Source organism: Oncorhynchus nerka, linkage group LG27, assembly GCF_034236695.1.
Source record: "Oncorhynchus nerka isolate Pitt River linkage group LG27, Oner_Uvic_2.0, whole genome shotgun sequence".
NCBI lineage: Eukaryota > Metazoa > Chordata > Actinopteri > Salmoniformes > Salmonidae > Oncorhynchus > Oncorhynchus nerka.
Genome location: NC_088422.1, coordinates 19770759 through 19914937, shown reverse-complemented (window position 1 = coordinate 19914937; position 144179 = coordinate 19770759). Strand labels below are relative to the sequence as shown.

Below are 144179 nucleotides of genomic sequence, written 5' to 3'. Positions count from 1 at the left end.
CCTCATTTTGCTATAGCATCTTTGGTCCGACAGACAATCTAGTGAAACCCAGAATGCATTGTATGTCAACAAACATGGCTCCACACGCATAGCTGGAATTAGCTTAGCTCATAATCAGTACAACCTTCAAAACATTATTTTACACACATACTATGTGCCCTTTACAATCTATGCAAAAATCAGAATGCATGATTTATCACCGGTAATTGAAAAACGTGAATAAAATAGTAAATATATCAACACCACACAAAACATTTTCTGAAAGTGATTTATTGATACAAATGGCGCGTGCAGGCAGTCAATCCTGTAACCTCTCACTCCCACTCTAAGCCATTCAGTGTTGTTATGTACGTAGCTAATGAGCTAAGCTGTAGCATTAGAAATGTCTTTCAAAAGGAGACAACTCAGAAATGCAGAATCTGCCAATAAGTCTGAAAGTCAGGAATCAGATTCTGACAGTGACAGAGGACCGACCACTTGTCCACTGACAAAGTCCCAGTTCCCTTCGAAGATGCTGGTGGTGATGGAGGCAGACCGATAGTACAGGATTTCTGTGGTAGCTGGAAGGTTGCCAGCCATTTCACCCCTCCTGGCCCTGCTGTTTGTGTTGATGAGTCCCAGTCTGGAGTGCAACGCCCCTTGCAATTTCCATCTGAGGCAGAGTGCTTCAAGATGTTTCTGACAGAGGAGCTGGTGGGAGACATAGTAGAGACCAATCGCTATGCCTTGGAGCTACAGGAGAAGAGAGAGCCAGGAGTGAGGGGACAGCCACAATTAGTGAAATGTATACATTCCTGGTGACAGTAAAGAAGAACTCCCTAAGAGAATACTGGAGCAGATAATCCTATGTTTGCAACTCCCTTCTTTGCCACCCTCTTTTCCCAAGACTGCTTTCTAGTTCTGCTGCTATGACTGCATTTCATCAACAACGCTACTGCCATTCGAAATGACCCGTTATACAAAATAAAAAATGTTAACAGCTGGCAGTTAAGCTCCATGACAAACGAGTCCATGTCCTCTCCTCTGTCCATACAGCAACCATGTCGGCCACAGGGAAGGTGGACCACCTGATGGGAGAGAGAAATGAACCAGACAGAGAAACATCAAACCAAACTGCTTGCCTGACTATAACCTCAAAATGGGGGCAGTGGATAAGGCTGACATGATAAACAGCTTTGTGGAATGCACTCAGAAAACAACCAAGTGGTGTAAGATATTTTTTCATTTTTCCAGGGTAGCGTCAAAATACAACATCTTCTTCTTACGCGTTTAGCATTGTTTTACAGAGCTAATAGAAGAATGTAACTAGCTACATAAGCACGATTGAATATAACACCATAAAAGGTGAGTGACGTTACCTAGGGTGTCCGCGGTTATAAGGAATATACACAAATATATTATGCTCCATACACACAGTGAGCAGTAGCAGTACAGTAGAAACGGTATAACACGACACACAGAAACTATTATAACGTAATAAGGCACTTACTTTGATAGAAACGCAGTCTGGATTTGAAGATGGGTGTCTGTAGTGATGCCTCTAGCACGGAGACGCTGTGCCACTTGGGAGTCATAAGGCCAGGGTAGCTTCAAAATACAACACATGCTAATACTTCCCTGACGCAATTAGCATTGTTTTCCAGAGCTAATAGAAGAATGTAGCTAGCTACCTAGTCATTGAGTATAACACCATAAATGTTATGAAATTATTAACGTTACATTGTGTTTATACATTATGCTACAGTAGAAATGACATGCAGAAACTATTATAACGTAATAAGGCACTTTGATAGAAACGCACACATTTCCAAAGTTATTATTGATAATGAAAACAACTTTGATTGCGATGCAGGCAACAGTTGGAAAATATGAACACGTGTGCCGGACGGCAGATGAGCAAATGTCTGCAGACTTGAACTACACAAACAATTGAGAAGTGTTTGGGGAATTTTGTCCGGGTCAGAAATGTCTAAAAAATGAATTGGTCCGCAAAAGTAAAAATGACTACCTGTATGTGAATGAATGAGGCGGAACACTGTTATTAGAAAGTAATTAAAAATTGACAAATAAAAACAGGCTGCGTGCTTTGGTTTGAGGGCAGCGCTGATTAAATGTACTGTTACCGAACAATCACATTCTGGAATGGAGAGAACGTTCTAACATCACGTGCATAAAAAAACTCACGCTGGGGCGACCGTTAGAGATATTTGGAACTCACGCATGAAAGGGTTAAAGGTCTTGCTTACATCGGCTACGGAGAGCGTGATCACTTAGTCATCCAGAACAGCTGCTGCTCTCGTGCATGCTTCAGTGTTGCTTGCCTTGAAGTGAGCATAAAAGGCATTTAGCCCATCTGGTAGGCTTGCGTCACTGGGCAGCTCGTGGCTGGGTTTCCCTTTGTAGTCCGTAATAATTTGCAAGCCCTGCCACATCCGACAAGCGTCAGAGCCGGTGTAGTAGGATTCAATCTTAGTCCTGAATTGACGCTTCACCTGTTTGATGGTTCGTCTAAGGGCATAGCGGGATTTCTTAAAAGCGTCCAAATTAGTTTCACGCTCCTTGAAAGCGGCAGCTCTAGCCTTCTGGTTGGCATATGTACGTATGGTCCCTGTAGGGATGACTTTGTCAATGCACTTATTGATGAAGCCGGTGACTGAGGTGATATACTCCTCAATGCCATTGGATGAATCTCAGAACATATTCCAGTCTTTGCTAGCTTTAGTTTTTGCTTGTAAACAGGAATCAGGAGGATAGAATTATGGTCAGATTTGCCAAATGGGTTGGAAATTACACACTGAACAAGAACAACATTAATATTAATATTGTGTGCTTGTATGGGGTGGAATTGAGGGGATAAAACTCAACATAAAATCCCAATGTGAATATATTCATGCAACAGACTAAAGCATAGATAATAAAGCTGTCTGTATTTTCTTGCTTATGTGCTGTTTGGCCAGATATGAGCAGATTGATTTAGCTTTGGCCCGTCTGAATACACTGCCTGGAGATTGACATGAATACATTCAGCAGGTTGCTGCTGAGGCAGTGGACAAGGAGAGGCTGAGTTTGTTCGAATAAATAAAATAACTCTCTCTCTCTCTCTCTCCAGAAAAAGGCTATGCACTCCATTATGTCCTCCATAGTTCTCTTTGCAAATCACACGTCCTTCTACAAAAGGCTCTTGGATAAGTGTTTGTACCCATCTTTCCCTCTCTCTTGATGTATGCTGAACACAATCAACACAGCAACGCATAATGAAAAAGCATGCTGGTGGTTCGGTGATTTAACCCCAATAAGAGAAGTGTTGACTACCCACATGCAGGTCGGTCGATCCCACAGTACCTCCTTTTAAAATGTCACAGCGAAGGAAGTGATGAGGATTTTGCATCGTCCACTGTGCTTGGGTCTCCACAATGTCTGACAAAGGATGAGTGTCTTGTTTTAAGGGACAAAGGAAAACCTGGTAGGATAGAGGTCTAAAACATACATTTCACCGTGCTTTTACACCTGCATTGCTTGCTGTTTGGGGTTTTAGGCTGGGTTTCTGCACAGCACTTTGAGATATCAGCTGATGTAAGAAGGGCTTTATAAATAACTTTGATTTGATTTGATATCTGGTTGAAATGACATAATTGCAACCACATTGATATCTGGATGAAATTATGTCATTGCAAGCAGGTTGATATCTGGTTTGCTACCAGCGACTGAGGGAGAGCGTCTCTCGAGGTTATAGTATGCGTCACCTTTGTTGCTGGAAGGCTACACAAGCAGTGTGGCCACATCTTGCATTGTTGTACTGTCAAAATGTCACCCTGTGAGTTTAAATAATAAATAAAGCCTTGAGCAAATGCAGACTGTGATAACAGCCCTCTAGCTGTGATGAAGAGGATCACATTTCCCAGCGACATAAGGAAGGGGCTAAGCAGCGTCTCTCAAGGACTCTTTCACTGCTCCTTTACTACAGGCAGATGTCGTTGAACAAGCCCCATGTTCTGAACGCATTAGAGGGAAATAATTAATCAAGAAAGAAATAGAGAGAGAGAGGAAGAGGGAGAGAGTATCTCCTCATAGTAAACAACACAACCATTGATGTAATAAATTACTATTATGAACTACCACTTTTTATCTACTGTCAAATACAACAGAACTTTCAATAAAGAACCAAAGCTCTAAAATGCACTTAACAGAGCCAATAACACTTTCAAGCTCATGCATAATTAATTGTGGAAACTCATTTAAAATGCAGATTACAGTCCAAAATAATGGGAACATTTAACTACCGAACCACTGACTGATTCAGCATGATAAAGAGTCTTGACCGTATAGCTACCTCTAGCTGCTACAAGTGGTCAGTTAAAGGAGTCATTTACCTCATCTTATGGATACCAAGAAAGCAGTCTATGAATCCAGAGTAGAGTCAAGGTGTAGCATTGTTGGGTGCAAAACAATGGGAGTCGTAGGATGCTCCAAATGATATGCCTCTGAGTGGCACAGCGGTCTAAGGCACTGCATCTCAGTGCTTGAGGTGTCACTACAGACACCGTGGTTCGATTCCAGGCTGTATCACAACCAGCTGTGATTGGGAGTCCCATAGGGCAGTACACAATTGGCCCAGCGTCGTCTGGGTTTGGCTGCTGTAGGCCGTCATTGTAAATAAGTATTTGTTCTTAACTGACTTGCCTAGTTAAATAAAGATTAAAACATGCATAAGTTTGGAAACAGATTCAGTCTCACTCAGAAGTAAAGTGTGGCCCAGTTAAGTATGCAAAGGGGGAGGAGATTTGATCATTCTGGCAGTTTTGTTTTTGTTCCTGCATGCATGCTTTTGTTGTGGTTTTAGCCGTGCACAGAAAGACTACATACATCCCTCTACTGAAAGTGGCAGCGAGGGCAGAGGAAGAGAATACGAGGAAATTACTTCCATATTAGCCATAAAACATCTCAACTAGAGGTTAACTGAGGATGCTGGGGGGATTACTAAATGGTGTTGATCTACAATGTCTACGACTACAATGAGCCCCGAATATTGGCTCAGTGAGAGCGCCGCCAGCCTTTTCTCTCCACAGATTTTCTAATGCAGACAAAGCTTCCTGACGGGACAGACGACCACACTGTTTTTATAGTGACAACTGGTCAGAACACTGTCACTAGGTCGTTCCCCTGCAACATAGCTATGGCCAAGAATATGGTACCAACCCATCCTTTATATACTTTACAGGACATGAGCCTTTCATCCTGAACTGAGTTTAGCTGCAGTTTATACCATGGCATTGTTGAATACTCATTTGTGGTTGGCTTAATGGCATTCTAGAGTGTGCGTTATTTACTTGTAATGCAAGGTATATTTGCACGGTAGAATTCAATGGCTATAGTTAATTCTTACATGTTCTATATTTGAGCAGTTGAATTGAAAACAATAATCTATTATGTTAAATGTTGCATTGATGGCCCAATAACATACATTGCAATGGTGGATTGCTAAACATCTGCCAGTAACACCTATTCCATCAAACACCTAACAGAAAGCAACAATATCTGTTGCAGCTGCAGTGGGCTGGCTGATAGTGTCAAAGTGCTGAGAACACAGAACACAACAACAGAAAACACTTCAAGAGAGAACACAGAACTCAGCAACACAGAACATTGAAACCCAGAACACAACAACACAGAACACAGCAACACAGAACACAGCAACACATAACACAGAATACAGAACACAACAACACAGAACTAAACAACACAGAACACAGAACACATCAACGCATAATACAACAACACAGAACAAAGAACACAGCAACACAGAGCACAACAACACAGAACACAACAACACAGACCACGGAAACACAGAATACACCAACACAGAACATAGCAACACAGAACACAGCAACACAGAATACAACAACACAGAAACACAACAACACAGAACTAAACAACACAGAACACAGAACACATCAACGCATAATACAACAACACAGAACAAAGAACACAGCAACACAGAGCACAACAACACAGAACACAGCAACACAGAGCACAACAACACAGACCACAACAACACAGAACACAACAACACAGAATATAACAACACAGAATACAACAACACACAAACACAGAACAAAACAACACAGAACACAACAACACAGAACACAGCAACACAATAACACAATACACGGAAACACAGAACACAGTAACACTGAACACAGCAACACAGAATACAACATCACAGAAACACAGAACACAATAACACAGAACAGATCAACACATCGACACAGAATACAACAACACAGAACACAGCAACACAGAACACAACAACACAGAACACAACAACACAGAACACAGCAACACAGAGCACAACAACACAGAACACAACAACACAGAACACAACAACACAGAATATAACAACACAGAATACAACAACACACAAACACAGAACAAAACAACACAGAACACAACAACACAGAACACAGCAACACAGAACACAATAACACAATACACGGAAACAAAGAACACAGTAACACTGAACACAGCAACACAGAATACAACATCACAGAAACACAGAACACAATAACACAGAACAGATCAACACATCGACACAGAATACAACAACACAGAACACAGCAACACAGAACACAACAACATACAATGCGGAAACACAGAATATAACAACACAGAACATAGCAACACAGAACAGAGCAACACAGAACGCAACAACACAGAACACAACACAAAACACAGAACACAGAATATAACAACACAGAATAAAACAACACAAAAACAAGGAACACAACAACACAGAAAACAACAACACAGAACAATTAACTCATTAGCATTTGGGGCACCACAGAAGAAGTTGTTTAGAGAGTTACCATCTCCCAAATTAAACTCTTTAACGTCTTTACCTATTTCATCGATAAACAGTTATCTTATTAATCATTACCTCTTATCATATCATTATTCTGAACGATCGTAACCTTCTTGGATCTGCAAAAACCCAAGCCTTGCTCATTTTTCAGTACCATACAAATATGTTTAATTATGTATTTACTAGCTAACTAAATAGTAAGACTGAATACACATACACCCTTTACATGAGACAAAGGTCCCTAGTGGACTGACAATATATGACGGCTTGTTACAACATAGATGGAGAGGGGGAACAGAAAGAGAGAGAGAGATAGTTTTAAAATTTTAATAAACCTTTATTTTATACTCAAGTATTAACACAAATAATGGCACACTGTGCCTTTTCAGAAATTAAACAACACATGTGTAATTCTTAAATAAATAAAAAAAATAAGAAAAGCATTCAACTAATTTCATCAACAAAAAATACATGTAGTTCCCCCTCCTCCACAAAACTCCTTCTTAAGCCCACTTCTCCTCAAACAATGGGGAATCTTTTACACCCGAGAAGAACTCAAAATCCCCTTTTATTCTCGCTTTGACTAATACCTTCAAAACACATCTTACATCCTGCCCATATTCCGTGTCTATCTTATACGGTATTTCCTACTCAGAAAAATCTTAGCTTGTCCCAAAATAACATTTTACAGTTGAAATATTTTATTTTCTGTTGTTTACTATATTGAAACCCCCAAATTAAAACAGTGTTACTGAAAATCTCCCCTTCAGCTGTAAACAAAGACTCTATTATTTCAAAGAGAGGCTTTATCCTCTCACACTTCATAAAACAGTGAAACATTATATTACAAAAAGGACATCCATCTCCAACATCTGAGTTAATGAAAGAAACAAATGCGTTAACTGCAATCAAACCCTGCATTGCATATCACCTGTACCCTTTTGTAACGGTGGCTTGTACTGTGCTCTCCAAGCTGGCTTTACCTTGTCATCAAGGTCCAGTTTTACCCTCCAAGGAGTGTCTTTTCCATTTTTCAATTGATCTTTATTCAAAACCTTGACACTGTCAGACCCTGATCTGATTCACCTGTCTTTGTGCTTGTCTCCACCCCCCTCCAGGTGTCGCCTATCTTTCCTATTATCCCCTGTGTATTTATACCTGTGTTTTCGGTCTGTCTGTTGCCAGTTCGTCTTGTTTGTACAAGCCTACCAGCATTTTGTCTAAGCTCCTGTTTGCCCCCTAGTCTCTCCTTTTCTCGTCCTCCTGGTTTTTGCCCGTCCTGACCCTGTACCCGCCCGCCTGACCACTGCCTGTCTCTGAGCCTGCCTGCCGTGCTGTAACTTTTCTCCTGCTCTGGATTACCGATCCCTGCCTGCCTTGAGCTGTCATTTGCATGCACCTGTGGTTACAATAAACATTGTTACTTCACACAGTCTGCACTTGGGTCTTACCTTGACTCCTGATAGACACACCACCTATATAAATCCTTCCCATTCACCTCATCCAAACCCACCTCTTCCAACCCTCTCAAATCCAGTAATAACGCCTTTATTTCTGACTCTGAGATATTGGGTGTAATCCCTAATCTTGGAAATGGGACGTTTTCATCTTGTACCTTTTTCTTGTGATTGTTAAGCATAATACACTCTTCTGCTGACAGATCCTTCCTGCAGCTTCCTAGAAGTTATCTGACAATCCTTTCCGACCCCCCCAAATGTTCAGCCACCCTTTCTCAATCCATTAAGGTTTTTGCCCTTCACCAGAATCTTGGAGAGATGTGGAACAGCAGCAATTGAACAATCCAGTCTTGCCGCATACACCAGAGGGTCCTCCAGCAGCCAATGCACTGACTCCGCTGTAGTACTTCTGGACACCTTCATTATACTACAAACCCCAAGAAGGCCTCTATAAAATGGAGGTACTCCCTCCCTAGAAATCTGGCTACTATCAACCAAAAAAAGCATTATTTAAACCTAATCCCATTTCCTGCTGTAATACAAGACCTGCCACCCCTCTCCAAACCACAATTTCCAGTCCATAAAGCAACCTTTGAATAAACTGGAACCGGAAAACAACAGCCCTACTAGCAAGATGTACAAGACCTTGTCCCCCCTCCTTTTTTAACAAATACAAAACACTTTGTGGAACCCAATGATATTTATCCCAAAATAAATCTACAATAATTGCCTGTATCTTAACCAAAAGGCCAGATGGTGTCTCTTAACATGACAACCGCCACAGTGTAGACCACATTGTTAACAAGAATAGTGCGCCCCCTATATGACAAGCGAGATAACAACGCCATCTCCTCAGCCCCCCCCTTCCACAATTTCAACCACCCCATTCCAAATGTTTTCAATAGTCCCGTCATCCCCTAGGTACACTCCAAGATACTTAAAACCTCCCTTACACCATTCCAGACCCCCTGGCAAAGCCATGATCCCTCCAGACCATTTCCCAATCTGTAAAGCACAAACTTTTTCCCCAATTTACCTTTGCAGAGGATATTCCCCTAAACTGATCAACCATGAGACTCAAACTATCTACCCCCGCTTGATTCTTCACTAAAATAACTACATCAGCATAGGCTGAGAGACGAATAGGAAGAATATCCTCTGAAAGGTTCAGCCCTTCAATGTGACTTCTAACGCTATTTAGTAGTGGCCCTATAGCGATGGTATATAACATTCCCGACAACGAACACCCCTGCCTAATACCTGTACACACTTTAAAATGAGCACTCAAGCCACCGTTAAATTTCAATACACTATCAATGTCACCATATATCACCCTGATCATGGCAATAAAACCAGAGTTGAAACTAAATTCCTCAGAAGGTGCGTCATAAGCATTGCTGTTCAACTCAGTCAAATGCCTTTTCCTGATAATTTAAAATAAGACCGGAATCCAACCCAATATCCCTAGATACGTCCCAAAAAATTCAGAATCAGGGAAACGTTATCCCCTATATGCCTGAACCCAGTAGGACTGGTCCGTGTGTATGATTTGCCCCATCACCTTCCTCAGCCTGTTGGACAAAGCCTTGGACAAGATCTTAAAATCAGTGCAAAATAAGGCCACCGGCCTCCAGTTCTTCACCGCCCTAGGATCACCCTTTTTTGGCATAGGGTGAGTACAGCCCTTCTGCAGTTTATCGATAGTAACCCTCCGGTCAAACTATTGTTAACTACTGCTTGCCAATCCTCTCCCAACATAGCCCAAAAAGACGGGAAGCCCATCAATGCTCAGTGCCCTTCCATTTTCCATGCCTTTTAATGCACTGTATAGCTCCTGCAAAGACCATGGTTGATCTAGCTCAACCTGAACTTCTGCTGCCACCTGTGGGGGAGCCCATCAAGGAACTGTTGTGTCACTGTTATATCCTCTTCGTACTCACACCTGCAGAGCTCAGCATAGAACTCTACTGCCCTCTTTCTAATTTCACTTGGGCTAGTGAGCTCCTGTCCAACAACTGATTTGAGGCAATTAATAATTCTTCTTTGTCCATTCTTCTTCTCTAAACCAAAGAAAAATTTGGATGAGGCATCCATTTCAGAGATTTCCTGAAACTTACTTCTCACCAATGCCCCCTGTGCTCTGATACCCAGCAGGTCTGCCAATGCAGCTTTTTTTCTCTTGAGGGCCTGAATATGGCCTCAATCTCCTGTGGTCTCAACCAACGTCAGGAGTTCCACTATTTCAAACTCTAAAGCGTTCATTGATCTGGTGATATCTCTGGTGACGTTCATCGTGTATTGATTACAGAATTGTTGAATCTGGATTTCCCCTATATCCCACCACTGTTGAAGGGATAGAAAACTATCCCTTTGAGACCTCCACCTCTCCCAGAAAAAACTAAAACATGTCCTGAAGTGAGCATCACTCAATAAAGTTCTATTAAATGCCAGTATGCACTTTGGGGTTTTACAGCGTTAATGTACACCACCTATTTTTATTAAACAATGATCAGAAAATCACACTTGATTTACAGACCTGAGATTGATGCTCAAAACAATAAAACGTATCTAATCTGGCCAGAGAGATGTTCTCTCTCACTTGGCCCCATGTGTACTGTCTCGTGCCTCCATGTTGGCTCCGCCAAATATCACACATTTCATGTGTTACAATAAGGCGTTTAAAAAAAAGTCCTTGAGGCTATATGAGGTTCTTTGTGGTTTCTATATAAATCACAGACTGCACAGTTAAAATCCCCAGCAAGAAATAAATCATCCTCAGTGTTACATTTCTCAATGGTATTTCATAATGTCTCCAAAAACATACCCTCTCAACTGCCACTACTAGGGCATATACATTTATTAAACACATAGTGATGTTTTCATACCTCGCTCTAACTTTTAATAAACTCCCCTCAACTACCTCTTCAACCTCATATGACAAAGGCAAAAAACCCTTTGAGGACAGGATAGCCACACCCCCACTGTTTGAGCTTTTATGACTACACACTATTGTCCCCCCACTCCTGTTGCCACATAACTTAATTTTCAATATTACTATGCGTTTCCTGTAGAAAACGTATGTCACTTCCCTTTCCCTTCATTAACTCAAATAACATAGCTCTTTTTTTAACGTCTCTCGCCCCATTTACATTTAAAGAAGAAATCTTAAAACTGCTCATGGCTGGAAAAAATATAGAGGAAGAGACAGAAAACACATCTCTTTACAGAGTTAAGACTGTGACTGAACTCTTTCATTTCCTTTATAATTTAAATTACTTGTCATAACAACTTTCTTGAGTCTAGCTATTTCAGGGCTTGTCAAACCTCCCCCCGTTATTTTTTATATCAAAACCTTTGCTGATTCAATAAACAAATTACTTTCAGGAAAAACATCTGTTAAATTATTAGCCTGCTTATATTTATTTTGTCAATTTCAGAAATTGACATACGTTCTCAATCCCATAGCTCCCTTCCACTCCATTTCTCTCACTATTTTGTTATGATACAGCAGATGACTCACTCTCGCTATCCTCCCCCGAGGAAACTCCACCATCTCTACAACCTGTTTATTCTCAACTGGTTTATCAATCTCTACCTTTCTCTTAGAATTATAACATTCATCACCCTTTGAATTCTTCCTCTTAATCCTCTGTTTTTCAAATACAGCTGCTTCATTTTCCATTGTTTCAATCTCGTCTTGAACTCCACTTTCATTTTCCAACACAGACTCAGCGACTGGTCAGCGACCCCAGTCGCAGTCTCACTGGCTATTTGCCCTCTATCTTTGCTCTGGTCCACCACAATTTCCCCCGTAGTCACCCCGCTCTCCTTTCCTACTTTTCTAACCACATCTGCCCACCTTCTCCCTTCCCCTGCATCCTTGGCACATTCATCCCTTCGCGGTGGTGCATTAGCTGCACCAGCGCTAGAGCTGCTACCGGGCTCTGCGAGCTCGTTCTCGGGACAATAAAGTACCAAATGCCCCTCTCTTCCACAGCGAAAGCATTTTCATTGATTCAGTAGAAGTGTATAACACATAATCAAATCCGTCAATCTTAAAACTGAATGCTAAATTCAGTTCGTCAGTATCCTTCTTTAAAATCATGTGCACTTGTCTCCTATGAGACATGACATGTTTCAGCAAAGGAGATTTGCATCCAAAAATAACATTTTTTATTGTAGATACAATTTGACCATGAGGAGATAACTCTCGCTCCAACACTTCATCTCTAATGAATGGTGGCACATTATAAAGTATAACGTTCTTTGCCGGATTCATAAGAGGAAATATCAACGTCTGCGTATCCCGTAATACAACACCACTCTCAACTATCATATTCACCTTTTCAATGGAATCTAAGAATATCACTACAGCCCTATTCATCCTTGAGGCAGATTTTATCATACCCAATGATAGCGCTAGCTGCTAAGCTGCATTCTTCCACTGAACACCCTGCTGCAGCAGGAATCTTTACTCCATGCGGCTGACTAAGCTTTTCAAACCCCAACCCTCCGCGAGGGGCCATTGCAACCAGCCCCATATGCTGGTTGTGCCCTCGAGAAAAACAACCTGAACTATCACACCTCCCCTATACGTGCTTAGTGACAATGAGACAAATATAACCATAAAACAAATCAATATATAGATATATACACACTGAAAACACTGAAACCCAATAAAGTGAAAACATTTCAGTCGCTCTCACAATAGTTCCTGCTTCCCGACTCACTCCCAGCATGCACTCCGACGATAGAGAGAGAGCGAGAGAGAGAGAGAGAGAGAGAGAAAGGGAGAAATGCACACTTATTGTTGAGACATTTCAGAATTATTCTCACAGTAACGTCAGTCAGTGGCTCAATGCTATAGATAAGGGCAGGCTTTTGGGTGTACTATTTTTTTATTTTAATGCAGCATTTGATTTAGTGGATCAATTTTGACCAAATGAATGCATTATGGTTTTAAGGAGGTAACATTGAATTGGGTACAGTCATATCTAATTGACAAGAACAGTCCACCTATATCAATGGTTAATTTTCTTCCCCTCGTGCTTTAAACTGTGGAATAACGCAGGGCAGCTGCCTTGGGCCACTTCTTTACTTAATATATACCAACCACCTTCCTTATGCCTTATCTGAAACTCAAGCTACTATATTTGCAGATGATAATACCATTTATACAGCAAGACAATCGGTTCAACAGGTACATCAAGCTCTAGCCACTTTAATAATAAAAAATGTGATGTAATAAATGTATCATTAGTCACTTTAAACAATGCCACTTTATATCATGTTTACATACCCTACATTACTCATCTCATATGTATATACAGTACTCTATACCATCTACTGCATCTTGCCTATGCCGCATGGCCATCGCTCATCCATATATTTATTTGTACATATTCTTATTCATTCCTTTACACTTGCGTGTGTGTATAAGGTAGTTGTTGTGAAATTGTTAGATTACTTGTTAGATATTACTGCATGGTCAGAACTAGAAGCACAAACATTTCGCTACACTCACATTATTTATTTTTTATTTCACCTTTATTTAACCAGGTAAGCAAGTTGAGAAAAAGTTCTCATTTACAATTGCGACCTGGCCAAGATAAAGCAAAGCAGTTCGACACATACAACGACACAGAGTTACACATGGAGTAAAACAAACATACAGTCAATAATACAGTAAAAAAAAAAAAAAAAAAAAAAACAAGTCTATATACAATGTGAGCAAATTAGGTGAGAAGGGAGGTAAAGGCAAAAAGGCCATGGTGGCAAAGTAAATACAATATAGCAAGTAAAACACTGGAATGGTAGTTTTGCAATGGAAGAATGTGCAAAGTAGAAATAAAAATAATGGGGTGCAAAGGAGCAAAATAAATAAATAAATTAAATACAGTTGGGAAAGAGGTAGTTGTTTGGGCTAAATTATAGGTGGGCTATGTACAGGTGCAGTAATCTGTAAGATGCTCTGACAGTTGGTGCTTAAAGCTAGTGAGGGAGATAAGTGTTTCCAATTTAAGAGATTTTTGTAGTTCGTTCCAGTCATTGGCAGCAGAGAACTGGAAGGAGAGGCGGCCAAAGAAAGAATTGGTTTTGGGGGTGACTAGAGAGATATACCTGCTGGAGCGTGTGCTACAGGTGGGAGATGCTATGGTGACCAGCGAGCTGAGATAAGGGGGACTTTACCTAGCAGGGTCTTGTAGATGACATGGAGCCAGTGGGTTTGGCGACGAGTATGAAGCGAGGGCCAGCCAACGAGAGCGTACAGGTCGCAATGGTGGGTAGTATATGGGGCTTTGGTGACAAAACGGATAGCACTGTGATAGACTGCATCCAATTTGTTGAGTAGGGTATTGGAGGCTATTTTGTAAATGACATCGCCAAAGTCGAGGATTGGTAGGATGGTCAATTTTACAAGGGTATGTTTGGCAGCATGAGTGAAGGATGCTTTGTTGCGAAATAGGAAGCCAATTCTAGATTTAACTTTGGATTGGAGATGTTTGATATGGGTCTGGAAGGAGAGTTTACAGTCTAACCAGACACCTAAGTATTTGTAGTTGTCCACGTATTCTAAGTCAGAGCCGTCCAGAGTAGTGATGTTGGACAGGCGGGTAGGTGCAGGTAGCGATCGGTTGAAGAGCATGCATTTAGTTTTACTTGTATTTAAGAGCAATTGGAGGCCACGGAAGGAGAGTTGTATGGCATTGAAGCTTGCCTGGAGGGTTGTTAACACAGTGTCAAAGAAGGGCCGGAAGTATACAGAATGGTGTCGTCTGCGTAGAGGTGGATCAGAGACTCACCAGCAGCAAGAGCGACCTCATTGATGTATACAGAGAAGAGAGTCGGTCCAAGAATTGAACCCTGTGGCACCCCATAGAGACTGCCAGAGGTCCGGACAGCAGACCCTCCGATTTGACACACTGAACTCTATCAGAGAAGTAGTTGGTGAACCAGGCGAGGCAATCATTTGAGAAACCAAGGCTGTCGAGTCTGCCGATGAGGATGTGGTGGTTGACAGAGTCGAAAGCCTTGGCCAGATCAATGAATACGGCTGCACAGTAATGTTTCTTATCGATGGCGGTTAAGATATCGTTTAGGACCTTGAGCGTGGCTGAGGTGCACCCATGACCAGCTCTGAAACCAGATTGCATAGCAGAGAAGGTATGGTGAGATTCGAAATGGTCGGTAATCTGTTTGTTGACTTGGCTTTCGAAGACCTTAGAAAGGCATGGTAGGATAGATATAGGTCTGTAGCAGTTTGGGTCAAGAGTGCCCCCCTTTGAAGAGGGGATGACCGCAGCTGCTTTCCAATCTTTGGGAATCTCAGATGACACGAAGAGAGGTTGAACAGGCTAGTAATAGGGGTGGCAACAATTTCGGCAGATAATTTTAGAAAGAAAGGGTCCAGATTGTCTAGCCCGGCTGATTTGTAGGGGTCCAGATTTTTCAGCTCTTTCAGAACTTCAGCTGAATGGATTTGGGAGAAGGAGAAATGGGGAAGGCTTGGGCGAGTTGCTGTTGGGGGTGCAGTGCTGTTGACCGGGGTAGGAGTTGCCAGGTGGAAAGCATGGCCAGCCGTAGAAAAATGCTTATTGAAATTCTCAATTATGGTGGATTTATCAGTGGTGACAGTGTTTCCTATCTTCAGTGCAGTGGGCAGCTGGGAGGAGGTGTTCTTATTCTCCATGGACTTTACAGTGTCCCAGAACTTTTAGAGTTAGTGTTGCAGGAAGCAAATTTCTGCTTGAAAAAGCTAGCCTTGGCTTTTCTAACTGCCTGTGTATAACGGTTTCTAGCTTCCCTGAACAGCTGCATATCACGGGGGCTGTTCGATGCTAATGCAGAACGCCATAGGATGTTTTTGTGTTGGTTAAGGGCAGTCAGGTCTGGGGAGAACCAAGGGCTATATCTGTTCCTGGTTCTAATTTTCTTGAATGGGGCATGTTTATTTAAGATTGTTAGGAAGGCATTTAAAAAAAATATCCAGGCATCCTCTACTGACGGGATGAGATCAATATCCTTCCAGGACACCCCGGCCAGGTCGATTAGAAAGGCCTGCTCGCTGAAGTGTTTCAGGGAGCGTTTTACAGTGATGAGTGGAGGTCGTTTGACCGCTGACCCATTATGGATGCAGGCAATGAGGCAGTGATCGCTGAGATCTTGGTTGAAGACAGCAGAGGTGTATTTAGAGGGGAAGTTGGTTAGGATGATATCTATGAGGGTGCCCGTGTTTAAGGCTTTGGGGGGGTACCTGGTAGGTTCATTGATAATTTGTGTGAGATTGAGGGCATCAAGTTTAGATTGTAGGATGGCTGGGGTGTTAAGCATGTTCCAGTTTAGGTCGCCTAGCAGCACGAGCTCTGAAGATAGATGGGGGGCAATCAGTTCACATATGGTGTCCAGAGCACAGCTGGGAGCAGAGGGTGGTCTATAGCAGGCGGCAACGGTGAGAGACTTGTTTTTAGAGAGGTGGATTTTTAAAAGTAGAAGTTCAAATTGTTTGGGTACAGACCTGGATAGTAGGACAGAACTCTGCAGGCTATCTTTGCAGTAGATTGCAACACCGCCCCCTTTGGCAGTTCTATCTTGTCTGAAAATGTTGTAGTTTGGAATTAAAATTTCTGAATTTTGGTGGTCTTCCTAAGCCAGGATTCAGACACAGCTAGAACATCCGGGTTGGCAGAGTGTGCTAAAGCAGTGAAAAGAACAAACTTAGGGAGGAGGCTTCTAATGTTAACATGCATGAAACCAAGGCTATTACGGTTACAGAAGTCATCAAAAGAGAGCGCCTGGGGAATAGGAGTGGAGCTAGGCACTGCAGGGCCTGGATTCACCTCTACATCGCCAGAGGAACATAGGAGGAGAAGAATAAGGGTACGGCTAAAAGCAATAAGAATTGGTCGTCTAGAACGTCTGGAACAGAGAGTAAAAGGAGGTTTCTGGGGGCGATAAAATAGCATCAAGGTATAATGTACAGACAAAGGTATGGTAGGATGTGAATACAGTGGAGGTAAACCTAGGTATTGAGTGATGAAGAGAGAGATATTGTCTCTAGAAACATCATTGAAACCAGGAGATGTCATTGCATGTGTGGGTGGTGGAACTAATAAGTTGGATAAGGTATAGTGAGCAGGACTAGAGGCTCTACAGTGAAATAAGCCAATAAACACTAACCAGAACAGCAATGGACAAGACATATTGACATTAAGGAGAGGCATCCTTAGTCGAGTGATCAAAAGGGTCCAGGGAGTGGAGAGGTTGGTTTGGGGTCACGGCGATTTAGACAGCTAGCCAGGACATCGGTAGCAAGCTAGCATAGGATGGAGGTCTGTTGTTAGCCACCTCTTGCGTTCCGTCAGTAGATTAGTGGAGTTCCGTGTTGTAGAGGGGATTAGTCCAAATCACACAACAACAAAAAAATAAAAACAATAGATATAGTTATAGAGGCCCAAGAAGAAACATAATAATAATAAAAATAAATAAATTGTCCGATTGTCTATTCTGAGAGCATCCGGTAAGACAGCTAACGGTTAGCAGGCCGCAGATGGGCATTCAGGTAACGTCGCGACGGAGGAGCCAGCCGGATCTCCTTCGGGTAGATAACGTCGGCAGTCCAGTTGTGAAGGCCCGGAGGGGCTCCGTGTAGGCAGTAAAACATCTGCTAACCATGTGTATGTGACCAATACAATTTGATTTGATTTGATACAAGTAGATTTGCATCAAGAAAGTTATGATGGTCTGTTCCAGCAGGAAAAGGCCAACACAGCATGGGATACAATGAAGTATCGGGGGAGTAGAAATTGAGGAAGTGACAGAAACCAAAATACTAGGAGTGCAGCTAGACAACTGCTTATCATGGTCGTCTCAAATAACTAATCTATGTAAAAAAAAATATTAAAACTGCATGCATGATCAGAAGGATAGCTAAATATTTACCAGGAAAGTCTAAGCAAATAACCCATGCATTAATTGGGAGTCAGGTGAACTATTGTTCTGGGGAAATGAACGTGAAATTATAGGAGGCTGCAAATTGAACGGAACAAAGCAGTAAGGATTGTTTTAAGGTGGATATATGGTTCTTCTGTTGTAGTCATGCTCAATTATCATGGTTGGTCATCAATCAACAAGATAATCGAAAAACATGCTTATTTTATTTCATAATATACACCATTTAAAACGGCCAAACTCTAGTCACAACAGTATTAAGTTGGTAAGAGACAGACATTCAGTAAATACTAGGAATCAATTGTCCATGTGTTATCCAGACAGAAAAGTGAAATCGGAAAAATAACATTTTGATTTAGATCAATAAAGAAATGGAATAATTTGTCTGAGCAAATCAGAAACCTTTCAATATATAAATTCCAACAATACTTTAAAACCATTTAAATATAATACATAGGACAGTTGTGCTGGACAATGGTAGATGAAGAATCAATCTATCTTTTTAGACTGTTAGAGTATTTATCTGGTCAATATGTTAGTGTATTATGTCTGTTTGTAACAGTGTGTTATATGTGAAAATGTGATCCTATTATAAGTTGTATTTTAATGTTTAAGGACTCTTGGAAGATTAGTCCAAATAGGGACCAAAAGAGATCCTAATAAAATAAGATCAAAATAAAATCATATAGTTTCCACACGAACCGCGCCCGTTATGGAGTAAGAAATCATTAATGCAGGATTTTTTTTTTTTTTTACCTTTATTTAACTAGGCAAGTCAGTTAAGAACCAATTCTTATTTTCAATGACGGCCTAGGAACAGTGGGTTAACTGCCTGTTCAGGGGCAGAACGACAGATTTGTACTTTGTCAGCTCAGGGATTTGAACTTGCAACCTTGCAGTTATTAGTCCAACGCTCTAACCACTAGGCTACCCTGACGAATGCCTTCATTCGTCATTTATCTCTGTCAGAACCAAGCCTTCTTGGAAAGGGTTTGGTGGGCCTTTCCTGTGGGCCACTTGTACATGCTCTGATTGTCCATCTGAGGTCGCAATGTCCTTCTTCTTAGTTGTCCGGTATCCATCGGTGTTCATTCCTCAGAACAGCTACTTAGCTGTACCAGTGGTAGCTAGTCAAAGTTCCAAATCACTTTACACGTGCAGCTGCAGACTGGCAGTGTCCTGGTCTGGTAGGTGAGTTCATTTTCTTCACCTCTTGCTGAGGTTGAAAGTTTAAACTTTTTCCTCTTCCTCTTCCTCTTCCAAGCCTTTATGCAATCTTGGTCAAAAGGTGTGTTCCGTCATGCTGACAAGCTCTGTGACCTCATCTGGGGCGTGGCTACTTAATGTGCAAAGGATATCAAAACTATTATCTAATTAGAAAACTAAAATCACATTCATATCTTAACACAAATCCCTTCATCATTTTTCAAATTGTTTTCACAACATATTGAATGAAAACTTAACAGATAAAGGGTGTATGCTTTACAAGTTACAGTATTTGGTCCGTACAGATTTTAGAACATCACAAAATGACAAACAATATGAAATTAGTTTTCCATAGTTCCCCACTGACCACTTCCCACATTGGTATGTTATCAATATCGTTCCATTATCACTTTTTGAACATTAGATTTTGGGCTGGCAAAAATGTTTGTGAACAAAGACATTCCTATGGTTGATACTAAAGAGCAAGAGAGAGAACCTCCCTCTCTTGTCATTTATGACTGAGTGTGAACTGTCGCCCACCCAGCAGTTCCCCCTCTCCCCTCTGTGGGAGAGAGAGAGAACTGGTTACTGTCACAATCTCACCGGTCTGATCTGACCCATTCTGATCCTCACAGGATAGATATGACAACACAGAACACAGCAACAAAGCAACACAGAACACAACAACACAGAAACACAGAACACAACAACAAAGAACACAACACAGAAACACAGAAGAAATAACAAAGACACAAAACAGCAACACAGAACACAACAACACAGAACACAGCAACACAGAACAAAGTAACACAGAACACAACAAAACATAACACAACAACACGGAACAAAGAATTCAACAAATAGAACACAGTAACACAGAACACAACAACATAGAACACAGCAACACAGAACACAGCAAAACAGAACACACAACACAGCAACACAGAACGCAGCAACACAAACAGAGTAACACAGAACACAACAACATAGAACACAATAACACAGAACACAGCAACAAAGACTATAACAACACAGAACGCAGCTCAAACAGTGTTAGCAGGGTGTAGATGACCTCTGCTCATCTCTCACACACATTCAGCAGCATTCTGTATATTTCATAGATTCATATTTACAGTATAATCCCTTGGTACTGGCAGTAACTGTATACCTATCTCATTGTACAGATGGGGACAACAAACTGTATGAAAGTTTTGATTGCCTTCTTTTTTAACCTCATTTTTGTTAATGTTTCCCCTATGGCAAATCAAATCAAATGGAACTAAATGACAGGTGAATGTAATATTATAGAGTATTATGCAAATGCAGTGAGAGGTGATAATACCTAAAGGGATATGTCAAGGAAGATCACTATATTCAATTTTGTTTTCCTGACCTCTGGATCATTAGTGAAGGTGAAAAAATTGACACTGGCCCAAAAGTTATTATAATTTTGCTATAATTGTAACTTTCAATGCCAGAAATCTTTCTACAACCCCTTAAATGTGTTTCATTTCTATTAATCTTGAGATTTGGCAGCAGACCTCTAGTCATATTGAGAGACACACTTACAGTAGATTAAATGAGCAGCTCACAAATCTCAATAAAACATTTGGAAAAGACTACGTGAATTTCCCCGAGTTTGCCTTTTTAAACAGCTGCCAAACGCACAGAGAAATTGCTACAAATTAATTACAAAACTGAACCTGGTCCTCTGAGCTCTCCTGCCTGGAACCAGGCAACCCCGGCCATACATCTTTGAATTGCAATTGGAAAAATGAGCTGTAAGGATGATTATGGTTCTCACAATGTGCTAGTACTGGAGACCAATGATACCTCCTTCAGCTGAGCAGAATTCATTTGTCATTATAATTCATACAGGAGTGTTTAACAGAAGGGCATTGCTAGAACAGCTCAGACAATAATCTTAACTCCATCACAACCACTCTTGTCTCTTCTGACCTTGGAAGGCTAGAGCAGTCATTTGTTTAAAAGATGGGAAATTAGTATATTTACTGTATGTATGTTTGGGCCATGGGGTTGGAAGGCCCTGGGACAGAAATCACAGGTTGAATACATGGAAACCTACAGCAGTAAGGTGGTCAGCTGGTGATTGGGGGATGACAGTGGTTATGCTCTGTAGGTTACTCTACCTGAAGTTGTTGTTCATCCATAATTTCACTCAACCCCAAACACAAGAATCTTGAGGATACTTTCATACAACACAGGTATACATATACACTGAGTGTACAAAACTTTAGGAACACCCCCTTTTTGCTCTCAGAACAGCCTCAATTCGTCGGGGCATGAACTCTACAAGGTGTCGAAAGCGTTCTACAGGGATGCTGGCCCATGTTGACTCCAATGCTTCCCACAGTTGTGTCAAGTTGGCAGGATGTCCTTTGGGGTGTGGACATTTACATTTACATTTAAGTCATTTAGCAGACGACCATTCTAGATACACACAGGAAAATGTTGAGTGTGAAAAACCCAGCAGTGTTGCAGTTCTTGACACACTCAAACTGGTGCACCTGGCACCCATCATACCCCATTCAAAGGCAATTCAATATTTGGTCTTGCCCATTCACCCTCTGAATGGCACACATACACAATCCATGTATCAGTTGCCTCAATGCTTAAAAATCCTTCTTTAACCTGTCTCCTCCACTTCATCTAAGATGATTGAAGTGGATTTAACAAGTAACATCAATAGGAGATCATATCTTTCACCTGGATTCACCTTATTTGTACACTCAATGTACATCGTCGCTGTCTGATGAAAACCTTGAAACTCAATCTTTGACAATTTTCATTTTGTTTTACATGTATTCAAATGAGTAACTCTCCTCAATGTGCTCTGGACATTTCATGACTCTAGGACCAATACAATTAATTTCAAATAGCTTCTGAAGTTTTGAAATTCTTTGTTGTTAATGGTAAATATAACAATGTTTTTTCTCAATTCTTCATCCGTTTTCATCCGACAGCAACAACATGCGTTTTTCAGCTGGCAAATTCACATTGTTAGTGGAAAATAATACCTTTGAAGGCAAAGGCATATGATCAACATACGATATAGGTTCCAACTCTGCTCTCCTATTGTATTGTTATTATACAGATAGGAATGAGAGGGCAGACAGATTAGAGGCGAATACGTGCATGTGTTGATCGCTGAGGCAGACCAGACTTGGTCACAGGCTACCGAATGTTCATGATGATTCCCTACTCATTAGCATGAAAGACCGGGGTTTGAATATTATTTGTTTTCTTTTTAAAATGTTATGTGTTTGATTGAGCCTACCTGGAAGGCTTAGATGGGTTTTCCACTTTCGGGACTACTCCATTGACTACTTTGCGCCAGGCAAGCTCAATCAAGTGCAGCTAAAGAATTTGGCAAGCAAATACTAATTGAATCCTGTCTGTAGCAGCAGGGTGATGATACTTTGGGAAAATGTGCGTTTTCTATCTACCTAGACATTTTGGCAGACAGGAAGAGTGAGTCACGAGGAGCAAAGTGCTGTACAATGACGTTAACATTTTTTATTTTAAAAATGTTTTTCAGAACTCAGAGTTTAATATTATTTACATAGGATAATTTATTGCCAGATTCTTATTAGAACTGTTGGGGAAACAAACATTGACAGGGTTCACAGGATCATTTTATATATAAAGTTGTGATTTGTGAATTGTTACATAGAAATTAATGGAGGAGCGAACAGATGCCATTGAGAAGAAGATACACACACTGAAACATTATGTCACGGGAGTGCAGTTTGAAGCAACTGATTGCCTTTGCCTTTCAGATTTGTGTTTGTGTGCTATCAGCACAGTCTAATCCTCCCACACCAGGAAATGATTGGTGTGCAAAAGCCTTCCCACTGGGCAAAAACTGGTTGAATCAACGCTGTTTACACGTCATTTAAACAAAATAAATTCAATGTGATGACGTTGAATCAACTTCGAAAACTGATTGGATTTGATAAAAGTCATCAACGTAAGGGAATTTTGCATTTTTAACCTAAATCCAATGACATGATGATTTTGTTGTTGTTGATTTCACGTTAGTTGACAACTTAACCAAATTTAAATCAAAACTAAACATTGAATTGACATCTGTGCCTAGTGGATTTGCATTAATGGGGACATGTTTAATTGCATATATCAACTATCCCTTTGTTAGGGATTTAAGTTATCTATCAGGATTTTGCCTATTGGATAGGATTGAAATTAATAGAATGGACAAATAATTGACTAGAATGGGGACTCGAGTTCTATTCATTATATTTCTATGCATTTAATCTTATCCTATAGGCGTTAATCCAGATAGACAACTTTTGAATTGCTGGGCTCTGGGGATACTTTGCTGCCAATGCCTTTGCCATGTGATTGTGAATCACTAAGTGTGATCACACTGGCTCTAACAACCTCACTGGCTCTTATTGACTTGCGAGCGCAACACTCCAAACTCAAAACATATAGAGTGCTACTTCCTGCTTGACCTCTTGATGAGAGGAAAGCAGCTTTATTACATTTTTTAAATATCTGTTATAACCAAGTACACTTGTGTTGTTATTATTCACAGAATATCTGCATCATTCATGAGGATGGATCATTCTAACCCACACTGATTTATTTGAAATCTGTAAGGACATGTTGTGACTTAGACATTGTCTGAAATGGCACCCCATTTCCTTTTGTAGTGCTCAACTTCAAAAGTTGTGCACTACGTAGGGAATAAAGTGCCATTGCAGATGCACCCATTACCACCCCACAGTAAGCAAAACTTGTTAAAAATACGTATTTTCAAAGTCAAAACTGGTTGAAAAGACATCCCAGGTCTTTCTGTCCCAGGTTTGTCCTCTCCTCTGTAAACTGCTTACCTGCTTCATTTGTGTGCTCATTAGACACCGGAGCACAGTCAGTCATTTGGTATCCGTTTTTCAGGGTCCAGTCACCTTTTCTTAGGGTGACTACAAAGGATGTGGCCAGCTGAGAGAAGTGCACATGAAGAGCAATAGAAGTGTGGTAATCCAACCACATCAGCAGTCAGGACCAGTGGAGCCAAGTAACCTTTTCCTCAACCTCAATCTTCTCTGCTGTACTCAACTGGCAGTTGTACTGATTTAAATAACCTCTATAGTTCTCTGATGTTGTGTTGTTGTGAATTCTTATAAGCATGATCATGGTCAAGGTCAAAGTGTCAGTATTGACTAACAGTTGTGAGGATGTTTTATAGAAAGACAGGGCACCTGTCAGTGTTTTTAGCTCACAACCAAAATTGTCCTATGAAGTGAATGTACCTATTACTGTCAATGCACAATCATCAACATATATACTCATTGTGCTATATAATTTGAAGTATTCACAACAGCTAACATATACACTGAGTGTACAAAACAGGAACTCCTTCCTAGAATTTAGTTGCACCCCCTTTTGCCCTCAGAACAGCTTCAATTTGCCACGGTATCAAGGTGTCAAAAGCATTCCACAGTGATGCTGACCCATGTTGACTCCAATGCTTACTACAGTTGTGTCAAGTTGGCTGGATGTCCTTTGAGTGGTGGACCACAGGAAACTGTTGAGAGTGAAAAACCCAGCAGTGTTGCAGTTCTTGACACACTCACCTACTACTACCATACCCTGTTCAAAGGCACTCAAATATTTTGTCTTGCCCATGTAACAGTATAACTTTAGACCGTCCCCTCGCCCATACCCGGGCGCGAACCAGGGACCCTCTGCACACATCAACAACAGTCACCCACGAAGCATCGTTACCCATTGCTCCACAAAAGCCACGGCCCTTGCAGAGCAAGGGGAACTACTACTTCAAGGTCTCAGAGCAAGTGACGTGCACCGCTAACTAAGCTAGCTGTTTCACATCCGTTACACCCATTCACCAAATACACAAGCCATGTTTAAAATGTCTCAAGGCTTAAAAATCCTTCTTTAACCTGTCTCCTCCCCTTCATTTAAACTGATTGAAGTGGATTTAAGAAGTTACATCAGTAAGGGATGATAGCTTTCACCTGGATTCAACTGGTCAGACTATGTCATGGAAATATAATGATAGGAATGATGGGCTATTAAAACCTAGATTCCCTATGATTCAAATCCATTCAAAGGCACTCCATGGCCATGTGCATAGCACCATCTAGTGGTTACAGAGAGTTCAAGCCTTGCAGCAGGATAAATAAAAAGGAAGCACTAGATTAGAATATCACAATGTTTCTGAGTAACATTTCCCTTCACTTTTATTCCTTGACAGAATTTCAATGTCAGTTACATCTATTTAGTCATATGGGTGCAGCTACAACACCTCCACGCTTCCCATCAATAGTTCCTAAAAAGTTATTTCATAATTATGTTTCTAAGGCTGAGCCTGCATACTTACTATTCACTTCTGTACAGTGGAATGGTAGGGTCGAGTGTCTTTTACAATCTCCGATGGCTTCTAACCTCCTCTCAGCGGAGTTACACATTTACAAATGTACAGTACAGTATATTTAGACATTTAGATTTCCAAAGAGTCTCTTTCCACCTCTGTCAGCAATGACCATCACCATCTCATTCATGGTGAAGTATGAAAATCATAAGACTGAACAACATAGGATGGAAATTGTTTAACAATAACTAATCACTCATTCGAAGTCACTCCAAGTTCCCGGAGAATCTGCCTCTGCTTTCTGTGCAACAGCTGTGGTTTGATTAACCATGCTCACGTGATCAGCTTCACTTAAGCGGGCTAACAGTCTTGTGGGACACAGAAGAGGGTTCAATGTAACTTCTGCCCGTTATGTTGTGACTGTTGTGTTCAGTGTCTGTGTGAATGGACTTCTTACATATGTTGTTGTTTAGAGCTGAGGTAACCTAAGATGGAGTTTCCTGTCCAGAGGCTGGCTCCCACCAGGCCAAACCAGATCTGGGCAGGGGCCCAGGCAGAGGTGGTCAGCTGAGAGTGGACCAGGAACACCAGCAGCACCAAGCTGCCCTGAAAAACCAAGAGAAAACACTGCAGTCACATTTCACATAAATTATTCAGTGACATCAATGGCAGACTTGCATGATAATTCCAGTTAAGCATGCAGGTCTCAAGTCAGAATAGGGAGGAGCATGGCATGTAGGCCTTCATTGTGTGAAACTGCCACCTAGTCACAGCCTTGCCTGACATTAACTTTTTGTGTGGGTGGGGAGGGGTGTGTATGATGGGGTGTTCTTCTCAATTGATTCTATGTATTTATATGGAAGCATCAGAACTCTCTATTGTAAAAAAAATACAAATAAAGACAAAAAAATAAGAGATTGCTGAAATATCACATACCACTGCTCGGCTTATGAACACGGATGGCTTTTCTTTGTTGGGTTGGAAATTCTGTGTTGTAAAAGAGACAAAACTGTCACCCACCATCATGGCGCCAAAGGCTCTACTGAGGTGAAGATGGAAGATGTCCTCAGAACCTGTAATGGGCTGAAAGAGTGAAGCAAACATTTATTCCAGAAACATTCTTCACCTCTTGTAACAGCACATTGTCAAACTGGAACCTGGAAGCTACTGACTTTTCTTAGTCATCCCGCATCTCCACAATGTGAAATCTTGCTTCATAGTATTTCTATGGTACTAAGAGCCTACCTGGAATCCTAGGAGCCAATCGGGGAAGGCCAGCCAGAGGAGGCCAAAGACAAAGGTGGCAAAAAAGTCCATCTGAAGGAAGAACTTCTGAGAGTCACTGAAGATCATGTGCAAGTCCACTCTCCTCTGCAGCTGGCTGTGGTCCAAAAAGAAGAGGACAACACTGCTCACTATGAAGAAAGAACACACGGCCATGTCCACTGTAGGCCGCTAGAAGGAGAAAAAAATGACTGTTAGTGAAAACAATTGCAATCCAACATCTAATCAGTAAATCATTAAAACATTAGAGAAAAAAATATTTATGCACTTAAAACCTGACATACACATATAACCTAACCCAGGGTTTCTTATTAAACTATGGGTCGGGAGCCAAAGTGGGCCCTGGGCATGGTGGCTTGCGAGTTACGAGAATACATCTATAATACACACAATTTCTTCTTAAATTGGGTCGTTGGAGGACGATTTTGGTCATGGTATGGTCAATTTCTCATTTTGGACTCGTGCTCAAAACGTTTAAGAACCCCTGGCTTATTCTATTCATAGTTATATGGCACTGCTGAGAATAATAATCTATTACCAACTTGAAATAACATTTGCAGTAGCAAGTAGCCTATGATAAAAGCATTTCTAAGCTTTCAATACTGTATCAACCAAATAATAGTGGGTGACTTACTTCGTTAGTATATAGTCTCTGATAATTAATTCCGTAGCAGCTATCCAGTAGAAGTGCCAGAAATGCCTGTAAATAGACAATTACTCAATAAATCAATCAATCTACTGAAGACAATCCCCGTTTTTTGTCGATCAATCGCGTTTGAGGATTTCAGTGTAGGCTACTTGCATATTTATACAAGTCATGACTTTATTGTAACCCAATGAACGAACCAGAAGATGACCTCTTCGAACGAAATAATACCTGCTAAACTTGCTGCAATTAGTTTTTTCTTAGCAGAGTGATAACATAAAAGGTTGTATCAATCAATCCGTCTTTCGGATGGGACGTTAAACGGGAGACCTGACTCTCTGTGGTCACTAAAGACCCCATGGCACTTATCGTAATTGTAGGGGTGTTAACCCCGGTGTCCTGGCAAATTTACAGTCTGTCTCTCATACCATCATGGCCACCTAATTTGTATTTATGATGGATCCCCATTATCTGCTGCAAAGGCAGCAGCTACTCTTCCTGTGGTCCAGCAAAATTAAGGCAGTTCTACAATTTTAAAAACATTCTAATAAATTCACAACAGATTTTGCAACATATTAAGTGCCCTCAGGCCCCTACTCTACTACCACGTATCTACAACACAACATTGTGTTTTTGTATGCATGTGTCCGTGCCTATGTTTGTGGTGCTAATCATTCCCAACTTCCAATTGGCTCATTCATCCCCCTCCTCTCCCCTGTAACTATTCCCCAGGTTGTTGCTGTAAATGAGAATGTGTTCTCAGTGAACTTACCTGGTCAAAAACAAACAATCAATGAATGAATGAATTCATGAGAGATTTCGAGTACTCACAATCAGCCTGGATGTTGAATGTGCAGACAGTGAAACTGGATTGCTGTTGCATTTAATGAGTAGGAACTTTATGTTGCTTGCAAGCCATACACACACTATTGACCTTGTTAGCTCAAACTTTTCACTGTCAACAGCTTGACTCTCCTCCTAAGAAATAGAAAATAAATGCACAGATTAAAGTCACAATCCTGAATTCAAGCAAACAAATGGCAGCCCTGCCACTTGGTTTGCTATTAAGATGAGGGATGTGTCTGAAGAAATGGAAACAATGTAAAATTCATAGATGATGGATGCCAGAAGCACTTACATTATAGTTATTTTTATATATATATTTTGAAGCTACTGTATACACTGTTGGTTTACAAGGTTTACAAAGACTCACATATGCCGCGTTCAAATGCTAGTCGGGAACTAGGACTCTTGGACATCGACTTACTGGTTGTTGTTATACGTGCTGCGTTCAAACATACTGTATTTGCAAGTAGAAAATGTAAGTTTCCTAGTCCCGACTAGCACAGCAATAGATCTAAATCAACCGTATGGGGTTACTGATGTTATAAGAGAAAAGCTTATTCAAGAATCAATAGACAAGAAACAGTGGGCTATCATTTGAAATTATCATGAACAAAAGGGAAAATAACACTTTCAAAATGCATATGTCAAAAGACAAAAACTAGGCCTATTGATTTCTTACTCATGCAGTAACATTTTACATTTTAATTGTATCTTTCTCCTATAAATTCAGCTTGTATCAAAAGTAATGTAAACATAGCCTACCTGTTGACTGAAAATGTTCCTCGAAATTATCCGATATGCTGTACACAGAACAAGACCTAAAGCAATTTCTGCCGAAATAATTTGACTATCCATTGCACTTTTTCTTTTCGGATACATCTTCAGATGCGACGTGAGCGACTGACAATTTTCCGGACTTCTGGAAACACTGTAGAAAGCTACTACATAGATATGTAATAGCCATTGAAGACTATGTAACAACAGCCTTACACAAGATCCTTACGAAACTCACGGGTGGAAGCTATGTCGATGGCAGGCGGTGAGGGATTCGCTCTACAGGGGACAATCCTCCTGTTTCTGGTCGACCAATCGCTTTTGAGGACTCGAGTGTAGGCTACTTGCATAATTATATAAATCATGACTTTAGTGTAACACAATGAACGAACAAAAAGATGAACTCTTTGAACGGAATAATGCCTGCTAAACTTGCTGCAATTTTTTGTTATCTTAGCAGAGTGATAAGATAATATTTGGTATATATTTCAAACATGTCAGTTATTGATCAATAATTCCAGAACAATTAGGGTAACCCCCCCAACCAAAACAAATCTGGTCTATTTCACTTTAATGACCAGCAATTATTTTTCCACCAGTAACACCACTAAAGTAAAATGCAGTGTCACAATTCAAATTTATCATATAATCTTCTTAGTCACTTGGTTAATTAGAATGGGGTGTGTGATTATACATGCATATTGCACAGGTATACTAGGGCTGTTTACCTCTGACCTGTATAACATTACAGTGTTTACACAGGGTAAAATACTGGACAATCCTCTTAAATCCACGGCACACTGATTATCACATGATTTGCCATTTGTGTTTTGTGACCTAACAGGATTACAATTGCCCATAGAATGAGCTAAAGTCATTAATTTAGGAACTCTGTGAGGGGAAAGAGGAAATGTGGCCTACTAACATAAGCAGAATGTGTGTATAGAGTTGGCTTCTGAGTTCCTTCCGAGTTGGCTTCTGAGTGGAATAATTTCTGTTTTTGTTATGACACATTTTATATTTGTGACAAAGTTCTGGGAGTGGGTGGTCTGGAGTAAAGACTGGAAAATATCCATGAACCAAAGTGTTGAAACAAGCAAATATGGAAATAGTGGTCATCTGTGCATAAAGTACCTCTTCCCAATCTATTGCCTTTATTGAATATATATTTTTTATATTGATACTGCACTGTTTGAGAGGATAGCTCACAAGTAATTATGTTATTGTACCGTATACACCCTGCTGTATCCTGTGCATATGACAACTAAAAATGTGATTTGATATATATGTTCAACGCAACAGCAGGGTGCGCTGTTCTTATATCTTATTGGCTCTGTTGCTAGACCTTGAATCCACCCATAGAGATGGACAGCGGGCGCACTTGCAACAACGCCTTTTTCAGAAAGGTTCTACATAGAAAAAAAGGTTCTATATAGAACCCAAACGGTTTCTATCGTGTACTTCATATCTGACACCCCTAAAGGTTCTATATAGACTATTTCTTGAAATAAGTTTTATTTTGAGTTTTATATAGAACCTTTAGGGGTGTCATATATGAAGCACACTATTTCTTTCTTGAGGAAAGGGTTAATTGGGCTTTGTATAGAACCTTTAGAGGTGCCATATATGAAGCAATTGATAGAGTCCTTTTGAAACCTTTTTCTGTAAGAGTGTAGGTAGGAGGTGTGCCCTCTTTCCAGCTCTATGACTGCTAGTAGTTCAGCTCTCAGGTGATAGAAATGAGCAAACGAGCCCAGATTATAAATGGGAGAGGACGACAGTCTGCCCTCTGTTGACAAAAAACTGCAATGAACACACAATACATAATAATGTAAGTAAGGTACTTAACCAGATATTATTTGATATTGAGATAAAAGCGCCTGCATTGGAATTTTTCCAAGGCAGTACCTGTGTACTTCTAACTATGCATTTGTGTCCCTTAAAGCCAGCTATAACATCTGATCTGAACCCTGTTACTGATGCTTTATTGCTTCATCAGCCAGTGGTCAAGTGATGAGGAGAATTTCCTGAATGAATTTCAAAAGACAAGCGAGGAAGAATATTGCCAAGCAATGATCAACATCAACAAATCCTGTGTCATCAAGGGGAGACAAAGCAGGTACAGTTACAAGACCTTCCAGCTAAACAGCATGTAGGTTACTGTAGGTTACATCCCAATGTGACATCACCTTTAAATTGTCTTCACTGAAACAGATATACAGTGGGGTCCGGGAATGATTGGATCCCTTGATAAAGATGAGAAAAAAAGACTGTAATAAATACATACAATATAGCTCAGTATTTGTATGCTCCAATTTTATACTAATACAATTGCTCAGAGAAAGAGATTTTGTTTAACAAGTAATACAAAAGGAAAATAGAATATAGGTTATTGGATCCCCTGTTTCCCCAGTTTTTTACAGTAAGGACTAGGATATTTATGCATATTTTTGCAAAGGCCAAATCCACCGCAGGTTTGGATGGACAAAGACCTCTATTTTCATGTCTTTTGACCATAGCACGGTTCCAATCCAAGTGCCAATGCCGTTTTACACTATCTAGGCGGTGTTATTGTGATTCCACTGGTCCTGGGGCCCTTTTTAAGGTCAACGGCATCATGACGTTTACCAACTACCAGGACATTTGATCATGTACTGGCCATGTATCATGGCGCCTGAGAAGATGGCAGACATTTTACGTGCTCCTAACCAACTATGTTTTTTTGTTTGTTTTTTTGCATTGTTTGTAACTTACTTCTTTACTTATTCTGTACATAATGTTGCCTTTACTGTCTCTTATGACCAAAAGAACTTCTGGACATCAAAACAGCGATTACTCACCACAAACTGGCAGAAGCTTTTTTTTCCTTTAACGAGTCCGACGAGCCAGACTATGTATATTTGTAAACAACAACTAGTGCACTAAGGAAGTCTCAAGGTTTTGCTCGCCTGAGGTAGAGTATCTTATGATAAGCTGTAGACCACATTTCCTAGTTAATTAAAGTTCACATGATTAGTTTAATCACGTAATAATAATTACAGATAGAGAGTTGATAGTCGCAGACACGACAGTAGATGGTGTAGTCACAGACACGACAGTAGATAGTGTGGTCTACAGCTCATCATGAGATACGAGCTAAACCTCGAGACTTCCTTAGTGCACTATCAGTCTATAATTTTAATGGTAGGTTTATTTGAACAGTGAGAGACAGAATAACAACAGATAAATCCAGAAAAACGCATGTCAAAAATGTTATAAATTGATTTGCATTTTAATGAGTGAAATAAGTATTTGACCCCCTCTCAATCAGAAAGATTTCTGGCTCCCATGAGTCTTTTATACAGGTAACAAGCTGATATTAGGAGCACACTCTTAAAGGGAGTGCTCCTAATCTCAGTTTGTTACCTGTATAAAAGACACATGTCTACAGAAGTTATCAATCAATCAGGTTCCAAACTCTCCACCATGGCCAAGACCAAAGAGCTCTCTAAGGATGTCAGGGACAAGATTGTAGACCTACACAAGGCTGGAATGGGCTACAAGACCATCGCCAAGCAGCTTGGTGAGAAGGTGACAACAGTTGGTGCGATTATTCGCAAATGGAAGAAACCGAAAAGAACTGTCAATCTGCCTCGGCCTGGGGCTCCATGCAAGATCTCACCTCGTGGAGTTGCAATGATCATGAGAACGGTGAGGAATCAGCCCAGAACTACATGGGAGAATCTTGTCAATGATCTCTAGGCAGCTGGGACCATAGTTACCAAGAAAACAATTGATAACACACTACGCCGTGAAGGACTGAAATCCTGCAGCGCCCGCAAGGTCCCCCTGCTCAAGAAAGCACATATACATGCCCGTCTGACGTTCGCCAATGAACATCTGAATGAGTCAGAGGACAACTGGGTGAAAGTGTTGTGGTCAGATGAGACCAAAATGGAGCTCTTTGGCATCAACTCAACTCGTGTTTGGAGGAGGAGGAATGCTGCCTATGACCCCAAGAACACCATCCCCACCGTCAAACATGGAGGTGGAAACATTATACTTTGGGGGTGTTTTTCTGCTAAGGGGACAGGACAACTTCACTGCATCAAAGGGACGATGAACGGGGCCATGTACCGTCAAACCTTGGGTGAGAACCTCCTTCCCTCAGCCAGGGCATTGAAAATGGGTCGTGGATGGGTATTCCAGCATGACAATGACGGCCAAGGCAACAAAGGAGTGGCTCAAGAAGAAGCACATTAAGGTCCTGGAGTGGCCTAGCCAGTCTCCAGACCTTTATTAATCCCATAGAAAATCTGTGGAGGGAGCTGAAGGTTCGAGTTGCCAAACATCAGCCTCGAAACCTTAATGACTTGGAGAAGATCTGCAAAGAGGAGTGGGACAAAATCCCTCCTGAGATGTGTGCAAACCTGGTGGCCTACTACAAGAAACGTCTGACCTCTGATTGCCAAAAAGGGTTTTGCCAACAAGTACTAAGTCATGTTTTGCAGAGGGGTCAAATACTTATTTCCCTCATTAAAATGCAAATCAATGTATAACATTTTTGACATGCGTTTTTCTGGATTTTTTTGTTGTTATTCTATCTCTCACTGTTCAAATAAACCTACCATTACATTTTTTTGACTGATAATTTCTTTGTCAGTCGGCAAAAGTCCAAAATCAGCAGGAGATCAAATACTTTTTTCCCTCACTGTAGCTCCCGCTTCATATTTTCTGGTCTTAGAAATTCAACCATTTGCATTAGCTTACACCGTGGTTTGCATGGTCTAATGTAAATTGCGTCACGGGGGCTTTTATACTTGGGTAGCAAAGGGGCCGTCTCATCAAATTTGTGCCCAACTGGGCGTGGACCTCTGACTGTGCATAAGTTACCATAAAACAACCAATTCTCATTTAGAAGTCTAAATCACATGGTTACCTTTTCAAAAGTATTCTTATTCCTTACATTCAGAAGTAAACCTGACAGCTGGAAAATGTACACTTTAAGAGATATAGTTAAGTGTGTTTCCTGTCCTTCATGAGATCACCAAATGAAACACACTTGACATGACTGTCCCTTAAGTGTCCACGGACTATTCCCTTATTCTCAAAAATATAAATATTGTTCATCAATTTTGGGGATTAGACGTTTTGGGAAGAATAATGTCTTTGTTCTCCATAGGCTCTCTCCCTCCATACTCCATGGCAGCAAAGAGAGAGAGTTTCTATCAGGAATTTATGACCATTGTAAAACCTGATGTGGGAGAGAGATTGAGAGGGGGGAGCCACGATATACACCCCAAAAGGGCCACATTGTGACACTACCTAGAGAGTTTTCATCTTTATTTTTCGTAGCTGTCTACATACCACCACAGACCGATGCTGGCACTAAGACCGCACTCAATGAGCTGTATTCCGCCATGAGCAAACAGGAAAATGCTCATCCAGAGGCGGTGTTCCTAGTGGCCGGCGACTTTAATGCAGGGAAACTTAAATCTGTTTCACCAAATTTCTATCAGCGTGTTAAATGTGCAACCAGAGGGGAAAGAAAACTCTAGACCACCTTTACTCCACACACAGAGATGCGTACAAAGCTATCCCTTGCACTCCATTTGACAAATCTGACCATAACTCTATCCTCCCGATTCCTGTTTACAAGAATAAATTCAAGCAGGAAGCACCAGTGACAATGTCAATAAAAAAAGTAGTCAGATGAAGCAGATGCTAAGCTACAGGACTGTTTTGCTAGCACAGACTGGAATATGTTCCAGGATTCTTCCAATGGCATTGAGTACACATCAGTCATTGGCTTCGTCAATAAGTGCAATGACATCATTCCCACAGTGACCCTAATTTTTAAAACAATTTACATTTATTTAACTAGGCAAGTCAGCTTAGGAACAGTGGGTTAACTGCCTTGTTCATGGGCAGAACAACATATTGTCAGCTCAGCAATTCGATCTCGCAACCTTCCGGTTAGTAGTCCAACGCTATAACCACTTGGCTACCTGCTGCCCATGTGGACAGTTGATGTCGGAAGTTTACATACACCAGCTTCAATTGGCGGCAGATAGCCTAACATTCTCCTGCAAAATGTCTTGATAAACTTCAGAATTCATTTTTCCGTCAATGATAATAGCAAGCTGTCCAGGCCCTGAGGCAGCAAAGCAGCCCCAAACTGATGCACCCTCCACCATACTTTACAGTTGGGATGAGGTTTTGATGTTAGTGTGCTGTGCCTTTGTTTCTCCACACATAGTGTTGTGTGTTCCTTCCAAACAAATCAACTGAAGTTTCATCTGTCCACAGAATATTTTGCCAGTTGCGCTGTGGAACATCCAGGTGCACTTTTGCAAACTTCTTACGTGCAGCAATGTTTTTCTTGGACAGCAGTGGCTTCTTCTGTGGTGTCCTCCCATGAACACCATTCTTGTTTAGTGTTTAATGTATCATAGACTCGTCAACAGAGATGTTAGCATGTTGCAGAGATTTCTGTAAGTCTTTAGCTGACTCTCTAGGATTCTTCTTAACCTCATTGAGCATTCTGCGTTGTGCTCTTGCAGTCAACTTTGCAGGACGGCCACTCCTAAGGAGAGTACCAAGTGCTGAACTTTCTCCATTTATAGACAATTTGTCTTATTGTGAACTAATGAACATCAAGGCTTTTATAGATACTTTTGTAACCCTTTCCAGCTTAATGCAAGTCAACAATTCTTAATCTTAGGTCTTCTGAGATCTTTTGTTCGAGGCATGGTTCACATCAGGCAATGCTTCTTGTGAATAGCAAACTGAAATTTTGTGAGTGTTTTTTATAGGGCAAGGCAGCTCTAAACAACATCTCCAATCTCTTCTCATTGATTGGACTCCAGGTTAGCTCCTGACTCCAATTAGCTTTTGGAAAAGTCATTAGCCTAGGGGATCACATGCTTTTTCCAACCTACACTAAGAATGTTTAAATTATGTATTCAATATAGACAAGAAAAATACAATAATGTGTGTGTTATTAGTTTAAGCACACTATGTTTGTATATTGTTGTGACTTAGATGAAGATCAGATCAAATTTGATGACCTTTTCCAGGTATCTCCAAAGGGTTCACATACTTTTTCTTGCCACGGTAATTGTGTATGATCATCTTCACTTTTTTTTTGTAAAAGGAAACGTCTCATTGCTGTTTGTGGAAGAAGGCGAAAGGGTAAGGGTGAGTTTGAATACTTAAAGGGAATTGAGCCGTCTAATTCTGAAACTGGTTTATGGTTAATTTGTCTGTGTGTTACTTTGACAGTCTAACCTCCATTCCCAATGTTCAAATCTATAACCTTTTGTTACAGGTACATGAAGTTGACAGGCAGACAATGGTATTTTCACATGTGTATGTATGTAAAGTCCTTTTACAATTAAATATATGTATGAGTGATTAATACAACTATATCATTAAGATCCAAGAACAGTGCCTTTGTCCTTTAAAAAACATTTAAATCCCGGAATTGAACACCTGAATAAAATCAATTCATAGAAATGACTGCATCATGTTGATGAAGTCCACAATGCTCCAGTAAGTAACAGCAAAGAGGTGCTATGTGTCAATGATGGTGAAACTGCGTCCAGTCCGGAAATAGTTCTCAATCTCCTCCAGTGATCTGTTCCTGGTCTCAGGGACACACACGGCGGTGAAAATTATGTTCACCACACACACCACCGAGAAGAACAGGAACGGAACAAACAGTCCATAGGTCTCCTGTAGAAAACATGGACAACATCTCATTACACGAGCTTTGTAACACAAAACCATTTTCTATTAGTCGTTGAATGTAGGATTGTAATTTGGGATGTTGTTTGGTGGTGAGTAATAATGTATAAGGGACAAGGATGAATATTTCACATTAACAACATACACGGATGGGATTAGATTAAGCTGTCCCAAACTGAGCCGGGCTATGGCCCGTTACGTGACCGGTAATCTGCAGCTGCTCTATCATAATGTCAACAATGCAACAGTGCATCATTCAGATACATACATCTCTTTTCCATAAAATACATGCTCTAATTTTAAAACTAGTTTTTCATTGGGAAGGCAGATAAAGCATTTTAATCAAAAGCAATCACTTTTGCATGTGAAAACACAGAATCATACTGAATCATACTTAACCAACTTCGCAGTTGGCCAGAACAGGCACCCAGCTCAAGCCCAGGAGGCAGCCCGGTTCCAAATTGAATGCAATAAATGCTAACCCAGATCCCCTCAAGTTCAGTTAAAGAGATGGGTAGGGAAATTACAGTCTTTGAATGTCATAGTAAGAGGATTTATGTTAATTGTAGTATGTTAAATATTTGTCATTAAAATGTACCCACACATTGGATTAGTAGTCAAAGTAATGGAGCAATGAACTCACCACCACATGAATAAAGACATGACTCAAGACAAAGGCAGTCAACCAGCTGACCCCCACACACAGGCCTGACGCGACCCCCCGTGCTCCCAGAGGCAAGATCTCAGACATCAGAAGCCAAGTGATTGGGCCCCATCCCAGAGCATAACCTTGATGAGAAAGGAGCAGCACGGGCAAAAAAGATTACTGCAGGCCTATGTGAAACCACCCAAGTGTGTTGAGTGTGTTTGGGAAATCAGGCATTAAACGTGTATTTCCTCAATCAAGACTCAGAATCTTACCAAATATAAAGACCATGGTGCTTATTAATGGGATGAGGGTGAGGGCGTTAAAGGCAGCTTCCCCCTGCTGTGCTATGAGGTCTGTGGGGAGCACAGTACCAGTCAGGTTACCGGAGGGGCAGGGTGTGGTGTGGGAGTACATGTTCATTGTAAGGGTAGCGAGAAACATCAGGAACCCTGCAGAGGAAGAACAAGTGAACAGAAATGAAGTCAAATAAAAATGTTTTTTTTTATTTAAAAAATTCACGATAACACAGTTACACTTATGGTACACTGGTTAAATCTGTGGGTCACTTCTGAAGGGCCTATTCGCAGAGCTCAGTGATGATTTTATGGCTTTACTCGTTTGAAAATCATGACTCTGGTCCCTGTCAGAGTACGGAACATGTTATTGTCACTTGGCCTACGAACGCACCCACCTGAGGTATAGAGGAGGGCCTTCCTTCCGGCCTTGTCCATCAAACTGGCAGCAATCACCACAGACAGAAGTCGAATTGCTCCCACCAGCGCAGCATCATACTTAGGTTCCTAGATCAAAGTGGATGCATTTTTTTTCAACTGGCAAAGGTAATATAAAATGTCCTGGGTTATAAATGACATGTTCTGTAACATCATGTTCTGTAACATCATGTTCTGTAACATCAAGGTACTGAGGTAAAGGAGACATTTCCTGATCTAACAGATTGTGTCGTAAGATCACCCCACAGCTTGAACAGATTGTGTCGTAAACTCACCCCACAGCTTGAACAGATTGTGTCGTAAGATCACCCCACAGTTTGAACAGATTGTGTCGTAAACTCACCCCACAGCTTGAACAGATTGTGTCGTAAGATCACCCCACAGCTTGAACAGATTGTGTCGTAAGATCACCCCACAGCTTGAACAGATTGTGTCGTAAACTCACCCCACAGCTTGAACAGATTGTGTCGTAAGATCACCCCACAGCTTGAACAGATTGTGTCGTAAGATCACCCCACAGCTTGAACAGATTGTGTCGTAAACTCACCCCACAGCTTGAACAGATTGTGTCGTAAGATCACCCCACAGCTTGAACAGATTGTGTCGTAAGATCACCCCACAGCTTGAACAGATTGTGTCGTAAACTCACCCCACAGCTTGAACAGATTGTGTCGTAAACTCACCCCACAGCTTGAACAGATTGTGTCGTAAACTCACCCCACAGCTTGAACAGATTGTGTCGTAAACTCACCCCACAGCTTGAACAGATTGTGTCGTAAGATCACCCCACAGCTTGAACAGATTGTGTCGTAAGATCACCCCACAGCTTGAACAGATTGTGTCGTAAACTCACCCCACAGCTTTGAAATGTCTCCACTGGCGCAGCCGAATTGCTAGCTTTTCTGTGGCGCAGCTGGTTAGTACGTTGTCAAACAGGGCGGATACGTGTGTTGGCGAGGCAGAGGGCACGAGACCAAGTACCGGTAAAGATGTGAGCGGGGAAGCAATACTGCTAAGCAGCACAATGCCTGTTACACCGATACAGTTTAACTTGATCCCACCTAATCCATTACCCTTTTTTCACAATCGTTCCAACCTGAACCAAACTGAGCTGGCTCAGATATTTCCAAATATTCCAGCAGTTTCAGAAACTATGGTAGATGCGTAACCAGACCAGCTCAGTGCAGCTTGGTTTGGCTCAGTAGTGTGAAAAGCCCCATAGCAGGGAGACAAAAGACACGTACCAGGAAGACATCAGTCTTGTGGAAGATGGGCTCCAGATACACCAGGATGGGAGTTATGCCAGTCATCTGCTGAAGAAACCTCATCACTATGGAGATCAGGATGGGCTTGTAGTAAAATGGTGTTGTCAAATCGGACCACCTGATTCTCCCCTGGAGGAAAGGAGAAACACCAAATGTATTCAATCCGAACATCTACAGTAAGTCTTTGGAGGCAGTCAAACCAAAGTACTGTCTGTGTACCTGAGACGAGATACTGAGTTCAATCCTGTTGAACTCTGTCATGAAGTCTGAGTCGGGCCCCCTCAGAAACTCCAGGGCCTTGCAGGCCTGCTCCTGTTTGCCACAGATGATGAGGTAGCGGGGAGAGTTGGGCATGAAGCACAGCAGCAGCAGCATGAGCAGAGCTGGGATCTCCCCCACCACAGCCAGCCACTGCCATGGAACCACCAGCCCTTCACCAAACGCATACAAACTCAAAGATCTTAACAGCAACATAGACCTCCTGGATGGCCACCTACAGTATCTACCCATGTACGAGATGTGTCAGAGGGAGATTGGTTCTTACCAAGGGCATATAGTGACAGGGCTCCAAACACAGCAGTGATTTGAGGGCACGATCCCAAAGCCCCCCTAACTTTGGGGTGGGAGATCTCCGATATATACACCTGGAGCAGTGCAAGAGAAGAGAACACAACAACATCATCACTAATGTAAGGTGTGACAGTAAGCCCATAAGCCTGTTGTCTAAGATGGGTTTATATTTCCTGGAGAGGGGATTTCAGGACACATCAATAGATCAGGTTAACCATAACATATTCTGAAGACCACAGCAGTATCTAAATGGTCCAACTCTTTGTTATTGGATAAAGCATCAGAAGAGCACACAGTGGTATAAAGTACTTATGTAAAAAAATACTTTAAAGAACTACTTAAGTACAGATACCCCCAAAAATGACTTAACTGTTTATATTTTTGAGAACATTTACTTTACCACATTACTGAAGAAAATAACGTCATTTTTAATCAATACATTTTCTCTGACACCCAAAAATACTTGTTACATTTTGAATGCTTAGCAGTACGGGAAAATGTTCCAGTTCACACACTTATCAAGAGAACACCCCTGGTCATCCCTACTGCCTCTGATCTGGCGGACTCAAAACACAAATGCTTCACTTGTAAATTATGTCTAAGTTTTGGAGTGTGCCCCTGGCTATACATAAATAAATAAAAAACATAAAAATGGGTCATATAAGGAATTTGAAATGATTTATACTTTTACTTTTGATACTTAAGTATATTTGAGCAATTCCATTTACTTTTGATAGTAAAGTATATTTAAAACCAAATACCTTTAGACATTTACTCTAGTATTTTACTGGGTGACTTTTACTTGAGTCATTTTCTATTAAAGTATGACAATTGGGTACTTTTTCCACCACTGAGAGCACACAACATTATCAGACCTACAGGTATGGAAGCAGCAGTCATGCCACCAGCGATACCAGTCAGGAACCTGCCTAGGTGTAGCATCCAAGTAGCTTGTGCCCCTCCCATCACAATGTACCTGTAAGGGTTGGAAGGAGGTATACAACAAATATTTTTATTTTTATCCAAACCACTTTGTTAAAAATTACCTTATGATGTAATGTGGCCTAATGCATTGGGGCTTTTCGTAAATACAATCAAATCAAATGTTATTGGTCACATACACATGGTTAGCAGATGTTATTGGTCACATACACATGGTTAGCAGATGTTATTGGTCACATACACATGGTTAGCAGATGTTATTGCGAGTGTAGTGAAATGCTTATGGTTCTAGACCCGAGGTAATATCTAACAATTGCACAACAAAACCTAATACACACAATCTAGTAAAGGAATGGGATAAGAATATATAAGTATAAAATATATGGATGAGCAGTGACAGAGTGGCTAAGATGCAATAGATACTGGAGGATACAGTATACATTATACACATATGAGATGAGTAGTGCTAGATATGTAAACATTCTTAAAGTGTCATTATTAAAGTGACTAGTGTTCCATTTATTAAAGTGGCCAATGATATCATGTCTGTAGGTAGGCAGCAGCCTCTCTGTGCTGGTGGTGGCTGTTTAACAATCTGATAACCTTGAGATAGAAGCTGTTTTCAATCTCTCTGTCCCAGCTTTGATGCACCTGTTCTGATCTCGCCTTATGGATGGAAGCGGGGTGAACAGGCAGTGGTTCGAGTGGTTATTGCCCTTGATGATCTTTTTTGCCTTCCTGTGACATCGGGTGTTGTAAGTGTCCTGGAGGGCATGTAGTTTGCCCCCAGTGATGCGTTGTGCAGACCGCACCACCCTCTGGAGAGCCCTGCGGTTGTGAGCGGTGCAGTTGCTGTACCAGGCGGTGATACAGCCCGACAGGATGCTCTCAGTTGTGCACCTGTAAAAGTTAGTGAGGGTTTTCGGTGACAAGCCACATTTTTTCAGCCTCCTGAGGTTAAAGGGGCACTGTCTGTGTGGGTGGACCATTTCAGTTTGTTGGTGATATGTGCACCGAGGAACTTAAAACTTTCCACCTTCTCCACTGCTGTCCCATCAATGTGGATAGGGGGGTGCTCCCTTTGCTGTTTCCTGAAGTCCACGATCATCTCTTTTGTTTTGCTGACATTGAGTGAGAGGTTATTTTCCTGACAACACACTCCGAGGGCCCTCACCTCCTCCCTGTAGGCTGTCTCATCGTTGTCCCCAGCTAGCCATGTTTACATGAAACAGAGTATGTTACAATCCCGGATATCTCTTTGGAAAGCAACTCTTTTTTTTGCAATAGTTTTTTATTGGTTTTTAAAAGTAGATATTAAGACAGTACATAATGTACAGCAACAACATAAATACAGCAACAAGCTACATTGATACCATCCTATGCAACAGCTGTAAGACAAAATATATATATTTTTAAATAATCAAAATTACATAATAATATACATACACATGATATATATTATATATATATATATATATATATATATATATATATATATATATATATAAACTCATATATAAACGCACTGTAAACTGCGTTTATTTTAAGGAAACATAACATGTGCAAATATTTGTATGAACAATAATAAGATTCAACAACTGAGACATAAACTGGACAAGTTCCACAGACATGTGACTAACAGAAATGGAATAATGTGTCCCTGAACAAAGGGGGGGTCAAAATCAAAAGTAACAGTCAGTATCTGGTGTGGCCACCAGCTTCATCAAGTACTGCAGTGCATCTACTCATAGACTGCACCAGATTTGCCAGTTCTTGCTGTGAGATGTTACCCCACTCTTCCACAAAGGCACCTGCAAGTTCCTGGACATTTCTGGGGGGAATGGCCCTGTCCCTAGCCCTCACCGATCTGATCCGAAAGGTCCCAGACGTGCTCAATGGGATTGAGATCCGGGCTCTTCACTGGCCATGGCAGAACACTTGCATTCCTGTCTTGCAGGAAATCACACACAGAATGAGCAGTATGGCTGGTGGTATTGTCATGCTGGAGAGTCATGTCAGGATGAGCTTGCAGGAAGGGTACCACATGAGGGAGGAGGATGTCTTCCCAGTAAGCACAGAATTGAGATTGCCTGCAATGACAACAAGCTCAGTCCGATGATTCTGTCACATACCGCCCCAGACCATGGCGGACCCTCCACCTCCAAATCGATCCCACTCCAGAGTACAGGCCTCGGTGTAACACTCATTCCTTCAACGATAAACGCGAATCAAACCATCACCCCTGGTGAGATAAAACCGCGACTCGTCAGTGAAGAGCACTTTTTTGCCAGTCCTGTCTGGTCCAGTGACGGTGGGTTTGTGCCCATAGGCGACATTGTTGCCGGTGATGTCTGGTGAGGACCTGCCTTTCATCAGGCCTACAAGCCCTCAATCCAGCCTCTCTCAGCCTATTGAGGACAGTCTGAGCACTGATGGAGGGATTGTGCGTTCCTGGTGTAACTCGGGCAGTTGTTGTTGCCATCCTGTACCAGTCCCGCAGGTGTGATGTTCGAATGTACCAATCCTGTGCAGGTGTTGTTACACGTGGTCTGCCACTGCGAGGACGATCGATCAGCTGTCCGTCCTGTCTCCCTGGGGCGCTGTCTTAGGCATCTCACAGTACGGACATTGCAATTTATTGCCCTGGCCACATCTGCAGTCCTCATGCCTCCTTGCAGCATGCCTAAGGCACGTTCACGCAGATGAGCAGGGACCCTGGGCATCTTTCTTCTGGTGTTTTTCAGTCAGTAGAAAGGCCTCTTTAGTGTCCTAAGTTTTCATAATTGTGACCTTACCGTCTGTAAGCTGTTAGTGTCTTAACGACCGTTCCACAGGTGCATGTTCATTAATTGTTTATGGTTCATTGAGCAAGCATGGGAAACAGTGTTTAACCCATTACAATGAAGATCTATGAAGTTATTTGGATTTTTATGAATTATCTTTGAAAGACAGGGTCGTGAAAAAAGGACATTTATTTTTTTGCTGAGTTTATATATACATTTTTGTCCGATATCACCTTCGGCTCCACGAACAGAACATCTCTGTGAATCAAAATAGCAGAGCCACGGCATTTAGCATGAAACTTGGAATGGAATATCTGTGAGAATCCTCCCAGTTTTAGTCTAGATTCTAGAATGATCCGTAATGTGAAAATGTGTTTCCTGGAGATACTCTATATCTGCCTTTAATTTCTGTAAATGGGAAAATACCTTACTACATTTGACTGGGTGGTTCAATACTGCCCTGCCTAGCCTATTTGGCAATGCCATAGTTAAGAGTATCCTTACTTAACTATGGCATTGCCAAATAGGCTAGGCAGGTTTAAAACCTTTAAAACCTGTGAAAACCTCCGCAAGGGGGACAGGGAGGTGGGGAGAGGAATAAAAATAAATAAATAAAACACAATAAATAAATAATAGTAATTATAATAAAACATTTAATTAAAAACATTCACATTGAGGAGAACTAGTATGAACAGTAACACCCCAGTACTGGCCTCTCCCCAAATGAGATGCTGCACTAACCCCTCGTACACACTTACACCACATACCGATAACAGCTTACCTAGAGAGACTGAGCCTCACACACACACACACACACACACACACACACACACACACACACACACACACACACACACACACAGATTAGTGAATTAATTGCCATATGGCATAACATACAAACTTTCAATGTACATTTTTATGTAATTTATTGTTTCTGAGAGTAAATATCTCAGTGTGGTTACCCTGTTACTTTTGTATTCTGTAACACTTCAATTATGTTTTGTTAATTTAAGATAACCTCACATTACACAGTCAACAGGCTATTAAAAGGAGAGGAAACAAAACTCTCTTAAAAATATAACAATAACAAACAGATTCGAGTATACTGTAACGTGCCGCAATTCACAATAGCCCCTTTCAAAACACCCAGTTCAACCAGCTCTTATTGTAAAATAGCAGGGCTGTGCAGGTCAATAATTATACCATAACTTGTATGCCCTCTAGTGAATTTAGTTGGTATGACATGTAACGCGAAGATTTGTAGAAATGCCTCATGGCTACGGGCTACACTGAGCTACATAATAACGGAGGGGAACTAGGGACTCGAACTAAACCAATGAAAGTAGAGAGCCCATGATCTACAACGATAACTTAGATGTATAACTCCAAACTATGCAGGGGAAAGATAACAGCTATGACTGCGTTGCACCATGGATTAACGATACAGTAGCAAAAGACCAGCATTAAACCAAAAAAGGGAAACGCGTTGCTGTAAATTATACGTAAATAATGGTTGCCTCAAAAAATGACAGCTAAACAAACTAGTGAGATCGTTAGATGTACATAATTTGCAATATATGCTCTACTATGTAGCAATCTAAGCAAAATAACAAGATTACTAAAGTATTATTTCACTTTTGGTCTAAGTATCATGAATATTAATGCTGATGTGTTCTTGTCCGAATTATCTGAGATTGAGAACAAGTGATGTCAGCTAAAGTTAGCTAAAAAGGTCAGATCTGTAACATAAATGTTAGCTAACTAACTAATCTGGCATTAACATGAGCCATCATAATCCAAAATGATGATTACTGGGAAAATTCACATAATGTCATAGCTAGTTACCCATCTTCTCCAGGTGGAGTTACAGTCCCTTGCAGCACAAGTAACCAGTCTGTTAACAGATCAACAACAGTAACGCCCATGCAGCTGGATGGCCCAGTTCAGTCCTTAAACTGGCTAGCATAGTTTACCTCCTGATTGCCAAATAGCCCGTTGCTTCCTAGCTTGGTTTGTTAGGCTAAAATTTCACCCAACATTAGAAAGAGAACTGAATTACTGTTGTGTTCGATCTTCACTTGTGTGTCAAATTCTTCAGAATGAAACCCTTAGCTAGCGCTGGATCTGAGATGCTTTTCCGAAAGAGGTGTCTGCATTTGTGCACTGGAGCATCATTATTAGATTAAACAACTGCTTGCTACTTGCCTGTTTGTGTGTGACAAGAACTGAGTAACATGGTGTGACCTGCATGTTGCAAAACTGTAGATAACAGCCCAGCAGATGCTTTGTCCTTGTATGTGACAATATTGAGCACATGGTGTGACTTGCTGTATCTTACAAAGTTGTGATAGGGAGGGGTGGTCATCACGAGGTTTAACTGAGATGGAAAAATACTGAACAACACAATAGCAGGAACTGAGCAACTGTTATAACTAGGGTGATACCAGAACAGTAGGAATCTATACATCGACCGACCAAGGGAGGACTCCAAGAAGCACCAAGAGGCGGGGACCCGCCTGAGTGCCTGCGATAGGCTGGGCAAGTTTAAACTACGCCCAGCCTCTACTGTGATTTTATTTTTTATTTTTTTTCACCTTTATTTAACCAGGTAGGCTAGTTGAGAACAAGTTCTCATTTGCAACTGCGACCTGGCCAAGATAAAGCATAGCAGTGTGAACAGACAACACAGAGTTACACATGGAGTAAGCAATTAACAAGTCAATAACACAGTAGAAAAAAAAATGGGCAGTCTATATACAATGTGTGCAAAAGGCATGAGGAGGTAGGCGAATAATACAATTTTGCAGATTAACACTGGGGTGATAAATGATCAGATGGTCATGTACAGGTAGAGATATTGGTGTGCAAAAGAGCAGAAAAGTAAATAAATAAATAAAAAAAACAGTATAAAAACAGTATGGGGATGAGGTAGGTGAAAATGGGTGGGCTATTTACCAATAGACTATGTACAGCTGCAGCGATCGGTTAGCTGCTCGGATAGCTGATGTTTGAAGTTGGTGAGGGAGATAAAAGTCTCCAACTTCAGCGATTTTTGCAGTTCGTTCCAGTCACAGGCAGCAGAGTACTGGAACGAAAGGCGGCCAAATGAGGTGTTGGCTTTAGGGATGATCAGTGAGATACACCTGCTGGAGCGTGTGCTACGGATGGGTGTTGCCATCGTGACCAGTGAACTGAGATAAGGCGGAGCTTTACCTAGCATGGACTTGTAGATGACCTGGAGCCAGTGGGTCTGGCGACGAATATGTAGCGAGGGCCAGCCGACTAGAGCATACAAGTCGCAGTGGTGGGTGGTATAAGGTGCTTTGGTGACAAAACGGATGGCACTATGATAGACTGCATCCAGTTTGCTGAGTAGAGTGTTGGAAGCCATTTTGTAGATGACATCGCCGAAATCGAGGATCGGTAGGATAGTCAGTTTTACTAGGGTAAGCTTGGCGGCGTGAGTGAAGGAGGCTTTGTTGCGGAATAGAAAGCCGACTCTTGATTTGATTTTCGATTGGAGATGTTTGATGTGAGTCTGGAAGGAGAGTTTGCAGTCTAGCCAGACACCTAGGTACTTATAGATGTCCACATATTCAAGGTCGGAACCATCCAGGGTGGTGATGCTAGTCGGGCATGCGGGTGCAGGCAGCGATCGGTTGAAAAGCATGCATTTGGTTTTACTCGCGTTTAAGAGCAGTTGGAGGCCACGGAAGGAGTGCTGTATGGCATTGAAGCTCGTTTGGAGGTTAGATAGCACAGTGTCCAATGACGGGCCGAAAGTATATAGAATGGTGTCGTCTGCGTAGAGGTGGATCAGGGAATCGCCCGCAGCAAGAGCAACATCATTGATATATACAGAGAAAAGAGTCGGCCCGAGAATTGAACCCTGTGGCACCCCCATAGAGACTGCCAGAGGACCGGACAGCATGCCCTCCGATTTGACACACTGAACTCTGTCTGCAAAGTAATTGGTGAACCAGGCAAGGCAGTCATCCGAGAAACCGAGGCTATTGAGTCTGCCGATAAGAATATGGTGATTGACAGAGTCGAAAGCCTTGGCGAGGTCGATGAAGACAGCTGCACAGTACTGTCTTTTATCGATGGCGGTTATGATATTGTTTAGTACCTTGAGCGTGGCTGAGGTGCACCCGTGACCGGCTCGGAAACCAGATTGCACAGCGGAGAAGGTACGGTGGGATTCGAGATGGTCAGTGACCTGTTTGTTGACTTGGCTTTCGAAGACCTTAGATAGGCAGGGCAGGATGGATATAGGTCTATAGCAGTTTGGGTCCAGGGTGTCTCCCCCTTTGAAGAGGGGGATGACTGCGGCAGCTTTCCAATCCTTGGGGATCTCAGACGATATGAAAGAGAGGTTGAACAGGCTGGTAATAGGGGTTGCGACAATGGCGGCAGATAGTTTCAGAAATAGAGGGTCCAGATTGTCAAGCCCAGCTGATTTGTACGGGTCTAGGTTTTGCAGCTCTTTCAGAACATCTGCTATCTGGATTTGGGTAAAGGAGAACCTGGAGAGGCTTGGGCGAGGAGCTGCGGGGCGGAGCTGTTGGCCGAGGTTGGAGTAGCCAGGCGGAAGGCAAGGCCAGCCGTTGAGAAGTGCTTATTGAAGCTTTCGATAATCGTGGATTTATCGGTGGAGACCGTGTTACCTAGCCTCAGTGCAGTGGGCAGCTGAGAGGAGGTACTCTTGTTCTCCATGGACTTCACAGTGTCCCAGAACTTTTTGGAGTTGGAGCTACAGGATGCAAACTTCTGCCTGAAGAAGCTGGCCTTAGCTTTCCTGACTGACTGCGTGTATTGGTTCCTGACTTCCCTGAACAGTTGCATATCACGGGGGCTATTCGATGCTATTGCAGTCCGCCACAGGATGTTTTTGTGCTGGTCGAGGGCAGTCAGGTCTGGAGTGAACCAAGGGCTGTATCTGTTCTTGGTTCTGCATTTTTGAACGGAGCATGCTTATCTAAAATGGTGAGGAAGTTACTTTTAAAGAATGACCAGGCATCCTCAACTGACGGGATGAGGTCAATGTCCTTCCAGGATACCCGGGCCAGGTCGATTAGAAAGGCCTGCTCACAGAAGTGTTTTAGGGAGCGTTTGACAGTGATGAGGGGTGGTCGTTTGACTGCGGCTCCGTGGCGGATACAGGCAATGAGGCAGTGATCGCTGAGATCCTGGTTGAAGACAGCGGAGGTGTATTTGGAGGGCCAGTTGGTCAGGATGACGTCTATGAGGGTGCCCTTGTTTACAGAGTTAGGGTTGTACCTGGTGGGTTCCTTGATGATTTGAGTGAGATTGAGGGCATCTAGCTTACATTGTAGGACTGCCGGGGTGTTAAGCATATCCCAGTTTAGGTCACCTAACAGAACAAACTCTGAAGCTAGATGGGGGCGATCAATTCACAAATGGTGTCCAGGGCACAGCTGGGAGCTGAGGGTGGCCGGTAGCAGGCGGCAACAGTGAGAGACTTATTTCTGGAGAGGGTAATTTTCAAAATTAGTAGTTCGAACTGTTTAGGTATGGACCTGGAAAGTATGACATTACTTTGCAGGCTATCTCTGCAGTAGACTGCAACTCCGCCCCCTTTGGTAGTTCTATCTTGACGGAAGATGTTATAGTTGGGTATGGAAATCTCTGAATTTTTGGTGGCCTTCCTGAGCCAGGATTCAGACACGGCAAGGACATCAGGGTTAGCAGAGTGTGCTAAAGCAGTGAGTAAAACAAACTTAGGGAGGAGGCTTCTGATGTTGACATGCATAAAACCAAGGCTTTTCGATCACAGAAGTCAACAAATGAGGGTACCTGGGGACATGCAAGGCCTGGGTTTACCTCCACATCACCCGCGGAACAGAGAAGGAGTAGTATGAGGGTGCGGCTAAAGGCTATCAAAACTGGTCGCCTAGAGCGTTGGGGGCAGAGGATAAGAGGAGCAGGTTTCTGGGCATGGTAGAATATATTCAGGGCATAATGCACAGACAAGGGTATGGTGGGGTGCGGGTACAGCGGAGGTAAGCCCAGGCACTGGGTGATGATGAGACAGGTTGTATCTCTGGACATGCTGGTTGTAATGGGTGAGGTCACCGCATGTGTGGGAGGTGGGACAAAGGAGGTAACAGGGGTATGCAGAGTGGGTCTAGGGGCTCCATTGTGAACTAAAACAATTATAACTAACCTGAACAACAGTATACAAGGCATATTGACATCTGAGAGAGACATACAGCGAGGCATACAGTAATCACAGGTGTTGAATTTGGAAAGCTAGCTAAAAACAGTAGGCGAGGCTAATCCGCTAGCACAACAAACAGCAGGTAAAATGGCGTTGACTAGGCAACGGGGCCGACAGGTAAGACAAACAAGCAGAAAGGAGTACCGTGATTAATGGACAGTCCAGCGTGCGTCAGCTATGTAGCCAAGAGATCAGTGTCCAGGGGGCAGCGGTGGATGGGCAGGGGGCTGGCGAGTGTTATCCAGGTTTTTTTTTTTTTTTTTTTTAAACTAACAATGACTAACTAGCTTGTAGCTAGTTAGCTGGTTAGCGTCTGGAGGTTCTTGAGTGTGTCATAAAAATAAAAATAAGAGTAAAAGTAATAGCGATTCCGTATCACATTGGGTGAGGCAGGTTTCCGGAAGGTATAAACAAATTAAAAATCAAAAAGAGATAGAAAGTAAATGGGGTCAGAGAGTGATTGGGACGCGGTGGTACAGACGGTGATAGGCCAACAGACGGGTTGGAACTATGTCTATCACAGTATAAAGAATACTGTTTACATACATCCTGTCAGTTCTCTGTTCTGCCCTGCGTGGTATTACAGTGAGCCCGTATATACGAAAGTTGCATTTGCCATTTATTACTTAGCTAATAAAAAATACATAGTATACAATCGGTGACTCATTGTTATATTTATCCTGATACCAGATTCGAATTTACGCAACTCTAACAGTTAGGCTAAAATTTCACCCAACATTAGAAAGAGAACTGAATTACTGTTGTGTTCGATCTACACTTGTGTATCAAATTCTTCAGAATGAAACCCTTAGCTAGCGCTGGATCTGAGATGCTTTTCCGAACGCCATCTGGGGTTGTTATCCTCAAATCCACAGGGTACCACAGGGCATAACAGATTCCCTCACAGCCCCTGATCATAGCCCATAACCTCACACTCAACGTCAACAAAACTAATGAGATGATTGTGGACTTCAGGAAACAGCAGAGGGAACACCCCCCTATCCACATCGATGGAACAGTAGTGGAGAGGGTAGCAAGTTTTAAGTTCCTCGGCATACACATCACAGACAAACTGAATTGGTCCACTCACACTGACAGCGTCGTGAAGAAGGCGCAGCAGCGCCTCTTCAACCTCAGGAGGCTGAAGAAATTCGGCTTGTCACCAAAAGCACTCACAAACTTCTACAGATGCACAATCGAGAGCATCCTGGCGGGCTGTATCACCGCCTGGTACGGCAACTGCTCCGCCCTCAACCGTAAGGCTCTCCAGAGGGTAGTGAGGTCTGCACAACGCATCACCGGGGCAAACTACCTGCCCTCCAGGACACCTACACCACCCGATGTTACAGGAAGGCCATAAAGATCATCAAGGACATCAACCACCCGAACCACTGCCTGTTCACCCCGCTATCATCCAGAAGGCGAGGTCAGTACAGGTGCATCAAAGCTGGGACTGAGAGACTGAAAACAGCTTCTATCTCAAGGCTATCAGACTGTTAAACAGCCACCATTGAGTGGCTGCTGCCAACACACTGTCATTGACACTGACCCAACTCCAGCCACTTTAATAATGGGAATTGATGGGAAATGATGTAAATATATCACTAGCCACTTTAAACAATGCTACCTTATATAATGTTACTTACCCTACATTATTCATCTCATATGCATACGTATATACTGTACTCTACATCATCGACTGCATCCTTATGTAATACATGTATCACTAGCCACTTTAACTATGCCACTTTGTTTACTTCGTCTACATACTCATCTCATATGTATATACTGTACTCGATACCATCTACTGTATGCTGCTCTGTACCATCACTCACTCATATATCCTTATGTACATATTCTTTATCCCCTTACACTGTGTATAAGACAGTAGTTTTAGAATTGTTAGTTAGATTACTTGTTGGTTATCACTGCATTGTCGGAACTAGAAGCACAAGCATTTCGCTACACTCGCATTAACATCTGCTAACCATGTGTATGTGACAAATAAAATTTGATTGATTGATTGATTTGCTTGGTAACCGCTTGAGTGTAGTCAGGATAGATTCGAATCCAAATGTGGATATCACTTGTTTGACCTCGGCTGCTTTGCTGAGGATTTCTTCTTTCTCTTGGTAGTAGTGGCATCTTATCAGGAATGCTTGTGGTGGCTGGTCATCTCTCGGTCTCTCTCGTAGAGCGCGATGTGCGCGAGTGCCAATTGTAGCATCTCTGCCATGAACTCTGTAGTGCGCTTGCCATCCTCTTGTCTCGCTCTCACACCCGCCACACATAAATTCATATGACGGGATAAAGCCTCCAAATTGTCCTCCTTTTTTCATTTGGAGAACATGCCTTTCCAGCGTGGTGATCAAGTCTGAGTGGCCATTAGCCGCTGTCTCCAGGCTGGTCATGCGGTCATCCTCTCTCAGCTGGCTAACCTGAATGTGTAGCTCTGCCAACTGCATCTCTGCATTTTCATCCATTTTGTCAATGAATTCCTGCTTAATTTCTGTCATGGGCCTTTCTCATGATGGAAAAATACAGAATAACATGGAGACAGGAACTGTGCAATGAGTTGAGGGGGGCACATTCAGAAAGTCTTTTGTTAGATAACAGGAGCCAGGTGCGAGATAACGGTATCGAGCATGAGCGCATAGATATTCTTCACAGCAACAGTTACATCTATCAACTGGAGCGCCTGGGGGCCGGGACCAGCTCTACGCCAACAATCAACGATAGGCTGGGTGAGTGTAAACCATGCCCGGTCTCTACTCTGACAGGCCGGCTCGGAAGCAGGAACTATTTCTGTCAGAGTATATTTATAATATCTTTGTCAAGAACAAGTCAGTTCTCTGTTTGCCCTGCGAGGTGGGACAGAGAGCCCGTATATACGACAATTGCGTTTACCACTTATTGCTTAGCTAATAAAAAATACATAGTATACAATCGGTGACTCAGTGTCATACTTATCCTGATACCAGATTCGAATTGACGCAACCCTGACAGTATTGTTCAGCCATTGGTGTAGCCTCATGGTCCTTGGCTATGATAGCTGGTCTGTTAGCATTAGCCTTGGGCTGATTCTTGCGGTTGGTGCATGGCATCGTCGACAAAGACGTGAAAGTAAGGTATTTTGATCAAAATTACAAAATGCCCATGTTTTGGAACAAACCAATCAAATATTTAAATGTTCTAGTGAGGAGCTCAGAAAAGTACGTCTCACATGGCACCGCTCCTCACTTGAGCCTTTGGAAAGCAAATATTGCCCTGATTTTGTTGACTTTTTAACTTAGGGATTGAACATTAACGAGTAGTATACAGTACTAGGATGCGGTGGGTGGTGGGCACGCATCCGAAGCCTCACTAGAAGACCGCTCCGGCACCCTCAACTCCGGCAGCGTTGTTTTGGGTCAGCCTCTGGAATCAGTTCAAATGGGTCCGCTTTGGGAAAGTGGTATTCCTGGTCGTAGTGCTGGTTGTGATGGTAAGTTGACGTCTCTCTGGTTGGATCTAGCCTGTTCAGTGGAAGTTTTCAGCTCCTCTCTCAGCTGGCTAACCTGAATTTGTAGCTCTGCCAACTGCATCTCTGCATTTTCCTCCATTTTGTCAATGAATTCCTGCTTAATTTCAGTTAATTTTATTCAATAGTTCTTCCCGGCTGTATGTAATAACACGTAAGGTTTTCTGGGCTAACAATGTAAGAGATAATACATTAAAAAAACAATACTGCACATTTTCTTAAGGATTAGAAGCGATGCTGCCATCTCTATCGGCGCCATCTTGGTAGTAGTGTATATGAGTATTCAGACCCTTTCCCCCTTTCCACATTTTGTTACATTACAGCCTTATTCTAAATTGGATTAAATTACTTCCTTTCCCCTCATCAATCTACACTTAATGACAAAGTAATATATTTGTTCCTTGTTCTTTCAGTAAATAACCAGAAAATGTATATTTCCATCCAGAACATGTGTACATAGCTTACGTACCCTACTGTTGAGGGGACTGCTGACACCATGATGCTCAACTTCCGGCCAATCAGGTCATTCAGAAGCATGGCACCAAGTCCTCCTGCTGCTGCCCCCAGTGTGAAAATAGACTAATAAAAGAAACAGTCACTGCACAGTCAAATAGGGACATGCTTAAAACGAAAGAGGAATGTTTCAGGACATAGTGCTACTTACACTTACATCTCACACTTTATACTGAATGGGTCAAGTATAAGGATTGTCTGATTGACTTGACAATATAGCTGTACTTTTTTTTTTTTTTTTTTAATATATACATTATCATTGAGTTAAGGCATTATCTTATTGGCTGTCATCGGACAACATTCTCTTAATGAAGGAGACACTGAATGAATGAGAAGACATCTGTTGTTTTTCCCGCTCTGTCTCACTCACCCCAAACCAGGCTATCTGTTCTGTGTCCATTCTCAATTGGGGGTTATCACTGTTTTTGAGTTGAGGGATCACTGGGGAGGGGTACACCAAGGCATAGCCGAAATTGAAATTCCCCAAAACAGCAGAAAAAACAGCGAGGTATAGCCTGGCATTGCTGTGAATGAAAAAAAGGAAGTAATACGAATAAACAACTTCTTTTATTTGAAATAGCATTTGGTCAGAATCTCTGATGGCTTTGATAGAAAGCAGCACATAAATTATATGATTGTAGCCTACCTTGTGCGCAATGTGGGCTTGATTATTAGCGGTGTTTTCTCGTCCATTTTCCTTGTAGCAACCTGTACGAATAAGTCTTAAACTAGTTCTAATGCTATTGTCATTTAACAAGCTCAAAGTGAAACTAGAGTTTTGCAATCACAACCAATTCCATTGTGTCATCATAGGAAGGAAGGGGAACATAAATCCCCAGTCTGTGGGAAAGTGTACACTTGTGTGTCATATGATCATAATTCCTTGGTTGAGCAACAGACCTAAACATGTGAAAGGTTGTTTTATCTCATATAGCACACACATTGTTCAGTCATTACAGACTTGTCATTTACCAACAAATTATTTTAGTTTTTGTTTTAGGTGGTAGATCAGCTTTAATATAGCAGATAGATTATAGCTTCCATCAATGTAATTGTCTGCATCATATATTTTCTTTGTAAATATATATATATATATTTTTTTTCCCCTTTATAAATAATAATAATACGGGGCGCTAGTGAGCACCACATGGAGTAGACGACTACCTTCTCCTCACCCCTGCTTAAATTTGATTTAAATTCTACTTTTGCCTGACCAAAATGTTACAATGAGCAACTCCATGAGAAACAAGGCCAAGGGAAAACGAATTAATCCAAAAACAGAAATGAAAGACGGCAAGACAAGACGAGGATGGCGATGCTTGCGTTAGCCTGGCCGTAATTGCTAGCATGGCTAACCCTGACTCGAAGCCCTCACCGACTATTATATTAGCAGCTATCAAGAAAATAGAAGAGGACATGAACACTCGATTTAATCATCTCGACTCATCCTTACAGTCAGTGCAAGCCTCTCTGGCTGAACATACAGACTTTATTATTGATCTGGAAGGAAACGCAGGTGACCACGAGACACGCATCGCCACCCTCGAGGGACAGTATGAAGAGCTACTAACAGCAAACAAAGCTATGAAACTCAAGCTAATTGACCTTGAGGGACGTTCAATGCGTTCAAATATCAAAATCACAGGCTTGGAAGAAAACATTGAGAAGGGCAGACCAACACAGTTCTTGGCAGTATTTATACCAAAACTGTTAGGGATTGACCATTTCCCCCAAGGCCGAATGTGGCTCTCCCCTGCGCTGCCCGCATCATGATTGCCAAAATACACCACGGCCCCGAGAGGGAAAATGTTCTGCGCCTGTCCCGCCAGCAATTCCCCATATCCTTCAGCGGAGCTCGGGTTAACATATACCCAGACTACACTGCTGAGGTAACCAAGTAGCGCCAGGCCTTTGATGGAGCTCGGAAGAAGCTCAGAGATGCAGGAATCAGACATGGCCTCCTCTTCCCTGCTTGGCTGATTCTTACCCATGGTACGGTAGAGAAGGTGTTTTAAAAACCACAGGATGCCGAGTCTTTCATTGACAGGATTACTTCTATAGCCACCAACGCCTAGGACCATTAGGGCCGGCCAGAGCAGCTGTTCACAGTGATTGGTTTCAGTAGGGACATATTTGTTTGGCTCAATTCAGTTATTTTATAAGAGCAATTGTTATAGACATAAGAGTGAGGGGGCCTAGTCGGACCACCTGAAGGTACACTAATTTAGTTTCACTATACATTGGTTAGCAAACCTATGTCTCCCTGTAGTGTCCAGCAGTTCCACAATGTTTATGTGGGAATATATATTCCACTTCGTTTGGGGAAGTGGACGGGGAGGGAGGTGGAGAATGTTTTTCATGTTTTTCATTTGTCCTTTGCTCTTTACATGTTGCGCCAACCCTACTGTTACAATTGTAATGTATTTGAGGACCAAATAGTTATTTCTTATGACTACTGATAATTACTTGATAATTACTTCTTTACATTACCCTTCTTTTGTGGAATGTACAAGGTTTGAGAACGAATTTGAAAAGAGGAAAAGTTTTCTCACATTTGAAATCTTTATCTGGAGATATTGTGTTTCTACGAAAAACTCACATGAAGCATACAGAGCAATGGAGATTAAAATGTAGTCAGTCGGGTATCACATATTTATCAATCAACTTTTTCATCCAAGACTAGAGGTATAGCCATATTATTTTGAAAAACTGTCCCATTCAAACATATTTCAACTATAAGCGACCACAATGGCCGCTTTATTATAGTAATAGGCCACATTCTATCACGACATGCAACATTTATAAATCTTTATGCACCGAACCTCGATGAACCAGGGTTATTTTGGAATGTCTTCAGTCTCTTACCAGATTTATCAACCACACATTTAATTACAGGCAGAGATTTTAACTGCATTTTGGATCATTATATGGATAGGCTTCCTACTCGCCCTACCACTTCACTGAATTCCACTACTGTCTTGAATAATTTAATTGGAACAATGAACCTTGTCGATATGTGGAGATTACAACATCCTACGGATAAGGATGATTCTTTCTTCTCACATGTGCATAAATCATACACAAAAATGTACTACTTTTTAAACAGGCTCTAAATTGACATCTAATGTCACATCTATAATATAATAACTTCCGATCACAGTCCCATTTTATTACAAATGGATTTCGGCAGAACAAGGCCTCAATTCAGTTGGCGATGTAATCCAACATTACTCAATGATGAACAATTTCACCAACAAACAGCCAATTTAATTACGAACTATATGTCTCAGAATGATACTGCTGATGTATCCGACTCGACTTTGTGGGAGGCATTTAAGGCTGTTATGTGTGGGCATATAATATATGAGGCTACCATGAAAAAATGTAGGCAGAGAAGATTATTAGAAATTGAGGCCCAGCTCCCGGTGCTTGAGAGAGTCTATATGGAACCGCCCTTATCTTCCAAGTTGAATGACATAATAAAACTCAAATATGAATTCAATACTATTCTCTCTAACCAAGTAAACACAATGCTATTAAAGATTAAACAAAAACACTTAGAGTTGGCTGACAAACCGGATAAACTACTGGCACGCCAGCGGAGAGGTATACAGGCCAATAGAGCTATTCATATAATTACATCTAGTACAGGAGCTGTTACTACAGACCCAAAAGAAATTAATGCATGTTTCATAAAGTGTTTTCAAGACCTCTACACCTGCAGATACCGCACTGCAGATACCGCACTGCAGATACCACGAAAATGTCTGATTTCCTCCATTCCCTTTCCCTACCTAATTTATGCGGTGCTGCTCAAATGGAGCTAAATGCAGAGATAACTTTAGAAGAGGTTGTTTCTGCAGTATGTAGCTGATGTTCTGAAAGAGCTGCAAAATCTGCACCCCTACAAATCAGACGGGCTAGACAATCTGGACCCTCTCTTTCTAAAATGATCCCCCGAAATTGTTGCAACCCCTATTACTAGCCTGTTCAAACTCTCTTTCCTAATGTCCGAGATCCCCAAAGATTGGAAAGCTGCCGTGGTCATCCCCCTCTTCAAAGGGGGAGACACTCTAGACCCAAACTGCTACAGACCTATATCTATTCTACCCTGCCTTTCTAAGGTCTTCGATAGAGATGGCCGCCTCGCTTCGCGTTCCTAGGAAACTATGCAGTTTTTTGTTTTTTTTACGTGTTATTTCTTACATTAGTACCCCAGGTCATCTTAGGTTTCATTATATACAGTCGAGAAGAACTACTGAATATAAGATCAGCGTCAACTCACCATCAGTACGACCAAGAATATGATTTTCACGAAGCGGATCCTGTGTTCTGCCTTTCAACCAGGACAACGGAATGGATCCCAGCCGGCGACCCAAAAAAACGACTCTGTAAAAGAGGGAAACGAGGCGGTCTTCTGGTCAGACTCTGGAGACGGGCACATCGTGCACCACTCCCTAGCATTCTTCTCGCCAATGTCCAGTCTCTTGACAACAAGGTTGATGAAATCCGAGCAAGGGTAGCATTCAAGAGGGACATCAGAGACTGTAACGTTCTTTGCTTCACGGAAACATGGCTCACTGGTGAGACGCTATCGGAGGTGGTGCAGCCAGCGGGTTTCTCCACGCATCGCGCCGACAGAAACAAACGTCTTTCTGGTAAGAAGAGGGGCGGGGGCGTATGCCTTATGGCTAACGAGACGTGGTGTGATCACAGAAACATACAGGAACTCAAATCCTTCTGTTCACCTGATTTAGAATTCCTCACAATCAAATGTCGACCGCATTATCTACCAAGAGAATTCTCTTCGATTATAATCACAGCCCTATATATTCCCCCCCAAGCAGACACATCGATGGCTCTGAACGAACTTTATTTGACTCTTTGCAAACTGGAATCCATACATCCTGAGGCTGCATTCATTGTAGCTGGGGATTTTAACAAGGCTAATCTGAAAACAAGACTCCCTAAATTGTATCAGCATATCGATTGCGCAACCAGGGCTGGAAAAACCTTGGATCATTGTTATTCTAACATCCGCGACGCATATAAGGCCCTGCCCCGCCCTCCTTTCGGAAAAGCTGACCACGACTCCATTTTGCTGATCCCTGCCTACAGACAGAAACTAAAACAAGAAGCTCCCACGCTGGTCCGACCAAGCTGATTCCACACTCCAAGACTGCTTCCATCACGTGGACTGGGATATGTTTCGTATTGCGTCAGATAACAACATTGACGAATACGGTGTGGGAGTTCATTAGAACGTGCGTTGAAGATGTCGTTCCCATAGCAAAGATTAAAACATTCCCTAACCAGAAACCGTGGATTGATGGCAGCATTCGCGTGAAACTGAAAGCGCGAACCACTGCTTTTAATCAGGGCAAGGTGACTGGTAACATGACCGAATACAAACAGTGCAGCTATTCCCTCCGCAAGGCTATCAAACAAGCTAAGCGTCAGTATAGAGACAAAGTAGAATCTCAATTCAACGGCTCAGACACAAGAGGTATGTGGCAGGGTCTACAGTCAATCACGGACTACAAGAAGAAAACCAGCCCAGTCACGGACGAGGATGTCTTGCTCCCAGGCAGACTAAATAACTTTTTTGCCCGCTTTGAGGACGATACAGTGCCACTGACATGGCCTGCAACGAAAACATGCGGACTCTCCTTCACTGCAGCCGAGGTGAGTAAAACATTTAAACGTGTTAACCCTCGCAGGGCTGCAGGCCCAGACGGGATCCCCAGCTGCACCCTCAGAGCATGCGCAGACCAGCTGGCCGGTGTGTTTACGGACATATTCAATTAATCCCTATACCAGTCTGCTGTTCCCACATGCTTCAAGAGGGCCACCATTGTTCCTGTTCCCAAGAAAGCTAAGGTAACTGAGCTAAACAACTACCGCCCCATAGCACTCACTTCCGTCATCATGAAGTGCTTTGAGAGACTAGTCAAGGACCATATCACCTCCACCCTACCTGACACCCTAGACCCACTCCAATTTGCTTACCGCCCAAATAGGTCCACAGACGATTTAATCTCAAGCACACTGCCCTAACCCATCTGGACAAGAGGAATACCTATGTGAGAATGCTGTTCATCGACTACAGCTCGGCATTCAACACCATTGTACCCTCCAAGCTCGTCATCAAGCTCGAGGCCCTGGGTCTCGACCCCGCCTTGTGCAACTGGGTACTGGACTTCCTGATGGGCCGACCCCAGGTGGTGAGGGTAGGCAACAACATCTCCACCCCGCTGATCCTCAACACTGGGGCCCCACAAGGGTGCGTTCTGAGCCCTCTCCTGTACTCCCTGTTCACCCACGACTGCGTGGCCACGCACGCCTCCAACTCAATCATCAAGTTTGCGGACGACACAACAGTGGTAGGCTTGATTACCAACAACGACGAGACGGCCTACAGGGAGGAGGTGAGGGCCCTCGGAGTGTGGTGTCAGGAAAATAACCTCACACTCAACGTCAACAAAACTAAGGAGATGATTGTGGACTTCAGGAAACAGCAGAGGGAACACCCCCCTATCCATATCGATGGAACAGTAGTGGAGAGGGTAGTAAGTTTTAAGTTCCTCGGCATACACATCACAGACAAACTGAATTGGTCCACTCACACAGACAGCATCGTGAAGAAGGCGCAGCAGCGCCTCTTCAACCTCAGGAGGCTGAAGAAATTGGGCTTGTCACCAAAAGCACTCACAAACTTCTACAGATGCACAATCGAGAGCATCCTGGCGAGCTGTATCACCGCCTGGTACGGCAACTGCTCCGCCCACAACCGCAAGGCTCTCCAGAGGGTAGTGAGGTCTGCACAACGCATCACCGGGGGCAAACTACCTGCCCTCCAGGACACCTACTCCACCCGATGTTACAGGAAGGCCATAAAGATCATCAAGGACAACAACCACCCGAGCCACTGCCTGTTCACCCCGCTATCATCCAGAAGGCGAGGTCAGTACAGGTGCATCAAAGCTGGGACTGAGAGACTGAAAAACAGCTTCTATCTCAAGGCCATCAGACTGTTAAACAGCCACCACTAACATTGAGTGGCTGCTGCCAACACACTGACTCAACTCCAGCCACTTTAATAATGGGAATTGATGGGAAATGATGTAAAATATATCACTAGACACTTTAAACAATGCTACCTAATATAATGTTTACATACCCTACATTATTCATCTCATATGTATACGTATATACTGTACTCTCTATCATCTACTGCATCCTTATGTAATACATGTATCACTAGCCACTTTAACTATGCCACTGTGTACATACTCATCTCATATGTATATACTGTACTCGATACCATCTCCTGTATCTTGCCTATGCTGCTCTGTACCATCACTCATTCATATATCTTTATGTACACATTCTTTATCCCCTTACACTGTGTATAAGACAGTAGTTTTAGAATTGTTAGTTAGATTACTTGTTGGTTATTACTGCATTGTCGGAACTAGAAGCACAAGAATTTCGCTACACTCGCATTAACATCTGCTAACCATGTGTATGTGACAAATAAAATTTGATTGGATTTGATTGGATTAACAAACAGATCACCGACTTTCGAATCCCACCGTACCTTCTCCGCTATGCAATCTGGTTTCCAAGCTGGTCATGGGTGCACCTCCAAATCCAATTCCCACTTTGGCCGCCTTTCTTCCAGTTCTCTGCTGCCAATAACTGGAACGAACTGCAAAAATCACTGAAGCTGGAGACTCATATCTCCCTCACTAGCTTTAAGCACCAGCTGTCAGAGCAGCTCACAGATCACTGCACCTGTACATAGCCCATCTGTAAATATCCCATCCAACTACCTCATCCCCATACTGTTATTTACTTTATTTATTTTGCTCCTTTGCACCCCAGTAGCTCTACCTGCACACTCCTCTTCTGCACATCTATCGCTCCAGTGTTTAATTGCTATATTGTAATTATTTCGCCACAATGGCCTATTTATTGCCTTTACCTCCCTTATCCTACCTCATTTGCACACATTGTATATAGACCTTTTCTATTGTATTATTGACTGCATGTTTGTTTATTCCACGTGTAACTGTGTTGTTTGTGTTGCACTGCTTTGCTTTATCTTGGCCAGGTCGCAGTTGTAAATGAGAACTTGTTCTCAACTAGTCTACCTGGTTAAATAAAGGTGAAATAAATAAATAAAAATGGTTCCTTCCCTAATGAAAAAGCGGCTGGCCCTGACAGCTTTGGTATCGAGTTTTACAAAGCTTACTCAGAAAAGGTTACTCTTATTTTAAGGATGTTTAAACACTCTATTGAAAGTCACAGACTCCCAGAATCTTTATACTCCGCTAATATCTCCCCAATATTAATGAAAGATAAAGAAGAAACAGATCCATCTTCATATCGTCCTATTGCCCTCCTCGGATGCGATCAAGGTTTTTACTAAATTACTCGCGAACAGACTAAATAAATGCATTTCGACTATAATTCATCATGACCAAACTGGTTTTATCGCAGGCAGATTTTCATTTTCCAACGTTAGGCAACTGGTGAATATCATCTATTCCAAACATGACAAAGATTCTAAAGTTGCAATACTTGCACTTGACGCTCAAAAAGCATTTGACCAAGTGGAATGGAACTACATCCTGACAGTAATAAATGAGTTTGGTCTGGGCAAGAGTTTTGTCTCTTGGGTTGAAATAATATATGCGTGCCCGACGGCTTCAGTTCTCACTGATTACAATAAATCACCTCCGTTTTCACTTCAACGTTCCTGCCGCCAGGGATGCCCCTTAAGTCCGTTGCTATTCGCCATTGCTATGGAACCCCTAGCTATCAGGATCAGAAGCCATCCTACCATTGTTCCGCTAAACATAAGAAAGGTTGATCACAGAATCTCGCTCTATGCGGATGATATCATCTTGTTCGTCTCACACCCCGAAGAGTCACTTCCACCACTGTTGGAGCTCATTGAATCATTTTAGAGAACTCTATGGATACACAAAAAACTGGGATAAAAGTGAATTTATGCCTTTTAAAGGTGACTTAAACCCACAGTTCCTTAAACATATTCATTTTAAAGTTGCAGAAGACAAAATTAAATATTTAGGGGTTGTCATCCCTAAGGACCCTAAATTGATTTATAAATTGAACTATCTCGACATGATAGAGAAGTTGAAGCGTAACATTGAGATCTGGAGAGTGTTGCCTTTATCTATGATTGGCCTTGTTAATGCTATTAAAATGGTTACACTCCCTAGATTCCTGTATCTCTTCAGAATCTGCCTATATTGTTTGAGTAAAGCTTTTTTCAAATCCTTGGATTCTATTATCTTGCCTTTTGTGTGGGGATGCAAAGTACACCATATCTCTAAAAAACATCAAATCAAGCCCAAAGAATTAGGGGTCTGCCAAATATTCAGCATTATTATTGGGCAGCAAATGCTAGAGCACTGGTTTATTAGCAGGATGCATACCCTGGCGTGGTGGATCCCTCCACCCCTTCATGGCTCGCTATTGAACAAGATATACACAACACCTCTCTTCCAGCACTTCTCTTTTCATCAGCTAAATCCCATACATGTATTCCTGGCAATAACTTTATGCAAAAAATGCATTAAAAACTTAGTATCAAATAAGGAAAGTATTTGGTCTCCCAGAGACCCCTGTCTGTACACCTACTTGCCATAACCATGCTTTCTCCCCCTCACTAGCTGACAACACTTTTTATGCTGGAAGAGAAAGGGCATTACTACTATTGCAGACCTTTACATCAATAATATTTTTGCCACATTCGCACAGTTGAGGAAAATGTACGACCTCCTGTATCGGACTTCTTCCGATATCTTCAGATAAGAAACTACTTTCGTTTAAATATCCCACATTTTGAGGCAATTACACCTGCCCGCGAATTGTATATTTTCATGAACCTCGTTCCTGGCTCCATGAGTTTGATTTACAGATTTGTAGATCACTTTACAGCATATTACTCTGTATCCTCACAACATTTGAGGTAGACCTGGGAGGAAAACCTTGGTATGGAGATTACTGATGACTGTTGGGCTGATTGCCTTCGAGATATTCACGTGTGCTCGATAAACTCCTGACACCAACTTAGTGATTCACAGACTACACTATTCCTGTACCAAATTATACTCGTTCTACCCCTTGGTCTCTCCGATATACCCTAAGTGCACATCTGCAGAGGGTACCCTGGGTCACCTCTTCTGGTCATGCCCCAAACTGCACACATTCTGGCAGGATTTTTTAAGTGCTTCTCAGGTGTATACAGCTTTAACCTCAAACCAGCCCTGGACACTGCAGTTTTAGGCAGGTCACCTCATCTAACGACTTCAACCCACTGGAAACAGATACAATATGGCATGGTTATTGCAAAAATAAACATTTTAAGCCTTTGGAATAAGGAGACAGTACCTGTTTTTAAAACCTGGTTAGCTGAAATCACCAGCTTGCTACATGTAGAAAGGATTCCACATGATATCTCTGGCAGATCTAATACAATTTGAAGTCAGAAGTTTACATACACCTCAGCCAAATACATTTCAACTCAATTAGTATTTGGTAGCATTGCCTTTAAATTGTTTAACTTGGGTCAAATGTTATGGGTAGCCTTTCACAAGCTTCCCACAATAAGTTGGGTGACTTTTGACCCATTCCTCCTGACAGAGCTGCTGTAACTGGGTCAGGTTTGTAGGCCTCCTTGCTCGCACACGCTTTTTCAGTTCTGCACACAAATGTTCTATAGGATTGAGGTCAGGGCTTTGTGATGGCCACTCCAATACCATGACTTTGTTGTCCTTAAGCCATTTTGCCACAACTTTGGAGATTTTTTAAAAACTTGGGGTAATTGTACATTTAGAAGACCCATTTGTGACCAAGCTTTAACTTCCTGACTGAAGTCTTGAGATGTTGCTTCAATATATCCACATAATCTTCTTCCCTCATGATGTCATTTATTTTGTGAAGTGCACCAGTCCCTCCTGCAGCAAAGCACCCCCACAAGATGATGCCGCCACCCCCGTGCTTCACGGTTGGGATGGTATTCTTCGGCTTGCAAGCGTCCCCCTTTTTCCTCCAAACATAACGATGGTCATTATGGCCAAACAGTTTTTTGTTTCATCAGACCAGAGGACATTTCTCAGAAAAGTATGATCTTTGTCCCCATGTGCAGTTGCAAACCGTAGTGTGGCTTTTTTATGGCGGTTTTGGAGCAGTGGCTTCTTCCTTGCTGAGCGGCCTTTCAGGTTATGTCGATATAGGATTCATTTTACTGTGGATATATATATACTTTCGTACATGTTTCCCCCAGCATCTTCACAAGGTCTTTTGCTGTTGTTCTGGGATTGATTTGCACTTTTCGCACCAAAGTACGTTCAGATTTGTGGAATGGTTGAAAAACGAGATTTAATGACTCCAACCTAAGTGTATGTAAACTTCCGACTTCAACTGTACATTTGTTAGGATATGGCAGCCCTTTATCGCGTATCTTTCATATGATGATGGGAAACACAACACACAACCTGCAACCAACCCTGATCCACTGTCATTATGTTTAATGCCCAGCATAGTCCTTATACTTTACAGTAGGTCAAATATCAACGAAGCAAGGTGCCAATCCTTAATTCCTTATTTATTTATTTTTCAGTTGAGGGGTGGGGGATATTCTCAATGTATTGTTTTCTGTCATTATCTGTATGTTTGTAAAACTGAAAATTCATAAATAAAATATGTATAAAAATAAATAAATAATAATACACAAAATATATATATATATACAAAATATACATACAGTGCATTTGGAAAGTATTCAAACCCCTTCCCTTTTTCCACATTTTGTTATGTTACAGTCTTATTCTAAAATGGACGAAATTACTTTTCCCCCCTCATCAATCTACACATAATACCCCATAATGACAAAGCAAAAACAGGTTTTTTGAAATGTTTGCAAATTCATAACAAATAAAACAGAAATACCTAATTTACATAAGTATTTAGACCCTTTGCTATGAGACTAGAAATTGGGATCAGGTGTATCCTGTTTCTATTTATCATTCTTGAGATGTTTCTACAACTTGATTGGAGTCCACCTGTGGTAAATTCAATTGATTAGACATGATTTGGAAAGGGGTAGGCCGGGGTAGGCCGTCATTGTAAATAAGAATTTGTTCTTAACTGACTTGCCTAGTTAAATAAAGGTTTAATAAAAAATCAATTAAAAAAGGCACACACCTGTCTATATAAGGTCCCATAGTTGACAGTGCTTGTCAGAGCAAAAACCAAACCATGAGGTTGAAGGAATTGTCCGTTGAGCTCCGAGACAGCATTGTGTCGAGGCACAGACCTGGGGAAGGGTACCAAAACATTTCTGCAGCATTGAAGATCCCGAAGAACACAGTGGCCTCCATCATTTTTAAATGGAAGAAGTTTGGAATCACCAAGACTCTTCCTAGAGCTGGCAGGCCCTGCCAAACTGAGCAATCGTGGGAGAAGGGCCTTGGTCAGGGAGCTGACCAAGAACATGATGCTGACAGAGCTCCAGAGTTCCTCTGTGAGGATGGGAGGACCTTCCAGAAGGACAACACTCCACCAATCAGGCCTTTATGCCAGACGGAAGCCACCCCTCAGTAAAAGGCACATGACAGTCCACTTGGAGTTTGCCAAAAGGCACCTAAAGGACTCAGACCATGAGAAAGAAGATTCTCTGGTCTGATGAAACCAAGATTGCACTCTTTGGCCTGAATGCCAATTGTCGCATGTGAAGGAAACCTGACACCATCCCTACGGTGGAGCATTGTGGTGGCAGCATCATGCCGTGGGGATGTTTTTCAGCGGTAGGGACTGGGAGACTAGTCAGGATCGAGGGAAAGATGAACAGAGCAAAGTACAGAGATCCTTGATGAAAACCTGCGCCAGAGTGCTCAGGACCTCAGACTGGTGTGAAGGTTCACCTTGCAACAGGACAACGACCCTAAGCACACAGCCAAGACAACGCAGGAGTGGGTTCGGGACAAGTCTCTGAATGTCCTTGAGTGGTCCAGCCAGAGCCCGGACTTGAACCTCATCAAACATCTCTGGAGAGACCTGAAAATAGCTGTGCAGCGATGTTCCCCATCCAACCTGACAGAGTTTCCGAGGATCTGCAGAGAATGATAGAAAAACCCACAAAATAGAACCGGAGTCCTATTCCATTATTCCTAGCTGCGGTATTCAGGCGACCGGGCCTGCTTTGAACACTCTAATTTTTCCAAAGTAAACGCTTCGGACCCCGCGGGACACTCAGTTAAGAGCATCGAGGGGGCGCGGAGAGGCAGGGGCTGGGACAGGTAGTAGCTCGCCTCGCGACGGACCGCCAGCTCGATCCTGAGATCCAACTACAAGCTTTTGGGGCGGCAGGGTAGCCTAGTGGTTAGAGTGCTGGACTAGTAACCGGAAGGTTGCAAGTTCAAACCTCAGAGCTGACAAGGTACAAATCTGAACAGGCAGTTAACCCACTGTTCCTAGGCTGTCATTGTAAATAAGAATTTGTTCTTAACTGACTTGCCTAGATAAATAAAGGTAAATTAAAACATTTACTGGTTTATCCACTTGTCCTTCAGACAAGGAGGTGACTGAAAATGTTGTATTGTTTGGGCTCCCTCTCAGTGCAAGAGGTGACTCCAGGCTGAATCACATCTGGCCGTGATTGGGAGTCCCATAGGGTGGTGCACAATTGGCCCAGCGTCGTCTATCTTTGGCTGGGGTAGGCCATCAAGAAAGATGCAAACATTTGAATTTGATCTTAACTGACTAGTAAAGGGTCTGAATATGGTGCTGTAAATGACATATTTCACTTTTTTATTTGTAATACGTTTGCAAAAATGTTGAAAACCCTGTTTTTGGTTTGTCATTATGGGGGAAAAAAACTCATCTACTGACAACATTTCTACTGACAGTGACTTGCTCAACGCTCTTAACGCCTAGGCTACACAAGTCTAACACACACATACAGGAATAAATATTAAAAAGGTGTAACTAAGGTGTGCCATGCATGGCCAGCCCTTAGATAAAAAAAAAATGTAATAGCCAATATATCATACATAAGAATGACCTTTATTGGCAGTCTCAAAGTCCAGTAAAATACATGGTGCACACCACAAAAAAAGATAATAGCGGTGCTGACTTCCTGTAAAAGGCTATACAATAAAGAGAGTCGCTACCTTTATATATTCCAGAAATGTACTGGGTAAACCACCAACGTTTCGAGCATTACATCGCCTTCTTCAGTCTTCAAGTACACACAGCCACCTGCAACCAATCACACGCTCGCAGCGGGTAGGTCACAATCACATGACTACCACTGTTCAGTTAATTTGATCTCAAAGTATAGCCTCGGCTCCCAACCTTCGCTCACGTTTAAAAAATTTTTTGTTACCAACATAATGGCAACATTAACATTACTGAAGATGAACTGAAAGTCTGTGGCAAAGGCTAAACTGAATGTGATGTATCCTGAACGGTTAAACAACATTGTGGAGTTGCATTGTGTCCCAGGCTGAGACGTTATATTGATTAATATCAGAATACGCGTGTGCGCAATTGAGCATGCGCATATGCAACCCCCCCCCCCCCATAACCGTCACAGTCTTGTTTCTATGCACTTATTCGAAACACAACACCGAACACTGCTGCCAAAGCAGCGCACAGATTTCTACACCTTGAACACACTGCACCATGGACGATTATATGGTAAATATGTATATTTTCATGGTTCAAGTTTCTGCCTCAATGTAGTTTTCTGACAGACGTGATATGGGGCCTGCAATGGTTACATTAAAACGTGCCCATTTGTTACAGCATAATTATTAGCTTATGTTTTGTTTATTTTTATTACTGTAACATGTAAAGTAAACATTGTTTTTAAGATTTTGGATGCAATGTGCCCCGGATGCTTTGGGACAGTTCTATTTGTGAAGGAAAGAACGTCTGATCTGGAGTTTACACTAAAGAAGGTAACGTTATACAGTAGTGTAGTGGGCACACATTTGATAAGGATTTGCATTGGTTCTTTTTTAGAATAGATGTTGACATGCTGATATAATTATGCCCCCCACAGGTTGAGTGTTTGGATGAAGGCAGAGCCAACCAAGCATACCAGGAGGTGAGATCCTGTAGGCCTCTCACAAAACTAGTATTGATACTATGCAAAGTTACTTAATAATCTACGTTGCAATAGTACAGTAGTAAGCCTAGTATATGTCAGCTACTTGATCCACATGTCACCATCTGCCTATTCCATCTGATAGGCCTATCTGTTGACATTTTGGTACACACTGTCTCTGTGTCCATCAAAGTCATGTGTTCTTTCCATCAGGCTCGTTGTCTGCTGAATGTGAGACATCCCAACATTGTCACATATAAGAGGTTATTCATTTTTTGGGATGAAAGTGTAAGTTTGTTATTTACAGATGAAGTATATGTCCTGTATATGACACATAGGGCAGCAGGTAGACTAGCGGTAAGAGTGTTGGGCCAGTAACTGAAAGGTTGCTGGTTTGAATCCCAAAGCCGACTAGTTGAAAAATCTGTAAATTGCTCTGGAAAAGAGTGTCTGCTAAATGACTAAAATTAACATTTACAAATGTTAAAACATGAATGTCAGTCTCATTAAATCATTTTGCCTTCTCAGGTATCTTCTGTCTTTCTTTCAATGGTAATGGACTGCCCATACATGACAACCCTGTCCACTGTGGTCACTTATCACAGACAGAAGGAAAAGAAGATCAACAAAAAGGTCATCAACAACTCAGTAGATATTTCCATCACTAGTTGAACAAGTATTAACACATACTGTATGTTATCAACCCCTTAAGCATTGAGGGCAATGAGTGTTGTTTTCCAACCAGGTCATCAAGACATTTTTGGGACAAATGGTGGATGCTTTGGCCTACTTGCACAAACGGAGTATTGCTCACAGGTAACCTGCCCCTCACATTGAAATGTACTGCCAGGCAAGCCTGTATAGTTTGTGTGAATGAATAGCCTATGGTTTCTAAAAATTATAATTTCAGAGTACAATTTCTCTTCTTTTTTTGTAGGAATTTGAAGCCATCAAATATTCTGATCACAAAAGAGGCCAAGTTTGTCATATTTGATTTTGGAACTGCCTCCATCACAGGAGATAGAGTAAAGTTACACAAAAGAGTAAAGGACTGTATGTATAGAATATTTCTTTATTTTATTAAATGGAATTATGTAGTAATTAATAACAGTACAGTTTACTTTGTTTGCTATTTACTGTATCTCTATAGGTGCCAAACGATGGATGGCTCCAGAGAGCCTGACCCATCATCAGATTCCTGAGAAGTCCGACATTTGGTCCCTGGGGTGTGTCCTTCTCGACATGCTGACCTGTCACATGCTTGATGTACGTCTATCACTGACTAGTTACTCTTCATTTACCATAGAGGTGGGATTGATTTGTAGATCAGCATTTCCCAAAACGCTCTCTTCGAGTATCCCACCTATGTACTGTAAATCATTTAATCTAGTCCAGTACTATCGGGGGCGGTAAGTAGCCTAGCGGTTAGAGCATTGGGACAGTAACCATAAAGTTGCTTGCAGTACTATCGGGGGCGGTAAGTAGCCTAGCGGTTAGAGCATTGGGACAGTAACCATAAAGTTGCTTGCAGTACTATCGGGGGTGGTAAGTAGCCTAGCGGTTAGAGCATTGGGACAGTAACCATAAAGTTGCTTGCAGTACTATCGAGGGCGGTAAGTAGCCTAGCGGTTAGAGCATTGGGACAGTAACCATAAAGTTGCTTGCAGTACTATCGGGGGCGGTAAGTAGCCTAGCGGTTAGAGCATTGGGACAGTAACCATAAAGTTGCTTGCAGTACATATGGGGCGGTAAGTAGCCTAGCGGTTAGAGCATTGGGACAGTAACCATAAAGTTGCTTGCAGTACTATCGGGGGCGGTAAGTAGCCTAGCGGTTAGAGCATTGGGACAGTAACCATAAAGTTGCTTGCAGTACTATCGGGGGCGGTAAGTAGCCTAGCGGTTAGAGCATTGGGACAGTAACCATAAAGTTGCTTGCAGTACTATCGGGGGCGGTAAGTAGCCTAGCGGTTAGAGCATTGGGACAGTAACCATAAAGTTGCTTGTTCGGATCCCCGAGCTGGCAAGGTGGAAAAATTGGCCTTTCCGCCTTTGAGCAAGGCAGTTACCCGACACAACAACTGCTCCCCGGGCACCGGTGACGTCAATTTAGGCAGCCCCCCAAACCTCTGAGTCAGGGGTTGGGGGTTGGGTTAAATGCAGAAGACACATTTCGGTTGAATGCATTCAGTTCTGCAACTTTCCCAACTAGCACACCTGGTTTGACTAGTTGAATAAGGTGTGCTGAAATGAATCAAAGAAGTGGGAAGGCTGATGGTACTGGAAGAGAGGTTTCAGAAACACTACTGATGGTTGGCACCAAACAGAAGAAAGCGGACTGAAACAGGGAACTTGTCCCCCGACCCCCCCCCCCCAAAAAAAATCCTTGTTTTCCGTTGCAAAACATTTTGCTACAGTGTGGACTAATGAATAAGACCCTGATCTCCCATCCACAGGTGGAGGGATCTATCTCTCTGCTGCTGAGGATCAGAGAGGACCAGACATCACTGAACGTCATCGTCCTCAAGGGCCTCCACCAAGTCCTCACTATGATGTTGGAGCGTAACCCAAAGACCAGGACCAGCGTGTGGTGAGTAGTGTAGTCGCCCTTGACCATGCGTGTCAAACTCATTCCACTGAGAGCTGAGTGTCTGCGGGTTTATTTTTTCCCTTTCAATTAAGACTTCTATAACCAGCCGAGGGGAGTTCCTTAATAATTAGTGACCTTTAGTCATCAATCAAGTACAAGGGTGGAGCGAAAACCCGCAGATACTCGGCCCTTCATGCAATGAGTTTGGGACATGTGCCCTAGACAGCTGTCACAGTTTGGTTGAAATCTGGTTGAGCTCATCACAGAGACATTCAAAGGTTGAAGTCTGGTTGAGCTCTCATCACAGAGACATTCAAAGGTTGAAATCTGGTTGAGATCATCACAGAGACATTCCAAGGTTGAAGTCTGGTTGAGCTCTCATCACAGAGAAGTTCAAAGGTTGAGGTCTGGTTGAGCTCTCATCAGAGACATTTCAATGTATGTATTGTACTTATTAATGGCAATATAAATTAAACTTGAACTTTAGTTCTAGATACAGGGGGGATAGGATGAACTAGTGTTATGCTATCTCTTCACTAATGTCTTGTGAACAGACTATGTAAACATAAATGGTACCATCTGACAAAATGACACAATATTTGAGTTCTGGGTCAACTGAGATTATCTCTCCAATAAAGGGAACTGGTGAATGAGGATCTGGTGAAGCATTGTCTGTTGTTGTGTGGCTCCCCTCTACATGCCATGAAGAAAACACTGCCCCCTGGTGTCCATGGGCTGCCATTCCACCAAGGCTTTGACAGTGTGCTCGGTCGGTACTTCCTTTTACTGTCCTCCGTTCCCTACTAGTTTTATTAAAATTGTGTATGTTTTTGTACAATACTGTGCGAATGAATGTACTTGTCTAAATTACTGCAGAGGTTAATCCCTATAGCCTACTTGTCCTCAAGAGTTTGCAGTTGTGTTCTGATGAATAGTGGTCCATTGTAATTTGCAGAGTTCATGCAGACCTACAGAGATGTGGAATCTGTCCAGATGTCAGCTCTGTCATACCTGCTGTCTGAGGAAAGGAACGGTAAGGCTGTTTACTTTGCTCATTATGGGCGATATGATCTTTAAAATTCTTATCATACAAATCTAGCCTGGTCCCAGATCTGTTTGTGCTATATAGGTTGGGCTCCCGAGTGGCACAGTGGTCGAAGGCACTGCATCTCAGTGCAAAAGGCGCCACCACAGTCCATGGTTTGATTCCAGGCTGTATCACATCCGGCCATGATTGGGAGTCTCATAGGGAGGGCACAACTGGCCCAGCATTGTCCGTGTTTGGCCTGGGTGGGCCGTCATTGTAAATAAGAATTTGTTCTTCACTGACTTGCCTAGTTAAATAAAATGTTAAATAAAAAATAAAAATAGGTAACTCATGGTCCTTGTCATGCCAAACAATCAGATCTGGGACCAGGATATTACAAATGTTCCTCTAGAAAAACATGGCCTCTACTTTAACTTTAAATTGTTATGGTAGTATTCTACAGGCTAACTGACGTTGTTATAGCCGTCACCACTGCCATGCAAAGTCACATGGACTGTGCAGGTGTTCAGCAAAATGGTTGCCAGGTTCTACACCAGCGTTTAATTGCAGGTAGGTGAACACTTGGGGTGGGTTGCACTAATATGGGTTAGATTCCTCTGCCATGTTGGTATTAGGTTTGGTTGTATAGACGACAAGGTTGTCATCTCTCTGCAATACCCTTGAAGTGCTGGGCCAAGCTGGGGATGGCTCCTGTCTGCTTACCAAGGAAGTGATCACCTGTGTCCTGAACGCCGTGCACAGTCACCCTGAGAAAGCACCACTGCTCTCTCATGCCTTTCAGCTTCTCTTCTGTATCACCGGGGATGGTCAGTAATACTTTAATAATAGGTCATCTACCATTTTAGATTCAGGTTACCCGGATTTTCACAAATGCACAGTGTGCTAATACATTCTTTACTTGGGGGTGCACAGTCAGTTTAGCTATCATTCCACTCCTTCCCACTCCTTGTTATGCTAAACATGAATTTGGCATATGTCACGGAGTACTATGAGTGAAATATTAGCTATCAGTCTGGTACCCAGGTTAGTGCAAATGGGGGTGCTAAGCCTATTGTTGAGGGTATTTCAGCACTGGCAAGCCCCTCCCTATATTATTACTGACATACCTCCCTTTCATCAGAGCAGGCAGCCAGAGATGTGCTGGACCTGGACGGTATCAGAGAGGTGCTGAACACACTGAGGAAGTTTCCAGAGGATTGTGACATTGTCGTGCCCTGTTGCAAATGCTTATGGAGCGTACTGACACAAAGTGAGAGCTGTCATTGTGTAAATGAAATGATCTGCAATTTCTTGATAATTTGCACACACCATGAGCTCTACCACCAGCCAAAGTGTTGTATGTGTGAACAGCATATTGTGCTTTTCCAGGACTTTGCCTTGGAGCTGTACCTTTGAAAGATGCTGTGGAGGCTGTGTGTGTGGCAGCAGAGGCACACATGCAGGACAGCACAGTGATGGAGTCTGTGTGTGCAGCCCTGTCGTCCCTGACCCTACAAGGTAGGCTAAGACCTTCAGAATATTAAGGGCGCTTTCACATATCCCCTTATGGCCCAGACCCAGATCCATGCTATAAAGCATGTGTGAAACGCAAACGAACCCTGGCTTAAACAAATCCTGGACCTGCTTGAGTAGCGGGTCCAAGATCCAGGTATTGTGACACTGCAGCGTTGTAAATAAGCTAGCTCGCTAGCATCATGTAGAATGTGCTTGTTGCTGATTGCACCCTCAAACTGTTATTTTCAGGTATTATGAAAGCAAAACATGTTCTGTAGAATTCTCACAAACGCTCCAGGAAACCGAACCAGGGTACCGAACCAGGGTACTACATTTTATATGTGAAAACGCCCTAAGTCAAATTATACAAATTAGTCAGAAATTTAGTTTCCACAGCTTGTCTTTGCACATCAGCACACCCAAATGATTGATTCATCACCAGATTGATCGATTGATTGACTAACTGATTGGCGGATTCTCCACTGATAGGTTTATCTGAAGACCAAGACATTGAGGATTCCACCCTTCTGTTGATGCACGCACTCCAAGCACATTTAAAGCATAGCTATGTGGTGAAGTATGCTTTCCTTGCTCTGGACAGTCTTGTCAAAAGCTCAGGTGAGTCAACATAAACATTGCGACTTTATATCAGAACATATAAGAACTGTCCCTGCTCCTCTATTCCTTTTAGAGTTGGCTGCTTTCAGGCTTCTCCTCGCCCCCAATGGAGGAAGTGGATTAGCTATTGTCAAGGAAGCAGAACTCCAACACCATGACAACCCAGAGATCGTAGGGAACTTTTGTAGCCTCCTCAGTGCTATGGCCCGTTATGGTTAGTGTACACTCCTCACCTTGAATGTAGTGCTATAATTTTCCCTTCAGAAAACCATAGTATGTGACTGTTTTCCCAGGTGACATCATACCCGAGTTAGTTGCTGAGAAGATACCAGATGTCTTGGAGCAGATTGAGAGGCAGTTTTCATCAAATAAGGTAAGTCATTGACTGTGCCTAAAATGCAGTTAATGTAGACTAAGATTGATTTTAAGGTATTTATAAACTGGGTGGTTCGAGTCCTGAATGGTGATCGGCTGAAAACCATGGTATGTAAGACCTTATACCACGGGTATGACAAAATATAACTTTTTACTGTTTTTAATTACGTTGGTAACCAGTTTATAATAGCAATCCGGCACCTCAGGGGTTTGTGGTATATGGCCAATATACCACGGCTAATGGCTATATCCAGGCACTCTGCGTTGCGTCATGCTTATAGCCCTTAGCCGTGGTATATTGGCCATATACCACACCCCCTCTGGCTTTATTGCTTAATTATAAACTGGATGGTTCAAGCCCTGAATGCTGATTGGCTGACAGCCGTGGTATATCAGACCGTATACCACAGGTATGACAAAATATAACTTTTTACTGCTTTAATTACATTTGTAACCAGTTTGTAATAGCAATAAGGCACCTCGTGGGTTTGTGGTATATGGCCACTTCGCGTTCCATTGTGTATAAGAACAGCTCTTAGCTGTGGTATATAGGCTGTATACCACACCCTCTTGCGCCTTATTGATTAAATATAACAAAAGTTACATTTTTTGGGGGGCTCAGATGTAAGTCTACTACACGTCTGATTCTTATTGCTTTATTGTATAGGTCAGCGCTCTCCAAGTAATTGATCAGCTAAACCTCTAAACAACCTCTCTCTGATCCCACAGGAGATAGCTCAATTGGCAAAACATGCCCTCCACAGCACAACAAGCTTTGGAAGAGTCAACATGACAAGCTCAACATAATTCAAAGTGTCACGTTGTGCTTCATGGATTGCTATAGTGACAGTCAAAATGGTGGTTATTTCAGTTGTTTGTTTTTATTATCAGCTGTACTAGTTGCTATACTGTATAGGCCTACATGTCCAAAGAGTAAGCTGTTGGTTATTAAACGTATCCATAAAAAAACGTATCACCTTATCTGTTCAACAGTTTTATTGCCTTATCTAGGTGATTTAGCTGTCACATTATCCTAGAAAATTAAAAACATTACATTATTAAAATGATTCAAAGTTATTACATTAGCCAGTGTTATTACATACTGTACCAGTTGAAGATCTTACAGTATACATAGGCCAAGTGGTGGGAAAAAGTAATCAATTGTCAAACTTGAGTAAAAGTAAGGATACCTTAAATAGAAAATAACTCAAGTAAAAGTCACCCAGTAAAATACTAAAAGTCTAAATGTATTTGTTTTTAAATATACTTAAGTATCAAAAGTAAATGTAATTCCTAAAATATACCTAAGTAAAAGTATACATTTCTAATTCATTATATTAAGCAAACCAGATATCACAATTTGTTTTTTAAATTAAGGATAAGCCAGGGTCACACAAAAAAACAGACAAAATGTACGAACAAAGCATTTGTTTAGTGAGTCCACCAGATCAGAGGCGGTACAGATGACCAGAAATGTTCTCTTGATAAGTGTGAATTGGACCATTTCCTGTCCTGCTAAGCATTAAAATGTAATATGTATTTTTGGGTGTAAGGGAAAATGTATTGAGTAAAAAGTGCATTATTTTCTTTAGGAATGTAGTGATGTAAAAGTGGTCAAAATATAAATAGTAAAGTAGAGACCCCAAAAATGACTTAAGTACTTTAACGTATTTTTATTTAAGTACTTTATACCATTGCATAGGCCTGTATGTATCATGTTTATTTTGTATTTATGTTCTACTGTATTTGTGGTCTACAGCTACAACTTATGTACAGTGCTATCGGAAAGTATTCAGACCCCTTGACTTTTTCCACATTGTTACGTTACAGCCTTATTCTAAACTTGATTATTGTTTTTTTCTCCCTCAATCTGTACACAATACCCCATAATGACAAAGAAAAAACAGTTTTTTAGCAATGTTTGCAAATTTATAAATAAAAACTGATATTACATTTACACAAGTATTCAGACCTTTTAGTCAGTACTTTGTTGAAGCACCTTTGGCAGCGATAGCCTCAAGTCTGTATTTGGGGAGTTTCTCCCATTTCATCTCTGCAGATCCTCACAAACTGTCAGGTTGGATTGGGAGTGTCGCTGCACAGCTATTTTCAGGTTTCTCCAGAGATGTTAGATTGGGTTCAAGTCCGGGCTCTGGCTGGGCCACTTAAGGACATTCAGAGACTTGTCTTGAAGCCTCTCCTGCATTGTTTTGGCTGTGTGCTTAAGGTCATTGTCCTGTTGGAATGTGAACCTTCGCCCCAGTCTGAGGTCCGGAGCGCTCTGGACCAGGTTTTCATCAAGGATCTCTCTCTGTACTTTGCTCTGTTCATCTTTCCCTCGATCTTGACTAGTCTCCCAGTCACTGCCTCTGAAAAACATCCCCACAGCATGATGCTGCCACCACCATGCTTCACTGTAGGGATGGTGCCAGGTTTCCTCCAGACGTGACACTTGGCATTCAGGCCAAAGAGTTTCATCTTTGTTTCATCAGACCAGAGAATCTTGTTTCTCATGGTCTGAGAGTCCTTTAGGTGCCTTTTGGCAAAATCCAAGCGGACTGTCATGTACATTTTACAGAGGAGAGGCTTCCGTCTAGCCACTCTACCATAAAGGCCTGATTGGTGGAGTGTTGCAAAGATGATTGTCCTTCTGGAAGGTTCTCCCATCTCCACAGAGGAACTCTGGAGCTCTGTCAGAGTGATCATCGGGTTCTTGGTCAGCTCCCTGACTAGGGCCCTTCTCCCCCGATTGCTCAGTTTAGCCGGGCAGCCAGCTCTAAGAAGAGTCTTGGTGGTTCCAAACATCTTCCATTTAAGAATGATGGAGGCCACTGTGTTCTTGGGGACCTTCAATGCTGCAGACATTTTTTGGCACCCTACCCCGGATCTGTGCCTCAACACAATCCTGTATCTGAGCTCAACGGACAATTCCTTCGACCTCGTGGCTTGGTCTTTGCTCTGACATGCACTATCAACTGTGAGACCTTATATAGACAGATCTGTGCCTTTCCAAATCATGTCCAATCAATTGAATTTACCACAGGTGGACTCCAATCAAGTTGTAGAAACATCTCAATGATGATCAATGGAAATAGGATGCACCTGAGCTCAATTTCTAATCTCATAGCAAAGGGTCTAAAAACGTATGTATGTGTTTTTTATTAATTTGCTAAACATTATAAAAACCTGTTTTCGGTCTGTCATTATGGGGTATTGTGTGTAGATTGAGTAAAAATGTAATTTAATCATTTTAAGACTAAGGATGTAACATAACAAAATGTGGAAAGGGGAAGGGGTCATTTCCCGAATGCACTGTGGTAGGCTATGGGTTGAATAGTTTCACGTTTAAATAATATTCACAGTTGAAATAACAAATATTCACCGTTTTGAGTATCACAACGTCTATCCATACATTATACATCACAACAAGCGCTCTATGCTACCGGTGAGCAGCAGCTAGGAGAGATTCCCCAGTGAAGCGCGCGGCCGCGTGCTGTTATCGGGCTACACGGATGGGTGCCCCACATGTAGGAGCAAAAATCAACCCGATATCTGACGGCAAATCACCATTTTTAATGACTGGATGTGTCGGTGAAAAGCTACACAAACCTTTGTACTCAGATATAGTTCTGAACAATACCATTGGGCGCATGCTTAGAAATCGTGGATAATTTGGTAGAAATTGCTCTGAGACCATGAGTTGCAGATGGGGGACGGAGCTGTGGGTACGTAGAACTGCGTAAATATTTCCGTTAATGAAGCTCGTTCTTGCTTTTATCTGATGGTCAACCTTATGATCAGTTGAGGTACTAAGTATTTGTGTATGTCTTTACAACAAAGTAGCGAGGGAGCATAACGCTCACGATGCTTCTCTGCGCGTGCATGCAGGCTTCATTATCGGAGGTATAGGCTAGTAACAGTGGCATATTCTATACTGGTCGACTGTTGCGCTGTTGGCTACAGAATCGGGTTTTAGTCACGGTGATGGATATACATATTTATTATGAACCTCAATATCTATCCCCCATGTTGTCCACGTGTAAAGCTAGAGTTGCTTACACTATAATTCCCCATTAACCTATTATAATCACTAAGAAGCCATTGCAAATGGGGTTCATACCACTGGTCTATACTCTGCAGATACAGTAGCTACGCTACAGCTGCATTGAGATACAGTAGCTACAGCTACATAGTAGCGACTCTGGCAACATGTTTCATTTGTAACCTTGTAGCGAGCGCGGTATTGTAGGCAACGCATTTGGGAATGTGTTTCTTTTCAGTTGTCTGTCTCATTTAACCTTATTATAATAATTATGATAATAATAATATAATAATAATAATAATAATGGCTATTGGCACTCTAGAACTGCGAACACGACGTTTTTGCGCTCACAAAAGGCACATCTCGGAGGGTGAAGTACAACATAACGAATTCAATATTTGCAACGATTGTTTTCTTTTGGAAAATGAAATCTAGCCTATAGTTCAATAGGATTGCTCTTTTATTTTACTGAGTTGTTTAGATGTGCCAGACTACGCGTGTGCACAAATAGGCTATTGAATGCACTGCATAGATGCAAAAGTAACCCGCCACCACATTGTTCATTTGAGTGCATAACATATAATACATATACCACCGCACTGACTGAACGCCAATAGTCCTATTATGTTCACAATTTGCCGCCTGTATCTTATGGTGTAGGCCTACATACAGTTGTAGCTGTACAACAGCAGAAAGTAAAGTAGCAGCAGAATTACAGACCTAGTGTTGCAACAAAGACTGCTGTACACTATCCCTCTCTAATTTAAACATAATAGCTCATTGCTATTCATAAACATTGTCTCAAGCCTGCAAAATAAAATAATGTTCTTTAGGAAGAAAAGCCACTGAGATAATTTAAGTAATTTATCAGACACTGGAGCGATTTACAGGAGCAATTAGAGTTAAGTGCCATGCTCACATCGGCAGTATTGTCACCTAGGGGATTCGAACCGGCAGCCTTTCGAATACTGGACCAACGCTCTTAACTACTAGGCTACATGCCGCTTCAGAGCCAGTCTTGCCAGGGCTAGCTATTTTTTGTGAGTTTTAGAATTAACTTATTGCTTTGTTTAATAATTTATTCTCATTTTAATTTCTCTTAATTTTCTTACAGGACCAGTTTGACAACTTGGAAAAACACACCCACTGGGGCATTGAGTTTGTGGAGAAGTATACAAAATTTGTCAAAGAGAGATCTGAAATTGAAATCAGCTATGCAAAGCAAATCAGGTAAGGGCTGGGAAAACATTATCCTCATCACTCCCCATTTTGATACTGTCTGTCTCTCATGGGAGGCGTGACCGCTTGAGTACAGGACTACTAAAACATGTTTTGGTATGTTTCGTTGATTTGAGTAACTTTGATAAAACACTACAGAGCCTGTATCACCAATGTCATCTATGTCATGTTACAATCAAGTGCAATGTCAAAAGGTAATGCTCGCAAAGAGTGACACCATTATCTGTGGTATTCAGATTTTGATAAACTTTTCTGACATGCATACACCAGGCCAACAGGGCCCAGTGGTACAGTAATATTACGTTGCGCTAGTCCATCACTGCACATTACAATGTTGTAGTTGAAAGAGAATGCCTTTTCAATAAAGGGCACAAATAAAGGTATAAATATCAGCCCACTTCAAAGTGATGTTCTAAATTCAGAGGTGAATTTAGAACACATAATGGTGGTAGTTTATGTAACAACAAAGTGAGATGGATTATAAACAGATACAGGTCTTTAACTCGATGCAACCAGAAGTGTAGGTTGCATAGGTAACACAATACCATGGTTACTAGGTTATCCATAGCAATGACCCACATTTGTTATCCTGCAATGGTCTTGGGAGCTTCCCACTGTATAATATGGGAGTGCTTGCCAGACAGTGATAGTCTCTGACAGAGTCGTCCCCGGGGACAGTGGATGAGTTGCATCGCTGTCTGCCGTTCACTCACCAAGGACTACACACCAGCAAATTCCTGCATGCATAATCAACCAACATTAACCTTGTATCTGGAGAACATTATAAGGTGTTTTCTGTGCCTCAGCAATAGTGCTGCAATCAGCTCTGAACTGGATTGTCCTATGGGTGTGTTTTGTTCTCTAGCCAGTATCACTAATGGCACCATTTTAGATTGCATATATGAGGTGTCTTGTTAAATTGTGACTTTTCAACACCAGCCATAATAGATTTGAATTATTTACATATGTTGATTGTACAGTTGGTAGTATATTGATTTAGGAAACCATAGACTAAACACATCAGAATATGGACAGCACGGATTGGACACTGAATGGAGGAATTAAGCCTTTATAAATTAGGCAAAAAGCCCCAAAAGAAAAGCAGGGGTTTAAACTGGCCTGAGAAGAGAGACTAGGGTCTTATGAGTCATTTTATTTCCAAAGGGTTAACGTGAATCTGGGCGTATGGAATTTGCACCATGTGCTGTTGTGTCAGGATCCAGATTTGTCATGTGGCTGCAAGCAGACAAAAAGGTGGCTGGCACGTCTGGCAATCTGCTTAGCAACACATAAGAATAGATGGTCTGGAGCAGAGCACAGTGAGTGGAGGCTACCAGTGATTCATGGGGAGAAATGTATTCTGGAATTCTTGCCCCTGTGTCATTTCATGGTAGTCTCTGTATCTGCTTCCGATAGTCCACTCAGAAGATGCATATTATATTACATGATGTGAAATGTCTTACATTTTTCTTTTGAACCTTAAGTGTCATTGTACAGATTAGAGGTCGACCGATTAATCAGAATGGCCGATTAATTAGGGCCGATTTCAAATTTTCACAACAATCGGAAATCGGTATTTTTGGGCGCAGATAAAAAAAAAAATATGTATATATATTTTTATACCTTTATTTAACTAGGCAAGTCAGTTAAGAACACATTCTTATTTTCAATGACGGCCTAGGAACGGTGGGTTAACTGCCTCGTTCAGGGGCAGAACGACAGATTTTCACCTTGTCAGCTCGGGGGAGCCAATCTTGCAACCTTACAGTTAACTAGTCCAACTCAATAACGACCTGCCTTTCTCTCGTTGCACTCCACAAGGAGACTGCCTGTTACGCGAATGCAGTAAGCCAAGGTAAGTTGCTAGCTAGCATTAAATGTATCTTATAAAAAACAATCACAATCACTAGTTAACTACACATGGTCGATGATATTACTAGATATTATCTAGCGTGTCCTGCGTTGGTATAGAGGGAAATAGTCCTATAATTCCTATAATAACTACAACCTAAAACTTCTTACCTGGGAATATTGAAGACTCATGTTAAAAGGAACCACCAGCTTTCATATGTTCTGAGCAAGGAACTGAAACGTTAGCTTTCTTACATATCACATATTGCACTTTTAGACTCTTCTCCAACACTTTGTTTTTGCATTATTTAAACCAAATTGAACATGTTTCATTATTTACTTGAGGCTAAATTGATTTTATTGATAAATTATATCAAGTTAAAATAAGTGTTCATTCAGTATTGTTGTAATTGTCATTATTACAAATAAAAAAAAATTGTCAGATTAATCGGTATCGGCTTTTTTGGTCCTCCAATAATCGGTATCGGCATTGAAAAATCATAATCGGTCGACCTCTAGTACAGATAGTATGATGATATTTCAAGATGAATCTTGCACACACAGTTGTGCTTTCACAGGAAGACTCTATCCCCAGTTGGATTAATAATCCTGAGTTTCACATTAAAGCTAAAGGATGACTTCCCCTCTCATGCTGCTCTTTCTTGTCCAATCACGTTGTTGTTCATAGAGATCTGTACATATGAGACCCAGATGCAGAGGTACACAGAGGATAATCTGTCACTTGTCAGGATCAAAATTCTAGTTGCCCATTAAATATATTAGTAGGCCTCTGGATTACCCCTCTCTGTTAGGGGTCGCCATAAAGCAGGATTTAGCACTGTGAGTGACCTCCGCTAAAGGCCCGTCCATTCATCAGCAGATTTTGACATCCTGTCACTGGGCGTCCCTTCCCCATGAGTACACAAATATACTATATTTTTGTTTACATGTGTCCCTCTGTATCTCTCCACAGTGACCCCATTTACAGTGTATTGAATGTTTTCTACACCTGTACTGAATTTTGTTTCCATTCCATAACAGAAATCTATCGAAAAAATATCAGCCCAAGAAAAACTCAAGAGAGGAAGATGAATACAAGTGAGTGAAATGTAAATGCATCAAGGATTAATGTTCACTATATCAGGTTGACCGTGCACATTAATGTGACTATTCTTTTTGTGATGAATTCATGAAGTCATGTAATTAATTAGCTGATATCCCATCTCCACTCGTTACCGGCTGTTAGTGGGTAAAAATAGCTATTTCAGATTAACATGGCTAGACTTTCATGGCTTGCTGTGAAACACTCCATATCTGCCCTGGAGGTTACTGTGTAGCTAAAGCCAAGGTTATTTCCAGATGGATACATTTTTTTCATCAAGAAGTTATCCTTTGTTTTATGTGCTAAACAGTTGGACAATTCCAAGACACATGTGCATAGTGACTGTTTGAGAGAAAATTAGAGTCATTTCTTAAGGCAAGGGAGGAAGCCTTTGAAGAAAGTAGTGCCAGATGAGGGGGGAAGGGCTATACGGACTCTCATGACGCTTAAACCGACTAGCCACCCTTAACCCTGACCCTAATCCTTACCCTAACCGTGACCTAATTTTAACCAATTCTGAAGTGAAATATCGGTTTAAGCATCAGGGGTGTCCATATAACCTTTTCCAAATGACGGTGTTATCTGTGTCTTATTTCCCCTCCTTAATCACAAAATCACAAAAACCGAATTCTAAGTATGTCCTGTCGCTCAAAGACCCTGTCAAAGTGGTCTGTAAATGCTATAATTTTGAATATTATATAGTCCATAATATACAGTACTTATACATTTTTTCTTATCATATTATATGACCAAATATATTCCTCTCTGATAGTGGAATGTGCTGATAATCTTCTGTAGAAGTATGACATTAATATTTCTCAGGATGTATAATAATAAAGCTGTCGTGATTTAAATGTGAAAAAAGTTTTTAAACACATTTCGTGGTCACATCTCGTCTTGTTACCAGGTACACGTCCTGTCGGGCTTTCCTGATGACCCTGAACGAGCTGAACGACTATGCGGGACAACACGAAGTCATGGCTGAGGATCTCACCACTCACATCATCTGTGAGCTGACGCGATACATCCAGGAGTTAAAAGCAGAGAGGAAATCGGTAAAACATCCCTTTTCCTGTGTATCGCTCATTCAGACATGACTTGAACTCTCCCAGATCGTGATCATTGGCAGCTCAACCATTTTGTAGTGAGGCTATCCAGAGATTATGGATGTCACATGATCTGAACCAAACCAGCCAATCCTGGGCCAACCACTGTATGGTGCTTTGGAAAACATAACAATCAGATTAACAAATGTGCTAAATTAATTGCTGGAGCTGATACAAAAATGCTATTATGTCATTGGTGTGTCCGACACAGCCAGGGATCAAGCTGATAATCTGTCATGGTGTTGATCATCATTTTACAACAGCCCATCCAGTAAATCCCGGGGGTAGAACTGGGTCAAGTATCCAGATCAATGGATTGGGAGCAGGTTGACCCTAGTGTCCCCACCCATCCATAGTAGCCTCCACTGCTGATAAGTGGACAAGGCCTTTGTCTGGAGCTGGGTGGCTGGAACTGATATGACATGGGGGGAGGGGTGTGTATGATGAAAGGAATGTATAGCACACACACTTTTGTAAAGCTTTGGTTTTGGCCTCTTGTCTGACCGCATGTCTTTGACCATGGCTCAGCTCAGAGTGAGAGAGTTAGTCCTTTTTAGTTTTTTGAAACCAGCTTATTTCAGGCCTGCCATTCCTGTTGCATTATTTTGATTTTCTAACCTGTAGTAAAGGTAGATTTGATCGATAGCTCACTCCGACGTATGTTTTTTTCATTTATAAAATTAACTAGAACATGGCGTAGTTAAATGAGGTCCTGATACCAGGCATTGAACATTAGCTTTGAAAGCCACACCAATGGTTTACGTCTCCTATCATTTAAATTCAACTCGCAACAAAAGCAGAGGTGCCTTTTGAGCCTTCAGTGAGATTCCGTAAGGGCCCTTGGAGGTGGTTGTATATGCTGTGAGGAGCATTACATTAGTCAAGAATAAACACATCAGCAAATCTCTTTAGTCAGTTTAATTTTGGTTCAGTAGTTTTGATTCCATGGAATGACTAAGGAGTAGATGTGTCTTTTTGGTGGGGATGTTATGTGCTTGTAGTCTACAGTGCGTAGCTCTTCCATTCACCATAAGGAGTGTCATAAGATATTTCATAAGAGATGTAGATGTCTCTTGACTGTCTAGTTCTAGATACTAAACTGTTCAGGGTTCAAACCACAAATGATTCTACTGCTGTTTATGCGCCTTTTAACAGATTAACATATACAATTATTTTTGCAGCATTTCCATGATGGCCGCAGAGCTCAGCAACACATTGAGAATTCTTGGAAACAACTAGAATCCGTAAGTGTCCTCCTGCAGTAGGAGTAATCGAAGAGATACATGACTGAACCATTCCAACTTGACATGTGAATTGCTTCTTTTCAGAGTAAACGGAGATTTGAGAGAGACTGTAAGGAGGCGGATAGAGCCCAGCAGTACTTCGACAAGATAGATGCTGACATCAACGTGACTAAAGCAGATGTCGAAAAGGTAAGTTATAGACTGACGTAGAAATGTTCACTCCTACACACAATTAACTTGAGCTCATCACGTGTGTGTGTGCATGCGTGGGCCCACACACGTGCGTGTGTGCGTTTGGCGCCTGTGTGTGTGTGTGTGAGAATGTGCAGCTACTCTTAGTCGCCACTCCACTCCTACTCATGAAGCTGTGAACATGGTTTGCGTGGCAACAGCTGCACTGACAAGAGAATGTTGTGGCCTTCTTGGAAGTAGGGTAGGAGCCAAATATGAATCACTGCTGGTAGACAATGGTATAGTGCTTCATGGCGCTCCAGCAATGGGCTTTTCTCATTGTTCACTCTATACTCTATTCCTCAGATGCTATCCAAGCCGTATTACTGTACCAGTGCAATGCCGATTCCAAAAAACATCGCTATTATTTCAGTACTGATTAGATAACGGTGCTAATTCACTATTGATTGCAAAAAAACAGTTTACCATGTCTATCAGGTATCTGATCTGTCCAACGTAGAAACAAAGCTAGCTCAATGTACAGTAGTGGCAACACAATTGAGTTTAAACAGCCACTGCTAATTCCAGTTAACATAAACCACCACTAACCAAAAATCAATGGTAGGGATGGGGGCAAATGTGCAGTGTTAAAAACATTTAGCCAAATCACCTGTAACTTTAAACCAAGTCAAAGAGTTGATTTCAGTTGATTTAGCCATGACATTGTTGCCTACAACTGTACAAAGATGCAAACAGTTTGCAAACCTTCTCAGGCACTATTGACATCACACAGTGAAATGTACCACCTAAAGTCAAGAATCTCAGAAAGCTAACATGGACTAACCAAACAGAATAAGTTATCATTAAACGTTAATATACATTTTCGTGTCATTTACTGTTGTACAAAGTCACCTTCCCTATGAAATTAGTTGAAAACCATACAAGAAATGCCATAGTCAAAGTATAAAAAACTATATTCCACATTAGGTACCAGTCAAAAGTTTGGACGCACCTAATTCAAGGTTTTTTCTTTATTTGTACTATTTTATACATTGTAGAATATTAGTGAAGACATCAAAACTATGAAATAACACATATGGAATCATGTAGTAACCAATTTTTTTTTAAACAAATCAAAATATACTTTAGATTATTCAAAGTGGCCACCCTTTGTCTTTGACAGCTTTGCACACTCCTGGCATTCTCTCAACCAGCTTCATGAGGTAGTCACCTGGAATGCATTTCAATTAACAGGTGTGGCTTGTTAAAAGTTGTAGAATTTCTTTCCTTCTTAATGCCTTTCAGCCAATCAGTTATGTTGTGACAAGGTAGGGTGGTATACAGAAGCCCTATTTGGTAAAAGATCAAGTCCATATTATGGCAAGAACAGCTCAAATAAGCAAAGACAAATTACAGTCCTTCATTACTTTAAGACATGAAGGTCAGTCAATCCAGAAAATGTCAAGAACTTTGAATGTTCCTTCAAGTGCAGTCGCAAAAACCATCAAGCGCTATGATGAAACTGGCTCTCATGTGGAACACCACAGGAAAGGAAGACCCAGACTTACCTCGGCTGCAGAGGATAAGTTCATTAGAGTTAACGGCACCTCAGATTGCAGCCCAAATATATGCTTCACAGAGTTTAAGTAACAGACATATCTCAACATCAGCTGTTCAGAGGAGAATGCATGAATCAAGCCTTCATGGTGGAATTGCTGCAAAGAAACCACTACTAAAGGATACCAATAATAAGAAGAGACATGCTTGTCCCAAGAAATACAAGCAATGGACATTAGACCAGTGGAAATCTGTCCTTTGGTCTGATGAGTCCAAATTTGAGATTTTTGGTTCCAACCGCCGTGTCTTTATGTGAGACGCAGAGTAGGTGAACGAATGATCACCGTATGTGTGGTTCCCACCGTGGCGCATGGAGGAGGAAGTGTGATGGTGTGGGGGTGCTTTGCTGGTGACACTGTCAGTGATTTATTTAGAATTCAAGGCACACTTAACCAGCATGGCTACCACAGCACTCTGCAGCGATACGCTATCCCATCTGGTTTGCGCTTAGTGGGACTGTCATTTGTTTTTCAACAGGACAATGACCCAAAATACACCTCCAGGCTGTGTAAGGGCTATTTGACCAAGGAGAGTGATGGAGTGCTGCATCAGATGAACTGGCCTCCACAATCACCCAAACTCAACCCAATTGAGATGGTTTGGGATGAGTTGGACCTCAGGGTGAAGGAAAAGCATCCAACAGTGATCAGCATAATATGCAGTCCAACTCATCCCAAACCATCTCAATGTGTGGGAACTCATTCAATACTTTTGGAAAAGCATTCCTCATGAAGCTGGTTGAGAGAATGCAAAGAGTGTGCAAAGCTGTCATCAAGGCAAAGGGTGGCTACTTTGAAGAATCTCAAATAGAAAATATAGTTTGATTTGTTTAACACTTTTTTGGTTACTACATGATTCCAGATGTGTTATTTCATTGTTTTGATGTCTTCACTATTATTCTACAATGTAGAAAATAGTAAATATAAAGAAAAACCCTTGAATGAGTAGGTGTGGCCAAAATGTTGACTGCTACTGTAGTTCAAGCCTTTTTGCAGTCTAGATGTTCATTAGTAGTTCATTCAGTACATTACTAATAAATTAATACAACTTTCACATAATTAGGACATCTAAAACCTGTCTGTAGTGCTCTGAAACTAACTCTGTTTTTGTTTTCCATCACGTCTTATAGCGGTGCTATCTCAAGGTAGGTTTACCAGGCGTCTGTATGTCTCTAAGGATCTGTCTCTATGTTCAATGTACACCCGTAGACATACACTACATGGCCAAAAGTATGTGGGGACCCCTGCTTGTTGAGCATCTCAATCCAAAATCATGGGCATTAATATTAGAGGTGGACCGATTAATCGGAATGGCCGATTAATTAGGGCCGATTTCAACTATCGGAAATCGGTATTTTTGGGTGCCGATGTTTTTGAATTTTTATATATATATTTTTTATACCTTTATTTAACTAGGCAAGTCAGTTAAGAACACATTCTTATTTTCAATGATGGCCTAGGAACGGTGGGTTAACTGCCTCGTTCAGGGGCAGAACGACAGATTTTCACCTTGTCAGCTCGGGGGATCCAATCTTGCAACCTTACAGTTAACTAGTCCAACGCAAGGAGACTGCCTGTTATGCGAATGCAGTAAGCCAAGGTAAGTTGCTAGCTAACATTAAACTTATCTTATAAAAAACAATCAATCATAATCACTAGTTAACTACACATGGTTGATGATATTACTAGATATTATCGAGCGTGTCCTGCGTTGCATATAATCTGACTGAGCATACAAGCATACAAGTTTCTAAGTATCTGACTGAGCGGTGGTAGGTAGAAGCAGGCGCATAAACATTCATTCAAACAGCACTTTTGTGTGTTTTGCCAGCAGCTCTTCGTTGTGCGTCAAGCATTGCGCAGTTTATGACTTCAAGTCTATCAACTCCCGAGATGAGGCTGGTGTAACCGAGGTGAAATGGCTAGCTAGTTAGCGCACACTAATAGCGTTTCAAACGTCACTCGCTCTGAGCCTTCTTTTAGTTGTTCCCCTTGCTCTGCATGGGTAACAATGCTTTGATGGTGGCTGTTGTCGTTGTGTTGCTGGTTCGAGCCCAGGGAGGAGCGAGGAGAGGGACGGAAGCTATACTGTTACACTGGCAATACTAAAGTGCCTATAAGAACATCTAATAGTCAAAGGTTAATGAAATACAAATGGTACAGAGGGAAATAGTCCTATAATTCCTATAACTACAATATAAAACGTCTTACCTGGGAATATTGAAGACTCGTGTTAAAAGGAACCACCAGCTTTCATATGTTCTCATGTTCTGAGCAAGGAACTGAAACTTTAGCTTTCTTACATAGCACATATTGCACTTTTACTTTCTTCTCCAACACTTTGGTTTTGCATTATTTAAACCAAATTGAACATGTTTCATTATTTACTTGAGGCTAAATTGATTTTATTGATGTATTATATTAAGTTAAAATAAGTGTTCATTCAGTATTGTTGTAATTGTCATTATTACAAATAAAAAAAATTTTTTTTTAAATCGGCCGATTAATCGGCATCTGCTTTTTTGGTCCTCCAATAGTCGGTATCGGTATCGCGTTGAAAAATCATAATCGGTCGACCTCTAATTAATATGGAGTTGGTCCCCCCTTTGCTGCTATAACAGCCTCCACTCTTCTTGGAAAACTTTCCTCTAGATGTTGAAACATTGCTGTGGTGACTAGCTTCCATTCAGCCACGAGCATTAATGAAGTCGGGCACTGATGTTGGTCAATTAGTCCTGGCTCGCAGTCGGCGTTCCAATTCATCCCAAAAGTGTTTGATGGGGTTGCGGTCAGGGCCAGTCAAGTTCTTCCACACCGATCTCAACAAACCATGTCTGTATGGACCTCCCTTTGTGCACAGGAGCATTATCATGCTGAAACAGGAAAGGGCTTTCCACAAACTGTTGCCACAAAGTTGGAAGCACAGAATTGTCTAGAATGTGGTAGCGTTAAGATGTCCCTTCACTGGAACTAAGGGGCCTAACCCAAACCATTGAAAACAGCCTCAGGCCATTATTCCTTCTCCACCAAACTTTCCAGTTTTATTTTTATTTATCCGTTATTTTACCAGGTAAGTTGACTGATAACACGTTCTCATTTGCAGCAACGACCTGGGGAATAGTTACAGGGGAGAGGGGGATTAATGAGCCAATTGTAAACTGGGGATTATTAGGTGACCGTGATGGTTTGAGGGCCAGATTGGGAATTTAGCCAGGACACCGGGGTTAACACCCCTACTCTTACGATAAGTGCCATGGGATCTTTAATGACCTCAGAGAGTCAGGACACCCATTTAACGTCCCATCCGAAAGACGGCACCCTACACAGGGCAGTGTCCCCAATCACGCGTTTCCACTGCTCCAAAGTCCAATGGCGGCGAGCTTTACACCACTCCAGCCCATGCTTGGTATTGCGCTTGGTGATCCTAGGCTTGTGTGCGGCTGCTCGGCCGTGGAAACCCATTACGTGAATCTCCCGACAAACAGTTCTTGCTTCCAGGGGCAGTTTGGAACTCAGTAGTGAGTGTTGCAACTGAGGACAGACAATTTCTACACACTATGTGCTTCAGCACTTGGCGGTCCTGTTCTGTGAGTTTGTGTGGTTTGTCACTTCGCAGCTGAGCTGTTGTTGCTCCTAGACGTTTCCACTTCACAATAACAGCTCTTCCAATTGCCCATCCAGCACATTTGACTGACTGACGTTTTGGAAAGTGGCATCCTATCACCTTGCCACGTTGAAAGTCACTGAGCTCTTCGGTATAGCCATTTTACTGCCAATGTTTGAGATTGCATGTTTGTGTGCTCAATTTTATACACATGTAAGTAATGGCTGTGGCTGAAATAGCCGAAGGGTGTCCACATACTTTTGTATATATAGTGTACTATTGCTGGTTTCACTCGGAACGTCATTTCAAAATAAGATCTCCAAAGACTTGGAAGGGACACAGTTATGAATTGGAATGGGTATTTAAAGTAAGAAACTGCTGTGGTTAGTTAGTGGGTGCATTATTCCTAAATGGTAATTGAATGACACTACAGCGAATAGACGCATCTATAAACATATTCATATAGAAACACATAATAAATATAGGCACAAATAAAATGCATAATTGTTTAGATTGCAAGGTATAATGTCATGCATACAAAATGTTTTGTTTGACTAATCTGAGTCCTGTTATGCTATGGATACAGTCCTCAACGGTCTGCTGAAACAACATCCAGATCCTGTCCTGTCAGTGTACAGTTTGTCTGTGTTCATACTGTATCTTTGTGGAGTATGTGCATGCTAAATTAACCTGTTTTCTTTTGTTATTGTTGTTTGTTATGGTCAATGTTTCCTTCGTCTGGTCATCATAAACATTAAATGTGAATTGAGGAGCTACATTACTTGACATTAACTAATGGTCTTGACTTCCTGGCATGGTAAAATACACATTCTTGACACTATAGGGGAGGCCCACTCCCAGCAAAGTAACACCGCATAGTTCAGCTTTGATACACATACTAACCCTCAGGTCATCATTTGTATAACTCTACTATGCTTTACTATATCCACTATCAACACTCCTCTCTCCCTCCAAGAGGAAAGGAAAGCCACAGAATTCTCGTTTCCTGCCACTAATGTATCTATGGCCTAAGCGCTTCCCTTAGCCGTGTTTCCTTGTCTTGTTCAAAGTGGCAGAGCCATATGAAATATTCATTGACACTGTTAAGATCCTGAAATGTCAGGTGCATAAAATGTAACTGTAATAAGAGGATAAGGGTGGGTTGGTTCTACTCTCTCGTGATCATTTGATGAAAATATTTATTTTGGGGGTGAATAAAGTCTCCACACTGTATACAGTCCTAGGCCACGCTTGGCTATTTTTTTTACAACACGCTGTGGACTATAACGACAGTGGTACTTATGTGTGGTTTTGAGATTTGTGTTGTTTTTGTGCTTTAACTCAAGCATACTATATGTCTGTATGGGGATTTCAGTTCAATATTATTCACATTCTGTTTATAATTTTTTAAATATTGACTTTGCTTTGTTCAGTGTTATGCGTGTTAACACACAATGTACTGTGGAACTACGCAAGGTTTTACAGTCCCACTTGTTGGCGTACGTGCTTTAAACCCTCTCTGAACTCCCTCTCGGTATACAGGCCAGACATCAGGCCCAGATGAAACACCAAGTGGCAGAGGACAGCAAGAATGAATACCTCACCTTCCTGCAGAAGTTCAACAAAGAGCAGAATGCACATTATCATACCCTCATACCTCACATCTTTCAGGTAGTTCACCTCACTCACAGTACAGGTTGATTGGAAGCGCTTCGGGGAGAAACACATAGCATTCACCAGTGCTCAGTGCTTGACTTGGGCAGGAGCTCACTGGAGCTCCTCAACATCTCTACTGCTTGAGCAACTGCACCTCATAGAGGATTTGCTCAAAACTATTATGGAGCTCTTGCACCAATACATCAACAGTACAGGCACCCAAAATGAGTACCGGCACCTATTTCAGTCCTAGTAAAGTACTGCCAGTACTCACATCCACCCTGTTCACAATATAACTGATTTGTATGTGTTTTGCAACACACAATTCTATTTTAATCTAAGAATGTCTTCTTTACTGCAGAAACTACAGGAGATGGAAGAAAAACGTATAGAGAGAGTGGGAGAGTCTATGAAGACTTACGCAGAGGTCGATCGGAAAGTGCTACCTATTGTTGGCAAATGTTTAGATGGTATGACCAAAGCAGCAGAATCCATAGAGCCAAAAATGGTTAGTAGGGCTACTGCATGTTTATAACATGGTTCTTGTTATGTACAGTCATTTTACATAGTGACAAACTGCCAGGAAAGTGCATAGAAAAATCTGTTCTACATTTCAGTGACATCATTTGACTGGATTTCTATATAAAAGAGCTGAGAGAATATTATTGCAGTTGTTCGTGGTTCTATTTGCTGAAGCGGTAAAGGGTTAGCAGCCCACTAAATATAGGAGGAGAAGATCAATTATTTACACCATCAAAACGCTGACTTTGGTGCTTCTTTAATGGCTGTCCCACATTCACATGAATGAAATGTTGATTGTTGCTAAAGTCAACACGGGTGTCATAACCGATAGTGACCAGTTTTATTCTATATCTCAAAGGAATCCAGTTTTGGGGCATTTGTTGACATATACATTTACCTATGATTTAAAAAAATACAAATAAATACAGTAGCGTGAACTCAGTTTTACTATGTATCTGAGATCAGTGTTGGTCTAGGATCAGCCCCCCAACCCCCATTAATTTATTATAGCGAAGATAAAACTCCTAGATCAGCCCTTGTACTCTAAAATGCTTTCTGTGGTGTGTTTGAAGAGCCATGGCTTTGCTGTAATTGTGTCTCCCTGCGCCAGATAAGAGTTTAAAATGCCGTAGTTTTGAAGTCGGATTCCGTGAGGAATACTTGTACTTCAAAGTGCAAATGAGTTTCTGCAATTTGGTTCATTTTGGTGCCCTCAAGCTGAAATGCATTTGGTAAATATTCATAATATTCTGTCTGTTATACATTAATGAACTCACAATCCCCAACAGGACACCAAGCATGTGGTGGAATCCTACAAGTCTGGCTTCGAGCCACCCGGCGACGTAGAGGTTGAGGACTATAGTCTGTCTATGAGGCGGACAGTGTCAGAGTCCAGCTATCTAAACTCGCAAGGGGAGAGCAAGCCCAGCCGCAGCAACAGCAGGGGAAAACTGTGGCCTTTCATCAAGAGAAACAAGGTAAGGATAACACCATCAGTCCACAAGACTGTCCTCAACCTACTGTACTAGCCAGGGTCGCGTTCGGCAGGGCACCACGCTGTGGAAGGTTCAGGCAAAAATACATGTTGACGAACACACGCACATCTCTGACATGAAGAATAAGGAATCCTGTCCACTCTCATCATTGAACGCGGCCCTGGTGTCTGACTCAACGCGGCCCTGGTGTCTGACTCAACGTGGCCCTGGTGTCTGACTCAACGCGGCCCTGGTGTCCGACTGGACTGCAGAAGGAAAAAAAAAAATATAATATGAAATAAATGCTTGTTGGAAACACTATTTATCTAAATGTTTAACTTGAACTGGACACAGTGTCTGAACCGCTGCCGTCTTAAGTGTTGGTAACCATATTCTTTGTTGTTCTTCCATCATTTCATTATTTTTGGTGTTACTTTTCCTGATTTCGTTCTGTTATTGTTTTGTTCCATACCACTCCATGACCCTTACCCATAGCTTATGTCTTTGTTAGCTTCCCCACGCCAACCACCCCCTCCCCCCCCTACCTCCCCATCACCTGCTGCCGTGCCCAACGGCCCCCAGTCTCCCCAGCAACCCAGTGAGCCCCTCTCCCACCGCCTCAACGAGTTCATGACCTCCAAACATAAAATGCAATGCTTAAGGAGTCTGAAGCGTGGGGTAAGTTGATTGTGTACAGGGAGATTGACTCTGTGCTTATGACATTGACGTGGTGCCTATGGGCTACTGATAGTGGCTCCTACTGTTGCTCGTTCCCTTTAAATGGCATCTGACCTGGCCTATCACCTGCAGACAATCGTATGGAAGTTGTGTTTATTCTGGCACTGTGTCCAAATTTCCAATTTACGATTGGTGTGTGTGTGTGTGTGTCATGTGGTTTAAGATTTGTTTATACTGTAGGTGGACAAAATGCTGCAAACGGCGAATTAACTGTTCAGACTGACATGCCATGTACCTTAATATCCACAACCCTTCATTGCTGCTTGTACAGTGTCATACTTCCGTCTCAAAGTTTCAAGCGTATGTTGACATTGTGTCTTTTTCGTCCCATTGTCTCCCCTCACTTGGAAAGCTTTCTCTCAAGCTGGTAAGCACTACTGTTTTCATAACTCTTCAGATGGTTGATGATTGGGATTTTGTAATGCACACATTACAAATGCAATCTACATCACTATAGATGAATCTAAAGGGTGTACTTTCAACTAAATATGCTAATCTCAGATCTCATTGTTGCTGACAACAATAAAGTGCAGTGAAAAACTATTTGCCCCCTTTCAGAATTTTTTCTGTTTGCATATGCTTGACACTGAATGTTATCAGATCTTCAACCAAAACCTAATAATAAATAAATGGCACCTGAGTTTACATATAACAACAAAAAAGTATACTTATTTGATTTATTTAGTTAAATTTATGCAATGCCAAATTCCCCTGTGTGAAAACATTATTGCCCCCTTACACACTAACTGGTTGTGCCACCTTTAGCTGCAATGACTGCAGCCAAATGCTTCCCGTAGTTGTTGATCAGTCTCTCACGTCCCTGTGGAGAAATGTTGGTCCACTCTTCCACGCAGAACTGCTGTAACTCAGTGACATTTATCGGTTTTCAAGTATGTTAATTATTGTGTTCTTCTTTTTTCACTCAGGTTCCCTTGAACTAATATTAGGTTTTGGTTGAAGATCTGATAACATTCAGTATAGAAAATGTGCAGAAGTAGAGAAAATGAGAAAAGGGGCAAAAACCTTTTCACAGCAAGGTAGATAAAGACAGTAAACATATATAAAAGTTACTGCTCCATGGCGTTAGGCTTCTTTTAGTAGGAGGATGTCTGAGTGTTTATTTGGTGGTTTGTTTTTTCATAGGGTTCTGGCCCTGAAGATTGTAGTCACCTGCCTCCTGAACAGAGGAGGAAGAAGCTCCAGGCCAAAATCAATGACATCAACAAGGAAATACAAAAAGAGATGGATCAGAGGTAGAGTACATGTGTGAAAGTCCAATTGTGAATATAGATAAGGAGTTTTAAACGAACTAAAAACGGGAACAATTCTTCAATATGGATGTATGAATGCGTTGTAGGGAGGCTCTGTCTAAAATGAAGGACGTGTACATAAAGAACCCACACATGGGGGACGCCAACAGTGTGGACCCACGATTAGAGGAGATCTGCCAAAATACTGACAAGTTACAACTGGATGCAAGGAAATATGAAGTAAGTTGAAATGTTACAAAGGATCCATGTCGATGCATGTTAGATATTTTGTTTGCCAGAGTATGTTCTAGTGGTGGGGCTGACGACTCCAGACCACACACTAAGATCTGGGCTTGAATCCTGTGTCTGAGTCTTTCACTGCTGACTTTCCCTTCATTTTCCCACGCCGATCTAAAATAAAGAAGAAGGGAGTGGTGTTCCACACACTAGTTCATGTATGTCCGTATTCATATCTTTTATTGTGGTTGTTGCATTGTCGAGAAGGTGAGCATTTTGTTGGACGATGAATAAACCTTGAAATGTATCATCAACTACAAATGAAGTATTGTTGAGTCTAAACCTTTTGATGTCTGTTTGCAGGCCTGGCTGTTAGAGGTGGAGACCAGGTTAGCAGAGAAGAGTGACAAACACAGACCACCAAGTGGATTGTACAACTCCCAGACTACTACAACAGTGAACAACAACTGTGCACATGTCAACCGAGAGAGGTAGAACCTATGTGCCCCTTACTATATCTCAGAAACAGTGGACTAGCAGACGGGGAAAAAACACAACCAAACCTCGCACTAGCTAGCTAACAATGTCTGTCACAAGAGATTACCATATGTTTTGACTAAAACTTGTTTCTGGGCTTGTTGCACATTATCTATTATGCTCTAAATATAACTGACAAGGACTGTCAATTGACTCAATGTATGCGTATTAATAATGCTTTAAATGTATGAGTTTATGGATTTGACAAATCTCACCAGGGCCATATGTGTAACCTTGAATGATATATTTGGGTTTGCACCAGTGGAGGCCGGTGACTTGAAAAATGACACATATAGTATCCATGTTGTTGGTCTTTACTGTTGCTCTTCATGTGGTTAGCCCGGACGGAAGCTACACAGAGGATCATAGCACAGAGCATCACCTCAAATCTCGGAGCACCGACTTTGATGACGACTTTGATTACGAGGACCCACTCCCCACTATCGGAACCTGCAAATCACTCTACCCTTTCGAAGGTATTTATTTTCAGAACAGACGTCTCACCTGGGTCAAATAACAGGGAAGCGGCTTCTTCCGTCATGTTAACAAAAAGGTCTGCAAAGAGGATTTAAATCATCGGGGCATATTCAGAAATGTAAACTTTATATCATTACATAGGTTATTGTTAAATGATTGCAAATGAACTTGGTGCTTTGCATCACCCTGCGAGAGTTTTTCACATTAACGATCTACTGTTGGTGCAGCATAGGCATTTTGGATGTGAGTAACATTTTAACACAGTCAGCTGCAAAATAACAGTAACTTGCTGTTTTCTCTTTCCTGTTTCCCCTTCTCAGGTCAGAACGAAGGCACCATTTCCATGACCGAGGGGGAGCTGCTGTATGTCATCGAGGAGGATAAGGGTGACGGGTGGACGCGGGTGCGCAGGAACGAGGATGAAGAGGGATACGTACCCACATCTTACATCAAGGTCTTTTTCGACACAAATGCCAAAGGTGCTATGACATACATATAATTGTCATTGTTTGAGAGAGGGGAAATGGGTGGAGCAGCAAAAACAAATATCCTGACATTTCAAACCCCCTGAACTCTGGTGTTTCAGAAATATCACAGAACCATTTGAGACGGAACTCTCAGAACAACGGACTGTATTTACATTTATACTTTATGCTTTTTACGTTCTACCATTTTGCACCCGTTGAAACTGATTTTGGAAAAGTGTTTGTTTGTGTGTATGAAGACGTGTGGATGTGATAAGTTGTCAGAACCAAGTTAAGTTGTCTCGACCCCACTGTCGATATCAGCTACGCCTTGCTTCTAGCACTAATAATAATAACCAATGTCAATTTATTGATTTATTTGACCAACAAAATACAGTTTCTCATATTAGAGAGCATTGCATCTAAACATATCAATTCCTATTTGGAATAGCTATTATTGCATGCCTAAAGGGAGGTTCGTTATGCTCTGCCAGCCTGCACTGCATTGCATTAACAGTACATCGCAAATCTGCACTTGAGCAACCATCATTGGCAGGAGATTACTGAGAGATTGCCTCTCTGCTTCACAAATTAAATCAGTTGTTGCATGTGGCATGTTTCAAAGAGGACATGCCTGTTTACACAGCAAAGGTAAAGAACATGGCTTGCATGTTATCTTGATTAGGATGGTACAACAGACTAGTAACATATTCTCTTCTACAAACGGTTGTTGACTCTCCTCCAAAATCTGACGAAGGGGCTTCATTGAAGCGCCTAAATGACTGAATGTTGTGCGAGGTTTACAGTGGTGTTCTCGACAGACAAACGTTCATTTCATTCTGAGACACATGGTAACGCACCCACTACCATTCTATCATTGGCATGTGATTAATCTTTTTTTTTTTAGAATGAATAATATATCCCTGCTTTGCTTTTTTTATTTGATACGGAGTTGTTCTGCATGCTTGAGCCAATTGATAAGTCAAAGTAAGTCAAATCAGACATAGTATTGCAACCAGGTGATATTCCTCTGTTTGGAAAATGTTTAACACATGTAGCCTCAAGTTTTCTGTACGTTGATTTGCCATTGACGGTCAGAAACCTGCTCTCGTGCAGCACAGACTCAACTCTAGGGAAACGTAATCTGCCACCATCATTTTCAGAATGTGAAGGAATGTCATGGAATGACTTTCCTCGTGTCTTGATGCATCACCTCTAACATGTCGTGTCATTTTTGTTTGTTTGCTTTTTTTGTTTGCTTTTTTTCTTATTGCAGATTCCTAAAAGTCTTTGGCTCGCACAGGGATGGCAGGGCACAGGTCCTTCAAAAAGTGCCCTCTTCTTAAAACTGTAGTCAGAGAGACGACAGACTAAAGGGACAAGTTGCAAGGCAGTCCAGTTTGCGACCCAGTACAGGAATCCATTGTGGGGTTCTGTTGAATGGAGCAAAAACAACACACATTGCGGGGCAACCACCATTTCTAGTCATTTTCCTATTGATTGTTTCTGCAAGCTTGCTTGTTGTTTTTCTAACTGCAGATGAGTATGTTCATGTTGTGGCTGCTTGCTATTCTACTGTACCTTGAGCCCAGGGGCGGTACCTGTTTAAGGGGAGGGGGGAGTCTGAGACGGCCTTGTTACATATTGACTATTCCAAACCTGCCTTCAAGCTATCATCACAACAAACACTACAACTTAGGAAAATACCCATGGAAAACACCACTACACTTGGGCTGGAATTGAATTGCTTAATCCCCATGGCAAAGCCACTGTGTCTGCGCCACACAAAAACATGTTTACAGTAATGTCAATTAGATAACAGTCCAAGTCTTTCTTAGCACTGGAACAATGTTGCTGATTTTCCAGGGGAATTCAATTCCAGCTCTTATTCAACACAGTAATGCCTCACGATTACTGTACACACCCATGTTTCTATTTAGGGGTATATAGGTTATATACCGATCATACTTAAATGACACCGATTGTTGGCTTGCAACAAATCTGCACACATTTGTTTTGGCACCAAATTTACCTTTGAGTTTTAGTTGGAAACTTTGACAAATGAGTGCATTGTGTTATAGTCTAACTCAAGCACTCAGTGCAGGTCTACTGGTAAGCATACAATCTGAGCGGAGATGACGGATCTCTCATTTTGCTTTCTCCTATTGCCTTTCAATATGAGTGACAGCTGCTCTCTCTGGCTACACCGCCATACATGCAGTAACTATGGTGATTGTCTCACAACTCTTTGTCCGTCTCTCACACTTTGCTTTTCCTTTTCTCTCTCTTTCTGGCTACTTGTGGTGGCGGAAGCTACTCTTCGGTTGGCGCTGTGTTTCTCTACGCATGCATGCTCGCCCTGTCATGCCTGTGCCAGTCCTATCGGGAGTCTGACTATCTATTACGTTAACTCATCACTTATGGGGTCCTGCCTTGGTCCTTTCTTACCCTGTGTTTGTGCCTGTGGTTTTGTCATTTTAACAAAACGTGTTTGTGATTTCTTTTGTCAATGCAAGCATGACCATTTTGCTTCCTCAAGGAATTATTGATATGTCCATGCAGTTTTGCCATCTTCCAGAGAGACACTGACAGTTTCATATCTCACTTCTGTTTTAAAGCTTATTTTCACTGAAGTTAATCTGGGAGCTGCAGCTCTTTGCATTAGCTGATTACCAACCCAAACTGACAAATGGCAGTATTTGTATGTCTACTGATAGAGATGCATATTACCGAACTGAAGTTTCAGTGTATTCTAGAAGTATTTTGTGCTTTGAATTCACTGTGTACTGTTCCTTATACTGTACAGAACTGGTGTGAAAGCAAGGTTTGTTTCTTGACTGTTGACATTAATGATGTAATTATATACCCTGGTGTGCGATATGTGATAACTATATGCTAAAGCTTGGAATCATGCTTATTCTTTTTCTTAGTCAAATAATGCCAGTTTTATTTATTTTGAGAAGAATAATACCTCTGTTCTACGTTGGGATTTGTTTCACCTAGAAATGTTTTCTGAAATCTAATATACTATGTTGGAGTTTGGAAATAAATGACACTATGAAATGGAAATAAGGGATGTATTATATTCTTTAGATAAGCCTGATGAATGATTAATACATACTGTTTACATTAGGTTGGAGTCATTAAACTCGTTTTTAAATCACTCCACAAATTTATTGTTAACAAACTATAGTTTTGGCAAGTCGGTTAGGACATCTACAACATGCATGAAACAAGTAATTTTTCCAACAATTGTTTCCAGACAGATTATTTCACTTGTAATTCACTGTATCACAATTCCAGTGGGTAAGAAGTTTACATACACTAAGTTGACTGTGCCTTTAAACAGCTTGGAAGATTCCAGAAAATAATGTCATGGTTTCAGAAGTTTCTGATATGCTAATTGACATCATTTGAGTCATTTGGAGGTGTACCTGTGGATGTATTTCAAGGCCTACCCAGAATCAGTGCATCTTTGCTTGACATCATGGGGAAATCAAAAGAAATCAGCCAAGAACTCAGGAAAAAAATTGTAGACCTCCACAAGTCTAGTTCCTCCTTGGGAGCAATTTCCAAACGCCTGAAGGTACCACGTTCATCTGTAAAAACAATAGTACGCAAGTATAAACACTATGGGACCACGCAGCCGTCATACCGCTCAGGAAGGAAACGCGTTCTGTCTCCTAGTGACGAACGTATTTTGGTGCAAAAAGTGCAAATCAATCCCAGAACAACAGCAAAGGACCTTGTAAAGAAGCTGGAAGAAACAGGTACAAAAGTATCTATACCCACAGTAAAACGAGTCCTATATTAACATAACCTGAAAGGCAACGAAGAAGCCACTGCTCCAAAATCTCCATAAAAAAGCCAGACTACGGTTTTCAACTGCACATGGGGGGACAAAGATCGTACTTTTTGGAGAAATGTCCTCTGGTCTGATGAAACAAAAATATAACTTGTTGGCCATAATTACCACCATTATGTTTGAAGGAAAAAGGGGGAGGCTTGCAAGCCGAAGAACACCATCCCAACCGCGAAGCATGGGGGTGGCAGCATCATGTTGTGGGGGTTCTTTGCTGCAGGAGAGACTGGTGCACTTCACAAAATAGATGGCATCATGAAGGAGGAAAATTATGTGGATATATTGAAGCAACATCTCAAGACATCAGTCAAAGCTTGGTCGCAAATGGGTCTTCCAAATGGACAATGACCCCAAGCATACTTCCAAAGTTGTGGCAAAATGGCTTAAGGACAACGAAGTCAAGGTATTGGAGTGGCCATCACAGAGCCCTAACCTCAATCCTATAGAAAATTTGTGGGCAGAACTAAAAGAAAAAGCGTGTGCGAGCAAGGAGGCCTACAAACCTGACCCAGTTACAGCAGCTCTGTCAGGAGGAATGGGTCAAAATTCACCCAACTTATTGTGGGAAGCTTGTGGAAGGCTACCCGAAACATTTGACCCAAATTAAACAATTTAAAGGCAATGCTACCAAATACTAATTGAGTGTATGTAAACTTCTGACCCACTTAGAATGTGATGAAAGAAATAAAATCTGATATAAATCACTCTACTATTATTCTGACATTCTTAACTGACCTAAGAGTGAATTTTTACTAGGATTAAATGTCAGGAATTGTGAAAAACTGAGTTTAATATATTTGGCTAAGGTGTATGTAAACGTCCGACTTCAACTGTATCTATGTAGATACAACTTGTCCTAACACTTATTCAACCCACTAGATGGCGTATTTGTCCCAACAAATCCTGGTTGCTGGTTCTTTCCCAGAGAGATTGTGTGTGTGTGTGTGTGCATGCGTGCTAGTTTGAATGCTTACTTTAATCTTTAGATGGATTATTTCACCACAAATATATAATTTGCTCAACATGCACGTCACATACAGTGAGCTCCAATATTATTGGGACAGTGACAATGATGTTATTTTTTGGGCTACGTACTCCAGCACTTTGGAGTGATACAATGTCTATGAGGTTAAAAGGCAAACTGTCATACTTCATTTGAGGGTATTTTCATCCATATCATGTGAACCATTCAGAAATGATAGCACTTTTTGTACATAGTCCCCCCATTTTATGGAACCAAAAGTATTGGGACAAATTCACTTGTGTATTAGTAGTCCAAAGTTGAGTATTTGGTCCAATATTCCTTGCATGCATTGATTACTTCAAGCTTGTGACTCTAGCTTGTGTTTCAGATTATTTTGTGCCCAATAGAAAGTAATGGTAAATAATGTATTGTGTCATTTTGGAGTCACTTTTATTATAAATAAGAATAGAATGTGTTTCTTAACACTTCTACATTAATGTGGATGCTATTATGACTGCAGATAGTCCTGAATGCGTCATGAATAATGATGAGTGAGAAAGTTAGAAACACAAATCATGCCCCCAAGACATGTTAACATCTTAGCATTACAATAACATGAAAGGTTCGAATTTTGGTGGTGGTATGATATTTAGGCCTCTAACTTTCTCAATCATTATTCACGATTCATTCAGGATTATCAGTAATCATGGTAGCATCCACATTAATATAGAAGTGTTGAGAAACATTCTATGCTTATTCTTACAAAATGACACAAAACATTATTTACCATTCATTTCTATTGGGCACAAAATAATCTGAAACAACCAAAACAAACAGCGAATGCATCCAACAAGTTTGTAGAGTTACAAGCTTGATGTAATCATTGTGTGCCATGAATATGGGACCAAATACTAAACTTTTGACTACAAGTGAATTCGTCAGAATACTTTTGGTCCCCTAAAATGGGAGGGCTATGTACAAAAAGTGCTGTAATTTCTAAATGGTTTAAGCTATATGGATGCAAATACCCTCAAATTAAAGCTGTCTGCACTTTAACCCTCATAGTCATTTCATTATTTCAAATCCAAAGTGCTGGAGTACACCACCAAAAAAATGTTTTTGTCACTGTCCCAATATGTTTGGAGCTCACTGTAGATAGATAGATAGATAGTATCTTATGGTGACTGATACACTGATAGTCCTCATCATGTGTCAATTCCCCCATTGGATACCCTTTTCACACTATTGTGCCAGAAGAACCACACTGTACTGGCTTGGATATTTTCTTTCCAGCATGGTTCCAACAACTATGGGAGATGCGTAACCAGGCCTGTGCAGTATGGCTAGGCTTGATTTGACTGGGCTCAGTACTGTGTAAAGGGTGTTAGAGGAGGTAGGCTCTTGAGCCCTCAATGCTGAACGGTGAGGGGGTAATTGGTTTAGCAGGTGAAGACTGCTAGGCCACGATAAAGTTAGGAACTTCTTACATCACTTCCTTCATTTGTTCTCAATTTGATCTTCAAGTTGTAGAATGCAATGGGCCTCAGTACTGCGAGCAAAGGAATTCTAAATGAGTTTAGTAACTATGCTTTACCCAGTAGCCCTGGCGTTTTGTTTGTGTGTGAGAATTAGGTTGTGTCTGCACCACACCCATCATACATCCTGTGCTGCTCCTGCCTTTCCCTCTTGTCCATTATGAACTCAGTCTTTTTCAGCCCTTGGCTACATGGATCATTCATACAGACAGCAGACCCTTCTAGAATGGCTGCTTGTTCTACTAATGTACAATCTAGGAGCATGAATGAGCCATCCTAACACAAGCTGTACTATTTGAGCTTGTCTAATTTAAATACTCAAGCATATTTCAGCCCTGGGGCAAGAATCCCCCTTCTGAAGACTGATCTGTGTGTTGATGGTGATTTGGGGATCAAAATGGACAGATTAGGCTCATTGTGTTCCTAATTATGAGTCCCAAATTGCACAATGATACCGTTAATGCTGCTTTAGATGAGCTGGGGAATGTGCAGCCACCCCCCTACGAGGTCGCTCTGTGTTCTCTGAAGAGGAAGCGGAGACTTGCTATGGGGAGCCAGGAATTCCTGTTTGGCTCCTAGCGCTGGAAATCATGTCACAGCTCTGGATTGAGACCCCACCCGCCTTTATTTGAAAGAGGTGATTTACACCACCCTCATACACATTTTTTGCGTCTAACATTTTTAAAACGTCTTCAACTGTGCTGATCTAGGCTCAAAATGAAGGCCATGCAAGACAATGTATTGAAACATTCTGTAGGTGTTCATTAAAATGTGAGAACCATTTATGCTGGACTTGGACTTTAGTTATACTGTACCCTTAACGCTTGCACACATATTTAGACTCCTATGGATTTATGCATTGGAGATGTGTCTGTGCAGTCAAGGAATGGTCAAGGAATGTCTTTACATTCCTTGTGTGCTGTTAAAATGACCAAGAGCCTTCCATTTAGACCAAGACCACTCCCAGAGACTAGTTGTCATGTTACTAAGATTACAGGCTGAATATACAGTGCCTTCGGAGAGTATTCAGACCCCTTGACTTTTCCCACTTTGTTAGTTACAGCCTTATTTTAAAATGTATTAAATCGCTTTTTTTCCCCTTCAATCTACACACAATGACAAAGCAAAAACTGGTTTATAGAAATGTTTGCTAATTTATAAAAATGTTTAAACTGAAATATCACATTTACATAAGTATTCAGACCCTTTACTCAGTACCAGTGGTGTAAAGTTTAACCAAGATGGCATAGCAGTTCAGACGTCTTTTGTCCTCGTCGTGTCGTGTATATATATATATTTACAACTTTTTTCACATACATTTTATTTTTATTTTCCATCAACTCATCTTCAATACACTCTCCTGCAACCTGCCTCACCAATTGATATGTATAAATACGTATTATTTACCTCAAATCTGCAATCCTCCAAGAAGCTAGCCAGAAGCTAGCCAGGAGCTAACCAGAAGCTAATCAGAAGCTAGTTAGCTTCTTTACTGGCAACTCGTTAGTATTCAGCTAACCACGGTTTGTGGTCATCAGCTATCCTTTAACTCGAAAATCTATCGCCAGTTTTGTGCGGCTCGGAACGGAACATACCGGACCGATTTTTCTCTCCATGTCCCTGGATTTCAACTGCTCTCTGGACATTCACTCCCGGATCTCACAGCTAGCTGGCTGCTATCCGTGTGTCTATCTGCTTTCGTCGATTCCGGAGCAAACATCAATTACTCCGGAGCTAGCCAGCGCCGTCAATCACTCCTGAGCTCCGTCAATCACTCCTGGGCTGCAGTCACCTATCCGGACCCGTTTTACTGCCTACGCGGAGCCCCACCGGGCCTTCACAACTGGACTGCCGACGTTATCTACCCGAAGGAGATCCGGCTGGCTCCTCCGTCGCGACGTTAACTGAACGCCCATCTGCGGCCTGCTAACCGTTAGCTGTCTTACCGGCTGCTCTCAGAATAGACAATCGGACAATTTATTTATTTTTATTATTATTATGTTTCTTCTTGGGCCTCTATAACTATATCTATTGTTTTGATTTTTTTTGTTGTTGTGTGATTTGGACTAATCCCCTCTACAACACGGAACCCCACTAATCTACTGACGGAACGCAAGAGGTGACAGACCTCCATCCTATGCTAGCTTGCTACCGATGTCCTGGCTAGCTGTCTAAATCGCCGTGACCCCCAAACCAACCTCTCCACTCCCTGGACCCTTTTGATCACTCGACTAAGGATGCCTCTCCTTAATGTCAATATGTCTTGTCCATTGCTGTTCTGGTTAGTGTTTATTGGCTTATTTCACTGTAGAGCCTCTAGTCCTGCTCACTATACCTTATCCAACTTATTAGTTCCACCACCCACACATGCAATGACATCTCCTGGTTTCAATGATGTTTCTAGAGACAATATCTCTCTCTTCATCACTCAATACCTAGGTTTACCTCCACTGTATTCACATCCTACCATACCTTTGTCTGTACATTATACCTTGATGCTATTTTATCGCCCCCAGAAACCTCCTTTTACTCTCTGTTCCAGACGTTCTAGACGACCAATTCTTATTGCTTTTAGCCGTACCCTTATTCTTCTCCTCCTATGTTCCTCTGGCGATGTAGAGGTGAATCCAGGCCCTGCAGTGCCTAGCTCCACTCCTATTCCCCAGGCGCTCTCTTTTGATGACTTCTGTAACCGTAATAGCCTTGGTTTCATGCATGTTAACATTAGAAGCCTCCTCCCTAAGTTTGTTCTTTTCACTGCTTTAGCACACTCTGCCAACCCGGATGTTCTAGCTGTGTCTGAATCCTGGCTTAGGAAGACCACCAAAAATTCAGAAATTTTAATTCCAAACTACAACATTTTCAGACAAGATAGAACTGCCAAAGGGGCGGTGTTGCAATCTACTGCAAAGATAGCCTGCAGAGTTCTGTCCTACTATCCAGGTCTGTACCCAAACAATTTGAACTTCTACTTTTAAAAATCCACCTCTCTAAAAACAAGTCTCTCACCGTTGCCGCCTGCTATAGACCACCCTCTGCCCCCAGCTGTGCTCTGGACACCATATGTGAACTGATTGCCCCCATCTATCTTCAGAGCTCGTGCTGCTAGGCGACCTAAACTGGAATATGCTTAACACCCCAGCCATCCTACAATCTAAACTTGATGCCCTCAATCTCACACAAATTATCAATGAACCTACCAGGTACCCCCCCAAAGCCTTAAACACGGGCACCCTCATAGATATCATCCTAACCAACTTCCCCTCTAAATACACCTCTGCTGTCTTCAACCAAGATCTCAGCGATCACTGCCTCATTGCCTGCATCCGTAATGGGTCAGCGGTCAAACGACCTCCACTCATCACTGTAAAACGCTCCTTGAAACACTTCAGCGAGCAGGCCTTTCTAATCGACCTGGCCGGGGTGTCCTGGAAGGATATTGATCTCATCCCGTCAGTAGAGGATGCCTGGATATTTTTTTAAATGCCTTCCTAACAATCTTAAATAAACATGCCCCATTCAAGAAAATTAGAACCAGGAACAGATATAGCCCTTGGTTCTCCCCAGACCTGACTGCCCTTAACCAACACAAAAACATCCTATGGCGTTCTGCATTAGCATCGAACAGCCCCCGTGATATGCAACTGTTCAGGGAAGCTAGAAACCGTTATACACAGGCAGTTAGAAAAGCCAAGGCTAGCTTTTTCAAGCAGAAATTTGCTTCCTGCAACACTAACTCTAAAAAGTTCTGGGACACTGTAAAGTCCATGGAGAATAAGAACACCTCCTCCCAGCTGCCCACTGCACTGAAGATAGGAAACACTGTCACCACTGATAAATCCACCATAATTGAGAATTTCAATAAGCATTTTTCTACGGCTGGCCATGCTTTCCACCTGGCAACTCCTACCCCGGTCAACAGCACTGCACCCCCAACAGCAACTCGCCCAAGCCATCCCCATTTCTCCTTCTCCCAAATCCATTCAGCTGAAGTTCTGAAAGAGCTGAAAAATCTGGACCCCTACAAATCAGCCGGGCTAGACAATCTGGACCCTTTCTTTCTAAAATTATCTGCCGAAATTGTTGCCACCCCTATTACTAGCCTGTTCAACCTCTCTTTCGTGTCATCTGAGATTCCCAAAGATTGGAAAGCAGCTGCGGTCATCCCCCTCTTCAAAGGGGGACACTCTTGACCCAAACTGCTACAGACCTATATCTATCCTACCATGCCTTTCTAAGGTCTTGAAAGCCAAGTCAACAAACAGATTACCGACCATTTCGAATCTCACCATACCTTCTCTGCTATGCAATCTGGTTTCAGAGCTGGTCATGGGTGCACCTCAGCCACGCTCAAGGTCCTAAACGATATCTTAACCGCCATCGATAAGAAACATTACTGTGCAGCCGTATTCATTGATCTGGCCAAGGCTTTCGACTCTGTCAACCACCACATCCTCATCGGCAGACTCGACAGCCTTGGTTTCTCAAATGATTGCCTCGCCTGGTTCACCAACTACTTCTCTGATAGAGTTCAGTGTGTCAAATCGGAGGGTCTGCTGTCCGGACCTCTGGCAGTCTCTATGGGGGTGCCACAGGGTTCAATTCTTGGACCGACTCTCTTCTCTGTATACATCAATGAGGTCGCTCTTGCTGCTGGTGAGTCTCTGATCCACCTCTACGCAGACGACACCATTCTGTATACTTCCGGCCCTTCTTTGGACACTGTGTTAACAACCCTCCAGGCAAGCTTCAATGCCATACAACTCTCCTTCCGTGGCCTCCAATTGCTCTTAAATACAAGTAAAACTAAATGCATGCTCTTCAACCGATCGCTACGTGCACCTACCCGCCTGTCCAACATCACTACTCTGGACGGCTCTGACTTAGAATACGTGGACAACTACAAATACTTAGGTGTCTGGTTAGACTGTAAACTCTCCTTCCAGACCCATATCAAACATCTCCAATCCAAAGTTAAATCTAGAATTGGCTTCCTATTTCGCAACAAAGCATCCTTCACTCATGCTGCCAAACATACCCTTGTAAAATTGACCATCCTACCAATCCTTGACTTTGGCAATGTCACTTACAAAATAGCCTCCAATACCCTACTCAACAAATTGGATGCAGTCTATCACAGTGCAATCCGTTTTGTCACCAAAGCCCCATATACTACCCACCATTGCGACCTGTACGCTCTCGTTGGCTGGCCCTCGCTTCATACTCGTCACCAAACCCACTGGCTCCATATCATCTACAAGACCCTGCTAGGTAAAGTCCCCCCTTATCTCAGCTCGCTGGTCACCATAGCATCTCCCACCTGTAGCACACGCTCCAGCAGGTATATCTCTCTAGTCACCCCCAAAACCAATTCTTTCTTTGGCCGCCTCTCCTTCCAGTTCTCTGCTGCCAATGACTGGAACAAACTACAAAAATCTCTTAAATTGGAAACACTTATCTCCCTCACTAGCTTTAAGCACCAACTGTCAGAGCATCTTACAGATTACTGCACCTGTACATAGCCCACCTATAATTTAGCCCAAACAACTACCTCTTTCCCAACTGTATTTAATTTATTTATTTATTTTGCTCCTTTGCACCCCATTATTTTTATTTCTACTTTGCACATTCTTCCATTGCAAAACTACCATTCCAGTGTTCTACTTGCTATATTGTATTTACTTTGCCACCATGGCCTTTTTTGCCTTTACCTCCCTTCTCACCTAATTTGCTCACATTGTATATAGACTTGTTTTTTTTACTGTATTATTGACTGTATGTTTGTTTTACTCCATGTGTAACTCTGTGTCGTTGTATGTGTCGAACTGCTTTGCTTTATCTTGGCCAGGTCGCAATTGTAAATGAGAACTTGTTCTCAACTTGCTTACCTGGTTAAATAAAGGTGAAATAAAATAAATAAATAAATAAAATAAAAGTACTTAAGTAACAAATACTTTAAAGTACTACTTGTGTCATTTTTTGGGATATCTGTACTTTACTTTACTATTTAGATTTTTGCCAACTTTTACTTCACTATATTCCTAAAGAAAACAATGTACTTTTTACTCCATACATTTTCCCTGACACCCAAAATACTCATTGCATTTTGATAGGAAAATAGTCCAATTTACACACTTATCAAGATATTGTAACATCCCTGGCCCTTCCTATCATCCCTGGCCCTAAATTATGTTGGAGTGTTGGAGTGTGCCCCTAGTTATCCGTCAATAAAAAAATCAATTGTGCCGTCTGGTTTGCATAATAAGGAATTTGAAATGGTTTATACTTTTACTTTTGATACTTAAGTACATTTTAGCAATTCCATTTACTTTTGATACGTAAGTATATTTAAAACCAAATACTTTGACTTTTATTGAAGTATTATTTTACTAGGTGACTCACTTTTACTTGAGCCATTTTCTATTAACCTCTCTGGGATATTCGGGACGGTAGCGTCCCACCTCAACAACAGCCAGTGAAAGTTCAGGGCGCCAAATTCAAAACAACAGAAATCCCATAATTAAAATTCCTCAAACATACAAGTATTTCACACCATTTTAAAGATAAACTTGTTGTAAATCCAGCCTCAGTGTCCGATTTCAAAAAGGCTTTACGATGAAAGCACACCAAACGATGTTAGGTCAGTACCTAGTCACAAAAACACAGCCATTTTTTCAGCCAAAGAGAGGAGTCACAAAAAGCAGAAATAGAGATACAATTCATCACTAACCTTTGATGATCTTCATCAGATGACACTCTTAGGACTTCATGTTACACAATACATGTATGTTTTGTTCGATAAAGTTCATATTTATATCCAAACATCTCAGTTTACATTGGCGCGTTACGTTCAGTAGTTCCAAAACATTTGGTGATTTTGCAGAGAGCCACATCAATTTACAGAAATACTCATAATAAACATTGCTAAAAGATACAAGTGTTATGCATAGAATTTTAGATCCACTTCTCCTTAATGCAATCGCTGTGTCAGATTTCAAAAAAGTTTTACCAAAAAAGCACACCATGCAATAATCTGAGTATGGCGCTCAGACAACAAAACAAGCCATACAGATATCCGCCATGTTGTGGAGTCAAGAAAGTCAGAAATAGCATTATAAATATTCACTTACATTTGATGATCTTCATCAGAATGCACTCCCAGGAATCCCAGTTCCAAAATAAATGTTTGATTTGTTCGATAAAGTCCATCATTTATGTCCAAATACTTCCTTTTTGTTCGCTCGTTTAGTACACGGGGGCAGGTCCAGGCGAAGGTTCAGACAAAAAGTCATATTAGAGTTCGTAGAAACATGTCAAACGAAGTATAGAATCAATCTTTAGGATGTTTTGATCATGAATCTTCAATAATGTTCCAACCGGAGAATTCCTTTGTCTGTAGAAATGCAATGGAACGCAAGCTAACTCTCACGTGAGCGCGCGTGATCAGCTCATGCCCCTTTGGCAGAGCCCTGACTCATTCAAGTAGAAGCATCAAACAAGGTCCTAAAGACTGGTGACATCTAGTGGAAGCCTTAGGAAGTGCAATATGACCCCATAGACACTGTATATTCGATAGGCAATGACTTGAAAAACTACAAACCTCAGATTTCCCACTTCCTGGTTGTTTTTTTTCTCAGGTTTTTGTCTGTCATATGAGTTCTGTTATACTCACAGACATCATTCAAACAGTTTTAGAGACTTTAGAGTGTTTTCTATCCGAATCTACTAATAATATGCATATATAAGCAACTGGGCGTGAGTAGCAGGCAGTTTACTATGGGCACCTTATTCATCCAAGCTACTCGATACTGCCCCAGTCCCAAAGAAGTTTTAAGGTATCTTTACTTTTACTCAAGTGTAAAAATGTAGTACTTTTTCCACCACTGCTCAGTACTTTGTTGAAGCACCTTTGGCAGCGATTACAGCAGTCTTCTTGAGTATGACGCGACAACCTTCACACACCTGTATTTGGGGAGTTTCTCCCATTCTTCTCTGCAGATCCTCTCAAGCTCTGTCAGGTTAGATGGGGAGCGTCACTGCACAGCTATTTTCAGGTTTCTCCACTCAAGGACATTCAGAGACTTGTCCCAAAGCCACTCCTGCGTTGTCTTGGCTGTGTGCTTAGGATCGTTGTCCTGTTGGAAGGTGAACCTTCGCCTCATTATGAGGTCCTGAGCACTCAGAGCAGGTTTTCCTCAAGGATCTCTGTTCTTTGCTCCATTCATCGTTGTCTCGATCCTGACTAGTCTCCCAGTCCCTGTCGGTGAAAAACATCCCCAAAGCATGATGCTTCCACCACCATGCTTCACCGTAGGGATGGTGCCAGGTTTCCTCCTGATGTGACGCTTGGCATTCAGACCAAAGTATCAGGTACGAAGGTAAGACCTAGATGCAGACAATGTTGAATTAACAATGGTTTAATAATCCAACAGGGGCAGGCAATAGACAGGTTAAGGCAGGCAGGGGTCAGTAAACCAGAGGTGGGGCAACGGTACCGGATGGCAGGCAGGCTCAGGGTCAGGGTAGGCAGAGGTAAAAAATACAGAGGTTGGGCAAAGGTCAGGGCAGCAGGCAGGGTCAGGGGCAGGCAGAGTGGTCAGGCAGACAGTCTCAGAGTCAGGACAAGCAAAAGTCAAAACCGAGAGGGCGAGAAAAAGTGAGACTGGGAAAAGCAGGAGCGGAGACACAAAAACGCTGGTTTACTTGACAAACAAGATGAACTGGCAACAGACAAACAGAACACAGGTATAAATACACAGGGGATAATGGAGAAGATGGTCAACGTGTGGAGGGGAGGGAGACAATCACAAAGACAGGTGAAACAGATCAGGGTGTGACACGAGTTCATTCTCAGTTTCGTCAGACCAGAGAATCTTGTTTGTCATGGTCTGTTTTAGACTGATTCAATGAACCATTGTATATCTGTTCAAAATGTTGTATCAAGTCTGACCAAATGTGCCTAATTGGTTTATTGATACATTTTCAAGTTCATAATTGTGCACTCTCCTCAAACAATAGCATGGTCTGCTTTCACTGTAAGAGCTACTGTAAATTATGTCGAGGCACAGATCTGGGGAAGGGTACCAAAACATTTCTGCAGCATTGAAGGTCTGCAAGAACACAGTGGCCTCCATAATTCTTAAATGGAAGAAGTTTGGAACCACCAAGAATCTTCCTACTGCTGGCCGCCAGGCCAAACTGAGAAATTGGGGGAGAAGTGCCTTGGTCAGGGAGGTGACCAAGAACCTGATGAGCACTCCGACAGAACTCCAGAAATCCTCTGTGGAGATGGAAGAAGCTTCCAGAAGGACAACCATCTCTGCAGCACTCCAACAATCAGGCCTTTATGGTAGAGTGTCCAGACGGAAGCCACACCTCAGTAAAATGCACACGACAGTCCTCTTGGAGTTTGCCAAAAGGCCCCTAAAGTCTCTGACTATGAGAAAAAATATTCTCTGGTCTGATGAACCCAAGATTGAACTCTTTGGTCTGAATGCCAAGCGTCACGCCTGGAGGAAACCTGACACCATCCCTGCGGTGAAGCATGGTGGTGGCAGCATCATGCTGTGGGGATGTTTTTCAGCAGCAGGGACTGGGTGACTAGTCAGGATTGCGGGAAAGATGAACGGAGCAAAGTACAGAGAAAGATTCTTGATGAAAACCTGCTCCAGAGCACTCAGGACCTCAGACTGGGCGAAGGTTCACCTTCCGACAAGACAACTACCCTAAGCACACGGCCAAGACAATGCAGAAGTCTCTGAATGTCCTTGAGTGGCCCAGCCAGAGCCCAGACTTAAACCCGATCGAACATCTCTGGAAAGACCTGAAAATAGCTGTGCAGCGACACACCCCATCGAACCTGACAGAGCTTGAGAGGTGATGCAGAGAAGAATGGGAGAAACTCCCCCAAATACAGGTGTACCAAGCTTCTAGCGTCATACCCAAGAAGACTCGAGGCTGTAATCGCTGCCAAAGGTGCTTCAACAAAGTAGTGAGTAAAGGGTCTGAATGCTTATCTAAATGTAATATTTCCGTTAAAAAAATATATATATACATTTGGAAAAAATGCATTATGGGGTAGTGTGTAGATTGATGACTAGAAAAAATGCATTATGGGGTATTGTGTGTAGATTGATGAGTAGAAAAAAACAATTCAATTAATTTTAGAATAAGAATTTGTTAAGTCAAGGGGTCTGAATATTTTCCGAATGCACTGTATCAAGCTAGAGTGTACATGAGGTGTCATGGTTTAGTCTTCATTTTGGTGTTTATTCCTTGCTGAATGCTTAGTAAATCTGGCCCAGGCCTAGGTGTATTAACACACCAAAGCTTACAATGGGAGACTCCTTCACCATTTAACGGTCAATAGGTTTACAAATCCTCTCCTTAAAATGTTGAATTTAAATCTGGATTATTGGGGGAAAATAGCAATGCAGCATTTCCTGGTTGAGAGGAAGCGGGAAGTGACTGGAGGATGGTGATACTGCATCGTGGGCCCTCAGAACAATACAAAGTCTCCTTCACACAGGAAACGGATCTGCGTCAAAGAGGGGGCCTGACAGAGTTTTATAAAGACCAATGGCACATACCCTAAGGAAGCAGGATAAATCACTGTTTTCATCCACACACTCACTTATACCCCAGACTTGTAGTAAAAACGTCCTTTAGAAAAAATGACTTAGCAGCTAACTATATGTTAACTAGGCCTTTATAGTGTACTAGTCTCAAATTTAAAGTTTTAATGTCATATGCACAAGTACAGTGAAATGCCTTTATTGCAAACTCAAAACGACTTAATGTTCTATACAACACAAGTAGACGACTTACTACACTATTATACTACTGTGCTAGTGGGTAAAAAGCTAAATAGTCCACTTTGGTGATAACAATCACGGTTGTGTCTTATTAGATTTAGGGTCATTAAATCGGTTTGGATCAATGCTGCATTAGGCTATGGCATGTATGACCATATATGTATTTTAATGTAGAGGAAGTCATTTCAGTTGACACATTAAGTTGCCTTTATATGCCTTCATAATCAGCCGCATTCTGAACATCTTTAGGCCTAATTAATGGCAATATGCAATGGGATGAATTACAGTAATTCTGGTCTAATTAATAGATTTTTTACAAACACAAACAATGGATTTTATAACTCAAGCTGCTTTACACATGGACGCTAGAAAGCACGTACTTCTTTGAAGATGTCATTCGTGAAGCATTTTCAGCAGGATGGAGGGTGTTTGCGCTTTTCAACTTATTTTATCAGTTGGAAACACACACAGGAATTCCGGCTTGGGAATGACCGTCCAGTTCCCGGCCGCAACAGGAAGGTATGCATAAAAAGCACTTCCAAAACGGGCAGGCTATACCATTCCTCTCCATTCGGCAGCAACGGAACAGAAGGGAAATACATATTTGTAGCCTATACTGTGATGAAACTAATATTGGGAGATGGTCGCGATGGCAAAATAGCCCAACAAGTCAGTCAAGTGAATAGAGGTGATGTGGCAGCTGCAACCAGGTAGACTCAAGAGGCTTGGCATTGTGTTCTCCATTCTATGGTAAGTAGGGAGGACATTTCACCATTATAGATTATACTTTATTTTTCCCAGAGAAAACATAAGAGTCAGTATTATCATGATGCAGTTGTGATATGCAAAGGTAACATATATTCAAAACTAGTACTCTGTAGTTTTTAATTCAGAAAATTAAATTTGTGATTTGTCCTTTGATTACCTGAAACACTGAAATGTTTATCCATGAAGCCTACCCACTGTTCACGTCATGTTCGTCTAGTTTCGAGTTACATTTGGATGAGTTTTCAACTAAAGTTAATTCAACGTGAAATAGAATAATAATAATAAACAAGTCATTGGGTTTAGGTTCAAGGTTGGCAGAAAAAAAGACGAAATGCCCTTAAATGGATTATTTTTGTGAATCCAATCAGTTTTCCACGTTGATTTTGTTCAAATGACAACATTGATTCAACCAGTGTTTGCCCGGAGGAGAATGATGTTTGCATTTTCAAGGTATTATTGCAATAGTGTGAAGTCATTAGTGGGACATTTGTGTTTGAAGGTAGGCTTGGAACCACTGGCCTAATAAACCAAGGAACTTGTTAGACTATTGATAAGCACAATATATTGAACATTTAAAGCTTAAAAGCCTCAACGAATTCAGGTCATACACTATTATTATACATTACAATGATCATACATTGGCCTGTTTTGAATTGAAGCCAGTGATGTAAACACCCACCTTGATGCAAAAAAAGTTTGTGATTTTACAGTAGACCTACCCTCAAACATGTCATTTTAACAAAATCAACATGGTAAACTGATTGGATTCACAAAAAGTAATCAATTTAAGGGCATTTCGTGTTTTTTTATGCCAACTTTTTAACCTAAACCCAATGACTTGTTGAGTTTTTTTTTCACATTGAATTCACATTAGTTGAAAACTCATCCAAATGTAACTTAAAACTAGATGAACATGGCGTGAACAGTGGGCAGGCTTCACGGAGAAGGACCCCTGGGGGTTCTTGGCCTATCCACAGGGGGTACTTGAGAAGACTTATTCCTAATGGTAAAATGCACATGAGGGGGTACAACAGAGGTACTCTGGGCAGAGCAAAATACCGTTGGTGGTACAGTAGCGGAAAAAGGTTGGGAACCACTGTATTAGGCTATGCATGCTGCCCTCTAGGCCTGATTTATTGTTCTGCTATTCAAAATGCAGCCCAATAATATAGGCTAGATATTGGTAAAGCTCATGTACCTCATTCCCACTGGGCACAGATGTCAATTCAACATCTATTCCACATTGGTTCAACGTCATTTCATTGAAGTGAATTGGAAACAACGTTGATTCAACCAGTATGTGCCCAGTGGGTTGTGTTGGCTAATATTACATTTTTTCTTCTCTTGTTTCAGATAGATGGAAGCTACAATCTCACACCCCAACCTAAATGCCCAATGGAATTTTACAATATTGTACAATGGGATATAGAGGATTGTTGGCTTCTCATAGCCAGATCAAACCTGGGATTTTTTCCCCCACAGATAAACCGAAGATAAGAGTTTCTGCCTGCTTCACGGTCCATTATTACTTTTGGTACGCGCTCGGCCAGTCTCAAACTCGTACCGTGAGTAATAATGCACTGTGGCTGTCACTGCCAACGAGAGACGGACAGCACCACAGTTCTCCATAATCCTATGCATCTCATCGTTGTATAGACAGTTGTGAAGCAGGAAATGTGATGAAAACTCAGCCCTTGTGTCAGAATGACAGAATTTAAATATAATAATTTAGGATACTTTCATATCCAGGGAAGAAATTGATTAGCCAGTTTACTTAAATATTATTGTTGAATTATTTACTTTAAATGTGTTGTTGAATGTTACACTGACATTTGAAAATGTTAACTCTAAATGGTAAATCTTATTTATACTTGCAAAATAAATTCCCTGTGCCTTGTGACTGTTATATTTATGTTGACTGCATAGGTCTTGTTTTAGTACAATGAAACAGTCATATTAGGCTACAGCCTATTATTGTGTCTTAATTTTTTTGTAGGAAAAACATTTTTTTTCTCAAATATCTAAAAAATGGGCCTGTAATTGAATAAAGTTCAGAAACATTATAGCCAACTCTGAAATAGGCACTGCAATGTAATTGTCTGTTTAATAAATTATCATTACAATTGACAACTGAATTCTACACTAAGAGACCAAATTGAATACACAATCAGTCTCTGAACAAAGCGACCCTGATGCACCCATTGACAAGTTTTTTAATAGAGAGGCTATGTCATAAACCCTCAAAGTTCCAGAATGCGGTGAACATGGCAGCTATTGTGGTTAGGGAGAAATCCATACCAATTGGAATGAATGGCAGTAGAGGCAGAGATGATGCATTACCTGATTTTACTTATACAGGAAAATAAAAGTAAGGCATGGGATATATCTGAAATTGTGTAATAGAATTATTGTCAACCTACAATATTGTTATATAATTATAAATACAGTTTATATGGATTTTATACAAATGTTCTGTATAAATAGCCTCTAAAATAGAGCATATGTAAACAGACCATAAATGTCTAAATGTTGTATTTTTGTGGAAAGCTGTGAGTGCTATTATATGATACAATATCATTACTTGTTGCATTTACAATTTGTCTAAATCATTTCATCAAATTATTAAGCCACTGTATGGCTGTGGATTGGCTGCATTTCTTTTTATGGAATGTTGTCATATTGGCAGTTAATTGGAAACATTTACGGAATCATTCTTCTAAAACTGGCTAGCTAGCTAACATACAGTAACAGATCATTCTTCAAATATATTGTTTTACACAATATCTTATCACAGCACTGGCAAACCATGGCTGACCAATTTACCTGACTTTTATACCATCATAAGGTTCATGATCATTCTATTATTCTAATTCCTACTTCTATGGCACGTGAAATAGGATCTCTATGGTTCCAACCCTCCGACGTCACCTCGTTACAGTTGTGTTGGTAGCAACTAATTTAAACAGTACCCTACTCCTTGTTGTCGTGTGCATCGGGGCCGAAACCCTCGTCTCATAATCATGGATTCTGAAAACTATGTGGAAACTCATCCATCAGACGACAATGAAGCTATGAAAACCAGTGACGTTTACAAAGTGGACAAACATCTTCCGAAGCGTTTTAATAACCCCGATTGCTTTCAAGGCTACAGGTAAATCCTAATTACAGCATGTTAAAGTGCGCATTTAAATCGAACCCGCAATGCGGTTATGCACGCTGTGTCCCCCCCATTGCAATATCACCACTCACAGAGTAGCCTCGATGTTTCCAATTTTCAGGAAAGTTGTTTGTGTGCAACATTGAAATTTCACAGCAATTCAGTTGCCTGAAACTAGACGTTCACAATAACAAGACTAACCTAATTTTAAGTTTATCGCTAGTTTATACACTATGAGGTTGGAATAATACTGTGAAAATGATAATGCCCTTTTAGTGTAATTGCTGTACGGAAGACTGCCTGAAATGTCAATATGTTTTGGTGACAAAGTGTTTTTTAAACCAACCGCTTTGTACCAGATGTGTCAATGTGTAGTTCATACATGCATAATCTATGAGCAGAATTATTGTTTTACCTCAATTAGCCATGGAATCCCTAGTTTGAAAGCAACTGTTTTCTTGAAACTGCTGTGCCATTTTCCCAAATGTGGGCCAGCCCCCTAGCAATTCGAGTTCTTGCCAATGAGCCCCTAGCATTTGAGTGACAGCTAGCAAGAGGCCGGCCAAGTATTATCCAATGAGGTTGCAGGGCTAGCCCAACTGCTCAGTGGACACAGCAGAGAGTGGGAGTGTGAGAGAGAGAGATCAATAATGCATGCAGAGCAGAATTAGGCCGATACCCGCTAATTATCAAAATCCAGAAAAGAGCTGTTAAATTCTACAACCACCTAACAGGAAGTGATTCCCAAACCTTCCATAACAAAGCCATTACCAACAGAGAGATTAATCTGCAGAAGAGCAAGCTGGTCCTTGGGCTCTGTTCACAAACACAAACAGACCCCACAGAGCCCCAGTACAGCAACACAATTAGACTCAACCAAATCATGAGAAAACAAAAAGATAATTACTTGACACATAGGTACGAATGAACAAAAAAACTGAGCAAACTAGAATACTATTTCAAATCAAATTTTATTTGTCACTTGCGCCATATACAACAGGTGTAGTAGACCTTACAGTGAAATGCTTACTATATAAGCCCTTAACCAACAATGCTTTTAGAAGAAAAAGTGTTAAGTAAAAAATAGAAAATTAAAATAACAGTAAAATAACAATAGCGAGGCTATATACAGGGGGTAACGGTACAGAGTCAATGTGCCCCCGCGACCGGTTAGTCGAGGTACTATGTACACTAACGTTCAAAAGTTTGGGGTCACTTAGAAATGTCCTTGTTTTTGAAAGAAAACCACATTTTCCGTCCATTAAAATAACACCAAATTGATCAGAAATACAGTGTAGACATTGATAATTTTGTAAATTACTACTGTAGCTGGAAACGGCAGATTCTTTTATGGAATATCTACATAGGCGTACAGAGGCCCATTATCAACAACCATCACTCCTGTATTCCAATGGCACGTTGTGTTAGCCAATCCAAGTCTGATCATTAGAAAAACATTTTTGTAATTATGTTAGCACAGCTGAAAACTGTTGTTCTAATTAAAGAAGCGGGGGAATAAACTTTGTCATGCCCTCTTCAAGACTGTCTTGGTGTGTTTGGGCCATGTTAGATTGTTGGTGATGTGGACACCAAGGAACTTGAAGCTCTCAACATTCTCCACTACAACTAGTTGATGAGAATGGGGGTGTGCTCGGTCCTCCTTTTCCTGTAGTCCACGATCATCTCCTTTGTCTTGATCACATTGAGGGAGAGGTTGTTGTTCTGGCACCACACAGCCAGGCCTCTGACCTCCTCCCTATAGGCCAGGGGTGTCAAAGTCAAATGGACGGAGGGCCAAATAAAAAAATCAGCTACAAGACGAGGGCCGGACTGTTCGAATGTTCATTGAAAAATTTTTAAATGACGCATATAGTCTAGTGAACCTAATTGAACCTACTGAAAACCTAACAAATATATTACAATATGATCAGATAAATAAAGCAATATTTTCTTATGGCTCTGTCAGTAATCTTTAATTTTCAACAGACACAAAAGACAAATTTCCTTTATATAAATATCCCCATAACATGAACATTAAATGAAAGAAACCGGTATTCAAGGCACCATCAGTAGACTATATTTTCTATTTTAGCAAAAGTGGGCTAAATTTACTTCAAAGAAAAAACAATAATAGCAATTTTCTATCATCCACTCAACTGAAATATTTTTAAAATATAATTGGATTGAAATACAAAAAAATAAAGTGCAAAAATCTATTAATCAAAAACAACACTTTGTTTAAGGAGAAGTAACATGCAGTGAAAACAAATATTAAATTTTAACTTTTAAACTTGAACTGAGTAAAAACTCTAAATATGTGATTGCACAGTAATGTTCACTTGTTTGAGGTTGAGGGTGATACTTGGTGGTGTCCCATCTTTTCCACAAGTTCATCAATGTTCGGGGTAAGGCTCTGAGCTGAAGAAATCCTCAGAATTGAGTGGAGGTGTTCAGCAGTAAGTCGACTTCTGTGTGATGTTTTGTTCAGGTTCATCAAAGAAAACAGTTGTTCACACAGGTATGTGCTGCCAAACATAGACAACGTTTGAGCAGCCTGGATGCGCAGCTGGGGCATTGTGCCGGGAGGAAACGGGCGAACTCCGCAGCACCCACTGCCGCATATTTTGCCCTCAGTGCATCATTGCATTGGAGGTCAATCAACTCCATTTGGAGGTTTGGTGGTGAGCTTTCCACGTCAACAGCAAATGGGTTACCGAGCAGTTCCAACCTGCTTTTTTGTGCTTCAAAGTCAGCAAATCGGCGTCGAAAGTCAGCGGCAAGCATACCTATTTTATCAGCCAACTGTGTGCTCGGGAACGCACTGGTAGAGAGCTTCTCTTTCATGGTCTGGCAGCTGGGAAAGTGGCTCAAATTTTCTTTCCGCATCTGCGTCTCCCACAGAGTCAGTTTGGTTTTAAATGCCTTCACTGTACTGTACATATCAGAGATGACACGATCCCGACCCTGCAGCTGCAAGTTTATTGCATTCAGATGACTCGTAATGTCACACAGAAAAGCCATTTCACACAGAAACATTTCGTCTCGGAGTTGTGTTGTGTCTTTCCCTTTGCTGTCCAAGAACAGACAAATCTCCTCACGAAGCTCGAAACATCTTTGAAGCACCTTTCCCTGGCTTAGCCATCGCACCTCTGTGTGATAAGGCAAATCACCATGCTCCGTTTCTAACTCCGTCAGAAATGCCTTGAACTGGTGGTGATTCAAACCTTTGGCTCTGATAAAGTTAACTGTGCGCGTGATGATGCTCATTACATGCTCCATTTTCAAGGCTTTACCGCACAACGCTTCCTGGTGTATGATACAATGATAAGCTGTCAGCTCACCTGTCGCGTTTTCCTCTTGCATCTTTTCCCGTATCTTCGCCACCAGTCCGCTCCTGTGTCCACACATCGCAGGTGCTCCGTCGGTTGTCAAACCCACGAGTTTTTCCCAAGGCAGCTCCATCTCATTTACACATCTTGACACCTCTTCATACAAATCATGCCCCGTAGTTGTGCCATGCATAGGACGTAAAGCCAAAAACTCCTCTGTCACGCTTAGGTTGGAGTCCACTCCGCGGATGAAAATTGACAACTGGGCAATGTCAGAAATGTCGGTGCTCTCATCCACAGCCAAGGAATATGCAATAAAATCTTTTCCCTTTTTCACAAGCTGCTCTTTTAGATTGATGGACAACTGGTCTACTCTCTCGGCAATGGTGTTTCTGCTCAGACTCACATTTAAAAAGAGTTGCCTTTTTCTGGGCAAACTTCGTCACAAACTTTAATCATGCAGTTTTTGATGAAATCCCCCTCCGTAAATGGCCGGGCTGATTTAGCGATCTCTTCTGCCAAAATAAAACTGGCCTTGACAGCAGCCTGGCCTTGTGATTTGGCTTTTTGAACAGAGCCTGTCGAGATTTGAGGCCTCGTTTTAATTCCTCTGCCTTTTGTAGCCTTTGTTCCATGTCCATATTCTTGTTTTTGTCCGCGTGTTTCGTTTCATAATGTCGTCTCAGATTATACTCTTTCAGTACCGCCACACTTTCTCCACACAGAAGACACACAGGTTTTCCAGCTACCTTCGTGAACATATACTCCGACTCCCACCTTGTTTGAAACCCCCGGTTCTCAGTATCCACCTTCCGTTTTGCCATTTTTGATGGGTATCTGAAAGTTAATTTTACTGTGATGCTGACGACTGCTGTGCCAATAAATATTGAAATGAAGCAGCCTACTGCTCGGTGCGTCACCTTTGCATTGTGGGAAATGTAGTATTGGTGCGTGTAAAAGATCTGCGGGCTGCCGGCTTGCTGCGGGCCGGTTCTAATAATAAATCAAGATCATCCCAGGGGCCGTAAAAAACCTTCTTGCGGGCCGGATGTGGCCCGCGGGCCTTGACTCTGACATATGTGCTATAGGCTGTCTCATCATTGTTGGTGATCAGGCCTACCACTGTTGTGTCATCGGCAAACTTGATGATGGTGTTGGAGACGTGCCTGGCCATGCAGTCATGAGTGAACAGGGAGTACAGGAGGGGACTGAGCACGCACCCCTGTGGGGGCCCAGTGTTGAGGATCAGTGTGGCGGATGTGTTGTTACCTACCCTTACCACCTGGGGGTCAGCCCGTCAGGAAGTTTTGGATCCATTTGCAGAGGGAGGTGTTTAGTCCCATGTTCCTTATCATAGTAATGAGCTTTGAGGGTACTATGGTGTTGAACGCTAAGCTGTAGTCAATAAATAGCATTCTCACATAGGTGTTCCTTTTGTCCAGGGCAGTGTTGAATGCAATAGAGATTGCATCATCTGTGGATCTGTTGGGGCGGTATTCAAATTGGAGTGGGTTTAGGGTTTCTGGGATAATGGTGTTGATGTGAGCCATGACCAGCCTTTCAAAGCACTTCATGGCTACAGACGTGGGTGTTACGGGTTGGTAGTCATTAGGCAGGTTACCTTAGTGTTCTTGGGCAGAGGGACTGTGGTGGTCTGCTTGAAACATGTTGGTATTACAGACTCAGACAGGGAGAGTTGGAAAATGTCAGTGAAGACACTTGCCAGTTGATCAGCGCATGTTCGGAGTACACGTCCTGGTAACCCTGCGGCCTTGTGAATGTTGACTTGTTTAAAGGTCTTAATCATATCGGCTACGGAGAGTGTGATCACACAGTCGTCCGGAAGAGCTGATGCTCTCATGCATGCTTCAGTGTTACTTGCCTCGACGCGAGCATAGAAGTAATTTAGCTCGTCTGATAGGCTTGTGTCACTGGGCAGCTCGCGGCTGTGCTTCCCTTTGTAGTCGGTAATAGTTTGCAAGCCATGCCACATCCGACGAGCGTCGGAGCCGGTGTAGTACGATTCAATCTTAGTCCTGTACTTAGTCCTGTATTGACACTTTGCCTGTTTGAACGATCGTCGGAGGGCATAGCGGTATTTCTTATAAGCTTCCGGGTTAGAGTCCCACTCCTTGAAAGCAGCAGCTCTACCCTTTAGCTCAGTGCAGTTGTTGCCTGTAATCCATGGCTTCTGAATGGGTTATGTACATACGGTCACTGTGGGGGCGACGTCATTGTTGCACTTATTGATGAAGCCAGTGACTGATGTGGTGTACTCCGCAATGCCATCGGAAGAATCCCGGAACATATTCCAGTCTGTGCTAGCAAAACAGTCCTGTAGCTTAGCATCTGCTTCATCTGATTACTTTCTAATTGACCGAGTCACTGGTGCTTCCTGCTTTAGTTTTTGCTTGTAAGCAGGAATCAGGAGGATAGAATTATGGTCATATTTACCAAATGGGGGGCGAGGGAGAGCTTTGTATGTGTCTCTGTGTGTGGTGTAAAGGTGGTCTAGAGTTTTATTTCCCTCTGGTTGCACATTTAACATGCTGGTAGAAATGAGGAAAAACGGATTTGAGTTTCTCCGCATTAAAGTCCCCGGCCACTAGGAGCGCCGCCTCTGAATGAGCGTTTTCCTGTTTGCTTATGGCTGTATACAGCTCATTGATGTGTGGTGTTAGTGGCAGAATCAGTTTGTAGTGGTATATAGACAGCTACGAAAAATACAGATGAAAACTCTTGATAAATAGTGTGGTGTACAGCTTATGATGAGATACTCTAACTCACGTGAGCAAAACCTCAAGACTTCCTTAGATTTCGTGCACCAGCTGTTGTTTACAAATATACATAGACTGCCACCCCTAGTCTTACCAGAGGCCTCTGTTCTATCCTGCCAAAAAAGCTTAAAACCCACCAGCTGTATGTTATTAATGTCGTCGTTCAGCCACGACTCTGTGAAAGAAATGATATTACAGTTTTTAATGCCCCTTCGGTAGGATATACGTGATCGTAGTTTGTCTATTTTATTATGGATTGATTGTACGTTGGCTAATAGGATCGATGGTAAAAGTAGACTACCCTCTCGGCGACGGATCCTTACAAGGCACCCGGACCTTCGTCCACGATACCCCCATCTCTTTTGGCTGTGAATGACGGGGATGGGAGCCTTGTCGGGTGTCTGAAGTAAATCCTTCCTGTCCGTCTCATTGAAGAAAAAGTATTCCTCCAGTACGGGGTGAGTAATCGCTGTCCTGATATCTAGAAGCTCTTTTCGGTCAAAAGACACAGTGGCAGAAACATTATGTACAAAATAAGTTACAAATAATGCAAAAAAATGTACACAATAGCACAATTGGTTACGGGATTGTAAAACGGCAGCCATCTCCTTCCGCGCCACTCCTCTCGTCTTGGCCCTTAACAGAGAGTACATAGTGGCAGAATACCTGACCACTGTGACTGACCCCAAATTAAGGAAAGCTTTGACCATGTACACATTCAGGGAGCATAGCCTTGCTATTGAGAAAGCTGGCTCTCAAGAAAAGACAGGCTATGTGCACACAAACCACAAAATTAGGTGGAAACTGAGCTGCACTTCCTAACGTCCTGCCAAATATATGACCATATTAGAGACACATATTTCCCTCAGATTACACAGACGCACAAAGATTTAGAAAACAAATCCATTTATCCTTTTATACTTGAACTATTTGCATGTTGTAACAGCTCGGTATATAGACATAATTTGACATTTGAAGTCTATTATTTTGAAACTTGGATGAGTGTAATATTTACTTCACTTTTGTTTATCCATTTTACTTGCTTTGGCAATGTAAATATATGTTTCCCATGCACACACAGACAGACAGACAGACAGATGTGCAATTGTCGGGGGCCACTTTCGGCTCATGAGTGCTACTTTCAGAACTACAGGCGAAAAAGTATTGAAAAGTACAGGATACTCTTTAATAGACCAATAACAAAGAGAGTTTCAAACATATCTGCCAATAACAGCTAGTTTTCAGGTTACATATCCCTCCCATTAGCAGGGGCGGACTTAGTGATTTGGAGGCCCCAGGCAGAGGCCAGTCATGTGCCATGAACACAACCAGTCATGTTTTCATCTGATGACAAACCACTTGAAAATGTACCTTCACACGTTCATCCAAAATAATTCTAATTCTAACAGTGCACTGTGCACCCGCCAACTTTCCTTCAATTCGCAAGTGGCTGAAACGATCTCATTAGAAAAAGCATCCGAGTGAGCAAAAGAGCACCCTTCTGGCTTACTATATGTAGCCCACGTATCTGATGCTGTCTGGCCAAAATGAATATGACATGCCATACTCCTTTTGGTCAGAGAGCCTCAGATACATGGGCAACACCTACAGTTGAAGTCGGAAGTTTACATACAGTTTGGTTGGAATCATTAAAATGTGTTTTTCAACCACTCCACAAATTTCTTGTTAACTGTAGTTTTGGCAAGTCGGTTAGGACATCTACTTTGTGCATGACAAGTAATTTTACCAATAATTGTTTACATACAGATTATTTAACTTATAATTCACTGTATCACAATTCCAGTGGGTCAGAAGTTTACATACACCAAGTTGACTTTGCCTTTAAACAGCTTGGAAGATTCCAGAAAATTATGCCATGGCTTCAGAAGCTTCTGATATGCTAATTGACATCTTGTGAGTCAATTGGAGGTGTACCTGTGGATGTATTTCAAGGCCTACCTTCAAACTCAGTGCCTCTTTGCTTGACATCATGGGAAAATCAAAAGAAATCAGCCAAGACCTCAGAAAAACATGTAGACCTCCACAAGTCTGGTTCATCCTTGGGAGAAATTTCCAAACGCCTGAAGGTACCACGTTCATCTGTACAAGCAATAGTACGCAAGTATAAACACCATGGGACCATGCAGCCATCATACCGCTCAGGAAGGAGACGCATTCTGTCTCCTAGAGATGAACGTACTTTGGTGTGAAAAGTGCAAATCAATCCCAGAACAACAACAAAGGACCTTGTGAAGATGCTAGAGGAAACTGGTACAAAAGTATCTATATTCACAGTAAAACGAGTTCTATATCAACATAACCTGAAAGGCCGCTCAGCAAGGAAGAAGCCACTGCTCCAAAACTGCCATTAAAAAAAGCCAGACTACGGTGTGCAACTGCACATGGGGACAAAGATCGTACGTTTTGGAGAAATGTCCTCTGGTCTGATGAAACAAAAATAGAACCGTTTGGCCATAATGACCATCGTTATGTTTTGAGAAAAAAGGGGAGGCTTGCAAGCAGATTGTGGGGTTGCTTTGCTGCAGGAGGGACTGGTGCACTTCACAAAATAGATGGCATCATGAGGTGGGAAAATTGTGGATATATTGAAGCAACATCTCAAGACATCAGTCAGGAAGTTAAAGCTTTTGTTCGCAAATGGGTCTTCCAAATGGACAATGACCCCAAGCACACTTCCAAAGTTGTGGCAAAATGGCTTAAGGACAACACAGTCAAGGTATTGGAGTGGCCATCACAAAGCCCTGAACACAATCCCATAGAAAATGTGTGGGCAGAACTGAAAAAGCGTGTGTGAGCAAGGAGGCCTACAAACCTGACTCAGTTACACCAGCTGTCAGGAGGAATGGGTCAAAATTCACCCAACTTTTTGTGGGAAGCTTGTGGAAGGCTACCTGAAACGTTTAACCCAAGTTAACCCATTTAAAGGCAATGCTACCAAATACGAATTGAGTGTATGTAAACTTCTGACCCACTGGGAATGTGACGAAAGAAATACAAGCTGAAATAAATCGGTCTCTATTATTCTGACATTTCACATTCTTAAAATAAAGTGGAGACAGGGAATTTTTACTAGGATTAAATGTCAGGAATTGTCAATAACTGATTTTAAATGTATTTGGCTAAGGTGTATGTAAACTTCTGACTTCAACTGTACATGTCCTCTGCCTTTTCCTTGACGACTATAGCAGTATTATCAGCAGCACATTTTTTTTTACTAAAGAAAGTAATATCGGAGGGTTTTCTACTAAGCTAACATATGGAATTGTTTTTAGATGGTCATACCAAGGATAGTTTTCCTATTTGATTTAGAATTTTAGGACCCCTGTGGGTAGAAAATAAAAATATATTTAATTGAACATTGAATTTGGTCTTACTGCTATTAGCCCATAGAAATGCATCGAATAACATTTTCATACATGGAAAACCAGAATCCCTGGTGTAGCCCAAACCGGTCGGACACTACAGATGTTTTAGTGAGAAGATTTTCTGAATGTCTCCTGGTCTGACAATCACCGCTGTCACAGATAGAACAATGAGCCAGATGTTTCACCGGATGTATAAATCTGAAGTATCCAGTTGGCATTTCCACTCACCACCAAATATGGTGATGAGAGGAAACCCAGTGGCCGGTAGTCGGAGAAGATGATGCAAGATGGTTTTTGGCCAACATTCTGCACATGTTCTCATCGATGAAACATTTGATCTCAATACAGTTATATGTTCCCAAAACTAGAATATGTTACAAACAGATTGAGAAATAAAAAGTTGCATTGGTCCTTTAACCATTTTGCTAATAAATGTTATGCACCAAAAAGGTTGTTTGCTTTTGATGATCAATGCACTGAGATAATATTTGTCTATTTCAGTACGAAGAAAAACCACCCATTCTACCAGACATCAAGCCAAATATATGGAAGCAAGAGACCAACCGTTCATGAAATGCCTGTAAGAAAGATGCCAGAAACCGTATGGAAATCTAAAACAAACAAAAAAAACATGATTATTTGCACTGATCTGTCTGAATCTGATTTTGTTTCATTTTTCCTATCCCATCAGACAACTTTTAATGGCAGTTATCGGAAGTTTTCAGAACATATGCTGAAAAGTGGGATGTTCAGAGATAACGGTTTCAACACGTCCATTGAGAAGAGCAAAATCACAGGACACGACACCATCCCCATGTTTCAAGACAGGATCAACTTTAATTATGCATACAACAGTGGGAATGGTCCAAGGAATTGAAAACATTACTCCACCTACCTTAAATCATTTTCATTGCTACATTTGTATGCCATTCATTCTATTTGCCTTTTATAAGGATCAATTCCTAGATTGAGTATTTAAACATCATACAGAACATTCACCTTGTTTTATTAGACCCCACCTACCATTGGTGATTGGTTCAATAAAAACCTTACCCCAACATCAGTCTTGGCCACAAGGTGGACATCTAACAACTTGCTGGCTATTTTGCGTTGCAGTTCTTGACACAAAATTGGTGCGCCTGGCACCTACTACCATACCCCGTTCAGAGGCACTTTTCGTGCCCATTCACCCTCGGAATGGCACACATACACAATCCACCTCTCAATTGCCTCAAGGCTTAAAAATCCTTCTTTAACCTGTCTCCTCCCCTTCATCCATACTGATTGAAGTAGATTTAACAAGTACATCAACAAGGGATCATAGCTTTCCTCTGGATTCACTTGGTCAGTCTATGCCATGGAAAGAGCAGGTGTTCATAATGTTTTGTACATTTAGTCTGTTTTATTACTCTATTATTGTGTAGAGGATAAGAATTGATCCAACTCCTGGTACCTCTCAAACAAGATTTGTACAAGTTTTTGGAATTCAATAGATATTCTATCTCAGTTTAAATTGATCCTGCAAATGATATTTAACCACCTTGAATTATTCCAGAAAACTGGGTCATGGTAACACAAAATAGTCTTAAAGTGGTTGCTAGGAAACTAGTGAACCCAAGACAGTATCAGAAGGAAAATAAATCACTGGCAAATAATCTACGGCGATATTAAGACATTTTGTTTGATGAACATGAATTAACTAATGTACATGGTTTAAATGTTAAAATAAGAGAATAGTAGTGAAATGCCCTCCTCACAGGGCTATTTTGAGGGAAGTGTACAACAGCATAGAGTAGGTATATCTGTGCGTTAGCTCCTGTTGAGTAATGCTTGGAGGGGTTGAGGGTAGCTGGAGGATGGAACTAAAAAACAAACTAAATATAACTATTGTAAAATATGATGTGTCCATAAAATGTACATAGTATGTACTGTATAAGCTGGAAATAGATGCCTAAGTTTTGTGGTCTATTAGTTTATGCCAATTAGGGGAGGGGTAGTAGGGTTAGGGGAGAATATATAACAAATATATATATATATATTTACAAAAAATATATATGGGGGATTGGAAATGATGTAGACAATTACATTTGATGGAACCCACAATCTGAAATATTAAAGCTGATCTAAAAAAAAATGCAAAATACAAAAAATGCTTGTACACCCTATACTTTGACTCAATGAAGCCATCTCGTATCTGTGAAGCGATACACAATTATAAAATAAATTGCTATCTAGAACCTAAAAGGGTTATTCGGCTGTCCCAATAGGAGATTAACCCCCTTTGGTTCCAGCCCACACAGACATCAATTCAAAGTCTATTCCACGTTGGTTCAACGTCAACATTGATTAAACATGTTTTATATATTTAACCTTATTTTAACTAGGCAAGTCAATTAAGAACACATTCTTATTTACAATGAAGCCCTACCACGAGGCCAAATGCCTCCTTTTACGCGGATGGGGGCTAGGTTTAAAAATACAAATGTAGGACAAAACACACATCATGATGAGAGCGACTACAACAATGAAGAAAGACTTAAAGAGAGACCTAAGACAACAACATGGCAGCAACACATGACGGATTATAATTAGATGCATCACGAAGAGGAAAATGTCCCAACCAGTATGCGCCCAGTGGGAGGTAGAACCATTTTGATTCCAGGTAAAAGCGGGTTACATGCACAACCATTTCCACAGAGGGTTCTACATGGAACCCAAAAGAGTTCTACCTGAAACCAAAAAGGGTTTTACCTGATATAAAAAAAGGGTTATCCTATGGGGAAAGCCGCAGAACCCTTTTGGAAAGCTTTTTTCTAAGCATGATTTAAATGCTAGTATTATTATCTAGCATAATGTAAGCAACGTTTCCCTTTTGAGGCCCACTGAGTAAATCTGGGGATCGATCCCTTATATCATAGATCACATATTTAAGAGTAGAATGTGTGCTCAATATTAATTGTAGACACATATCAATATACACTGAGTATAGAAAACATTAAATACGCCTGTTTTTTCATGCTCAACAGTTTCCTGTGTGTATCAAGAATGGTCTACCAGCCAAAGGACCTCCAGCCAACTTGACACAAATGTGGGAAACATTGGAGTCAACATGGGCCAGCATCCCTGTTGAATGCTTTCGACACCTTGTAGAGTCCATCCCCCAACACACATTTTTTTTTTTGGGGGGGGGGATTCCTAATGTTTGGTATACTCAGTTGCAATACACTATATCACATTGCACAACTAGACTGCATGTCTTTGTCTGCAATCTCTAATAGTAATTTCCCTTACAGTGTAAGATTAAGTTTACAATTGCCATTTCTCCTTACAACTCCTGTTCTCCAAAAGCTTATTTCTGGGCACATTTGAACCATCTCAAATTAAACGCTTCCTTTGTCTGCTACAGATTATAATTAGGTGTAGCACAGAGAGGAAACTGTCCCAAAAGCCTAGCACGGTCACAGACACATTTCCCTCTGTTTTAGAGTGTAGAGCTCTCCCACTCTCCACAGAGACTAGACCCATTTTCAGCTCAGTAATGACTGTCAGAAATCTGACAGGCTTGGGTTGGCAATGCTACTGCTATCAGGGACATCATGCACCTCCAAAATCTGAGGGTACAAAAAGAATGTGAGGAGGGCTCTGGGATGGTTAGAGAATTTTGCCTTTTTCAAATACCTAAAACATAGTCATTATGCTTCATTGTGTATATATATATACATACAGTGAGGCAAAAAAGTATTTAGTCAGCCACCAATTGTGCAAGTTCTCCCACTTAAAAAGATGAGAGAGGCCTGTAATTTTCATCATAGGTACACTTCAATTATGACAGACAAAATGAGAGAAAGAAAATCCAGAAAATCACATTGTAGGATTTTTAATGAATTTATTTGCAAATTATGGTGGAAAATAAGTATTTGGTCAATAACAAAAGTTTATCTCAATACTTTGTTATATACCCTTTGTTGGCAATGACAGAGGTCAAACGTTTTCTGTAAGTCTTCACAAGGTTTTCACACACTGTTGCTGGTATTTTGGCCCATTCCTCCATGCAGATCTCCTCTAGAGCAGTGATGTTTTGGGGCTGTTGCTGGGCAACACAGACTTTCAACTCCCTCCAAAGATTTTCTATGGGGTTGAGATCTGGAGACTGGCTAGGCCACTCCAGGACCTTGAAATGCTTCTTACGAAGCCACTCCTTCGTTGCCCGGGCGGTGTGTTTGGGATCATTGTCATGCTGAAAGACCCAGCCACGTTTCATCTTCAATGCCCTTGCTGATGGAAGGAGGTTTTCACTCAAAATCTCACAATACATGGCCCCATTCTTTCCTTTACACAGATCAGTCGTCTTGGTCCCTTTGCAGAAAAACAGCCCCAAAGCATGATGTGTCCACCCCCATGCTTCACAGTAGGTATGGTGTTCTTTGGATGCAACTCAGCATTCTTTGTCCTCCAAACACGACGAGTTGAGTTTTTACCAAAAAGTTGTATTTTGGTTTCATCTGACCATATGATATTCTCCCAATCTTTTTCTGGATCATCCAAATGCTCCCTAGCAAACTTCAGACGGGCCTGGACATGTACTGGCTTAAGCAGGGGGACACGTCTGGCACTGCAGGATTTGAGTCCCTGGCGGCGTAATGTGTTACTGATAGTAGGCTTTGTTACTTTGGTCCCAGCTCTCTGCAGGTCATTCACTAGGTCCCCCCGTGTGGTTTTGGGATTTTTGCTCACCGTTCTTGTGATCATTTTGACCCCACGGGGTGAGATCTTGCGTGGAGCCCCAGATCGAGGGAGATTATCAGTGGTCTTGTATGTCTTCCATTTCCTAATAATTGCTCCCACAGTTGATTTCTTCAAACCAAGCTGCTTACCTATTGCAGATTCAATCTTCCCAGCCTGGTGCAGGTCTACAATTTTGTTTCTGGTGTCCTTTGACAGCTCTTTGGTCTTGGCCATAGTGGAGTTTGGAGTGTGACTGTTTGAGGTTGTGGACAGGTGTCTTTTATACTGATAAGTTCAAACAGGTGCCATTAATATGGGTAACGAGTGGAGGACAGAGGAGCCTCTTAAAGAAGAAGTTACAGGTCTGTGAGAGCCAGAAATCTTGCTTGTTTGTAGGTGACCAAATACTTATTTTCCACCATAATTTGCAAATAAATTCATTAAAAATACTACAATGTGATTTTCTGGATTTTTTTCCCCCTCATTTTGTCTGTCATTGTGGAAGTGTACCTATGATGAACATTACAGGCCTCTCTCATATTTTTAAGTGGGAGAACTTGCACAATTGGTGGCTGACTAAATACTTTTTTTGCCCCACTGTATGTATGTATATATATATATATTGTTCTGCACGTCATAGCTCTTGAGCTGTCTGTATCCTCCTGACTGGTGGTTACCTTTTTTTTCTAAGAGTTTATGTTTATCCATAAAAGGGTTATTCTGCTGTCCCCATAGGAGATCCAGGTAGAACCGTTTCCACAGAGGGTTCTTCATGTAACCCAAAAAGGTTGTACCTATAACCAAAAAGGGTTCTGCCTGGAACCAAAAAGGTTGCTCTTTTGGGGAAAACCAAAGAACACTTTTGGAACCCATTTTTTCTAAGAGTGTATAATCCATAGAAGGGTTTTTGGAACCTCTTACCCTGACAATTTGACTATTGAACTAATGGGTACACTAGCCATGGCTGCCAGTCCTGACTTCAATGGGAACTGCCATCTATGGATTATATTTCTATGGTTGGTTGCGGCTGTACGTTTGCCTTTTGGAAATACAATCGCTTGGGAAACGTACAGCATGGAAAACAAATGCCTACTGCTGAATAGAGAAGACTAATCTGTCTCTAGAACCAATAGATGGATTTTTTATTTTGCGAACAGCAGCACTGCTTTTCAAAGTAGCCCATCTTGAGATAGGCTATTGCCAAGACATGCACATCAGCCATCACCGTGAGTAGTAGCCTATGGCTTCATCTTCAGTGTCAGTAGAGGTGCGTGGGTAAAATCACTGAGGAAGCTAAGCCAAGCAAGTAAAACATTTTTTTTTACAACCTATGTTGTGATATTTGCGTTGTTTGTTCTGTAACCCATTCATTCATACGCCACCGCGACAATAAAACAGAGACTGCAAAAAAGACAGTCACACAGTGGTGGAATAAATTCAAGTGCACATAGATTTGTTTCATCCCATAACCGGAGAGCAAAATCTGTCCGGTGAAATCTGCAAAGCAAATATTACATGTAACAAACAGTTACATGACCTGCAACATGGTCAAGAAAGTTACTAAACTATTGATTTAGAAGTACAGACTTACCGCAAATCAGCACAAAGTCAATCGGAGCAATGCCGCTGCTATTTCAGCAACATTTCATCTTAAACATTTAAACAATCAAAACAACAAGGCTATATATACTCAGTTTAATACACTGAAAACAAACTTAAAGATAACAAAAACAATTTAGTCCAATCAATGTAGCTAAATATGATGTGGCTGTCTATGGTACTGATTTCTGCCTCTGTGTGTATTTGTGTGCGCGTGCGTGCGGGTACACGCAGGTTAAAAAATAAATAATAATACTTTGACTCACCCTCTGTCATACAGTAAGCTTTTAGTTTTTGTTGTCTTAGACTACCTAGCTAAAATGCTTACTATCCTAACTTCCTTGCATGGGGCAACAATGAACTAGCTAATTTATCTAGCTAGTTAACATGAGACTACTAGTCTACATCTAGGCTACATATTGTAATGACCTGACTAGATCATAAATGAACAATTGTCCAGACAGAGGCTTGAGTTTGCGAATTGACGGTTTATTGAACCAACTTTACACAGGCTACTGTTTGGGCCGTAGCACACGCCAAATAGATGACAGATAACCCACAATCCAACCGTGACCTTCTCTTGTGAAGCCCAGATGTAAGAGAGAGAGAACAAAGGCTGAACCTGGTCTTAACTTCCAATGCCCAACCCCCCCTCCACGCCACTCCGCCAACCACCAGGATGCCCGGCATCAGAACATTCCAGGCATTCCCGTGATTGGCAGATAGCAGGTTGATTGACATGTCGGACCCTTGCGAACACCGGGTACTGGTCAGTACAACACAACCACCTCCTAGCCTAGCACATAACACACAGCTGTCTGTGCGGGTCGCTACACAGCCCCCACCACAAAGTCCCTCGTCCCCGAGGGAACAAACAAAGTCTCTGAAGCGACCCGGAGGTCTCCTTTGCCTGCGTGGCCGTGATGGTCGCAGAGTGCCCCTCTGGGAACCAGGGGATGAAGGCAGGGATATGGGGACAAGGAAGCGGGAACGGGTAATACAGTCCGTGGTTCTGGGGAACCACGCGGTGACACAGGGGGAGACAGGGGGAGTGGGCTGTCTGGAGCCTTGTCTGCGGCACCTGAGGGTGGGTGCCTGGAGAATGTCATTGCCAGAGAGGGGAATTGTGGGGGTTCCTGGGGTTTGGGGAGAAGAGGCCCCTCTGTATGGGGCTAACCTGTCCCGGTGCAGTGCCACCTTTCTCTCCCTGGGAGGAAGCTGCACCCGGTACACAACCTCCCTACCCTCTCCAGGACACTGCAGGGTCCCACCCAGTGACTGTCCAACTTGGGGCATCTGCCTTTTTTCCTTAGGGGGCTGTAGACCCAGACCAGCTCCCCAGCCACAAAGTGCCTTCCCGGGTGTGCACGTCATAGTTCCTTTTCTGCCTCACACCTGCATTCACCAGCTGCTCTCTGGCGAAGGTGTGGGCTGTCTCAGGCGGTCCTGGAGTCTCCGGGCATACTCCGGCCCCGGAGGAACATGAGGGCTATCCAGGGGCCGACCAAACGCCATCTCCGCAGGGGTGCGGATCTCTCTCCCCAGCATGAGGAGGGCAGGCGTGCAGGAGGTGGAGTCTTGGACAGCGGAGCGGCATGCCATGAGGACCATAGGCAGGTGCTTGTCCCAGTCACGCTGGTGTTTGGAAGAGACGATGGCCAGCTGCTGTCCAAGCGTTTTGTTGAAGCGCTCCACAAGGCCATCACTTTGAGGATGGAGAGGAGTAGTGCGGGTCTTGTGCATACCCAGCCTCTCACACATGGTGGCGAACACACGGGACTCAAAGTTTCTGCCTTGGTCGCTGTGGATGGACTCTGCAGCTCCAAACCTGCTGAACATCCCCGCTGTCAGGGCGTCGACGATGGTCTCTGCCTCCTGGTCAGGCAGAGCATAGGCCTCGGGCCATTTTGTGAAATAGTCCATGGCCGTGAGCACCCAGCGGTTTCCACTGTCTGTGGTGGGGAACGGCCCAACTACATCCACTCCCACCCTCTCCATGGGAGCCCCCACTGGGAACTGTTGGAGCTGAGCATGAGAGCGGCCTGGGGGCCCTTTCTCGCTGTGCAGTTGTCACAGCGGCGACAAAAGTCCTCCACATCCCTCTTGTGCTGCCCCCAGTAGAAGCCCTGACGGAGACGGCGCAGTGTTTTTGTGACCCCAAAGTGTCCAGTCCCCACCCCCATGAGTACTCTGGAGCACAGCCTCCCGCAATGCTTTTGGGACCACCACCTGCCACCTCTCCTCTCCCGTAGCTGACTCCTTCCATGCCCGCTGTAGCACGCCATCAGCCAGCCGCAGTCTCTCAAACTTCGACCACAACCCTTTGGTCGCGAGTGAGAGCGCTGTCACCTCTTCCCATGGTGGCCTCACCTGCGCCTCTACCCACTGTAGCACTGGCTGTAGGTCTGTGTCCCGTCCCTGCTGCTGCCGCCATTCAGCCACGTCGACAGTCTGCAGCTCACAGCAGACAGGCCCGCTCGCCCGACACACTGTGGCACAGACACCCTCCTCTGCCCGCAGCTCTCTCTCCCGTCCCTCTCTCCGTTCACAGTGGCGGCAGCCGTCTGCAGTACAGGGCCGACGGGACATGGCGTCGGCGTTGGAGTGGCGTGCCCCTGCCCTGTGCACCACCGTGAAGTCATACGGCTGAAGCTCCTCCAACCAGCGTGCCACCTGCCCCTCTGGCTCTCTGAAAGACATGAGCCACTGGAGAGCAGAGTGGTCAGTCCTTACAGTAAAGGGCAGACCACCCAGGTAGTACTTGAAGTGTTTGACGGAAGCCACAACAGCCAAGAGCTCCCGCCGGGTGACACAGTAGCGGCGCTCATGTTTGTCAAATGTTTTGCTGAAGTACGCCACCACTCTCTCCCCTCTGGCCCCACCTGGGCCAGCACCCCACCCATGCCCACATTGCTCGCGTCTGTGTCCAGGATAAAGGGCAAGGTGAGGTCAGGGGGCGAGCACGGGGCCTCGATCAGTGCACGTTTGAGGGTGTTGAACGCCTCCTCACACTCCACTGTCCAAGTGAAAGCCTTGTCCTTCGGCAGCAGGCGGTTCAGTGGAGCAGCAACGCTTGAGAAGCCCCGTACAAACCTCCTGTAGTACGAGGCCAGGCCCAGGAAGCTCTTCAGCTGACGCTGGTCGGTGGGGGTGGGCCAGTCTCTGACAGCCCCTACCTTGTCCTCCATGGTGCTGATCCCCTCCTTCCCCACTCGGTGGCCCAAGAAGGACACCTCTCTCCTCATGAAGTGGCACTTCTCGGGGTGGAGCTTCAGACCTGCGGCAGCCACCCTCTCCAGCACACGCCGTGGCGCCCCAGGGCTGACTGGAAGGAGCTGCCATGGGCCAGGATGTCATCGAGGTATACCAGACACTGCTGTCGGGGATGCCATCCAGCACCCTGTCCATCAAACGCTCAAAAGTAGCTGGAGCGTTGCACAGGCCAAAGCACAGGACCTTGAACTGCCAGTGTCCTCTGTTAGTGGAGAACGCAGTTTTGGCTCTGGCCTCTGGGGAGAGGGGCACCTGCCAGTAGCCACTGCGGAGGTCTAGTGAGGAGAACCAGGAGGACCCCTAACCAGGTCCAGCGACTCATCGATACGTGGTATGGGGTATGAGTCCTTCCTGGTTACCTCATTCAGCCGCCTGTAGTCCGCACAGAACCTCAGCTTGCCCCCTTCTTCGGAACCATGACGACTGGCGCCGCCCAGGGGCTGTCTGAGGGCTCAATGAAGTCTGCCCGCTGCATCTCCAACACAGCCTTGTCTGCCGCCTCCTGGCGTGCCAGCGGGATACGGCGGGGACGCATCTTGATGGGTCGAGCATCACCTGTGTCGATCTCATGCTGCACCAGAAGAGTCTGACCCACCTCTTCCTCACTCAACGCAAAGCTGTCTCTGAATTCAAACAGCAACTGCCACAACCGTTCCTGCTGCTCAGGGTCAAGACCAACACAGTTCCTCCCCCATATCTCCCTCACTGCAGACAGTGTCCTCTCCTCTCCCATCTGGGGTAGCTGGGCTGGGGGTGCGGCCCGGCTCACAGAGGGCTGTGTCATGGAGGTAGCTGGGGGAATGTAACACACCGCCGTAGGTGACAGGGGGACTGGGGAAAAGTCACACACAGCTGTGGGGAGGGCGCAGCCATGAGTCTCTGCTGCTTTAACTGTTGGAGTAAAGGGTTTGTTGGGTTGAGTGAATGTGACATTAGGGGGGCCATGGTGACTTCCGTCCCTCCCTGGAAGCTCAGTGTGCCCCTATTTAGGTCTAACTGGCAGCCTGTGCTCCTAAGAAAGTCCAACCCCAGGATACAAGGGTCCTGCACAGCCGCCACCCACACAGGATGACGCACAGTCCTGCCCCTACTGTCAGAGTCATTATTCCCTTCCCTTTCATGGGTGCCAGCTCACCTGTGACTGTGCGGAGCTGCACAGTTGTAGGCTCACACTGAGTCCAACCTGGCACAATATCTGGCCTCACCAGGGTTACTGTGGACCCAGTGTCCACCAGGGCGGAGCAGGGCACCCCTCCACAGTGACAGGGACATGACAAAGTCCCCAACACAGGTCCGGCCCACCACAACAACAGGCTCCCTCCGCTTGCCCTCGTCTGCTTCTGGGGAAGTGGAGCCTTGCTTCCCGTCTGTGCCGGTGGGCTCCTCCTGAAGATGATGGTGGTTGGGATAGAAAGCCAGGGGTCCGCACTACCCGGTCTATGCGGACCCCGAGCCGTTTCCCTGAGCTCTGGGGACATGGGGCAATCTCGGCGCAGATGGCCTGGCTGGCCACAACCCCAGCAGACCCTGGGACCAGGGCTTGTGTTTCGTGCCGCCTGTAGCGACACAGCCCGAATGAGTTCTGTCATTTCGGCCACCCAAGCAGGCTTTTCCGGCTCCGGGCTGCTCTGCCCCCAGCTCGCACAGAGGGTGTGTCTCCCTGCACCCCCACCAAATCCCCAGCTGAAGCCCCAGCCCACACCAGCTCCCTCTCCAAAGCCATCTCCAAGGCTGTCTGCAATGACTCAGGATGAGCCAGCTGGGTCTGTATGCGCAGCTCCGTAGGGGAGAGCGCCTGTATGAACTGGTCCCGTGCTAGCTCGCTCTGCACGGAGGGGGCATGTGAGCATATGCCCGCCGAGAGAGGCTCTCAATGTCATTAGCTAGCACCCGTAGAGGCTCTCCAGGCTGCCTGCGTCTATTCCTCAGTTCGGAGCGCAGTAGCCCGGGCTGTACACACTGTCCATAGCGCCTCCTCAGTGCTCCCACTAGAGCACCATAATCATGCCTGTCCTCGGGGCTAATCAATATCAAACAGGACAGAGCTTCATCCGTGAGGCATAAAGCCAACTGCAGTGCCCTTTCTTCATCCGACCACCCCCTAAAATGAGCTAACAGTTCAAACTGAGCATGAAAAGCTTCCCAATCCGCCTTACCGGAATACTTCGGGGTCTTAACAGATACGGACGCAGCCGGGAACTGGGCGCCGCCATGTTTGTTTACATCCTGAGCCCCAGATTCCTCGTCACGCCGCCACTTCGGTCCGCCCACCAGAATCCGCGCGAAATACACTCGACGAAGCACTCATGCCCGCTTCAGCCACCATCACTCTAACGTCCTCCCTCAAGCGGCCTCTGCGCTCCGACGCCTGGCGATCTCCTCAGACAGAACCCCCGACGTCCATTCACACGCACCTCCTTGGCCATAATCGTCCCCTACCTCCACCTTCACTTTCGGATTCCCTCGAAGCATTTTCAATCCCGTTCTCACCTACGGTAGCTAGCCACATAAGTCAGCTAGCTAGCTGGCTAACTTGTATCAACGTTTTTACTTCTGACACCAATGTAATGACCTGACTAGATCATAAATGAACAATTGTCCAGACAGAGGCTTGAGTTTGCGAATTGACGGTTTATTGAACCAACTTTACACAGGCTACTGTTTGGGCCGTAGCACACGCCAAATAGATGACAGATAACCCACAATCCAACCGTGACCTTCTCTTGTGAAGCCCAGATGTAAGAGAGAGAGAACAAAGGCTGAACCTGGTCTTAACTTCCAATGCCCAACCCCCCCTCCACGCCACTCCGCCAACCACCAGGATGCCCGGCATCAGAACATTCCAGGCATTCCCGTGATTGGCAGATAGCAGGTTGATTGACATGTCGGACCCCGCGAACACCGGGTACTGGTCAGTACAACACAACCACCTCCTAGCCTAGCACATAACACACAGCTGTCTGTGCGGGTCGCTACAATATTGAACTGCAATCGTCTCAGGACAGTGGCACAACATATTAATTTATGGTTCAATCAGAATCGCCATTATAACCATAACCAGTACAGGGAATTAAGTCAAAACCACAAGTTCAAATCCCCATCTCCATCCATGGCTTAGGAAAGGGCAGGTTTAGCAAGCTAGCTACTGCAGGACATCAACACAAGCTAGCTACTGCAGGACATCAACACAAGCTAGCTACTGCAGGACATCAACACAAGCTAGCTACTGCAGGACATCAACACAAGCTAGCTACTGCAGGACATCAACACAAGCTAGCTACTGCAGGACATCAACACAAGCTAGCTACTGCAGGACATCAACACAAGCTGGCTACTGCAGGACATCAACACAAGCTGGCTACTGCAGGACATCAACACAAGCTGGCTACTGCAGGACATCAACACAAGCTGGCTACTGCAGGACATCAACACAAGCTGGCTACTGCAGGACATCAACACAAGCTAGCTACTGCAGGACATCAACACAAGCTAGCTACTGCAGGACATCAACACAAGCTAGCTACTGCAGGACATCAACACAAGCTAGCTACTGCAGGACATCAACATACGCTAGCTACTGCAGGACATCAACACAAGCAGACCAGAAATTAAAATTAGGTTTTGCTCAGCTCAACACTGATTGGCTAATTCTTATGTAATTTGTTTTATAAAGGGAGGCCATGCACCTGCTGGCATCAATCAATCAAATGCTACAGAACAACATGTCATACTCTTTTGGTCCAGACAGCATCAGGTACATGGGCTACACATACTGAGACAGAGGGGCGCTGTTTCCCTCGCTTGGATGATTTCTCAGGTGAGATTCAGACACTTACGAATTGATGGGAAAATTATGAAAACAGAGAGAGACAAAAGAGATTTGTTTTATTATCATATATTTATTTATTTATTATTATATTATATTTTTTTATTGGTCAAATATTTGGGGAAGCCTGGCTTCCCTTGGCATCCATGAATACACGCCACTGGACATGTTATTTAGTAGCCTACTGAATTCATGACCATATTTATCTCAGTTGGTCCGTGTCAGACTGCATGAAATGCCTATTATTTCTTTAACCAACACTGGTTGTGAGGCTGTGTGTAGAGTTGTAAAGGGTTTTGGATTTAATCCACGCTGATAATGAAGAGTTGATGCGGTTGGATGGGAGGCTTGCTAGCTTCTCACAATGAATGCTGATGAAGTGGGTCAACGGAGGTCTGTGCAGCCAAAATAGCCCCAGCTACGTTCATCTTGGTTACGGTCTAGTGCCAAGCCACAGACACAAGAAGGCAGAGCATTGTAAGACAATCCTTAGTAAACACATCTGTTGTGTCCCTTACATTGTGGAAGCAACCGGTAAAATGAAGACATCTAACTAGCCTGCGGAAATCACATGTCATTCAGAACCCTGGACAGTGCCATGACAGTGCTAACTTCAAGTTCAGTCAAAAACCCAAAAAGTGGACAGGGAAGTGGAGGTGGAAATAGATGTCACCTTCCCAGCGTATACTGCTGTGTATACTCTTTGGTATCCTGCTACAACATCAATGGACTGTGGTTGCTGACTAGAACCCTTCAAGGTTCCAGGAGTTATAACGGTTGTTATCCCTTGACTTGGTGTAACTTTCCACCTCGATTATACTATAGATAAGACATACCATTTGCGCTACAGATTATGCCATCATCTAAACACATCAGTGGAAGTCATTTTGCAAGGTTCGTTTCCCAAAGATACGACAGGTGAGTTAAATACTGAAACACTGAAGAAGTGGCACAGAATGTGCCCTGGAAGAATGCATCAAGGAATCGAAGCACATCAGGTTTGATCATGCTTTTGCATTTTGTTAACCTCTAAACTGACCTCCTGTCAAATCTGTCTGAGTACCTACATACACACTGGCTATACACGGATACACTTTACTAGAGACTCCTCTGACATCCTACAACTATTTGTCTGTGTGTGATAAGGAAGCAGATGGAGCTGTCAGCTTGTCCTTGCACGGTTGATCTCCTGAAATCTAATCCTGCCATTCCCACAATTGCTGCTCTCTACACCAGTGCTAACTATGTTTTTAGGCTTTGGATCCAATCCAGCAGATTTTGTGAAAATAAGGATACTTAATAACACAGTATGGCTGGCCACTATTATTAATTATTGATACATTTGTTTTGGATGTCTCCTTCTTTAAGCTGAGGCATTTTGATCCAATATTGTTGATTCATATAAAGTTCAGTTGAAATTTTGCTGAATTTGTACCTTTGAAACAACATCAGATCTTCAACATTATATACACTATAAAATAAAATACAAATAATAGCCTTGGCAGCACCTCCTACTGGAGAGTTGTTCTTCAGCTGTTGATTTTGCCTCCTATCCAGGGTTTTAACCAAGCCTAACTTTTATGTTTGTCACTGACTACTACCAATGTGCTATCGTGAGATAGATTATTGAGAGACCTCTTAATATCTAAATATATTGACTGTTGCTATCGAAGTCATTCCAAAGGGCAAATGAGCAAATTAAATGTAACCATACTTTGTAAGT

The 144179-nt window shown here is 42.3% G+C and overlaps 5 protein-coding genes across 8 annotated transcripts; 3 read left to right on the top strand and 2 right to left on the bottom strand.

Annotated features, from left to right (window-relative positions):
- Positions 1-25676: 25676 nt before the first annotated feature.
- On the bottom strand, positions 25677-29614 carry LOC115110980 (uncharacterized). Of its 2 annotated transcripts, XM_029636863.2 has the most exons (6): positions 29388-29614; positions 28611-28757; positions 27768-27833; positions 27095-27304; positions 26786-26932; positions 25677-26455 (listed from the first exon to the last, which is right to left on the bottom strand). In XM_029636863.2, exons 1-6 carry the CDS (start codon positions 29502-29504, stop codon positions 26303-26305), a joined length of 840 nt encoding a protein of 279 aa, XP_029492723.1. In that variant the 5' UTR covers positions 29505-29614; the 3' UTR covers positions 25677-26302. The 2 variants fall into 2 exon arrangements, with proteins under 2 accessions (XP_029492723.1, XP_029492725.1); XM_029636865.2 differs by lacking the exon at positions 27768-27833 and having other exon boundaries at positions 29388-29595.
- A 7122-nt stretch (positions 29615-36736) lies between these two features.
- slc2a6 (solute carrier family 2 member 6) lies at positions 36737-55109 on the bottom strand. Its single transcript, XM_029637232.2, has 11 exons — positions 54988-55109; positions 54712-54865; positions 54298-54407; positions 41222-41318; positions 40317-40416; positions 39992-40203; positions 39752-39901; positions 38468-38576; positions 38049-38225; positions 37771-37916; positions 36737-37115 (listed from the first exon to the last, which is right to left on the bottom strand). Exons 1-11 carry the CDS (start codon positions 55032-55034, stop codon positions 36954-36956), a joined length of 1464 nt encoding a protein of 487 aa, XP_029493092.1. The 5' UTR covers positions 55035-55109; the 3' UTR covers positions 36737-36953.
- Positions 55110-68947: 13838 nt separating this feature from the next.
- On the top strand, positions 68948-77576 carry LOC115111310 (serine/threonine kinase-like domain-containing protein STKLD1). Of its 3 annotated transcripts, none has more exons than XM_029637229.2 (19): positions 68948-69077; positions 69254-69340; positions 69445-69489; positions 69703-69720; positions 70018-70122; positions 70235-70305; positions 70427-70542; positions 70640-70755; positions 71943-72076; positions 72715-72845; positions 73032-73109; positions 73557-73673; positions 73790-73930; positions 74245-74373; positions 74493-74621; positions 75108-75236; positions 75310-75450; positions 75530-75609; positions 76341-77576. In XM_029637229.2, the coding sequence occupies exons 1-19, from the start codon at positions 69063-69065 to the stop codon at positions 76416-76418; spliced, it is 1860 nt and encodes a 619-aa protein (XP_029493089.2). In that variant the 5' UTR covers positions 68948-69062; the 3' UTR covers positions 76419-77576. The 3 variants fall into 3 exon arrangements, with proteins under 3 accessions (XP_029493089.2, XP_029493088.2, XP_029493090.2); XM_029637228.2 differs by having other exon boundaries at positions 69703-69777; XM_029637230.2 differs by lacking the exon at positions 69703-69720.
- A 1520-nt stretch (positions 77577-79096) lies between these two features.
- LOC115111309 (formin-binding protein 1-like) lies at positions 79097-101513 on the top strand. The gene is made up of 17 exons (XM_065011432.1): positions 79097-79336; positions 80768-80883; positions 83785-83841; positions 84753-84900; positions 86133-86195; positions 86280-86384; positions 89113-89127; positions 93129-93257; positions 93604-93750; positions 94553-94741; positions 95234-95416; positions 95829-95843; positions 96620-96729; positions 96834-96966; positions 97327-97454; positions 97840-97976; positions 98298-101513. The coding sequence occupies exons 1-17, from the start codon at positions 79307-79309 to the stop codon at positions 98474-98476; spliced, it is 1884 nt and encodes a 627-aa protein (XP_064867504.1). The 5' UTR covers positions 79097-79306; the 3' UTR covers positions 98477-101513.
- Positions 101514-119273: 17760 nt separating this feature from the next.
- Positions 119274-130091, top strand: LOC115111308 (piercer of microtubule wall 1 protein). The gene is given in 4 exon segments (XM_029637224.2): positions 119274-119388; positions 119391-119535; positions 129535-129613; positions 129725-130091. Coding segments are annotated over 4 exon segments (510 nt in total). The 5' UTR covers positions 119274-119288; the 3' UTR covers positions 129911-130091.
- The last annotated feature ends 14088 nt before the right edge of the window (positions 130092-144179 follow it).

Excerpts from the sequence above, each read along its gene's own strand:
- slc2a6 (XM_029637232.2), bottom strand. The coding sequence starts at position 55,034 with ATGGACGAGAAAACACCGCTAATAATCAAGCCCACATTGCGCACAAG. Across the intron at positions 40,204-40,316 it reads CCTGTCACTATATGCCCTTG|GGCTGGTGGTTCCATGGCAG; the intron begins GTAAGAACCAAT and ends CGTTTGGTGAAG. Across the intron at positions 37,917-38,048 it reads CACCATGGTCTTTATATTTG|GTTATGCTCTGGGATGGGGC; the intron begins GTAAGATTCTGA and ends TTTCTCATCAAG.
- LOC115110980 (XM_029636863.2), bottom strand. The coding sequence starts at position 29,504 with ATGTATCCGAAAAGAAAAAGTGCAATGGATAGTCAAATTATTTCGGCA. Across the intron at positions 26,933-27,094 it reads ATTGGCTCCTAGGATTCCAG|CCCATTACAGGTTCTGAGGA; the intron begins GTAGGCTCTTAG and ends TCACTCTTTCAG. Across the intron at positions 26,456-26,785 it reads TGTTCATAAGCCGAGCAGTG|GGCAGCTTGGTGCTGCTGGT; the intron begins GTATGTGATATT and ends TTGGTTTTTCAG.
- LOC115111310 (XM_029637228.2), top strand. Across the intron at positions 70,123-70,234 it reads AAAAGAAGATCAACAAAAAG|GTCATCAAGACATTTTTGGG; the intron begins GTCATCAACAAC and ends TTTTCCAACCAG. Across the intron at positions 73,931-74,244 it reads CTTCTGTATCACCGGGGATG|AGCAGGCAGCCAGAGATGTG; the intron begins GTCAGTAATACT and ends CCCTTTCATCAG.
- LOC115111309 (XM_065011432.1), top strand. The coding sequence starts at position 79,307 with ATGAGTTGCAGATGGGGGACGGAGCTGTGG. Across the intron at positions 86,196-86,279 it reads CTTGGAAACAACTAGAATCC|AGTAAACGGAGATTTGAGAG; the intron begins GTAAGTGTCCTC and ends GCTTCTTTTCAG. Across the intron at positions 94,742-95,233 it reads CTTTCATCAAGAGAAACAAG|CTTATGTCTTTGTTAGCTTC; the intron begins GTAAGGATAACA and ends CCTTACCCATAG.